General features: G+C 39.0%; 3 protein-coding genes across 5 annotated transcripts in view; 1 reads left to right on the top strand and 2 right to left on the bottom strand.

The window, feature by feature from the left end:
- The window catches only part of LOC121519642 (arylsulfatase I-like), a 20,119-nt gene extending 9,973 nt beyond the window's left edge, over window positions 1-10,146 (top strand). Inside the window, exons 8-11 of the mRNA XM_041802436.1 lie at window positions 1,870-2,016; window positions 2,999-3,143; window positions 5,785-6,428; window positions 8,448-10,146. Of these exons, the coding sequence (XP_041658370.1) occupies window positions 1,870-2,016; window positions 2,999-3,143; window positions 5,785-6,428; window positions 8,448-8,867 (1,356 nt within the window). The 3' untranslated portion in view covers window positions 8,868-10,146. The remainder of the gene's footprint in view (window positions 1-1,869; window positions 2,017-2,998; window positions 3,144-5,784; window positions 6,429-8,447) is intronic.
- An 18,077-nt stretch (window positions 10,147-28,223) lies between these two features.
- LOC121519966 (enhancer of polycomb homolog 1-like) lies at window positions 28,224-77,447 on the bottom strand. 2 transcript variants are annotated; one of them, XM_041803099.1, is made up of 15 exons: window positions 77,135-77,447; window positions 70,457-70,554; window positions 54,186-54,345; window positions 45,886-46,031; window positions 45,557-45,763; window positions 44,428-44,576; window positions 44,003-44,150; window positions 43,576-43,737; window positions 42,763-42,852; window positions 42,246-42,394; window positions 40,447-40,871; window positions 34,960-35,081; window positions 34,732-34,870; window positions 32,709-33,087; window positions 28,224-29,915 (listed from the first exon to the last, which is right to left on the bottom strand). In XM_041803099.1, the coding sequence occupies exons 3-15, from the start codon at window positions 54,283-54,285 to the stop codon at window positions 29,843-29,845; spliced, it is 2,289 nt and encodes a 762-aa protein (XP_041659033.1). In that variant the 5' UTR covers window positions 54,286-54,345; window positions 70,457-70,554; window positions 77,135-77,447; the 3' UTR covers window positions 28,224-29,842. The 2 variants fall into 2 exon arrangements, with proteins under 2 accessions (XP_041659033.1, XP_041659032.1); XM_041803098.1 differs by lacking the exons at window positions 70,457-70,554; window positions 77,135-77,447 and adding an exon at window positions 67,489-67,911.
- A 1,943-nt stretch (window positions 77,448-79,390) lies between these two features.
- On the bottom strand, window positions 79,391-119,438 carry LOC121519751 (integrin beta-1-like). 2 transcript variants are annotated; one of them, XM_041802621.1, is made up of 17 exons: window positions 119,097-119,438; window positions 103,194-103,260; window positions 100,442-100,527; window positions 95,592-95,808; window positions 94,631-94,801; window positions 94,311-94,549; window positions 94,056-94,211; window positions 91,540-91,635; window positions 91,226-91,315; window positions 90,910-91,050; window positions 89,592-89,788; window positions 89,006-89,244; window positions 88,695-88,917; window positions 88,057-88,283; window positions 86,091-86,257; window positions 84,681-84,764; window positions 79,391-82,706 (listed from the first exon to the last, which is right to left on the bottom strand). In XM_041802621.1, the coding sequence occupies exons 2-16, from the start codon at window positions 103,258-103,260 to the stop codon at window positions 84,687-84,689; spliced, it is 2,394 nt and encodes a 797-aa protein (XP_041658555.1). In that variant the 5' UTR covers window positions 119,097-119,438; the 3' UTR covers window positions 79,391-82,706; window positions 84,681-84,686. The 2 variants fall into 2 exon arrangements, with proteins under 2 accessions (XP_041658555.1, XP_041658556.1); XM_041802622.1 differs by lacking the exon at window positions 84,681-84,764 and having other exon boundaries at window positions 79,395-82,706; window positions 119,097-119,437.
- Window positions 119,439-121,896: the final 2,458 nt, after the last annotated feature.

Consider the following 121,896-nt stretch of genomic DNA (forward strand, 5'->3'; position numbering starts at 1 on the left):
TACTGTAACTGTAATTATTAAAGGACAATCATATCACCTCTGTTTTTATTCAGCTAAGAAGAAATTTTAGTCTTTCTTCTTCAAGGATTTATTTCTTTTTTGGCCTTTTCTTGAAGAGGACAGAACAGCAGTTTTATTCACTCAGTCAAATCTGTTAAACAGGAAATACCTAATTAAGATTAAGAATCTCATTTACAGAAATGTCCTAGCACAGAGAGGAAACAGCACATTCAAAAGAGTAACAGACATAAAACAGAAAAATTATTACAAACACAGATCAACCAAAGAAATAATCCGTCGAAACATCAACAGAGCTTATAAAACGTAATCACCTTTGTAGGTAAAATATGTAATGTAAATATGTAAGTATTTAACCCCCTTAAAGTCAGTATTTAGTAAATGCACCTTGAGTCTGTGTGGATAGGTTGAATGGGGAGTGAACAGCACTTTACAAGTCTAACTAAATGTTCTCTATTGGATTGAGGTATGAGCTTTGACTCAGCCACTCCAGAACATTTACCATGTTGTCTTTAAACCATTTCTGTGTAGCTTTTTCTGTAGGCTTCAAGTCATTGTCTTGCTGGAAAATAATTTTCTACAAAGCTGTAGTTCTCTTGCACACTAAATATGATTGTCCTCCAGGATTTTCCTATATTTTACCAAATTCATTTTACCCTCTACCTTTACAAGCCTTCCAATCCCAGCCTCTGAGAAGGATCCCCACAGCATGATGCTGCCACCACTGCACTTGGTGTGTTTGTGGTGATGTTCAGCATTCGGCGTCTTGTCAGAGGGCCATAAAGCACCATTTTTGTCTCACAAGACCAAAGACTTTCTTCCATTTGACCATGGAGTCTCCAACATGCCTTCTGGAGAACTCTTGTCCAGATTTAATCTGAGTTTTCTTCAAAAGTGTCTTTCTCTTTACCAGCTTTGACTGGTGAAGGACTGTTGTATGGGTTTTTTTCTCTTATCAAAATAGCCAAATTACATTCCCCCTGATTGATTTTTAAATGGGTTACACATCCAATACTTATTACAGGCACTGTACAACTTGAAGCTTCTTCCTCCAGTGACTTTAGTCTACCTTTAAAAAGATTTAAACAGACCAGCTCACAAAGACACAAAGTCTCCAGTAGCAGATTCCAGGCTGCAGGTGCATTAAACCTAGAGTGGAGATAGAGTCGTAGATCAGGGGGAGAAAGTGGGAAATGACATTACACCAAAAGGAGCCACAAATTGAATTTGAACTCTGGCTGCTTGTTTGGGAGACTAGCTTCCATATATGGGGTGCAACCAAACTACAAGGCCATCAGTACACCAGAATTTGTATCAACTTTCTTACCCCAAAAAGATAGTTGTCCTTTTAAATGATTGAATTCCAACCACAGCCTGTTACTTAAATGTTCCCTAGATTACAGGAGAGCTCAAAAGTTTCTGTGGGTTGACCCTCAGATGCTCTTTTATTACTTGTGCCACAATTTATTGAAAGAAAGAGGGGGTTGAGCTTTTGGTCACCTCGAGCTGGCTACTTTTTCCTGCAGGCTGACTACTCCATATTTCTGTGGAAAACCCTGTTTGTGCTCCATTGGAAGAATATTACTTGAAACCTTCTTGGGTTATCGTGTTTACAAGAGTGGTCCAGACAGGAGGACAACCCAAAACCATAAAGCTTCCAGCCCTGGCTACAGCAGGCACTGAAGATTAGCAGAAACACATTGTATGATGCTGGCAGTCCTCTAAGGATATTCATGATGACAATGACTCATACGTTCCTTAATGGTAGAAATTAATCACTGTCAAATCATCTTGGATATTCTGAGAGTAATCTGTGATAAATCCTATATTTCCCATTGGCTGTGTCTCCAGGGAACATACTGGGAGGGTGGAGTTCGTGGAGTGGCTTTCGTTCACAGCCCTCTGTTGAAACGAAGGAGGCGGGTCTCTAAAGATCTGCTGCACATCACTGACTGGTTCCCCACACTGATGGGGCTGGCTGGGGGAAACATCAGCAAGGTCAGTAGATCACAGTACTGCTTCACAACAACAGAAGTTCATTTATGATCATTTCTACCCCTTTAATAGTTTATAGTGCGTGTTTACTCCTTCCTTTTTGCCTTTAACTTGTGGGCCTCTACTGTTAGTCTCACAGTAAACACATGACTGTGAACTTTAAATATCATAGCAAAGACACTCTCTCTCTGAGTGCATTTCTGGACATTTTATCGCTCTTTAAAACAGACCAGATGTAGAGATGTGTGTCTCGACAAGGCCACCCAGTCTTCTGATACGAGCAAGCACTTAACTGTACTCTGGATATAGGTTCTGTATGTTTTTCTTGTTTTCTTGCCAAAAATGTGACTCAGCTGGAGTTTGCTTTGTGGTAATTTGATTCCCACTGATTTCATATCAAAACACGAGTTTGTTTTCTGTCACGGGGAAAGTTGAACGTGGAGCTTTGTCGACATTTATCATGATTTTAGCCTCAGACTTTGTTAAAGTTCAAGCATCATTGCTACTGTAAAACTGCACTTATTTACTATCATGTAGATAAATTTTCGATTATGTTAAGTACTTGATTCCTTAGCAGTGGCAGCAAACGTAATTTGTGTTTCAGTTCAGACATAAATTCATTTTATTGGCATGTCAGTCTGCGCTCAGCTCCCAAAGAGCTTTGTTGGCTCAGGATGCAGGACGCTGTCATTGCCAAAAGCAGATATATCAGGCTATCTTGGCTACATCAAGACAATATCTGTCTAATGCAGGGGCTCAATAGCCTTTATTACCAAAAGGAAATGTACTATTATTTATTCCTGTGAGGTAAAAGTATTTTACTGGGAATGTTAATGCTGAAAACATCATGTTGCCTGTTAATCAGGTTTTATGGTACAGGTTTTATTGTACTCATACACGTAAGAGGGACCTCAGAGGGACCTTTCATTACTTTACATGACTTCTTCTCGTTACTTTAACTGCTATTTGTGTATTTCTGCTTCAGAGCCAGGGTCTGGATGGTTTTGATGTTTGGCCCACTATCAGTGAAGGGAAGGAATCGCCTCGGAAGGAGATCCTCCACAACATCGACCCTCTACACAAACCTACTAAAAACACAAAGTGGGACACCAGCGTAGAGGACACCTCAGGTAACTACTCAAACGTCACAGGGAGGTTACAGCCAACCAGGCTTGGTCAAAGATAAAGATTATGGGGTATCCATCATATATTAGCACTTTTACACACATACAAAACTCCTAATTTTGGGAGTGAGCTGCAAGTATGAACCCAAACAGACCATTTTTTCACTCCAACCTGTAGCCTGTACAATTTTTATGCATGCAATGATACTGTGTCATTATGTTTTCTGTTCCCCAGTATGCTCTTCCCCACTCTGTGGTTGATCCTGTGACTATGTTGAGTTATACATTTCATCAAAGTAAAGGCAAAAACTGTCATTGTGGGGTGCAGGGGGCCTAGTGCAGCATTTCCCAACCTTTTTTCTATCAAGATCCCCTCTAAACTTGTGAAAATGTGAAGAAATGAAAATTTTACGCATTTATGACTACCAAGGAATTTGTCATACAACCACAATTACAAAAAAAGTTGGGGCTCTGTGTAAAATGTAACCAATAACAGAATGCAATGATTTTCAAAGCTATAAACCTGTATTTCACACACAATAGAATATAAACTACATACCAGATGTTGAAGCTGAAACATTTTACAATTTCATGAGAAATATTACCGCGTTTTTGATTTAATGGCTGGAGCACATCTCAAAATAGTAGGGACAGGGCAACAAAAGGCTGGAAAAGTAAGGGATGCCAATGAATACAGCTGGAGGAGCATTTTGCAACTAATTTAAGTTAATTGGTAACATGACTCAGAGTAAAAGGAGCATTTTAGAGAGCCTCTCACCAATAAAGATAGGCAGAGGTTCACCAATCTGTGAAAAACTGTGTCAGAAAACTGTGGAACAACTATGTGAAATTGCAAAGACTTTGAATGTCTCACCGTCTACAGTCCATAATATCATCAAAAGATTCAGAGAATCTGGAGAAATCTCTTTGTGCAAGAGTCAAGGCTGAAGGTCAGTATTGGATGCTCGATATCTTTGGACTCTCAGGCAGTACTGCTTAAAAAACAGGCATGATTCTGGACTGGAAAACTCAGCATGGGTTCAGGAACATTTCCACAAATCAGTGTCTGTCAACAGAGGTCACCGTACCATCCACAAATGAAAGTCAAAGCTGTATCTACAAAGAAGAAGCCATATGTGAACACGATCCAGAATCACTTGAGTCTTCTCTGGACCAGAGTTCATTTAAAGTGGTCACATCAATCAAAATGTGAAATTCTTTTTGGGACCACGGACGCCGTGTCCTGTAGACTAAAGAGGAGAGGGACCGCCCAATATTTTTATCAACGCACAGCTCGAAAGCCTGCATTAGGTTGCATTAGTGCCTATGGCCTATTCAGTTAGCGGCCCAGGGGCCACATGCAGCCCAGAACCAACCCCGTAGTGGCCCAGCCTGTGGTCATGCCAGAGATGCAGAGGGCAACCTGTTACGCAAGTTTCAAAAATTCCTACAGTATTTCAGCCATGAATGCAACATTCCGCGTAGCCTAGCAACAGTCAACCTACAATGCACTGCGTTGTATTAAAGCGTGGCTAGCGATGCTGGCAGAAGTAGCCTCAAAATACCGAGTATAAAACATGTCCTTTCCAACTGTAGTTACAACTGTGCAGCTTTAGTTTTTATGCACTTAAAGATATGCCTGGGTAAGATGTGACAAAAACTATTATTTACAGAATTTCATTTTATTTTTTCATTCTATTAATTTTATTTGTATTCAAGTGAAAAAACATTTCTTCTACCTCAGGTTATGTTCAAATACAGCTCTGTTGTTGTATTTTTATGCACTTTTTGATGTGCTTCTGTCATGCTGTAAAATTTGAAAGTGAGACTATGAATAAAAAGTGCATATTTTTCATCCAAATTTGACATTACCAGCTGCTTACTGGGCACTGAACATGTCTGACCCAGGTACATTTCTTTATTTTAAAATTTGGCCCAGTTGAATTTGTAATTTAATAGCCCAGGCCTCTGGCATAGGCAGCTTACACATCACATCACAACATTTTCTAGACATTTTCAGGATTACATGTATGAAAATGGCTAAGGATGAGTTTTGAAATCCATCCTAAATGTAGCTGTTGCCCAGTGTTACAAATAGACTTGTTTTTCAGCCTATCTAGACAATATGGCCTCAGCTGTGTTTATGTTTATCACTCATGAGCAACAGTTTGCATGCTCATGAAATAAACCAGTGTGATGTATAACATAATACCATATCTAAGATTACATCATTATGTTATACTTATATTGGAATGTAAATGGTAGCATGTAGGTCCAACATCAGGGTAAGAACAACCGTAAAGACAAGACAGTCTACAAACTCTTTTGTTTTGCATGCAGGCAGTAAAGACACATATTTATTTTTAGGACTCCATAAAGATGTAAACAGACAAAGAGGAGCCCATCAGGATTATAAAAGTCAAAGAAAATAAGAGAAAAGAGACATTAAAAGAAGGGAAGAAGAGACAGAAATAAGACGAGGACAAGCTTGAAGGAGGGCTGCACTGAAGGGAAAGTAGAGTAGTAGTAATACAAGAGTATAGTATTACAAGACCTGTCTCGGTTTTACACATCTGTAAAGCTTAGTACCAAGTTAAAACAACTGTTTACTACTTTTCTCAAACTTGTGTTTTCTTTGACTTGTCAGTGCCCAAATCTAAAGGTCCTGGTCCATATTTGAAAAAACCAAAGAAGAAGAAGATCCTGAGGCAGAAGCCAAAGCAGAAGTCAGCTTTCAAAGTGAAGAACGTCAAGAAACTAAGGACGTCTCCCGATCATGCTGCTAAGACTACATCTAAGCCTCCCCACAAACTGAAGCAGAAGACCCTCCCAAACCTAAAACACAGTCCTAAACCCACAACCAAGACCAGGATCAAAGTCTACCCCCAGACTCAGAAACTGTCCTATTATAAACCACATCTGAAGTCTCAGTCCAGTGTTTCTTCATCAGCGTCTGGAGCATCTCTGCCTCAGTCCCAGTCCCTCATTAAAACACGAGTTAAATCAAAATCCAGGAGGACCAGATCCCACAATCTATCATCATCAAGACCACCTCCACAGAAATCCAAGTCTAAGCTCAAATTACATTTAAAGTCAAAGTCAAGGAGGATGTTATCCGAGTACCAGAACGTGTCGCGACAGGATACTCTACCAAAGTCAAAACCAACGCCCAAGTTAAAGATCCAGCCGTCCCAGCCAGTTTGGGACACATCAGTCCAGGCTGCTATTAGAGTCGGAGACTGGAAGCTGCTCACAGGAGACCCAGGTCATGGGGACTGGGTTCCCCCACAGGTAATGAAACACCTTTAGTCCCATTTAAGAGGTAAAAATATAAGGGTGTGATCCTTCAAGAATTTGTACATTTTCAATCACAAAACTCGGCCTTGGAGAGTTAATCCCAGGGCTGTCCGTCACTCAAGCTGCAAATCCAATCTTCATGTTGCTAATAAAACAGTATGACTAATATACAATGAAACAAAGACAATTTTATTAGTTTGAAACAAAATAACGTGATTACTTTATTGTTTAAACCTACAGATAGGGGATGTAAATCAAACCCTTCTGAGATTATGCTCGTATAGTCCACTGCTTTGTCAATAAATTTGGATCATTAAGTGACATTAATACAAATTGGTCCTTTACGCACAAATAAAAAAGTTTAAAGCTAAAAAGAAGAGCTACATAGAGGATGAGTACATAGATAAACTTCAGATAATGATGCAGAAAAGCCATAAATCTGTATTGTCCCTACCAAAAAGTTTCTTTTTTATGCAGTAGTGAAAGTTAACAACACTTAATACAGTTAATGTGAATGAGACTGGCTGTTTCTATTAACTACAGTTCTGGTGTAGAGGATCATCCGCTGACTGAAGGCGTATTCTCACTAGGTAGTCCTTACTGTGCGCAGGCACACTTGAGCCCCAGATTTCTGCCTGTTTGTCTAGTGTGTGCTCCATATCATACTCAGGAACATTACACTTCCTTGGCCCTTACAGAGATGAAAGTAGTGGACTTAAGCATTTCACCACAGTACGCCTGCAGATGCACGCTTACAAGCACCAGTGCAGTATGGATCTTAGTTACGTATATTGACAATCATTTTAACTATTAGGTAGAGTGTGTGAAATCTTTGCACTCAGGGTGTAAGTGACTAAAAATGTCTGCATACATAAGTGAAACTAAAAACAACACATATTGATATTTATCCAACTTTTTTTTACATTCTTTTTTAAAGCAAGCTCTAACCTGATTATGATTACCAGTTATCAATTCATTCTTTGGAATTTAACCCGTTAAATGCCAGTTTATGTGAAAAACTCTGATGTTTGTAAAGTAAAAGACACAAATAATGGATTGGTTTTCATATAAGTCATGCAAATTGAACTTCCTTGAAGAGAATTATCACAGCTTTATATATGTTAATAATGAGGTATGACTTTGATTTTCATGCACAATTTTAAAAAAAGATTTAAATACATTTTTACAGTAGTAATCTGAGATGAAATCATGCAATTTCCCCTCATGTCAAATATGGAAAATAGCTGAAAATTTGAAGCACTGACTCCTGAATGAAAACCAAATATCCTATAAAATGCATGTTTTATTGTTGCGATGGATTAAAAAATTATGGTTTTAATGGGTTTCAATGAAACATTTTTGGTCATCAACAGCCTGAATGTATACATAAAGTGTAGAGCTTATAATTGGCCCATTACAGGTTGTGGTTTAAAAAATTCTAAATTCTATTGAAATAAACATACACTCCAAAATTTAAACTGTTTGTATTAACACAATCAAAATAATCTGAAAAAATGACCAAAAAAGCTGCAAAATAAGTGTTAGAGGACAATATCTGACCAAAAAGACTTAAAATAAGCCACAAAGTGAACCATGTTTTCTCCGTATTTCTTTTGCCATCTCTGTGGGACAGTGCATTTTGCAAACTGCATGTCTCATATTATAACATGATGGCTCAGGTTGGCTTGAAGCATTGTGCAGGGGCAGAAGCGCTACCAAAAAGGTCATGTTTTGAGCTGTTTACAGCTATGCTAAGTGTCCAAAATGCAAAAATAAAAACATAGAGTAGTAGTGAAATATTCTGGCAATAAAAAAATGTTTTAAAAAAAAATAACTCATGGGCACAGATTTAAAAGCCCCCGTCTGTCTGTCGGTGTGGATGAGTGGTGTCACACAATGCTTGTGAATAGTCCATGTTTCCATGTTTTCCTGCTTTTAGTCCTTTGCCTCTGACACGCCTGGTTAATAATCCTGACCTCAATTTCATAAATATATTCAAATTCTGCCCTTCAGGTTCTCGCCACCCTCCCCGGTCCCTGGTGGAACCTAGAACGAGCTCAAACAACGTTCTACAAAACCTCAACCCACAAAAACGTCTGGTTATTCAACATCACCGCCGACCCGTGTGAACGTCAGGACATGGCAGACCAGAGACCGGACGTCGTCCAGCAGCTGCTGGCCAGACTCGTCTACTATAACCAAACAGCCGTTCCAGTTTACTTTCCGCCTGACGACCCCCGAGCAAATCCGGACCTGCACGAGGGAGCCTGGGCACCCTGGGTGGATGAGGAGGAGGACGAGGAGGGGAAATATGATGGAGTATACAAGAAAGGAAGATATGGTAAAAAGAAGAAGAAGAAGAAGTGTAAGCTATGCAAGCTGCAGTCATTCTTTCTGAAACTGAACACCAGGATGATCTCCAGTCGGATTTAAACTCCGTCAAAGACTCTGAAATGTTGTTTTTACAAATTCTTCTAATGACTGCTTTAACCCGCAGAAACATGTCCCATAACTGTCCGCAACTTTAACGTCTTCCCTTAAAAGTTTGTCAGAGTAGCTGGTTTTCTTTTGGAGTCAGAGGGATTCTTTAGTACTTCCAAGAGGAGCCAGAGGACGCTGTTCTTTTAATTTATCAAAGCATCTCTGAACTGCAAAACAACAGTTATTGGAGCGTGGTTTTCATGGACTTCTTAAGCTAAGTACTCTTCACAGACAGAAAAAACAGGAGAGACAAAGTCGTACAATAGAAGGAGGAATATCTGACCTAGTGCAATACTATCCTTGAGAAAATGTGTTTAACCTCATAACACTTACCTTGTATTATTTAAAAAGAAAAACTCAAATATGTAAATTTGCACAGCTTACATCCAACTCACAGCCACAGCAAAGGCATTGTCCTCCATGTTTTTGTTCTTTTTGTTTTTGATATTGCAACGGTGGAAATTCTCTACAAACCATTGTCAAGTTTACATGCCTTGAGTGTTTTCTGTTTTGACTGTTTGGTCTGATAAAGACTAAACTCTGATTACAAATTCTACCTAGAAATGTAGAATCAGCCGCAGGGGTGTGGATTCTCCACATGGAAAGTGTCCTTCTTTTCTAGTCTTATACGTCATCCACAGCCCATGTGGAAAGAAAAAGCAAGAAAGAAGGTTATCCAGCTCACATCGACCTTGATCCCACAGCGAGTAATTGATCTTTAAATTAAGGTACACTATATGGAAAAAAGTATTCAGCCACATGACCATTACACTAATATGACTGCCAAAGAGGGAAATGTAAATGATCATTCAACAGAAGACGTTTCCACTGCTCCACAGTCCAGCGTCAGTGTGCTTTACACCTCTCCACCTGACACTTGGCATTGGACTTGGTGATATAAGGCTTGCATGCTGTCAAATAAAGGAATGAAAAAGCCCAAAAATAAATCTTAAAAAAAAAAAAAAAAAAAAAAAAGAACTCCTCGGCTATGGCGTCAGCAGAATGTTGGCGACTTTTACACACCATGCGCCTTCGAGGTCACATATTTTACCCCTTTTAAACAAGTTTATATTCATCTCAGAGGTCCCCAAAACAAGCCTGTGAAGTTTTGGGAACCAGTATTGGATTTTTGCAAGTCTTAAAAACTCTTCTGTTTCAGCCCTGCTCAAGACGAGCTGTTTTTGTGTCTGTGGCTTTAAATGTTAATGAGTTGTCTGACTCCACCTCTCTCAGGAAATGGATGTGGCTATGAATCCTTCTCTCAGCTGGCAGCTGAGAGGAGGTTTCAGAGGGTGGAACATTCTTCCAAGTGGGGAGGGCCAACTGGACCTGGAGGCGGGGCTAACTCCCCACATGACATCATGAGGGGAAAATCTAAAAACAGCTTGTTTCAGCACACATTTTCTGAAAGGTAGACAAAGGGGGGGGGGGGTGTCTGATTCTTGGGGGATTGTGCTACTCTGTAACCTGACACAGCGGGAAAAAGGGCAGAGGCTTTGAAAAAAAACTTGGAGAATGATTGGATGAACATTCTGTCTGTCACATCTTTACGGACCAATCAGAGCAACAAAACATTTGAGGTAGCCGCTATCGAGGAATAAATCCATAGAGAGCTGTATAACGTGAACCATGGCGACTTTAGACATGTTAGTACACGACTTTTGTTGTTTTTGAAAAGAAAACAACTCACTGCTGTTCTTTGTTCTTCTTTTAACAAAGAAATTTTGTTAACTTCTGATAAAACTGACGCTTCAGCAGCCACGCTAATCTCTTCCACCATAATTGCACCGGTGTCTTGGTACTGCTTGCATACGTCACAACTCTGCCGCGGCCGAAAGTACTGCCTCTCATCGCTGATTGGTCCTGCCACTTTCTAACCGGGACCAAACAGTTCAGACAGCAGCGTTGCAAGATGGATTCACCAGTGAGAAACATGGAAACTGGCGAATCCATCTGCTTTGCAAAGTCACTGTTCTGTGAGTGTACATGGTCTTCTTCTTCATGGCTGAGTTGCTGTTGCTCCTGAACACTTCCACTTTCTAGTAATAACACTTACAGTTGACTGTGGAATATCCAGCAGGGATGAAATCTGACAAATCGTCTTATTGCAAAGGTGGCATCCAACACAGAGTTCACTGAGCTCTTAAAAATGGCCCCTTTAGTATCATAAATGATTGGAAATGGATTGATTTTATACACCTGTGACAACAGGTCTGATTGAACCACCTGAATTCAATAACTAAGAGGTGTGGCCAAGTGCTTTTGTCCATTGGGAGGGCCTCCTGCCTCTAGGGCGGGTATAGTGTGTCTCATCCTGCCCTTGCTAAATATAATTTGTTTGTGGATATTTAGATAGGTGCAGGATCAACAAGTTTACTCATCCGTGAAAAATGACAATAATGCAGTTACAGAAGTTTGCAAAAAAAGTGCCATATTTTTGGTGAACTGTCCCTTTAAATTCCTGAGGCTATAACTGAACTCTTTACTGTTGTGACACCTGCGATGTTAATCAGCACCACTGTATGACTTATGATGTGATTTTAGGATGTTTTGCATCCTTATTGCTGACTCCTGTTCTTTTTTAACTCACTAAAAGACAGAGTTCTTGATTCAAGGGCTGACACTGTGTGGCAGTTAAATATATATTGACTATAATTTATTTTCATCATGTGCAGTATTGATCAGAAATAACCTTTTTCCCAGGTGATATGTTTGTTTACAACAATTTAGAACTGTAACGTCCTAGGTCTGGGTCTTGATGCAGATAGTCTGCAGTGAAAATACATGTGAACAAACGTGATTTCTATGACACCATTTAATTGTTTGTTTAGGTCCTTATTTAATATTTTCACTCTTTAAGTCACACCTCATAGCAGTCACAGTTATATTTGTGATGTTTTGTATAAAAATCAGTGGTTCTCTTTATGAATGAATGTGTGAAACGAGCCTAAGGCTGTTTGAATGTATCACTGATGGTTAAGCACATTGTGAATTTGAACGTAATGTTTTCAGTTCTCTGTTTGTTACTGTGACTAGCAAACGCTGTTTTAACGTTATATCAAACATTTTAACCATATATTAGGCACAAGAATAATATTTAAGAGTTGTCAGGAAAGTTAAGGGTGCTTATGTGACAATATCATAGAAATGTTGCATATTATTTTGTTTCCTAGGTGTTTTTTTCTAATTTTAATCACAATTATGGAGGTCCAGTTATTTTAAAGACAGCCTCTAAGAGCTGATGGCGTCATATTTACACCTGCAGTAAGTCCTAAACATTTAATTTTGTTCAGTTGAATGCAGGATCTATTAGATATTTTAAGGTTATGTCATTAGTAGAAGCTCTTAGTTAAAGAAAAGACAGAAAAGGAGGAAGTGTAAATGTTCTAGCAGCATTACAAACCTCTTTGAAGTCAGCTGCAGGTGAGAGAAACACCTCACCTCTAAATATTTCACTTTGTTTGCTCAGCGTTGTACAATGCGCGACTGTGGCGTCTGCGTGCGACAGCGTGAGCAGAGAAACATTCTCAGTGGACGTCTGATTTCTCCACCATGAGCAAATAAACACGAATTTAAAAGAAATTGATGCCTCCATTCTTCAATATAAAGTCTGCCAGGGTTCGGGGTTCATTCTGCTTTTCTGAGGTCAAATTCAAGCACTTTCAACATTCATTTTCAAGCTTTTTTAACGCCTTGCAGCTAGATTCAGGTTTCAGATACATACAGTGCAAAACTGAGCAACTGGAGGAGAAGGGCTTTAGAGAGTGGTGACCAGGAACCTGATGGTCACTCTGACGGAGCTCCAGAGATCCTGTGAGGAGATGGGACAAAGTTCCAGAAGAACTGCAGCTTTCTGTTCATCTGGGCTTTCTGTCGTGGTGAGAGTGGTGAGACTGAAGCCTCTCCTCACTGCAAAACACAAAAATCCTCTTGAGCTCAGAAACTCAAGCAAGTCTGGTTCCAGGCTCAGGTCCGGCGTCTGACTGCAGAGGAAGTCTGTTTTACTGAAAAGATCATGTATTTCCATTCAAAATATTTTAAACATCTTATTTAAATATTCAAAATGTTCAATAGAACATGTAGGTCAGATGTAGAAGAACTCACTGTTAGCGCAGTGGTTCTCAACCTTGGGGTCGCGAGACACTAAGAGGACGTCACCAGATGCCTTAAAAAAAACTAAGAATATTTTTTGAATTACACTCTTGCCACTTTACACAAATTTTAGCAAATTTCCATCACTTTTTAACACCAATTTTGCCAATTTTAGCACATTTTTGCCACTTAAAACATATTTGTGTAAATTTTGTACCCTTTCCATCACTTTTTTCTGCCTGTTTTTGTCACTTCTAAACCACGTTCTGTGTATTGTTGCCTCATTATTGCCCTATTAACCACTATTGGACACTTTTTTTACCCATGTTGACCACAGTTATCCCAATTTGCCAGTTAATATCAATTTTTCATCCCAGTCCACCCAACTTTTTGCCAATTTAGTCCATATTTGGTTATTTTTTGCCACTTTTAACCCATGTATGTTTTTAAAAGTCTAATTTTAACACCTTTCTGACTTTTTTCTGCCATTATTACAATACAATACAATAACTTTATTTATCCCGCAGGGAAATGTATTTATTTTATTACTTTATTAACTAATCTAAGCAATTTTTCACCTGTTATTTTCATTTGTAAGAAGGCTATTTACCACACAAACAAATAGAAAGAGATACTCTTGTCAAATATAAAATGTGATTTTCACAGCTTAGCTTCACAGTGGACCATGGTTTTGCTGATCTCCATGGGCCCCCGGTTTGGCTGGGTCCCAGAAACCTACCCTCTTATCCCTCCTTAGGGGTGGCCTCCGGGGTCCTGGGTCTCTGGCACCTATATTCTAGGTGTCGCAGGCAGAAAAGGTTGAGAACCAGTCTTAAAGGAAGAACGTGGTGCACTGAGGAGGTTTGACCACTAGGTGGTGCCAGATAACAGCAATCACTGCAGAAAAGGAGAACACTGAGTTTGACTGCAGTTGAAAAGTCTTTCTCTCTCTCTCTCTCTCTCTCTCTCACACACACACGCACACCCCCGCACACACACACACACACTTGTTCTGAAAAAAAAAAAGGATTTTCCATGCTGTGTGTCTTACGCTGTTCGTCCACAGAGAAATAATTGAATCTGGAGGTTCTTTCATTCCTAAACAAAAGTGGGATTGTGTAATCCTCCAGGATTTACATTTTACAACCCAGAAGACAGTTTGGCTGCTGATGCTGCAGAGAATCTGCTGGTTTGATGCCCAGGAACAAAAAGTGAAAGCTCAGCCAAAATGCTGCTCACTTCACAGATATATAATTAAGAGCAGAGAGGAAAAATCTGCTGCCAAGAACAGACGAGATCAAATCTGATACAAGATGTACAAGCCGTGACATAAAACAGCATGAACCTAATTCGAGGGGAGAATTCATGCTTTTAATGCATTTTACACCAGAATATGCAATCATGTTAGGATTTTTTCAAACCACACTTCCCCTCTTGTGTTTGTCGCATAACATACGTATGTGATTAGCATCAGTATAAAGTCATTTAGCTTTGCTGCCACTGCAACAACATCCCAGATTAGTGGAGGAGGAAATAAAGGGGAATGTCATCCCACACCCCAGGCTCTTTACTTTTTATTTATCTACACTTTATTTCACCAGGAAAGCCTCTCTGATATTAAAAATATCTTTCTTAGGAGCATCCCTACTCAGAGTAACTAAGGTTTTTTTTTTAATAGTTTTTACAAAAATGAAGCTCTTTGGCTCAGATGAATCATCTATCTCAGGCTTTTAATAAATATGTTTATCTCTAAGTAGAATTAAACTGTGAAATAAGTTAATTTAGGATAAATAAGATTATCTCAAATATATAGTACACTTTATTTAAATGGTGCTTGTCGTCTCACAATTAGTGGAATGGGGATCGCCTGAGTGCAAAGAATGTGCCTCATGTGATTATAGTATAAAGGCGCCTGTGTCTGGAAGGTCTAATCATGGGTTAATCAGTATTCCTGGCTACCATTACACCATGAACAAAAGAACACTCCAAAGGTTATTGAGAAGTATAAGTCATTGGGTGGATACAAAAAAATCCAAGGCACTGAACATCCCCAAAGTTAAGTTAAACCCAACAGCAAGAAATGGAAGGAATATGTCACATGTGTGAATCTGCCTAGATCAGACCGTCCTCTCAAACTGAGTGACCCCACAAAAAGAAGACTAGTGAGAGAGGCCACCAAGACACCTATGACTACTCTGGAGGAGTTACAAGCTTCAGCAGCTGAGATGGGAGAGACTGCAGACAACAACTGCTGGCCGGGTTCTTCACCAGTCAAAGCTTTCTGGGAGAGTGACAAAGAGAAAGACACTGTTGAAGAAAACTCAGATTCACTCTGGACTAGAGTTCACCAAAAGCATGCAGGAGACTCCATGGTCAAGTTTAAGAAAGTTCTTTGGTCTGATGAGACCAAAATGGAGCTTTTAGGTCATCAGATAAGACGCCAAACACTGCACATCACCACAAACACACCATCCCCACTGTGAAACATGGTGGTGGCAGCATCATACTGTGGGGATGCTTCTTAGCAGCCAGGCCTGGAAGGCTTGTAAAGGAAGAGGGTAAAATGAATGTGGCGAATTAAAGGAAAATCCTGGAGGAAAATTGTATTCAGCCTGCAAGAGAACTGCAGCTTGGTGGAAGTTTTATTTTCCTGCAAGAACAATGACCTGAACAGTAAAGCGAAAGCCACACAGAAATGCCAGACCTCAATCCAAATGAGAATTTCTGGCTGGACTTGAAACGGTTTGTTCATGCCTCAACCCTGTGCATCCTGACAGAGCTTGAGCAGTTTAGCAACGAAGAATGGAGTAAAATTACAGAGTCCAGGTATGCAAGCCTGATCTGAGACCTATCCACAAAGACTCAGTGCTGTGATTGCAGCCAAAGGTGACTCTATTAAATACTGACTTGAAGGAGGTGAATATTTATGCCATCACTTAGTTCATCTGACTGGATTTGTGTTTCTTTTTTCATCATCATTCCTTAATCTTTGAGGTATGTTTTAAGCACTGAAATGTGTTAATTCATATATCTTTAACCTCTAAATTGAATGTTTTAAGGACTGAAGTTTAAGTTCTGAACTACATTTAAATATCAGTATCGCACAAAATTAATTTGTAAATATTTGCATGAATATCAGCAAAAATCCAATACTGTGCCTCCCTAGTTCAAAAATACTAAAATATGACTAAAAGTAAGAACATTTTGATCAAAAGACTGTTCTTTTTTTTTCAAAAGTTTTTTCTTGCCCCTATCCCAGATTTTCTGGATCATGTTGCAGGTATGAAGTTCAAGAATAAGTACACATTTCAAACAAACCAGCAGGCATTAAATATTTTGTCATGCTGTACTCGGTTGAATAAAGGAAATCAGTCTTCTGATTTTATGTCAATTTTAAATGGTGTCCCAACTTTTTTTTTGAAACTGTGGGTTTGTAGAATATATGGCAGCTTTGATTTTTGTATAATACTGTGTGGGGGAAAAAGTGCTTGCTGTGATTCATAAACATTTTTAGATGCATGCCCAGATCTTTCTCTACAACCCCAATTCCCAAAAAAAATGGGACGCTTTGTAAAGTAAACTAAAAATCAGAATGCAATGATTTCCAAATCTCATTAACTCATATTTTATTCACGATATAAGTTTAAAAAAACATATCAGATGGCGAAACTGAGACATTTTACCATTCCATGAAAAAGATTAGCTCTTTTGAATTTCATGGCAGCAATGCATATCAAAAAAGTAGGGACAGGGCCAAAAAAAGGCTGGAAAAGTAAGGCTTTGGGATGTATGTATGGAATAGTTGTTTTTATTCTTGGACCTCCTAAACTGCTAAAATTTCCTTCCAATAAAGAAGGGATCATTTTAAGTAAAAGGACTTCATCAAACAGCGTTTAAAAGATAGAAGTGATGTACGTAGAGGAGCTCAGGGGAGTGAAAGTCCAGATTAAATGAGGACAGGTTGACCTGCGATGACCTGCAGTAATCCCTCTGTAATTTAAAGTTATCAGCCTAAAAACGCTCTCTAACTCACAGGCTCACAGCTTGAATAAGCAAGCTCATGAATAAATAATAGATTAATTTCCCTCACACAGAGCCACGCTTCCTCTCCTCTCACTACTTAAATTAACAGACTGACATTAAAAAACCCTCCTTCTCTTCCTCTTCGTCTCTCACTCACTCACACAAACACTGAGAGGGACATAATGCAGTCGTGTAACCAATAATCCCTCGTTCATCCTGCCTCCCTCCGGGGAACACGGGGAATATTAGATGTACAGCCATGGAGCACGTGGGCGGCTGTGAAATCAGGATTCCCTTCACCACCCAGCTGCTTTTTTGTTTCTGCTGACACAATCACAAAGTCGTAATTGACTTCTGAGCCGCCTGTTTCTCTTTGGCTTGATTAAAGAAAGGACAGAAGGCGTAATGTTCCCTGTCTGTGGTTACATGCAGAGTGAAGATGCTCCTCTTTCAGTCTGACATGTTCCAGGTGTTCAGTGTCATCCCAGTCAGACCAGTCTGACATCAGACTATTTCTGCTCTGCAAATATATCTCTCATGTCTCTCCGCCCACCCCAGAGGAGAGGCCTCATTTCTTCTTACCTGTCACCTTTTATTCATAAAGCCTGCTTTCATCTCTGCCGTCTCCACTCCTCATTTCATCTCTTTCCTCAGAGTTACAGATGTTTTCATCACTCAGCGAGGAGCCCAGAAATTAACGTCTGCCACTTTTACATTTTTACAGAGTGTCTGGATGCTGCTCCCAACAATTCAGGCTTTAAAATAACCTAGACTGATGTTTAAAGATGCTCAGAGTGATTGGAACAGATCATTAGTAATAGATCTGGGTAAATGCTTCAAGTTGTTCATCACCTGTGGTTAATACTCTGGGGTTTAGTCGTGTGTCTTGGTGTAACATAGATCCAATTTAAAGCTGGAAGTTAGGACCAACTTAACATTTCACCCTCTGCACCAACTGGTCAGCCAACAGCCGTGGAAAGATCCCACAACTGTGTTATGAGTCCTGTTAGTTAAAAATATGAATCAGATGTTGAAATCTGCATTAAAACTGATGTCATGCCAAGGTAAGTGGCCGGTAACCTGACATGCTGGTGAGACGGTTTCACATATTCATGTTGTGTGATTAAAAAATAAATAAATAAATAAATAAGTGGGGATAAAGGGGAGAGCAAATAACAGTTGTTCATTTGTGCCTTCTTAGAAATCTAAAGCCCTTTTCTTAAAAGCAGAATCAAAATGATTTAAAGAATGGCTAAAAACGGGGGGGGGGGGGTCAAAATGGTCAAATGTGGGCAAAAATGGGCATAAAAAGTAGTAAAAAGTGGTTAACAGTGGCAACAATGTGAAGGTAAAGGTAAACAAGCAGACAAGTAGCAAAAATGGGTGGAAGAAAAAGTGGTGGAAGGATTAAAAAGAGGCAAAAAAGTCCTAAAAGTGGCAAAAAATGATGGAAAATGTGATGTGATGGGGGTTTGAAAGGAGCAAGTATGGGGTTAAAGTGGCAAAAATGTCTTAAAAGTGGCAGAAAATGATGGAAAAGGTGATGTAATGGGGGTTTGAAAGGAGCAGGAATGGAGTAAAAGTGGCAAAAAAATATGTTTTACGTAGCAAATTGGGTAACCAGAGGCATAAAAAATGGAAAGCAGCAAAAATGGGGTCATAGTGGTAAAAACAGACAGAAAAAGTCTCTGAAAATATTTCAAAAAGTTGCAAAAATGGTGGCAATGTGTTTTAAGTAGCAAACTGGGTTACCAGGAGGCAAAACAAGCAGGAGGAAAGTAGCAAAACTGGTTAAAAGTGGAGAAATTAATTTCAAATTTCAGTTCATCTGACCACAGAACAGTTTTCCATTTTGCCTCAGTCCATCCTAAATAAGCTTTGTCTCAGAGACGATTGTGGTGTTTCTAGATTTTGTTCACATATGTGTTCGCCTTTGCAGAAACAGTCCTGTGTCTTCAGGGTGGATTTTCCATCAATGATGCTCCAAATGGTTTCTGCTGGTGAGATGTCTGAACTGCAGGTAGGCCAGTTCAGCATCTGGACACCTCCACTGTGAAGCCATGCTGTTGTGAGAAGCGATTTGTGAAATAGGACGTTGTCTGCATGGGAGCATATGTTTCTCTTAAGCTTGATATGCTTTTCAGACACTAATGCAACCCCATACCATCAGAGATGCAGGTTTGTGATCTGTGCGCTGATAACAAGCTGGATGCTTGTCCATTTCATATTACTTTTGTCCCAGAGAAGGCGACTGCATCCCTGGATTGTGTTCACATATGGTTTCTTCTTTGCAGATACAGATACATTTAACTTACCCTTAACTTAAATTTGTGGATGGTCCAGTGAACTCTGTTGACAGACAATGATTTCTGGACGTGTTCCTGAGAACATGCAGTGATTTCCAGTACAGAATCATGCCTGTTTTATGCAGTGCCACCTGAGGGCTGGAAGATACAAGTGTCCAATACTGACCTTTGGATCTGTCCCTTGTGAGATTTCTCCAGATTCTCTGAATCTTTTGGTGATATTATGGAGTGTAGTTGGAGGGATATTCAAAGTTTTTGCAACTTTAAGTTTAAGAACATTTTTCTGAGATTGTTCCACGCTTTTTAGATGAGTATTTTGCAGATTAGTGAACCATCCATCTTTACTTCTGAGACTCTGCCTCTCTAAAATGCTCCTTTCATACCCAGTCATGTTACAGACCTGTTGCCTATTTGCCTGATTATATTTGCAAAACGCTCCTCTGCTAGCACTGCTAGCTTTAGCTGCCCTCTGCAAACCCATTTTCCATATTTTAGCTGCTGAAATTGTGTTGAATAATCAGTGCAAAAAGTGTTTTCTCAACTTACCTGAGTACACTCAACTATTATTTGTATTTGACTGGGTTTGAAATCAGACGCTTTGGAACATCCCTAGGTAAAGTGTACAAATCAAACCTCACTTTTCTTCTTTACAGCTATTTTCAGAGAGCAAACAAACTTTCTAGGATTCACTTCTGTCTACAAACTGTTTGAAGACCCAATGGCTCCAACAGATGGAGATTAACAAGGCGTAGTTATTGATGGTGGAGTTACGACATCTTCTAATAGTGTCTTTGGTGTCTGATTCGATCATAAAACCTGAAAGAACTTCAGAAAAGCAGGTAGAAAGACACAAATTTAATTCACCACCCAAAGCATAGCAGCTGTGTCTGAACATTCTCGACGTTATTGGACTCAGACGGCAGAGACGGATCCTCAGAGAACAAAGCACAGCGATATTTGGTCATTTAGATCAGACCTTAGTAGGAAACCTTCCTCATCCTCACATCCCCTCTGACTCATCAGCTTTAATGATCCTGTTGCTCCACGCCGCTCTTCATTAGGACTGGCTCTAATTGAAAGCTGTGGCTGTGGATGAAGATATGAAGGTGGCCGGCAGAGATAAAGTCAGTCTACATGAAGCCAGCAGCTCAGATAATGAGGCGGTCTCTTTGTGACTCCGCTCTCTTCAGCTCTTCAGAAAACGGCCTCACTCAAAGCTCCTGCATGGTCATCAAACGCTCATTTACAACAACATCCACGGGTGACAACTGTGAATACCAAATACAGGGTTATTAGACCAAAATATGAGGTTATTTTCGAGAAATGCCTTCTCAAGATTGTTTTGAGAAATTTTAATGATGAAAACTAGTCGATGAACCCCACGGAAAGACCCAAACTTAATCAAAGGCCCATCACAAAGAGTTTGACGGGGGTATCTCAACGTCTGGTTCACAAAAGACTTCAGTTAAGGCCTGATGAGCTTTGCAGTCGTTACACCAATTCACAGATCTGTTTAAAGCCGCCACATTTACACCCCTGCGATGTTCACTCTAACTCAGAAGCATGAAAGGGGGGTGAAGTGATCCCCCTCTGTGCCATCTTGGAGGAAGCAACAAAGGCGTAAAAGAGGTGAAAAAAGGATCAGTGGAGCCAGCAGGGGAGTGCAGGGCTGTGCTGCTTAATTTTCTGCAAAGCCGAAACGTACTGTGAACCGACTGACTGGGACACATAATGTCACACTGTTTTAATGTCAGCATGAGCGTCCGAGTGTTATTGAAGGTGAAGCTTCAATGACAGCACTTTCACAGAAATTCACTGTGAGAACACCTAAAGCAGTTTGCCATCAGGCAAAGGTAGCAGCCTGGGCCTGACGCTACAAGAGGTCTGACGGTAAAGTCAGAAGAGTTATGCATCAGATATAAGGTCTACCTCACTTTTATTGATAAATACATGTATTTTTAATGTGAATAAGGGGCCAAGAGTGTATTAAATATTTTCAAAGTACATTTTAGTATTCCCATGTAGTCCCTGGGGACAGCCCCTTGCCAGTACAGTGAGGTCCAACACCCTGAAAGTATGACTATGATTGTTTTCAAAAAGGCAAGACAAAGACTGGCTAATAATAGATCTTTGATGATAAAAACTCTGAGAAAAAGTTTAGTTTTCATCAAGGTGACTAAAAAGTTACAGCTGGACTGTTGGATGTTCAAAATCCACAATATTTCTCCTCTGTGTTTGGTCTGTCAAAACACAAGCAGAGATGAGGCGAGACAGCATTCAAGATGAAATGAAATGCGTGAAACGGTATCTGCCCCCTTTCTCACTCCTGTTTTTTTGGAAAACCTATCTGACCCTTTGAGAAAAAGTAATTTTCCCCTTGTTAAATCACGAGTTAACTGTGATCAACCACAGTTTTTGGAAAGCTGAATTCAACTTCACTGGCCACACCCAGGCCTGATTACCGCCAGATTTGTTGAATGAAGAAATCCCTTAAATAGAAGCTGTCAGACAAAGTGAGGTAGGCTACAAGATCTCAGAAAAACGCATCATGCCACAATTTAAAGAAATTCAAGAACAAATGAGAAACAAAGTGATTGAAATCTATCAGTCTGGAAAAGGTTACAAAGCCATTTCCAAGGCTTCAGGACTCCAGTAAACCACGGTCAGCCATTATCCACAAATGGAGAAAACTGAGAACAGTGGTGAACCTTCCCAGGAGTGACTGGCCAACCAAAATGACTCCAAGAGTGCAACGACGACTCATCCAGGAGGTCACAAAAGAACCCAGAACCACATTCAAAGACCTGCAGACCTCACTGGCCTCAGTTAAGGTCAGAGTTCATGACTCAACCATAAGAAAGACACTGGGCAAAAACGGCACCCATGAGAGAGTTCCAAGGCCAAAACCACTGCTGACAAATAAGAATACAAAGGCTCGTCTCAAATTTGTCAAAAACAGCTTGATGACCCCCAAGACTTTTGTAGAAATATTCTGTGGACTGACGAGACAAAAGCTGAACTTTCTGGAAGGTGTGCGGCCCGTTACATCTGGAGTAAAAATAACAGCATTTGATAAAAAGAACATCATGCCAACATTCAAACATGGTGGTGTCAGTGTGATGGTCTGGGGCTGCTTTGCTGCTTCAGGAGCTGGACCACTTGCTGTGATTGATAGAACCATGAATTCTGCTGTCTAGCAGAAAATCCTGAAGGTCAACATCCGGCAATCAGTTCATGCCCTCAAGCTCAAACCCTCTTGGGTTATGCAGCAGGACAACGACCCGAAACATACCAGCAAGTCCACCTCTGAATGGTTTAAGAAAAACAAAATGAAGGTTTTGGAGTGGCCAAGTCAAAGTCTGGACTTAAATCCACTTGAGATGCTGTGGTGTGACCTTAAACGGGCAGTTCATGCTGGAAAACCCTCCAATATGGCTGAGTTAAAACAATTCTGTGAAGAAGAGTGGGCCAACATTCCTCCACAGCGATGAGAAAGACTCATCAGCAGTTATCACAAATGCTTGATTTCAGTTACTGCTGCCAGGGTGGCACAACCAGTTATTATGTTCAGGGGGCAAATACTTTTATACACAGGGCCAGATAGATCTGGATTTCTTCCCCTTAATAAATAAAATAATCATTTACAAACTGCATTTTGTATTTACTTTGGTTGTCTTTTATGAGATATGAAATTGGTTTGACGATCCGAAACATTTAAGTGTGATAAATATGCAAAAAACTCAGGAATCAGAAAAGGGGCAAAAACTTTCCACGGCACTGTATATCAGTATTTTTGCCAGAGCTTGGCAAAGTGCCGTCACACCCCAGTCTGCTGCAGGGGCTTGTGGGGTGAGCCTCCATGATGTACGGTGACTGCTGTAGCCGCTGCCAAGAAGCATCCCCACAGCATGATGCTGCCACCATCCTGCTTCACAGTGAGGATGGTATCATTTTTGTCTCATCAGACAAAAGAACTTTCTTCCACTAAACTAAGGAGTCTCTCACATGCCTTTAGATGAACTCTTAATTAATGAGTTTTCTTCGACAGTGGCTTTCTCTTTGCCACTCTCGCATAAAGCTTTGTCTGGTGAAGAACCTGGACAACAGTTGTTGTCTGCAGAGTCCCTCCCATCTCAGCTGCTGAAGCTTGGAACTCCTCCAGCATACTCATGGGTGTTTTGGTGGTCTCTCTCACTAGTCTTCTTCTTGCACGCTCACTCAGTTTGTGAGGACGGCCTGATCTAGGCAGATTTACACATGTGCAATATTGCTTCCCTTTCTTGCTGTTGGATTTAACTTAACTCTGGGGATGTTCAGTGCCTTGGAGATTTTTCTATATCCATCCCCTGACATTTACTCTTCAATAACCTTTTCTCTGAGCAGCTTGGAGTGTTCTTTTGTCTCCATAGTGTGATTGTAGCCATGAAAACTGATTAAGTAGTGACTGGACCTTCCAGACACAGGTGTCTTTAAACTACAATCACATTCACTGAACTCAGATGATCCCCATTTCACTAATTGTGACCTCAGTGCCGACCATACCTGCACGACTTAGGGAATATCAGATAAATAAGTCCTTTATGCATAATTTCATCCTCCTTGTTTACTGACTAATAAATGTGCATATTATCATCATGAACAGATGAGAGTATAATATCCTGAGCTGGCTCTCCTCAGTTGCTGAGTTGCTCTGAAACCACTCGAGGTCAGGAAGTCAAATGCATCACAAGCTGTTTAATTCATCTTTATACTCAGACTCGGAGCATCTGGAGACATTAGAACGTGGGTGGTGAATAATAAATCCACTCCCACAGCTCATAATCCACCTAGGGTGACGGTGCCTTTCAACACGGTAAGTCAGGCTGCTTATAGGTGAGCAGGAAAGTTAATGTGTGAGAAGTTTAATGGATGCCTGGTGAAGTTGTTGTTATAAAAAAAATGAGAGAGTCTCAGATTAAAGCTGTAGTAAAAAGCAAACATGCTCTTTCTAAGGCTAAATTTCTCTCTGCAGATGTACGCTGACTTCTTGCCGTGCTGCAGAATTCAAACTCAGCCAGATTTATTACTTTCCAACATTTTAACACTAGTCTTGTGCTATCTTATTGCCCTTAGAAGCACATTTTCCAAGGAATACAAATCAGCTTTTCTCACATCTCTTAAAAACTGTTTGCATGTACAGTTTTGCTCTTTTTTCTATCTTTTTTAGAAACAAGCAATTACAGAGAGAGATGTGAATGTGATGGAGTCAGACGCAGGGTAAACACAGCCTCTCTCTGGGAGTCGGCCTCCTCTCTGCTCATTTATTTTCCAGCTCTTATCGACTTTCCTCTTCTCCTCCACTTAGAGGTAGAATTTACATTTAAATGTCATCCCTTATCCGACCCAATTTGTGTTCAGTTCACTGAATAAAGAAGCGAAGGTAAACAGCTGCAGTGTGTCTGAGCGGACTTTTTTAAAAGCTGAGAAAATCCAGAGAACGTTTATGTTTTTAAAACTTTGATTTAATTAGCAGAAATGTTAGACCGCAATGCAGCAGTGTGCAGCGAGGAGATTCTGTGTCTACTTCAGTGCTTTTGTTTACTTCTGGACAAACTCCATGTTGGAAAAACACACACAGATAAAAGAAAAGCAGTGAAAAACACAGAGAAAGACTGAGCTCATGACCTGCATTCACTACACCTACACAAGCTGAGCATGTGAAGTACGTCTGCACGGCTTTAAACACAAAGAAAATGTTCCTTACCACTTTACACGAACATTCAAGTGGATCTTATTCATAGTCGATGAATAAAAGGGTAGATGTGGGCTCACCACTCAAAGATAGGACCATGAATTCATGACTCATAACAGAAACGTTGTTCAGCAATAACGGGGATTTTCTTTGCAAGTATTTTTAAATGATACGCTTTGGAAATGTGTCTTTTTGATTGGCTCCAGCACTCTGCAACCCCTGACAGGACGAGCAGTGTAGAAAATAGATGGATGGATATCCTGTTGTGTAAAATAACAATAAATTTACAATCCAGTTAACTGATCTTATGTTCACAGATCAGGCTCAGAGAGAGGTCATGAACAAAATATTATTGGGTTCTGTTAGAATTATTCATTAGTGCCACTTTTTAACCCCTTTTCACCACATTTTCTGCCTACTTTTACTACCCCTTTGTAGTATTGTAGTACTTGAGCACAGTCTCAAGACCTCATTTTGAATGTCTTGGTCTTGTCTCGGACTGGCCGGACTCTGGATTTCCATCAAGACCAGTCGAGACCAGCACTGATCTGCTATTCTTTGACTTCTTTAGTGTGATAGTAAGGAGATGCACTTGCTAAAACAAATATCTACACCTGCAGAAACTCAGACATCAGTCCATCTTATTTCTAGTCTGAAATACCTCTGAACACTTACTTTAGGCCTCATTCACCTGACAGATCTAGATAAACATCTCATTTTCAGATGTTTAAAATAATTCCGGACTTATCAGTGGCTTTTAAATACATACATGGATTTATTTTTTAGAAGTTAGTTAAACAAATTTGCTAAGATGAACATGAGTACAACACTACTCTTTTGCCACTCTTGCACCATATTGTCAGATTTAACCTATTTTTGCTGTTTTACTATGTTTTATACCACTTATATTTGGCACTTTGATCCTACTCCTGCTGTATTTAGCACATGTTGACACATTATGCACATATTGACCACTTTTTGGAAAATGCATCCCATTTTGCCGTTTTAAACCCATTTTTACAAGTTGTTGCCCATATTTAACACTGTTTGGCCACCTAATGCTCATTGTTGCCTATATTTTGGTACATGACGTTTATATTTGCTACCATTTTGCCATTGAATTCCCATATTTGCCACAGTTCTGCCAGTTAATTACCATATTCGCTACAATTTTGCCAGTTAATTCCTATTTTTAACACTTAATGGCCATATTTGCTACAGTTTTGCCAGTTCATGCCCATATTTGCTACGGTTTTGCCAATTAATTCCCATATTTGCTATTATTTTGCCAGTTAAGGCACATATTTGCTACAGTATTGCCAGTTAATGCCCCTTTACTACAGTTTTGCCAATTAATTCAAATATTTGCAACCTTTTTGCCAGTTAATTACTATTTTTTACACTTAATTCCCATGTTCACTACAATTTTGCCAGTTAATGTTCATATTTGCTAGTGTTGCCAGTTAAGTCCTGTTTTTAACACTTCATTTCCATATTTGCTACCATTTTGCCAATTAATGCCCATATTTGCTACAGTTTTGAAAATTATTGCCCATTTTTAAGTCTTAATTCCCATATTTGCTACAGTTTTGCCAGTTAATTCCCATTTTTTACACTGAATTCCCATGTTTGCTATAGTTTTGCCAGTTAAGGCACATATTTGCTACCATTTTGCCAGTTAAGTCCCATATTTGCTACAGTTTTTGCCAGTTAATTCCCATATTTGCTACAGTTTTTGCCAGTTAATTCCCATATTTGCTACAGTTTTGCCAGTTAATTCCCATATTTGCTACAGTTTTGCCAGTTAATTCCCATATTTGCTACAGTTTTGCCAGTTAATTCCCATATTTGCTACAGTTTTGAAAGTTAACTCTTTTGGAAACATTGCACTATAATCTGTTCCTCAGTAAATCTGCACATTTGTACAGTTTCTGCCTTTTTGCACCTTTGTACAAACGCTTTGTGATGTGTATATTTTACTTGTTACTGTTACTTGTTCTGCAGTAAACACCAAGTCAAATTCCTTGTATGTGAAAATGTATGTTTGTGAAAATATACTTGTCAATAAAACAAGATTCTGATTCTTAACGCATATATTTACAACTGTTTTTCCATTTAATGCCCATTTTTGGAGCAGTTTTGCTATTTAACTACTATAATTGTGGCTGTTTGCCAGTTAATATCTGTATTTGCCTATTTTGACCCATGTTTTGCCATTAAATTCCCACATCTGGGGCTGCATGGCGGTGCAGGGGGTTAGCACTGTTGCCTCACAGCAAGAAGGTTGCTGGTTCACTTCCTGGTCAGGGCCTTTCTGTGTGAAGTTTGCATGTTCTCTTCGGGTGCTCTGGCTTCCTCCCACCACCATGCTTTGCTCTTTTTAACCACTGTTTTGCCACTTTACACCAATATTTTTTGCCATTTGGCCAGTTAATTCTCACATTTGTGACTGTTTCACCACTTATGCCCATTTTTGCCACAACATCCATATCTGCGCATGTTTTGCCAAAAAACATATTTGCTACCGTTTGCCACCTAATTCCCATATTTGCCCATGTTTTACTACTTAATGTCCTTTTTTTTTACCACTGTTCTGCCATTTGTAACCCATTTTGCCGCTTTTCACCATTTTCTTTGCCACTTTAACTCTTTTTTGCCCATGTATTGCCACCTACCATCCACTTTTGGCCCCATCATCTAACTTTTGCCATTTCTAACCCTTTTTTTTTTTTAACCACTTTTAGTCATTTTGCTACGTTTCATCCATTTATGCCACGTCTTTTTTGTACTGTTTACAATTATTAAAGTTTCTCACTGAAGTTGTCTCAGTTTTTCTGCTCTATTGTCTGGAATTCCTACATCTGTGCACATCATGGCTATGAAGTCTGACTTTCCCGTTTACTTCAGTGTGTCTACCTGCATGAATGTTTGCCAGCAGGTTTAATGGGGTGAACTTACAATATACTCAGGTGTGTGCATGTATGATGATGATGACAGCTGCTCTTACTGTAATGGAAGCATGTTAGAATAAAGGAAGCAGCCATAAGACTTTACCGTGAATGCTCATGTTTCTTTGACGGCAGAATAAATCCACATTTCCATCAAAACCATGAAAGACAAAGACGACAAAGAACGAGACATGCTGGTCGAAACACATAATGCCCTGGATTTTTATTTCATTTTGTGACAATTCAAGAGGATTGGTAGAATTTTCCCGTGTTTGTGTATGCGTGTCTGTGTATGTGTGGTGGAAGGGTCTACAAAAACAAAACAAAAACTCATGAATCAACTGGGCCATTGGAATGGGCATTGGGATTGTGGTACAGACAAAGAAAAACTACAAGTAGCCTTGTTCAGTACCAAACTCTTCACAGAAGAGAGCGAATGATTTTTTTTAAGGTTTTTGTCTTTTTTCCCAAATGAAGGCACCCGATAACTTGTGGTTCATGGCCTTACAGCCTTCAGGAGAGTTTTAAAAGTAGAGAAAACTGTCTGTTTTTTGTCTTTTTTTAAATACATACATGTTTTTTTTATTATGTAGAAGCTGGAATGATAATAAATGTCAGTTACTGCATTATTTTTTTTACTCCCTTAGTTTTTTTTTCTTTAGATCAACAAGTAACAAAAGAATGAACTCTTTCGTGAGGAAATTTAAAATAAAAAAGTGGGAAATACAAAAATATTCCTTTTAAAAAAATGACAATGTGAGGAGGGGGATTATCTTTCAGAGAAAACAAAAGGAAATAAAGCCGTCTGGTGCAGACCAGGGACCGAAATCATACAAAAGCAGCATCAATCAATAAAAAAAGAAGAAATTATATAGTGCTTAGATAAATCAGAAGCAGCAAAGTCTTCTGGGAAAGAGTCTTCATCCCATTGTTTTGTTACTTGTCTCAGGAATAATATACGTATGGAAGAGCTTTGTGGAAACTGATTAACCCACTGACAAACTGATGCCTACAACAAACAAATCCACACCCGTCGTCTTCCTCTACTTCCTGCGCCTGATTCTGATGAATGCACGTCTCCATGGATTCAAAATGACACATGGGAACATTGAGGGGGAACGCCCGACGAAGACGGGCGAGCTCCCAGCCATGTTCACAACATCCAAAAAAATACATTTCTGTTTTTAACTCTAGCTAAACACTGACTACAGCACGGGGAGCCGGTGAGGGGTACAGTGTATTAAAAATAAAAAAATAAAAATGAACGGACAAAAAAAAAGAAAGAAAAAGTCCTTTGTAAACACGGCACAATAAATAGATCGAACAGCAGGTTCTGCACCATGCATGTGATGACATACACTGTTCTGTGGTACAACTCTCACACCTCATACTCGCACCAGTTGCAGTTTGTCGTTTTCTCTTTTTAATTTTGATTTTCTTTTTTAATATCTCGAGTGCAAAACATCACAAATGAACAATTCTGTATTCAAGTAATGTTATATACAAGAACAGGGAGGTCTGGGGGAGGGGGGTATTACAAATATGCAGTACTGTACATATAATTGCCATATTAAGAATTTACAGACGATCTCTTATTAACAGTAACAAATAGGGAAATGGGGGAGAGAAAAAAAAGTTTTTTGTACGAGACGAGCATTGCAGTTAAGTCCCAAACAGTTATCATGGAAACCCAGCCTTGCCGTGCTCATTCCGCCACCATTTTCTTTCACGACTAAACGATGCATAGCACCTAAAAAAAACAAAAAACAAAAACAAAAATAACGACAAAGGAGTTGTGTGTCCTCCGAGCTGCGAGCGAGCGGGAGGCTACGTAACCTCCATGGCCATTGTGTTCTCTGATAGACTGTTCAGTGCTGGCTTGTCTTGATCGTGATTCTCCCTGTGGACGAAAACAGAAGAAAAAAAAAAAAAACAACAATCAGAAGGAGAAGAAGGCAACAGTTACAAGAGAATCATGAATCAACAAATGAGCCTTTTTCCACAGCAGGAACTTAAACATGTAAGCTTGGAAGCCTCAGAGTGGAACTTTCACCATTTTTGCTACTTCATTTTTCCCACTGGGACAAATCCTCGGACACTTCAGGTACACTCTGTGGGAGAATATTGCATGTTTATACCTTTAAGACCTATTTCTATATAAGTGGGTTTTGGATGATTGTTAAGGCACATGCGGACAGGGAATGGGACAAAAAATTGTTTTTGTTTTGGTTCTTTTAACTCCACATGGAGAAGTTGGTGGATGAAGAAGGTTTTAAAGCTGAGAAGTGATGCAGGAAATGTCTAATGACCTGAGTGACATAACCTGGCAGCAGCGGGCTGCAGCAGATGCGGTGATCCCATCCTTAATTTGTTTTTAGTGTAATCTTGAAACAAACGGACTGGTCTGATTTTAGATCTTATCCTGAGGACACAGTTTGGGGGGAAATAGCCAACTAATGCTACATTTGTCTTAAGCAGTTAATGTTACAGTAAGATCTTTCTACAGGCTAATAAGACTGTTCAACAGCCATGTTTGTATTAGAGATTAACCAGCTAAATCTGGTTCAAGTCTGATCTCTTGGTAGTCAGCATTAGAAGAAGTCAGTCTGACTAATTCTTATTTATTTATTTATTTTTTGTATCAGCTATTGTCTAAAATCCTGGCCAAACGCTCGATCTAAACTGTGAAACTGCTGCCCATCACTGGTAGCTGCTGTAGCTGTTTTAATGACTATTGCCACACTGCCATAATGCTCTTTAATCAAACTGGACTGATAGCCTCTATAGCATTTACCAGGAACAGTGTGGTTTAGCACCTTTGATTCAGAAAATGGGATGAAGTCGTCCAGAGCAGTGTTAGCTTGACAGCTATTTTTAATTTCAGTCTCAGTCTTTAGATAAAGTGCCTTCTTAGTTTTAGTCACACTTAACATGTATAATTCTAGTCTAGTTTCAGCCGACAACAACAAAAAAATGCACAGTTTATTCTACTTTAAGTCCATAACAAGTCCCCCTTACTTTTAGCCCAAACATTTAGAATCTTTCCTAATCTGGCACAAATCAGATTGTCGTTCTCATGGAAAAAAAAAACTGTCAATGAACATTTTTAGTCAAAGTTTTAGTCGATGAAATCAACACTGGTCCAGAGGCTGTGCAAGTTGAAGACTGGCGATGCTAGCATTGCTAGTGTTAGCCACATTCTGCAGACCAACATCCCAACACTGCAAAGTGAAGCTGGTTTACATAATGTGCCTACTAAGCTTTAGGCTTGTTGGCTAAAAACAGCTTTAACTTGTGTTGCTCGAATGTGAAATTTTTCACACAGGAGCATCATAGTTTTTAAAAGTCATTTTAATTCATGCAATGATTTTTTTTCCTCCACACAGCAAAAGTGTTTTAAAATTGGCTTTATGAACTGTTCTTAATTTTAAGTAATCTATATATTTTATTTTTTTAGTCATTATTGTCTGCTCAACACAACAGCAGTCAAATGAGTTCTAACATGACCTGGACCATAACTATGAGCATCCTCAGAGGATGAAATGGAGCCTTTTTATCTGCTATTTTTATCCTAGTAAAGTGTAATTTTCTTTAAAAAAAAATCCTTCCATCTCTTAATGTTGAAATGTATAACTCCGTGTGGATATATAAGATACATTATCAGGAATTTCAGAACTTTTCAGCACACAACCCCAAAAATAACCACGCCAGACTGGGGAACCCCACTGTTGCTGGAGATAGTGAACAATTAAGACTAGCCATACGCCAACTTGTATTTTTTTATATAAATGCATATATGATATTGTATTTGGAAGGCATCTAAGTACCACAACCCCTTCTCAGTGCCTCACAACCACCTGTGAGGTCCTGACCCCCACTTTGGGATTCAGAAGTCGAACTTTAAAAACAAAACTTAGAAAAAACCCTCAAAGGCTTAGAGGCCAAACTTTTGATTAATTGCAAATCAGCCTAGGCCATGTTGTACGGTATTGACAGTTTAGTGCACATGCTTTCTCTCCCTTTTTGTGCAGCTTTTAAAGTGTATGCAACACCCCGACGTTTCTGCCTGCAATCCTGAATGGTTTCTTGCAGTCGCATTTCTCAGAGCCAAAATTTACTTCCAAGAAGTTGTCCCCACAGCTTACAGAACAATGGAAAACAACAGAACAAATGAGCCACATTAAATTTCCATTAGTTCCTGAAGTGGAAAAAGGCTTTAATTGTCACTTGCTGTGCGTTCTTTTATAATACAGCCATGGTACAAAACTTAAAATGGGCCCTGAAGAAATCAATGTTTAAATGGCTGCAGTTAAAGGAGGCATTTTTCTCTGCAACAAATGAAAACATCAATACACAATAAAACTGCCGGTTTTATAAGAAATTGCATTCTGATAAAAAACAATAAGTGAAAGATATCTTACATCAACAAGGACTGAAAAACTTCTATAAAAAGCCTTTAAAGTTTTCGTTTCTTTGGAGTTTACAAAAAAAAAAAAAACACTTTTCAGTGGAATGGTTAGGAAGAAAATGCTCCATTAAAGTTTCTCTAAGTTCTGCTGAAATCAGGAGAAAATTTCTCCTCCTTAAATCATCTTCTCCTGCATCACACTGATATTCTTTATTCTTTATCTTCCAGTGTTGCATATAAAAGGAGCATCTTCCCACTGATGATGCTGTGTGTCATTTCTCTTACCTGGGCACTATGTCCAGCGGTGAGGCTGTGGCCGTAGTGACCTTAGGTTTCTGACAGTTGGCGGTGGCGGCGGCTGCGTGGGCGAGCTTTAAGGCGGATGTCGGCATGGTGGCGCTCAGCGTCCGAGGGGCGTGGACGCGCTTTCCGGTAGGAACGCCCAAACGGAGGCTGTTGTTGTTTCCCAGCAGGACCTGAGTGGTGGCGGTAGTGGTAGTGGTGTTGGCGGGGTGAGCGGTGCCGTTGTTGTTACTGGTGGCGGAGGAGGAGCTGGTGGTGGTGCAGGGGTGGAGCAGGGCCGGTGTTGGGGTCGTGGTGGGAGGGGCCGGGGCGGCAGGGGAAGGGGACGCTGTGCTCGAGAGGTGCAAGCCCTTGTAGACACCTGGGGTGGGTGGGGGGTGGGGTGAATGACAAAGGTGGGAGTAAGGATTAAGAGAATAGATTATCAGATGTTTGTAAAAACAACTCTCTTCCTTCTGCACCCTCTAGGTTTATATTTACAGTTCTGTCCACTAATGCATGTCAGAGCAGATGTGTCAACAGGACTATCACTACAAATTCAGCAAATGCTTTGGTACCGTCTGTGTGCTTCTTTTTTAGTGCTAAACATAATGTTTAAAATACTAAAATACATTCAATGATTTTCAGGACAAAACCTGATCAATTAAGTCTCTAATCAAAGATCAGACCATCGACACTCATGAGACCATGACTGATTAAAAGCTGAACTTTCAAGTATGGCTCCCCTGATCTAGAAGTCGTAGGGTTCTGGACTCAACTAAAAAATAGATGTTTTTTTTTTCCCAGTGCAGTGTGTCTGAGTACATGCCAAAAAAAAAAAAAGTGATTTCTAAGAGGCACCATTAACTCAATACAGATACTGATAATGATACTTATAGATGTAGTTCAGAATTAAAACTTCAGTCATTAATACACTTGTTAAGTCTAAAGATGAACAAAGAAATAAACTTAAGTCTGTAGAAGTTGCTTAAAAGTTTAAGGAATGAGGATGAACAAAGAAAAAAACTGGAGCTGATGTAGATCTGCTGGTCCAGCCAAAAAGGCCACAAACTTATTCATGCAATCAGCTGATATTAACAGGCTGATATTCACAGCTGAAATATTGGTTGCAAACATCAGTAGAGATTTTCATCCCTCGCAAATACAGATAAATCTGGCATTGTGCATCCTTGATCATGTTCGATGTTTTAGTAGCTTTTGAAAATCTTTCTCCCACATGAATGTGGTTTCATGTTACATCTGTTTTTGTTAACAGTCATAACAGATGCCACTGTCCTGGTGCAAATGAATCTGAATCCTGCACCCCAATTTGAAAATCTTTAAATGCAAACAATCAGTAAGAATCAGGCACTGGGCGTGTGTGCAAAGTTTGAAAGAAACAACTGTTAAACCATGTAAAGAATTTAATATCCGCTGCATGGATGAGGTCATGTAGGATTCATTCCTTTCCTCCTGAATCACAAAGAAGCTGAGCATGAGCACAGAACTCTAACAATGATTATCACACTCTTAAGTTTTGAGTTTTATCAGTGCAGGACAGATCCTTTCGCTGCACCATTTTACATCTGCAGAATTATCTCCATGAGAATTTCCATTTTGTCACTTTTCTCAGTTATCTCTTAAATCCTTCAGCGTGAAACGGCATCAGCTGTTGGGGTTTTAGCTCTGCAGGGTTTTGTTCGCTCTGCTTTGTGCCGTTATCTCCTCTTTCACTCAACTCCATTATGGGTTTTTAGGACTGTAATTACTTTAGCCTCATTGTTTGCTTTGTCTGCTCTGTGTCACCAGATTGCAACACTTTAGGAAAGTGCACTTTTAAATTTAAAGTGCTTCAGTTTTTAGAACTTTGAGGTTGCATTTATATACATGACAGAGGTACACAAAGGGAATCACATTAAAAGAATCTGTCCAAATGTTAACATCTTATTAAATTAAATTATAAGGACAATTAGTCAAACGATCATTAATAACAGATCCAGAAGTTGTTTGTGGAGCGCCGTCATACCTGAGGGGGAGAGGACGCCATTGACTCCGCCTCCCAGGGCCAGCTCCTCCTTGGTTTTCAGAGCCAGCAGTTGATCGGCGGTGACGAGGGCCGTGGCGGCGAACTGAGCGCTGGCCTGGTCCAACGTATTCGCCATACCCTGTAGGGTGGAGGAGACGACAGTTAAAGTCACTGCTGACCTTAAAAGAAGAATTAAAGGTTATCAGGCTGGGCGCTTTGGATACTGACGTGTGTGCTGTTTGCAGTGGTGGTGCTGTTGGCTTGCTGTTGCTGCTGGATCTGCTCCAGCTGGTGTTTCTGCATCAGAGCCAGCTGCTCCTGATGCTGCTGGTACTGTTCGGCTGTGAAAGCTGACATGGAGAGAAGCTCTGGTTAATCACCAGGAAACAGATTTATACGGCTATTTACATGTGTATAACAGAGCTGTGGTAGATAAAGAGATGACTACTAACTTTATCATTTCCACAATAGTTAGACCCCTTTGAGTGATATTGAAGCAAAGTCAAAAACTCTAACTCTAGCCTCTGAACTCTGAATATACCATAAAATCCAGAATTTTAGACAGCAATTTTTAAAATCCTTTTTCATCTACAAAGTTGGCTGCATCTGCTTTACCGATGCGACCAACGTATCAGTAGAAAGTTCTGCGACATGCAGCATCATGACCGCAAGCTAAGCCCCTAACATCAAACTCTGCACAAGATCTAATGCCATTGAAAATTCACCTCCATTCATGAGATTAATGCAAGCGGCAGCTCCTTAGCTCACAACATGCTAGGATACAGAATAATGCAGACCAGTCTGGCAGTAGTTAGCCCAACTTTTTAACAGCTTTTCTCCCTTATTAAGTCATAACACTGCGTTTAAAGAAAGCCTGTGATACTTGTGTGGCTTTTAATCCAGATTTGAGGGTATTTGGGATGTTGACATACAAAAACACATCTATTTAAGAATGTAAATTTGGGGTGTGGAAAAAAAAAGGATTTGTATCATTTTAAATATCAATTAATTAAAAACCTGTGACAAAACTGGTAAAATAAGTTTTCTACTACTGCCCAAATCCAAGAAGTTGCCTGAAGGTTGACTTTGTTTGCATGGACTTTTTCAGCAAACTAACCCTTAACCCTCAAACATGCTGAAAAACAGGGATGGATGGCAAATGCCAATTTATTCATTCAGGACCAATCGTATAGGTTGATGACATGTACGTGTCTCAATAAGTAGTTAAAGGGTGAAGTATGTGGCTGCAGCTATTTTAAGCTCTTATTGTTACACAGCTCAGCCACACCTGCAGCTACCTTCAAATGTTTCCTGACGACATAATCAGCGCCATGAGAAACTATGAGATCAGTGGCTTTAAGTACAAATCTAAAATATACAAGCATACTTCATTTCTTTTCTTTCTCCTTATCCTATAACGTTTTCTAGTTTATTTTCCCCTGCCTGTTACCGTCAAAGCCAAATCAGCTTGGTGGCTTTGCTTATTTGAAATTCATGCAGTTCTGACCAGTAGAACCAGCAGTTAAGGAATCAAAACTAACTGCAAAATTTAGAGATCAAAAATAGTTTCCCCTCAGCAGATAAAAAAAAAGATTCAACAATCTCCTTTGTCCTCATCATGCTGGAGTGATAACAGTGGTATACACTACATCTGATACAACAGTGTAATCAAGTCTCAAGTCTGCAAATGAGCAAGAAATATGCCGATTTTCTGGCTCTGCAATCATCAGATTTGCTGCTTTTTTATTCCTTACTTTTCTTTAGGTTGCATAGCTGCTGTAGCCAATGCTGCAATCAATACAATTTTTCACAGCTGAAAGCCTTTTGTTGCTTGACTGAAGCTTAGGACTGAAATGGTCTCTGAATGAAACAAACCCTGAATAATATCACTTTAGAAGTTTTAAGTAACATATTGCATTTGTCAAACACCCTCATCTACCCTATGATAAGCATTCTAAAGGGCACCAATGATTTTCTATCATAATCTTAACAGTGAGCACCAAGGATGAAAATACACCACCAAACTCTTGAGTCTGGGGTTGCCACAATCTCTGATTTTTAAACTATGATATAAGTCTGTAAACATAAGATGCCTGTTTGACACCTTGGCAATAAAAACAGAAGCCCTAGCCACCCAAATGCCTGTACCTCCCTCTTTTTATGACTAAAAATAGCAGGTGAACTCCTGCACGTGGTCTCAATTGTGCATAAACATTGGCATGGTTTCTGCACAGTATACTATCCATCTTTACAATGATGGATAGTATCAAACATTTTGACGCCACTTGCAAAACCACCGTTTTTAGACCAATATTATGACTGATTAAATAGAAGCAATCTTATAAATCTAATCAGCATCTTGCAGGAAAGATAAGTAATATCCCCCAAAATTTCCAATCATTTTCTCCCTTAGTTAACAGACAAGTTCGGTACAACAAAGACAAAAAAATACCACTAATCCTGGACTGTGTGCAGATAACAGTCAGGTCTGAGTATAAAACAGCATTATTGTCAGACACCCGGTTTCTACTGAGCAAGTCTGAGTTTACCTGCATTCTAATTTTCATCTGTTATTTCTCCTGTGAATAATGTGGTCTCAAGTCTTTTTTATATTGGTTTTCTATTGATTATGAACTTCTATTCCCACATTCAAGTTATTATGTGGCTTTGTAGCTCAGTACAATATTGATCTCATTCCCTGAGAGCCTTTTAGTTTTCTACTTCACATGATCCAGAGCTCCTCGTCACTCTGCATTTAAGAGTCGCAGCTTGCTCTGCGTGTACTGCCTCTATCTGGGAACAGGCTTCATGAACGTTTCATGCAAACTGACGCCGACTATTTTAATCAACATCTGCACCTTAAAATTGCGTAATCCACAGCAGGGATAACCCCTGAGTTTGTTAAAATGTGTAGTTTTTTCATCTGTGCTCCTCATTTTCTTTGGTTCCTCATGGCCAGTTCAGGTTCTTTACAAAATAAATCATCAGGCAGTTATTTTTCATGTGCATCAGCACAAGCAAATGCCTGTAAACTGCTTGTAGCAACATCAAGACACAACCCGCCCCACTGCCCCGGCATTAATGCCAACAGGGACCTGTGGCTTTTAGTTTGTATTCAGCGCTCCACGACTCCGTCTCCACATACCCGAAACAAATCCTGTGCATCTCATGAATTTATTTATCGACCTCCGATTTAATTGACGCCTAGTGGACCGGGCGGGGTGGGAGGAGGAGGTGAAGCTACGTGAATGCAAAGTAACAAGTCTGGAAACCTGATGAAAACAATGAAACTTTCACATGGCTAATGGAGGAAGGGGCAGACGTGGGTCCTGTTATTAAAAGACCCACAGCAGTGAACGACATACTCAGCATTTCAAACAGCCAAAAAGAAAATATGGGAGTAAATGTCGAGGTAAACTAGAGGCGATCTAACAACAGTGTGTGCCCTATATGGTGGTCCATCTTAAGGCTGAACTGTCACATTTATAGTTAAAAATACTGATTGTGATTTAAAAATGTGAGAAATGTCTTGATGCTAGACCAGATGAGAACCACTGCTTTAACTGTTATGATCAAATCAAACATAAAAATATATATTTGTTGGATTCATGCTTGCATTTAGATATACCAGTAGTGTCTGCAAACACAGCCTGCCCGCAGAAGTTTCACTTTCATGTGAAAGCCAGACAGGTTTGAGTAGCTCACTACAAACATTAAAGTTAAGCACAACATCTTAGCAGTTATGCTGCCATACCAACAAGCAGATCATTAACAGAACTTTAGGTTTGTACTGCCAGGTCACGCAGCAACATTTCTGTGGAGGTCCACTGCACAGAAATGTATAAACCAGGCTTAAGCCAGAGGCTTCTAATGTCACAGGAAGTCTTTGGCTCTACTGATAGAGAAGGACAGCAGATAGTTGAGAACGGGTCTGAGAGAACTGGGGAGGGGCATGTGGGAAAGTAGCCACAGGCCGTACTTTAACCTGTGCAGCCCACACGGGTCACGACTTAACTGCTATGCCATCTGCACCTCACTTTCTTTGGTAAAGCACTCTCACTAGGGACGTACGATTTTGGATTTTTGCCATTATCTGATATGCCGATATTTACAGATTCATTTTAGCCGATACTGATATTTAATTATGCTTTTTAGACAAGAAATTTAAGTCCTTTTGGACACACTTTAAGGTTTGAGGATGACCAAGCAAAAAACATTTGTCCTTAAAAAACATTTTAAAGTTTAAAGAATAAGGATGAATAAAGACAAAGACCTCAACTGACATAGGTCTGTTGGTTTGGCCTCCACTAATTCTTTAGTATATATTGACAAAAATTACAGTTGATATATACTGAAATACACAGGCAAAATATCTGATGTAAATATCAGCAGAAATTTTGATATCTGCTGATACCAATGCCAGACCGATAAGAAGCATCCCTAACTCTCATAATACCAAAGTTTCCTCTCATGTTTGTCCCACAGGTCACATCTTCTGCCTTTTAAATCAGCTGTTAGGTGTGTTTAAGGCCAGTATTAACATGACACAATAACAGATGAACATCAGCTACTGACATTGGTTCATGCTAGGGATGCACAAGTGCATCGGTTAAACATTGGTGCCAGCCAATGTCAGACCTGTTTGCAAACATCAGTCATCGGCAAAATCATGTGGGCCAAACAGAAATCAGCGATCGATGTCTATCTGCTGTGCCCAATCAATTTTATGCAGGTGTCTGGTATATCTAGCTCCTGAATCAAATCAGACATTTAATACAAGGCAGAAAAAGTGGCCTGTTGGACAAATGGATCCGTTTTCATGGGCAACTATGAGAGAAAATGTTGATATATTAGGAGTCTAATAACAAAAACTATATCAGCTAATTTGTTATTTAACATCTGTACCAGGCCTAATTTTCACAATTCGTGCATCTTTAGCTCATGCCCATATTAACTACTGATTACACCCTTACTTTGCATATGTATCATCTCTATTGTTCAGTACTATGCCTATGTACATAATGCTTTATTTCTTTGGTACTCTGTTTTGTTAGAGTAATTTTATTTAATTTCTTACCTTATTTATATACCCGTTATATTACTTTCTATGGCTATCTGTAATCCTGACATAATTCTTGTTTTCAAAATGGAGGCACATGTGAGCAAAGAGCACCCGGAGGAGAGAAATAGCAAACAATCACATGCCATGTCTGCTTGAAAGCATTTTTTCAGCTGATTGATGCAGCTGTAACCCACCAGTCTCTATTTCTATATCTGGTGGTTCAGAAATAAACTGTTCTTTTCAAACAGCACAACCAGCAGTGGCTTGTTGTCATGTTTGCATGCATTCAGTTTTTTAAGGATGGACTTCAAAACTTATTCCCCTAGCCATAATATAATGCCAGTGCAGAAGAGCCACTCTAACAAACAGATTTCACTCATGAAGAAGTCTTTAGATTGTGGTTTATACTCAAGTTTAAGGATATTTATTTCAAAAACAGAATCAAAGCAGAGCAAAAGTAGATGGATATTACCAAAAATACTACTATGGCTTAATATTTATCAGTTGAGGAATATGAGATGTTAAAATGAGCAAGTTAGGCCTGTTTCCAACATGATTCACTTTGCACAAAAATAGCTTATGATTAAAGCAGAGATGGTGATTTTAACCCCCAGCGGACACAGGAGGAGTAAAGCTTCGTCTGTAAAGCTTACCAGCAGTGGGTGTGGGTGCAGGGACGACCCTCGCTGGGCGCTGGGCGCCGTACGGCTGTCCCCCAGCTGTGGAGGCCGAGAGAGAGCGCTTCAGTCCTCGACTCAACTTCCTGAATAGCGGGTGGGCATTGTCCAGCTCGTGTAGTGGTAGTGTCCGTGGTCTAAAGTGCCGCCATCGGCACGACTTTATATTCAACAGTATCTGACTGAGGTCCGTGGAAGAGGGGGAGGAAAGAGGGGAGGAGCTTTTGTCTGAGGTATTTGTTTCTGAGGTACTGGCAAACTTGTTGGTGGCCGGCGAGCGTAAAGTAGTTGTAGGGGGAGGAGGAGGAGGAGGAGAGGGCGGGAGAGGCAGGTCAAGCATTTCTTGATCCAGTCCGTGGAAAATGTTGTCATAGTCCGTGTACGCCCGGTCCAGCAACACCCTGAAAGAGGAAGAGGAGGTGAGGTGAGGTGCTTTGTTGGGCCAGGTCAATCATGATAACAGGATTAATCTGTCCGGCTTCTTTCTGAGGTTTAATTAATAAAACCCACTGGATTCTAATGCTGCCATTACACATTTATGATCAAATACTGTTTTAAGATGAAGAGAAGTCAAAATATCTAGTGGGTAAGGTTTACACATGGTAATAATAATAATAATAATATGTAATACTAATGGCAGAGGATAATAGCTGAAGAGTAACTTCTGTATTGGCAGACAATGGCTTAAAAAGTAAATTATTAGTATTGTCTGAAAAAAGCTGATATAAAAACTGAAATCTTCAGTCATTTTCTAAAACAGAAAAAAAGAACTCAATATCAGAAAAACATTGCCATTCCCTTGCTTCATGTTATAGGGGGAGCATTTCACTTCTGGAGTTTTAAGAGGAACGCTGTGAATTTGTAGGTAAAAATAAACTCTTAAAAATCTACAAACCTGTAGTAAAATGCCACATTTTTTTGTGATTTGAAACACACTGCTGATAAGTATTATTTCTTAAATTTTCCACCTTTAATATGACCTCTAACTAAAACAGCTGAATTGAAAAAAACTAATTGAAAAAAACAAAAACAAAAAAAAAACGAACAGAAAACTAAAAACCTGGTTGCATAAATGTGCACATCCTTCCAAGCAATTTTTATTTAATTTCAGCACCAAATCTTTCTGGGTAGGAGTCTATTAGTATTCCATCTCGATGAGGCAAAATTTGCCCACTCTTCCTTGCAAAAGTGCTCAAAACCTGTCTGATTATAGTGGAAATTTCCTGTGCACAGCGCTCTTACATCCCCCTCTAAGATTTCCAGCAGTATTCTGATCAGGTCTCTCTAATATTTTGGTGTGTAGCCTTTAAAAGCCACTGCTAACATCAGTATGTGCAAAAATGAGTTAGGGAATGTTGGCTTATCGGAGATCTGTTAAAATTGAGTATTGTGCTCCTTGACAAAGAAAATGTCTCTATACAGCTATTCTACAAAAACTTAAGTGCTGCAGAAGACTCATGCAATCTTATCACAATAAGCTTTTTAACTGGTAATACAAAATGTCCCCAAAAAGGTGGTCTTTCATCTTTTGTCACAGTCCGTTTGGCAAAGACTCAACCCTGGGTTTGAAGAAATTTTAGAAATTAGAGACTAATCAAATAGCTACCTTATCATTCCCAGCTAAGAGAGTCTAAAGTCATATAACATGTTTCCTAAAAAGAACAGCATTGCAAACTCCCTGCACAAGACTTGTATTTAACCAGGGAACAGGATCAAACCAGGTCATTTGGCACAGACAAAAACCAAGGTATTAAAAACCCTGAAACTTCGCTTACCTGCCGCCTCGTCCCACTCGTCGTCGGGCCATGCCAAGGCAGCGCCGTGGCACAGTGAGCGTAGTGAGACTGTAGCGAAAGCGAGCTTCTGCCAAACCGTCCTCCCAGGGTCCACACCACGGCCAGCTCCCCACACGATCCTGATGAGCCTGCACACAGATCATATTCTCAGTGTTATCCACTCTTAATTGTCAGGCTTTCATTTATGTATCAACTAAATCTACAACTGAGTTTTTGTGACGGAATAAAACCCTCTTTTTGAAATAAGCCAAGTCATCAACAATATCTCAGCATTAGTGCACAACATTAAAAAAAAAAACAAAAACAAACAAACAAAAAAAAAAACATGCAAAACAACCCTCTGCCTAATGCTTGATAACAGTGCAAACACTATGATCAGCTTCCCATTTCATCCATCCAGAAACATTTAAGGCAACTCAGTTGTTTGTTACCTTCTAAAGAGCTGTTTGAAACCTCTAAAATTATATCTTGGTAAAACAAAGCCCACAGTACTTACAGCGTAGTACTGGCAGCCTGCCTTCCTGCGAAAGGCATAAGCACCGTCTGGGTCGTTCTCCTCCTCTGCTTCTGATGAGCCTGAGTGCAGCTGTGGACACAGAGGTCAGAGGTCAGCTTAAGGGTCAGTAGAAAGGCAGAATTTTAACACTGTAGCTAGGAGTTCTGGCATAAATATGAGTCTGAACCACTCATCATGGTTCTGCAATTCTGAGTGGGTTTGTAAGGCCACAGGGCAGAGATAAGTGGCAGAGGTGGAGCTTCCAGCCTCATAGTTACAGAGTGGAGGAAGTTTAGTATGCTGCAGTGCACTGAGTTGGTAACAAAGACACTCAAAGTTTGTTTTTAAAATTCTTTTCTATGACTGGTGGCCTAAGCATGTCTTATTGTTTTGTAACAATCCAAATGTGATCTATTGTCAGTGTTTTCAACTACAAAAGAACATTTTGTTTTCCTCCAAATATCACGGTCAAATATCACTGTGATTATACTTTATAACCGAAATTATGTCGTATTTTATTGCAAAAGTTCAACCAAGGTTTGAGGTTTGTATGAGGCGGTTGGATTCAAATAAAAGTATTGAAGTTTCTAGTGATTGGTGACTGTGAACACAGAAACCTACCAAAGGATGCACGGATACATGGAGCTTAATTTCAGCATCATTTTTACTTGAGAAATGTCTTAGGCAAAGATTCAAAGAAGTGATTTATCATCTACACATGACAAATTTGACCAGATGGGCCCTCGTTCTTGCACTAAACAATACGCTTTTCTTAAAATCAATGAGCATTCTGTGTGAGAACTGTGTTTGTACCTGGGAGTAGGGCTCGTCATCCGAGCTGGGGAAGTCGTACTGGTTGAGGTCCTTGGCATTGAAGACCAAAGGACCCTGATGGTGGGGGCCTGACGACAGAGGCAAGACCTTCTGTTTCTTCTCGTATTTCCTCTTTGGACGAGGAACTTCTGCCTTCTCGGGCTAAAGGTGGAAGGAAAAGGTAAACGAATGAGACTTCAGAGCCCAACATCAAAGACAGATGACTTATCTTGCGCAAAGCCTTATTAGAAAAGTGTGCATTAGTTGATGAAAACAAACAAATTTGTCACTGCTGGGTAAATTAAACAACAAACTTCTATACAATTACATTACAGGTTTAAAAAGAAAAGCCTTTAAAGCCATAAACTCCTTGCCTTCTCATCCTCAAACTCACAGTCTGAATGCTGTTTATAATCATCATCCTCACCTTGGACTTGTAGTCCTTGAGGTCCATGTGGTCCTGGTGTCGGTACTGGTTGGTGAGAGGGACCAGAGGAATGATCTGCGGCCGCACCAGCGCCCGCTCAGCCAACACCTCGGCCATAACCTCACCACCAAAGTCTGACATAACGTTTCTGGAAGACAAAATTGTGAAAATTAGCTAAATCTGACAGCATCTCATCAAGCAAACTCTCTTTCACCTCCAAACAAAATCAAAGCAGATTCAAAATGTTGACAAATTAGAACCTTACCCATTAAAAAGATAGCTTCAGCTGATCTTTCATCTCAGTTCTAAACCCTGAGCAAACTCCTTCACCTTTCCTTTACAAAATCATCCTACTAGACTTCGGTCTGACTGCTCTCTGTGTATCCTGATTCAGCACGTGTGTGAAGAACCACAGACAGGCTCACCTCTTCTCAAACACCTCCAGTGTGAGGTGCAGCAGCTCTCTCTTGCTCTTCTCCCTCCTCTTGACCATTTCCAGGATTGTGACGGCTCGGCTTAGATCCCTGCGCAACTTCAGCATCTTCTCATAGGATGCTTCGTCATTCTTACGGTTCTGGGAAGTGAAGAAACAAAGAATTGTATACAAATGAGCACAACATCAATGGTTATCATCACTCAAAATGCTTCTTATCTACTGGATAACTTGTAAGGAATTTTGCATGTTTGAATGGGCAACTAAAATTAAATTTTGCATTTATAAGATCTTTATCAAAAATTAAAATTGTTTATTTAATGGCTGCAAACACCGTTATTGAGAGCAGGTTAACAAGTTCAAACTCAATTCTTGTGATGACCACTTGGTGGCTGTACATCCTTTATTAAAGGTTTGGAGGAAACGTCAAAGTACCATTTACTTGAAAAAGTGCATTTTCTCTCTCACTAAACTGTCCATAGAGGACTCTCTGATGGGAGTTTTTAGCTGAGTTATCCTTAGTTTTGTTTAAACCATGTTAACTCTGCTTTATCTTGAAGCTTCATTAGGTGCATAAGCACAGAAGAATCTAATCATCACCAGTCTCTGTCTAAATGAACCATAAGATCATGAATCATCTCACCTCCACTAACATCTTACAAAGAAGCTCTGCTTGCCAGCAGATGAATACACAACTATTTAAAAGCTCATTAAATCGTAACAATTTGCCCTTTTATTCCTTCTGCTAGAACAAGCAGCATGAAATAAAGCAGTGCTGGAAAACAAAACATGAGGTGAAGTAAAATGCTGCTTATAAAACATGGTTTCTGTGTTAAGGTCAGATGTTATAACTCCATTTCATCTGAGATCAAGCTTCACAAAAGATGCAGACACAATGAAATGTAACTGAAATTGACTGTGTGAAAAGAGCAGGGTGTGAGCAAGCTTTATTTTTTCTCTTTAGTTTTATATCTACTGATTAAGGCTACTCGCAGTGTTTCAGCTTAAAAAAAAAAAAGAATATGCACTAGAGAGACATTCATTAGTACATCACTCCTGTAAAGGTACTGCTTGAGGTGCAACATCTAGTTAAAAATAGGCTGTCTGATAATATGACTAACCTTCCTGGTTTGCATCTTCTCTGTCCGCCGTCGGAAGGCCACATACGGGTCACTGGTGCTAGAGCCGTCCCGTTTCTCCTGCTTCACATTAGGGATGAGAGCGTTGGCTTTGCTGTTTTTCCTCTTGCGGCTCCAGTAGTCAAAGACCTCCTTGATGAGCTCGTCGTCCTCTTTCAGCAGCAGTTTTGCCTCCGGAAGGCTTACGAGCTACAACACACAGACTATCTGAGTTACTATCTGAAGAGCGAGATGCATAACAAATGTTCTGCCTTTATATTAAACTAATCAATCATCTCTGTAAGGTATTTAACAGGTCTTCTATTACACACCTGCTGTCCACTGCCTTTCTCCAGACGGTCGATCATCTCCTCAAACTGCAGGAAGCTGATCTCCATCTTCTTTTTCAGCTTGATGACAAACGCTTCGTCGTCCGAGTCCAGGTCATAGTCTGGCTGCTCTGTGTCCAAGCTGAAAGCTGCAGGAAGATCCAGAAAAGAAACATTAAGCACTGATGGATGGGTCAATGCCGAGCAACATTATAGATTTGTGTTTAATAAGAAAAAGTTGAAGAAAACTTTGATCAGAATCAGATTGATAATCGTCATTTGTTTTTAGCAGTCTGTGGATTGATTTTAATCAAGTAAAACTGAATTGCCATCTTTTAAAGCCTTGTTTATATCAGTCTTGTATGTCTTCAGATAATTCTTCAGCCTAACAGCTCCTCCTGTTTCCCTCTGTGTTGATAATCATTAGAGTTTAAAATGATCAGTTCATCCACAGGGATCGAAACAGGGAAAAGTGCAAGTTTATGGAGGCTAATGTTAATTTTTGCTTTGTAATTAGAAGTTAAGACAAAATAAAACTACATTCACGTGTTGGTATCACGCAAACTTCAAAGTGACCAGGCTAGCATGACCTCTCTCCTCTAGCTCCACAGCAAACTGACCGCTCAAAGTCAAACTCAGCTAATTGGTCTGAAAATGAGTGAAGGCACCACATGCAGCATTATTTCACAGTAACAAGCTAGCCTCCAGCCAAGTTCACTTAACTTCAACACTCAACAACCTCTCTGAAAACCATCAGCAGACTTTCTACAAAGAAAAACTTTTGTTGTATTCTTGAGAGTGAATCAACAGTGACTCACTTTTATACTTTGAATTACTGACGACATCAAGGTATCATTTTCATCTACAGCTGCTAATGAATCAAGTTGAACTCTCCATAAACTTTACTGACAGGCTCTGTGTCACACCTATAAAGGGCAATAAAATAGTCATGGGCACTCCAGGAGTCTTGGTATAAAATGTTTTAAAAGAAGTGACACTTTTGTTCAGAGTTTTAAGCATCAGTTTAGGTTTACTGGTAGGATCATAACCATTGTACAAAGACATAAACAGTACATCTTCTACCAGAGCTACAGTGCCAAAACAGAGGCAAGGTCTTCTTCCACATAGCAAGCAGCATTTAGAATTCATTATTCAGTGATTAGTGTTTATAAAGAAAAAGCTGCAAGCACTTCAGGCTTGAATAACAAAAACAAAACTAAACAAAAGAAATGTCTCACACTAGAGATGCCCCAAAAGAGCGTCTGGTTCAATTAATCAGTTGAGAAGAAAACCAAACTTTTTTGTTTTGCCTTGTACGCAGAGCAACACAGGAGAGAAAACATTGCAGGCTGTATGCTTAACAATCCAAGTCCCAAAGTGACTCTTGAAGGGTCATCTTTTAAGATGGTTTAAGCTCATTTTTTGTACAAATGCATCAGGTACAGGTGGCTGCCAAGGGAGCCACACACTCAAGGAGGCCCAGTGTGAGCCTTGAACATGTCAAAGAAGTCCCAAACATAAAACTACCGGACTTGTGCTTCTTTTTCAGCTCTGGTTAGCCCAGCTTCTCTCTGTGTTGGAGACACTGCTTTTTTTTTTTCAACAATAAGGCCCAATCCCATTTCTCCCCTTAACCCTCAATCTTAACCCTCAGTCTCAAAATGTGCGATGGCTGTCCCAATACTCCTGAGAGTTGAGCTTAAGGGGTGAGACTGAGGGCGTTATCTTGCTCAATTTTGAGCTGTTCCTGGACCTCACTTGGTTTTAAGGGTTATCACTCAAAGAAAGATGGCGGCAAATGCAGGGAAGAAATCGAGCTATAAATGTAAATTTCTGTGTTAACAGATCTAAAAATTACAAAAACCACTCCAATATCTTAGTTTAATGATATTTTATGGATTATTTGCCTTTTTGTAGCGTAACATTTACTTTCATTTTTACAATCTTAAGCCGGTAACTGGTAACTGTGCTGTCGCGGACAAGCCTACGAGGGTGTCCGGAATTTCAATGCCCTGTCTGGGGCAAGCCGGGCGCTTATTTGTCGTCCTTTGGATAACATAACACAGAGTATTTTCCATTGCTCTCTTTCTCTGCATATCAGTCCAGTGTTTGTATGTTAAATATGATCCTGGTAATGTATATACAGTGTTGACCAAACATAAACTTTACCTGGCAGTCACACATTAGTAATATATTTTTCGAGATCGGTGCCATCCGTGATCAATACAGTGCATGCGTCTGCTCTCCCTCTCTCTCCCTCTACTAGCTGCACAGAAACTTTCATCACATCTGTCCAGTAAATTCACCTGTTATTCTGCAAACTCTCTTGTCAAACATCAACTTCTATCATTGTTTAATTTGTGAATTTATGATGAAAATCTGTGAAGTTCCTGCGCTGGTTCTGATCAGGAATTAACTGACGTGTCAAACTTCCTCGCACAGATCAGCTGTTTTAAAAATCAGATCGCAGGTGAAAATAAATAAAGACAATGTATATTTAAAGGTGCTTTAACAAAAGATGACAACACTGAAGCAGAAACATAAAGAGGAAAGTAAAGAAGCTGCAGGTGTGTGAGGGAAGGGGAGATGTGCAGGTGTGTGCGTGAGGGGATGTAAGGGGGGTAAGAGCAGCTGCTTTATATTTATTTTTTATTTTGAGGAGAAGACCTCAATAGAGAGCTAATAAAATGGGATTAATGTTATGATGTAAATAATTAACCCATAGTGACCACTTTTTTAGACGGATGGAAATTATAAATATCCTTATTATTGCAACAAGGAATATGACGATTAAAATCAATGATCATTTATCTAACCAAGAACTAATAACTCGGGCTAAATTGCAAAGACTTTCTATTTCTCATTATTGTAGTAATATATCCTTTAGTTATTTTAAGATACTTTTGAGTGTTGTTCAGTGAGTATGTTTGGGCGATAGCGAGGGGCCTCATATCAGAGTCTGCTTAGGGCCTTTGGCGGTCCTGGGTCAAATTGTCCTCAATGAGTCGAGTATCTCAGAATCACTGTATCATGATACCATCAGTATCATGGACAAAATTGTATAGTAGCGGGGAATACACTAGAGTCCTATTTGTTTTGATTATTCTTGCTTCACTAAGGGCTGCAAAGTGTCCTCCTTTTTGGTGCTGTGGAAATGGCCACCCTAGTTACAACTGGTGTTTGGCGTTAGCTAATGGCCGTGTTATACGGTGACTTTCAGCTGAACTTGTCTGTGGTTGTGGTGTTTAGATGTGTTATTTGGTTGAATATTAACATGTTCTCGTTCTTCTTTTTCCTTTGAATAGACAGACTACACTGTTTTGGCACATTACTGCCCTCTACAGTCTGTAATCATAACTGCTATTAAGGGGTGTCCAATTTCTAAGTCATGAGATGGCCCTTACACTTGGTCTCGTGGGGTGAGTTAAGACTGAGGGTTGAGCTTGAGGGTTAAGGGGAGAAATGGGATTGGGCCTAAAACTGCTGCTTGGTTACGGCAGGGAAATTATTGGATATCATTATGAATTAAAAAAAAACAGCTAAGAAAAAAAAAAGGCCATAAAATCACTGCAAACACTGAAACATTCAACACATGACAAAACCTGTAGAAAAAATTAGCCTCACATGGCATGTGGCACAGTGATTGTTTAACCATGAATATCCTGTTTCCATGACTGTGGGAAGCCAAAACTTTGATGACACTGACACATGTTGAATGAAGTATAGTTGTATATCAATATTGGCAAATCTAATATCAGCAATACTCCAATATATGAGGACTTCAATGCCATCACATACGCCTTGGTTTGCATGGCTCTTCACCTATGCAAAGGCTGATGTATGTAACTGTACGTCTACCTTAAATAAATCAACTATGGGTGCAAATAATAAAAATACAGATTATTCAAATCTATTTCCTGACATCTGAAAATTAAACTTTCTTATTTATATCTCTGACACCTGAAAAAGTACAAAGAATCCCCCTGCCATCTGCTGCAACTATTTTAACAGCCATACTTTTCATCTACTCTAATGATTCCTCTCTTTTCTTCTCTTCGCAATAAATTCAACTGCTGCACAGTATCTATAAGCTCAAGCTCCAACATTACAACATTATATCTGCAGTTTCTATCGCTGTGGCTCCCTGTACACAATGAATGTGCTGCATTCATCTTACAAGCTTAGAAATCACACTGCCTACCAGTGTTAAACTGGAGAATTGCATGGTTACACCGGCACCAACAACTAACTATGTAAAGCTCACTGTGGCATAGATTCTGATTCTGAATCTGAAGTAACCAGGCTTCAAGAAGTTCAATTCAGTAGGATATAGTGCTATTGTTATTTCAGGTAATTCCTGTGCAGCCTGCACAATAAACACTGGTTATTATTATTATTTTGAGAAAAAATAAAACAGACACTGGGTTCAACTGTGTGCAGATACAAAACTACAACCAACAAAAACAGCACCGAGGTAAATGGAAGCCATGATGCAGAGCACCATGATGAGAGATTTCACAACTGGAGAAGTTAAAATAAAAGCAAACAGTGGCAAACGATGTGCAAGAAGTCTCTCAATCCCAGAAAAAGGCTGAAATGAACCAAATTCATATTCTCTTACTTCACAAAACCCTTTTTCAGTTGTCGTCTGCAAAGGATCATTAAGCTACAAAAGCCCAAAAGAACCACAGTGAACAAGAATAAATGAATACATTGATGATACATCATGTGTTCGCCCCCTAGGTAAGAGACATTTGATGATTATCAAGCATAATTACAACACATTTAGCCTCCAAAACATCCGGAATAACAGACGGTACTGAGGGAAGAAACATACAGAGTAAAATAAATGTTTGTTTTTTGTTGCATTGCGGCTAAAATCAAACACAAAATTGAAATTTGTTTGAGAAATGCTAATGGAGCCTACAGCTAAATAATACACGAGCCATATTCCTGCCCGTCAACGATACATCATTAGAATTTTAGATGAAGCATAAAATGAGGCTTGTGCCCTTTCCTTGTAGTCTAATGTGGCCTTTATCTAAAAAAGGAGAAATATAACAGAACACATCCAGTTTGTTGTAGAGAAGGGTTTTCATAATAACTGAATTTTACACTTTCATTTGATACAAATAAAAACAAACAATATTGACGATGTCAGAATCAAAGTCAATGAATGTTGATTTCATGCCATCTTAGGTGGTTTCCTTTCTCTACTAAACATTTCATGTGAAAAACAGTCATCTTTTGGGGTGTATGGCCTTTTCTATCACTAATTAAAATAAAGGAGACTACATCATTTGAAAATGTGTGTTATCAGAAGTATTCACATGAAGACCTTAGTTTAGTCTTGCCTCAGTGTCTTCTGAAACAGTCAAAATATTTCAAATCAACACATTTCCTTTCTTGTTTTAGGCTCCAGGCTCACAGTTAATTGTGTTTTTGCTTTTAATTCATATTTAATTAAAGCAAAGCTGCTTTCATATTGAGCTGCCTTCAAGAAAACTGGGTAAGACAGATTAGATATGATTATTGAATGGACTAAAGCTGCAAATTCAACTTCTGCAAGCAATTATAAATGATTCTGACAAGCTCTCAGAATTTAAATCATTCTTTCTGTTATGTGTACTGTCAAATGAACATGCTGCATAGACAGCTTCACTGACATTTTAAAGATTTTTGATGCAAATGACTTTTCAGACCTTAAATAAACAACTCATATTCCTTCAAGCTTCAGACTGGTTAAACCTCTAATAAAACCTGAAATCAGACCTCCATACCCTGAAAGGACCAAACATTTATCATTCAATTTTAAAATCTGAGCAGTGTCCAGGTTTAGAGCTCAGTAGATTGCTTCCCATCGAGAAACAATCACGGCAACTGCTTGTGACAGACGTGGCCACCAAACCGAGCGATCTAGAGAACTCATTTTCCTTTTTATATCATTACTGAATGAGGCAATCTCACAAACTCATTTACTTTGACAAACATATGACAAGCCAGTAAAAGCTCATAGAATACATGCCTGATGCTATTAAATGGACAAATAGCTGTAAGAAACAACAGACCCTCTTCACTACCCATGGGTGAGTTATGAATCATAACTGGACCAAACATTTCATAAGCCAAGAACAGCTTACACCTTAAAATAAATACTTCCATTTATAAGCCTGAGTTGACTTTCATTTTATGAATCAAACTATTACTGGGTAGTGCTACTGTACAAACATAAATGCAGGAGAAAAAGCAGAGCAGGCTGTAAAATGTATCAAAACGGCCCTTCAGTGTTGACATTCATGCAGTTATACAAACACCCAAATTACCCTCAGAGGTGTCCTCCTCACCAAATCAAACACACCTGTCACTAACCAGCCAAACACTGAAAAGAGCATTACTGACATAAATCATCTCCCACATACTGTCTTTGTGCTGACACAGGCCACAAAAAGGAGCAGCAGGCTGGGAGAACAAGTTTACCACAGGTGATTAGCATGTTCATCCTTTCTACAGAAAAAAGATGCTGACACAGACAATATAACATTTAAAATCTGTAATGTCAAGAGCTGTGAACCAAGCAGCTAATAACCTAACAAACCAATCGTCTACTACACTTCTAGATAAAATATAAAGTTTTAAAATAAAGCTGAAGTTAGGGACGTTCCAAACAATTCAAGACAAAGTATACTGCAGTGCTTCTCAAGCTTGTTTCTCAGAAAAGATCAGCATTCCCAACACCCACAAGAAAAAAAGAAATACTTCTGTAAAATGTTAACAGTTGTGACTGTTTCCATTAATAAGGCACCTAACAGAAAAGGCGTACACAATCTTGCTCTTAAAAGAGCTGACTAGCTGGTGTGTTATCATGGTTTTGGCTAATGTGTGAAAATCTAAACTGGATTATCTCAGAGCAGAAAGAGCCTTGCGAGCCTCTAAGGGGTCCTAAACCCCAGGCAAATTTAATTCCAGACAATTTTACTAGTCAAAACTGAGCACAATCTATTTAAAATAAGAGTAAAGCTATTCTTGTGCAGTTGAGATGAGTCATGTCTCATTTTAAAGTGAAAAGCTCCTGCATGTAAATTAGTTTGGATAGTGTGGCTAATGTTAGTGTTGGCACATTCAACCTTGAGCCCTCCTTGCAGGTTAACTTTGACATGACTCTGCTCAATGTGGTTAGCACTTCTCCAGCTGGTAGGCCAGTTTGATCAGGCACAACCTGCAAACAACTTTGTCACCATTTTCTAGATCTAGAAAACACTTCTATAAAGATGCAATCCATCGACTAGGGATGAACAAACTGGGAAATTACTTTGATTTTGGTTGGCCAATATTGCGATTTGATATGCGATTATTCCTTAAGTTCCTCAATCTCCGTATTTTCCAACAAACACAAGCAATAAATCACTCTATATTACAACCGACACAATATTAGATTAAACAAGGGCTGACCAAATTTGAAAAAATATCAAACTGTGATGATTTTTACTTTTATTGCAAATTGGATATGAATTGTATTAAAGGGAGTGATCAAAGTAGGGTTTTTTGAAGACTATTTAAAAGTACATCACTTGCTGAAAAATTTCCACAAACAATGGAATAGCAGTTTGCTGAAAATGTTGAATGCTCTGATCCATCGCTAAGGGAAAACATGAGACTCATGCAGGCTGACATAGATAAACTAATAGGCAATATTTCATATCAAATTACTCAAGCCAACTGAACAGACAAAATTCTGAGTTACAGACAGATAGCCTGCAAAAATGTAATAATGCATCATCAGTAAAATATCACTTCAGTCACAACAGCTCAGTTTAAAACTTTTTAAAATCTTTTTAAAGATTTTGGCCTCTTCTATGTCTTTATTAGAGAGACAGAAAAGTGGATAGGGTTGGAACCTAAAGACAAAGAGAGAATGGGAAATGGCATACTAAAAACTAGAGGCCTGACTAGAGCCTGGGCGGCTCACCCTGAGGACATCATCCATTGAACATGTGACGCATTGGCATAACCACCAGGCTGCCAGCGCCTGTACCGCCTGCAATTTAATCTATTCAAATAATACAGGTCTAAAATTGATGTTTACAAACAGAAACACAAAGGCAAAAAGCAAAACAAAAGAAAATTCTGCTAATTCCCAGGTTTGATTCTCATCAGCAGCCCTGGAGTGCCATGTAATGCTTCAGAATAAATGAGGAAAAAGCTATTACAGCCTAATGGATCAACTGAGGTCCCTTATCTGCTTCATCTCACTCATTTTCTCAGCTTTCTGTATCACACAAATGCCATTAAGGAAGGCCACTTACGCTGTATGTGAATTAGCTGCTTTGGCATCTTGTAGTCCCCAGGGTAGAGGGAATCGTAGTAGGTGATGTTGCTCTCTGCCTCGGGGACTGGGATGACCATGTTGTCCCGCTTCTCGCCGTACACCTGCTGTGCCGAGATGGCCCGCTGGAGATGGTGTTCCTGCAGGGACACAGATGGAGCTTAGTCATGTAAACTATTGGGAACTAAAAACATAAACAAAACTGTGCTTTTAAATACCACTCCAACTAAATAAAGTACAAAGCCACAGCACTGAAACCAAGAAAAGTTGTTGTCATACAGCAAAATGGTGTTTTATGAAGATTTAAACAATATATTAGGAACAGAAGTGTGATTTTTACAGCTAGTCAGTAAACAACACCAAAACATCATTTCTTTTCCATACTATGCATTCAGGTTGTATACAGGAAATCTGACATCAAATTAAACACTTTAAGGACTTTTTCCAAGACCCTCTTCACATATTATAAGACCCCACTTCATCTTTAATTTCCAACCATTTACAGTAGTGAAGGTTCTGTTCAGATTGTAAGATATAAATGTGACAAAAAGTCAAGAAAATGCAGATATTTGTTTTCATAGTATGCAAATAAAGCTTTCTTTTGAGTGCCAGTATTAATAGACTTTGTGCTAATGTTAAACTAGTGTAACTGTAGGTGAAAGCTTCACTGCAAAACTGCTTTTTATTTGTAAAATCCTCTAAAATGTTAACAAGCATCAGCCTTACCCTTACTTCCAACACCTTCTCCAACCATTTCTTAAAAAATTTAATTTACCAATCACTACATACACACATCACTTCATAATATAGGCTTTCTAGTTAGAGACACAGCGGAGCTTTAAGGCTGCCCTGATAGATCAACAGGCCAGAATGTGAACCATCGTGCAGACTGACGTCAGATCTGAAGGAGTTCATCAGATTCTCATGGCGTTTAAAAATAAATATAACACAAAAGAAGAAAAAACAGCCTTCATTCTCTTACAAATACAAAAAACCCCTGAAAACTGCTATGAAATTAAAGACCTCATTTCTTCATTTGAGACTTTTTGAAATCCTTCATTGTTACTAAATTGATTTATTAACTGTTAATACTTAAGGACCCTGGTGTTTCAAAGGGACAGAATCTGAAACTTTGAGAAAGAATCTGTACAATTTAGATGTTGCACAGGAATTTACATGCAAGTCAACAATAATTTATCCTCTAATGGCAGTATATCAAAACACACTGATGTGGTTTTAACCTTACTAGATTTAGATCAAATTAAAGTTTGAAAAACAAAACATGATTAAAAAAAAAGCTAAAAAACAAAACAAAACAAAAAAAAAAGACAGATGCAATAGTCAGAAATGCATACAAGACACCAGCAATTTAGATACCCGACTGTCTAGCCTCATGTTTTACCAAAAGCTCTACCCCTGTGATTCTTAGTTCTTAGCATTTCTGAAAAACAACAAAATCAGACTCCAAAAAGTCAGAACTGGCCTTTTAAAAATTCCAGTAAGCACTTGGCGTCTAGCATGCATTGATTTGACTAGATGTAAATAACCCCCCAAAAATCTGAAAGCTCTGGTGATTTGAAAGCTGTTTGTAATCAGCAGCTTTTACGGAACTAACACCAAACTCTATGTATCCCTGTACTGAAGAAGTTTTAATGACTGGAAAATTTACAAAGTCCACTGAGAAGTTCCAACTTTTAGGCTGATTTCTCCAGCATCATTAACAACTTATTTCAATATCAACTTATGTCAAACAAACATGACTGTCAATCATCAGTCAAAATATCAACATGTTTTTCTTCAGTGAACCCCCCCCCCAAAAAAAAAACGGTTCCATCTCCACAATAGGCTCCCGCACACTGGAATCAATGCTGTGACTTCAAAGAGGAGTTGATCGTGACTAAACTAAATATCCCACACAAACAAGTAACAAATAATGGTGGTCTGAAAAATAATAACAAGCCTGGTAAACTTTGTACACTGAGGGAATAACAAACTGACTCATGTAGATACAAGCCAAATGTACACCTGCAAACTGAAGAGTAGGAAGAAACTCAGAATTACCCAATTATACATTGGGCAACATCTGGCATCCAGACAATACGGCAACTTATAAAAACATGCTGAACAGGAACAAACTGGATCAAAACACTTCATGTTAAGGCTGTACAGACAGACAGAGCTTTAAAAAACTGAAGTGTTTAGCCCCCATCAACCCATCACCATCATCTGTAGGGTATAAATACTGAGGAAAAAACATGACACTGTTTGCCTTCAATGCTCTGTCAGTTGGCCTTATCTAACCGCCACAATTGTGATGAGAGCGGGTCGCTGCCAATCCTGCTGAGGGCTAACGTGCCTGAAGGAGGGAAGGCAGACAGGCTGGATGGCTGACTAACTGGTTTGCTGGCGGGCTGCTTGTCTCAACAGTCCCAGTCAGCCGTTGTAGTAGAGCCTTTGGCCCCTGAGCCGGGCGCTGAGCCACTGGCAGGCGGTCTGTCAACAAGGCGGCGTGCTGCCGGCCTCGTACAGCAGCTCTCTGAGGAGAAGGTGTGTGTTTATTGTTTTCCCTGTGGCTGACAGAGACATAAGAGTAGAGCAGGGGCCAGTGAGGGAATATCTGTGCCAAAGGAAGGTAGAGTGACTGAATGACTCAAAAATAATGTGCGTGAGACTACAATGAAAAAGTGGAACGTCACATTAACAGAATTGGTATCTGGCAGATGATGTTTCTACAGTCACAACAAACACTTTAAAGAGCAGACATAGCATAATTATGGCACCGCATGAACAAACTTTTATGCAGGACTTTACATGCATTCAAGAGCTTCATTCAGCTTCAGTTTATGCAGGCTTCATCATCCTGGATAAAGTAGTCCAAGGCCACATTAACAATACTCAATTCAAATTCATATTTAGGCAGAAAGCAGCTGCAAGCAAAGCACTGTCTAAATTGTACAAACAGGCTGTCAACACTACAGAGCAGGAAATGAAGGACAGGACAAGAAATTAACAAACACTGGGTGTCCAGGAGTAGTATCTGTTACCATGCCATACTAAAAAATGTACTGCCATCATCTGATTTTAGCATTAGGTGCGTGGTTAGCCTACTAAACAGCTAAATTTGTTGGTGTTTGTCTACAGGGCTGATACCTAATTCAAAATGACGCAATTGCCTGAAAATGTAATTCACAAGAAAATTAAAGTACTGTGGTAAACAAAACACATCGTTCTCTCAATCAAAATCAGCATCACTCCATGTCTGTGTCAACATTCGGTGTGGCATTGCTCAAATGTTAGCTTGCTTTTTGCTCATGCAGTCAGTAGTAGCATTATATATATATATATTTATATCTCAACAAACAGGTGAGACTCCAGACAATGAATTTCCCTTTGGGGATAAATAAAGTTATTACTGTATTGTATTGTATTGTACTGAACTGCCCAACAGCAGCTAGCACAGGCAACAAGGCCTGCCGTGTTTTTTTCATTACTAACTCAGTTAACTGCTACAAGTCCAAGCTGCTGTTTGTCGTCTTATCCAAAAAAGGCTTTAGAAGTTATTAGACCCAAACAGCCAGTGCATGTTTGTGTCTTCATGTACGTGTTTCCATGTCCATCTGTACGATTTCATGCAAAGATTAAGTTTTAAAACGGACACCAGGTCAGAAATCTTTGCTAATCAACTTTCTAGGTCCTTCCAAATGCAAGACTACTACAATGAATGGCACAAATATCTGTACATGTGCTACTGAGGCAAAAATTAAGAAGCACTGATGTAGCTTCAATCACTGCCTTGCCATTTCACAGGCTCTACTGCAAGCCATCTGTGGCTTCATCTGCACCACATCTCTCTAATCCATCCAGCACACATGGAGATTCAGTCCTAATGTACAACTATCCAGCTTTTCATATTCCTAAAATGAGTGCTTTCTCTAATTCACAAATATCAAAGGATTCATTTGTGAACTCCAGGATACATCAAGCATTAGTTAGTAACAGTGACAACAAGGTTGACATGATAGCATCTTTCACAGTATGCACAGTTTTACTGAGACCTTGCTAGATATCATGACATAGTTCATTCTGTTGAATTGCTGAAAAACATGAAAGACTCACACAGGCAACAGAACATGGCAATGGGCAATTTAGAACATGCAAAAGATGCCTCCTATAGATGATAAAACAAATGCCTATAATAGTACCTGACCCTATTCATGTGCCGATAACTGTAAAGATATGCATTTTTTATGCTGAACAATCTCTTCCTACAGCTGTACGCATGCAGGTATTTAAAAGGGATATTTGAAGAGGGGTCACTTGCATATCAGCTGTACTTTACTGGCTATATGATGTGCTACTGGACATGCTCATGTATGAATGGCACAAGGTAGAATTTGCTTTTTCAGTCACATAATGTGAAACACAACATTGGGCCAACTATTGTTTTAACGAAACCAAAACAGTTAATTTTCTTGTTTCCTTGACAACCCCACAATAAGTGTGATATTGCCATCAGTATTCAGAGAACTGACCACTGTGCAAGCAGTGTGTCCCCTGCATAGAAAATCATACAGGCTACAGGCATCCTGCTGCCGTCACAAATACACCAGCATGACACTTGAGGCAGCCACTTAAGCACAGACATTAGGGGTGCACGTAATTGGATTTCTTGCTGGTATCTGCTTAAACATGTTAATATTTACAAATCAACTACAAAATGATCTATCATAAGGATGATATACAGCCAATATGAACTGATAATTTCAGCCAATATATAATAATATTGGTTGTTGTAACTATCTGCAGAAATATAAATACCTCTGGAGGCCAATATCATGCATCTCTGACAGACATAAAACTAATGCATTCCGGCAATCAGCAGCACCATGACTTGACGCCCATTAACGATGTGGCCATGTACATGGACCATTAATGATAGGGATATACTGCTATTGGAAGGCCAATCACAGGGCTTGACATTAAGATTAAATGTAACAAAGTGTCGTCAAGAAATGGTTGATGACACCAGTGAGAAATAACACAATTGCAAACCACAAAGTTTACTTTACAGAGAAAATGCTACTTTTTTATTTTTAGCCCCACTTTACAGTTTAAAAACACTTTTTTTGCACAGGAAAAAAAATATGTTAATAGTTTGGTCATGACACGTCCAACTCAACATCTTGCACATCAGTTAACAAAAATGCATGTAGTGACACTGTATCCTGAGGTGAGCCCTAACATGATTATCACGAACATTTGGTGGCCTAATAGTGCTTCTGATTCAACTCAGCAGCCTCATTAACATCTGTATCATCTATATAATCTGGTTTTATAGGTCATTTCAGCTTAGCGCTTAATGTCAGCTGGATTTTGTAATAATGTAGGCTTTCACTGGAACCACGTGATTGCCATAAGAAACATAAATTCCAAAGACAAATTGTTTCCTAGGGTTACATCAGGTAAGCGAACAGCTTTGAAGCTGCAATGATTGCTGCAGAAAACACATCAATTTGTGTCTCTTTCAACACCTCAGGAAGACAGGGCTTTACAATGCTACATGATTCTGAATTCTATACAGAGTCAGGGTAAATCAGTATTCATTCAGCACAGGCTATATGGCTCCACATAATCCATAGTCATGAATTATTACATACAATACGCTGCATGGAGACGAGGGAAAAAGTGGTCAAAAACCAGCATGGACAAACATTAATGACAAGCAGACCAAGAATTCTTTTAATTTTTAAGAGGTTGTTTTCGTTATATACGAACACAGTGAATCATTTACTGTAAGGAAAAGAGGAATAGCTAACACTTGCCAATGGAGGAAAAAAAAGATGCACCAACCATTAAAATTAGGGTTGATACTGATGTTTGAAATAAATAGGGCAGGACTTACAAATGTATTGCTTAGCCAATTTTGGTGAGTCACAGATAATCTAATTTTATTTTGAAGGAAATTTCTTCACCTCTGGTTCAGTTGTGTATCTTATTCTATCTCAAGTCCAAACTAGGGCTGGGTGATTATGGCAAAAATCAAAATCATGATTAATTGAACTTTTCACCTCGATTACGAGTAATGAATGATTATTCAACCCCAACCTCTGACTCGGTTTCTTCTGTAAATATTTGTAGAATCTTAACACAAACAACTGAAAGGAACGTGCACAGATTAACAATTAATGGTTATTTACTGAACTTTTCAAATCAAACACACATTAGCTGACATGAAATGTTTTTCGTAAAAAGTCAATTTTTTCCAAGAAAAGGGGAAAAAATTGAAATAATTGCCAAGGCAGGTTTATGTCGGTTGGAGGCTTTAAATGTCGGTTTAGATTATTTTTCGATTAATTGCCCAGCTCTAGTCCAAACTGTCCAATTTCTTTATTAAAAACATTTGGTTAAAACAGAAAAATTGGGTTGTAATTTGTAATTAAGGAGGTAGTCGGAGCAGATGCAAAACCAGCTGAGAACTGATGATTTAGTGGATACCGGTGCCAATGTCTTTATAGGGATGTGAGCAATTAGCTGGAAAAATGGTCAAATTTGGGTCATTTTGTCACCTGCACTGAATTCAGAGTTGGTCAATGTAATTTAAAGATTTTTTAATCAGTTAAGGCCTGCATCGCGTGGCTAGTTGCCACTGTAACAGTTCTCAATAACTGCTGCCTTGCTGCTACAATGCTTTATAATCTGATGAACAGCTAACTGCAAAAGCACCGAGTGTAGTTTGGCCTTTTTTTTTTAAAACTAGAGAATGAGGCTGAATGTTGTCCAGTTGTACTCACACAATCAAAGCGATAAGATGATATTCAGCTCATGATTGTGGGTGTTAATCTGAAAAAGGGTTGATAGACTAGCACTGCTAAGTTAGCCACATTCACCGCCACAATGTGAAATTTTACTGTTGCAGTGTGAAGCTGGTTTACAGGATGTGTTTGACTTTAAACAAGTCTGCTAAATGCAATTAAAATTTTAAGTGTAATTGGATGAGAAATAATACTTCTAGCAAGCTCAATTTCTTTAAAATACTTACTTTGGTGCAAGACTTTTTTTTTTTATTTCAATACTGTCTCTCACATTTTATCACAAAATCAGATTAGATTTTGTCCAACAGGTAAATTTTTCAGACCTGTATAAAAAGTTTACTTTGATTAAACAGCTAAATATACCAGATGAGGGCATAAAAATGATCAGACACAACAGATAAACAGCAATAATCGATATCCGTAAATGTCACATAATTTGGCTGACGTTTTTAAACAGGGCTGAGCTGATAGTTTAATGTCATCCAACATGCCAGTCTAGTAAAAAAAAAATTTGTTGTTGTTGCATCCTAGAGCACCATGCTCATTAACACCATTTGGACATTTGGGCTAACAATCTTTGACACAATCTGTTATGCCCAATGCAAATTATTTTATTCTACATTTACAGGGTAATTTTCTCTGGTAATCTGTTAAAAGGTTTAGCTGCCCCCTTAGTTAGAGAGGCTTTCGAGGATGTGGAACACTACACACATCTCATACAGATTTAACGTATTTGTAGCATTTACTGTGACCCCCTCTGTGCATGTACGCTTGCATAACCTTCATATTCTTATCTGTTTCCCACTGAGTCATCCCCCAAGCGGTCGAGAAACCCCTGCACAGACCTCCTCAGGTCTCTCCACAATGAGGGGAAAACTCATAAAATCAAAACGACCCTGAGCGAAAACACGTCTGCTGCCAAACCTAATCAAGCGATGTGTTTGTTTACTCTCCCGGCCGTGGCTGTTTGCCTGAGAATAAATAGACTCAGATTGGGGTGAACGGTCAGAAAACAGAGCATTAGCCGATGCCCTGACACACAATGTCTCTCTCTCTCGCTCCTGCTGTCTCACACATACACGCAGCAGTCCAGAAATAGCCTTTCTAAAATGACCACATCGATCACTGTCAAGTCTGCTGAAGCAGCCCGAACCTCCTCTACCTTCGCCAGTCTCGCCTTGGAACGGCTACTGTCCCAGACACTGTAAATGCCACTTAACATGATGGACGGCCACAGGGGATGGTCCTGGGCTGTCGAGGGATGCGTGCTGCTGTACGAAAGCATTTCATATGCATACTGTGGCAAAGGAGGGTTTTTAAACACTCACAAAAGTTGGGTGGGAAATTAACAACCACCACCAGACTGTACTGGCTGTGGTGGATTCAAAGCCTACCGGGCACTTTGAAAAGAAGCATACCAAGAAGTAAAACTTCCTCTTCCTATAATTAATAAAAGGTAGAAGCACTGCCAACTGGTTACAGTGAGTTTTCAGACTGAATATTGATAACTATAGCAAAAGAAAATCTGACAACTGAAATGGTTTGAAGGCCAAGATGGAAATTTTCCCCTTGTAAGTAAATGCAACTTCTGTGAAGAATATGCACAGTAGGATGTGCTTGAAATTAGATGTTACAGGGACTAAAATAGATAAAAATCCAAGTCTTGTGGTTTGATTTCATTAAGCAAGTTAACTTTATTCACTCATCTTTTATAGATATAGGGAAATGCCCAGTAAGGAGGTCAGCTCTCCTTAATAGAAAGCAATGTATTGTCTTGTGTAGAGTATACCAATACATCACATGTGTAATGGTTAGCTAGTATTTAATTGCGATCACAGATATAAGGGTCTGTAACTTCTAATATAACTCAGTACTCAGAGCTTTTTGTGCAGGACATAACAGAATTTCCTTGCAGCATGCTACTCAAGTATAAGAGACAAAATCAACATATTTGAATTACAGCCTTTTGTAGTGTCCTAAATCCCATGTGCAATGCAGCGACCTTTCTATTTCTATGTCTGTTTCTTGCATTGAAAAGGCAACACAAAACAACAAGGATGATGTAGAATTTGCTGGAAGGAAATGGAGGTAAAATGCCTTAATTTTCCCCTTTTGTCACAGAACATGTGAAACTGTCCTACTACAATTTCCAAACTGCAGATGGCGCAACATTTCTTTAACCTGAAATGTGTCAAAACGCCAATTTTACTGAAAAATTACCCCACAGATGTTATGCTCTACACATAATGCAACATTCTGCGATTTTTTTCTAGAGTGGTTTGCAGAAACTCCCTATTTTTGTATATATTTCTCTTATTAGGAATGAGAATGACAAAAAAAACAACATTGCAACACTTCTTATCATATTTGCAATGGGTAAAATTAATTGCAATAAGATTTTTTTCCCCAAAATAATTCAGCACTATCTACAACTGTGTTTTAAGTGTTACTCTATTGAACTGCATTATCACAAGGGATGCATCGGCTATTTATCAGTAACAGCTGATATCAGCCCTGCTGATGAACAATGGCCATCTGCAAAATAATGTGGCATGAACAAATATCAAAAGCCACAGTTCATTTAATGCTGGCATGCAGCTGAAAAAGGTATTTTTTAACTTGGCAGATAGACTCAACAATCAAACAAACTGATTTGTTTTCATGGGGAAAATGTTGGCATACTAGAGCAGCGTTCCCCATAGAGGGACACTGTATTTGGCCATCCTACCCTGCCTTACTATGCAGATTCATTGTTTTGCTCTCTGCTGTTCTGACAGCATTTATCAGCAGTATGTTGTATAAATACACTCTAATAACATAACTTTCCAAGTAAAATGTTTCACTGAAAAGTCCATAATTACTGCAGTTAAGCTAAGTGTATTAAGACACACCATTAGTAGAGTTATTCTTGAAGAGGAAGCATATCACAACCTTTGAATTTCGAGTATGGAATAATAACTGTTAAGGATGCACAGATGCATTTGTTTAACAAATGGGTCGGTACATATCTAATACAGGCAGCCAGGAGCGGCAGAAAATTGTTGAAATGACAGCTTCATTTGAAATACTGCACTTCAATCACAGCATTTACAGGAGGGACATGTTAGTGGATGTCTCTCAGCTGCACATGGGGATAATGAGTTTTTGAGAGGAAACAATGCTCTGCAAATATGCCTCAGAGGTTGTAAGTATACCTGGGTGGCCCACCCAAAAATTCTTTGTATGGGAAACAAAGTCTAATACCAACAGAAGGATACAAAAACAATTAAAACAACTGGTTTTGTCACTCATCAACTGTTTTTCCAAATGTTGGCATGAGCCCCAATTTTCACAATCTGTACATCACTAACACTAAGGCAAAACTACAAGGCTCATCACTTTTAAAAGCTGGTTGGTATAAAGCATCAAACATCCATTTCTCCACATCAGAAAAGGGCAAGATGCCATACACTTAGAGGGTGAAAACTGAAATCAAAATGGCAGAGAATTCCAAATTTGACTGGAGACATTTTGGACAGTGAATGTGGAATGCTGCACAATTCTAAGCCATGCTTGCATGTTGCCGGGACATGCTGTAAGGCATAAAATATTGTTTAAGTTCATACAGAAGAGGTCTTATTGCACTCCCTTTTCAAAGTATGTCCTATTTCCAATTGGCTCAGCACAAAAATGAGATGAAGTCAAATGAAGGCTTCTCAGTACCCCTGCACTGCCACCTCTATGCAAATACATAGAAATGCCAGTTTTGCCTCTGTTGGTCTCAATCACTAACACGTTTGCTCTAATAATAAAATGAAATTCTTCAGGAATGGTGATGTGCACAGGACTTCATTCATGCCTGAAAAAGTCCCAAATCCACCGGTCATTCACTCTCAGGTGTTGTTCCAACCACAGCTTTCTGAGCCGGCCAAAATGCTGTGGCACTGGATCAAGAACCTGCCTGGAGGCTGGTGTTAATTTCCCACGCTGCCCACATAGATGTCAACACAGGACTGTCAACAATGGAAAAAAGCTGGGGGGGAACTAGCTGACAAAAGCAACTTTCAACTTCACAGCATGTAAGCCGCACAGACTTTGGACAGGTGAAATGTTCCACATTCCCACCAAGCAAGGTCACACAGCGAGAAACTGGGGGCCTGCCAGAACGTCTGCGTTTGTGTGTTTTTGTGTGAGAAAAAGAGTACAAGAAGTGTGTCTGGCAAAGAGGCAAGCACAACAGATGCATGTGGGTTCCCACCAGGGCCGCAGACGCTGACCTCACTTTCACCCAAACGTAAACACAAGACGAACTGTCTGGCCCAAAACAAACAAACTGCACGTGCTCAGGAGTTTTCAGCGACGACTGCACTTTTGGTGAATGAAACCCTGCCGCGATACACACATAAACACACACCGACCTGTAAATTACAATACCATATGCTGGGCTGGAAATGCTTTATGAAAGGAGACGACAACAACAAACAAGGAGTGCGAAGGCAACACACAGAGAGGCCTCAGCCTACAAGTAGCTTTGTGGTGTTAAGTGCAACAGCTCGATGTTAAAAGCCCTTGATTGGAGGGCTGGGACACCACACAAACCACTGAACATCGAGTAGGTCGATGCGGCTGAAGCAGCAGCGAGCTTAGTGGGTCAAGTGTATCTCCAGAAATGCAAAAACTTCATGAAGAATACGGTGATGGCTGCAATTCCCAGTCTAGATGCAGAAAATACACTCACAGTACAGTTAGACAATAGAACTACACCTACATGGAATGGTCTATAAAGAGCGTGGGTTACAATACCTGAACCCACCAACAATGACTCAAAGTGTATTTTTCACCCAGCACGCAAGGTAGAGATTCAAAAACAGATGCTCCAAATCCTGAGTGGTTGGCATGCAGCAGACCTTGGCCTACCTCTTATGATAATATGATTCTTACATAACCCAAGCACTCCAGCTGAGCAGAGCACAGACTTTGAAGTGACAGCAACCCCCTCCATCCACCTCCTCCTTCTCCTCCGCTTCCTCCTGCTGCCCTGATCTCCTCCTGAGCGCCACGTGCCGCTGGTCTGCCAGCCCGCTGTGCCATCTGACACACTGAACCCCTGACACCAAGCGTTCATGGGAGCCGGGAGGCAGACTGGCTGCAACATTACTTACAGTTCATAATAAAATCAAGACGGTAGATACTTTCCTCAATATATAAACATCAGATAAGAGTGCTGGGTCAGCTGCAAAACAATAAGCACATCTTGTTATGAGGGCCAAGAACATCATCTGTTTCTAATGAATGACGTGAAAAGAGTGCAGACAAATAGGTGGAACTCCCATGGGGGTGATTTGGTTTATAAACAACCCCCATATCCTGCTGATAACTACAGAAACATCCTAGGTGGGAGGCAGCAAAAGCCTGACTTTGTTTATCCACATCCATGCGGTATCCTTGCACCCCCCTCAAACAATAATAATTACATTAGGCATTTAAATACATAAAAGGTCTCATTTACTTCACAAAAAAGGCTGATAGGGCTTTTATAGTTCACAAATAGCACTGAATTCTAGTGTCTTAGCAGTTCCTTATCTGTGAAATCAAAATGACAACCCTGAGAAACCAGTCAGAAATTAATTAAAGTGGCAACAATGTCCTGAAAAAGCACCATGTCCTCATTGTGAGGTCAGTACATGAGGAGAAATCGCTATAGGTTAGGCTGGAGGATGTTATAATATAGCTTTCATATTAGCTACACAATAGCCTTCAGCATTAATGACAAAACTATAGAAGTTCGGCACATAGCTTGCTGACAACAGCTGCATTTGCATAACAAACAGTCATAAATAATGACTTCCAATCTCTATGCAACGAGAATTAAAAGGTTACATTATATTTAGACAATTTCATGGCATGACAGCGTGCTAACATGCTAACTGATGCTAAACTGAGGCAAAACACGCCGAAATAATGAAACAGCTACAATTAAATAAACCAAAAACAGGCAATAACAAACACTCTATAGGTTTAACAATGACATAGGCTGTGTTTTTCTCTAAATGCATGGCAGCAGTGTTGACATTTCTGTCTGCTACTAGCACTGATGCCACATATAATCTGATATCACTAGCTCCCCCTTGCCCTGGTCCTTTGCAATTACGCCAACACAAGGCCTCATCCTGACAGACAAGACAAAATGTCGGAATTGCTGAAGTCACATGATTCCTTTGTACTCTGAAAACCACCTCACGTAAAAATAAGCCGGCAAAACCCGGTATTTTTATCACATATGGACACAACGTAACCCCGCGATACCCAAACACCCCGGCAGGTCCAACAAAGCGGCCGTTAACAAGAGAAATCCGTCGTGTTTCTCCTGAGAAAATTGGCGGCCATTTTGTGAAAGCTTGCGCAGAAAAAAAGAGGGACGGCTGTGATGATTCAAAAATAAAAAATAAACTCAAGCACATAATTTCACATTTTAACACGATAAAAGCATACCGATTCCTCTTCTTTCTCCATCCCCGTAGGCATCTGCGGCACAGCCCGGTTAATGGATGCATATTCGTGTAGATCGGGTAAATCCTCACAACGGAAGACGGGTAGTGGCTTGGAAGCGTCCAGCGCCCGTGCCCGAAACGACAATTTACTCATTTTTCACAAGTCGAGATGCAATATAAATCTATCGGATCTCCTAATATTCACAACGGTACCGAGTGGAGCTTTCATGGATGTTTCTGTGCGGTTATCTCTATTCTAACGTTCGAATGGTTGTAGCTTGTATTTAGGGCGTCGCCAGCGGAGCCGGGGGAAGGCCCGGATCTTGGTCGCTCTCTCTCGGACTGTTTTTTTCCGACGCTCCGCTCCCTACCGTTGGTTCAGTGCGCCATGGACAACATGGCGGACATTTAAAACTCTTTTGCTCTGTTTCGCTCGGAGCGGTCCAACCCCCAGTTCGCGGACCGACCATTCCCACACGATCCCGAGCGCTTGCGCGTTGCGGGGGTGGGGGGAAGGGGGCATTTCTTGCAAACTAACTCCTCTCCACACACATAAATTATTGAAATAAACATTAGACATGGACGAAATATATGTTGCCAATAAAGAGCTAACTAATTGATTTTATTATGACAAAATATGGAAGAATAGCACTAAAGAAAAACATATAAACAGAAAAAATAACTTTTTAGAATATTTTAAAATAAAAAATCCATGTTAGCAAAAAATAAAATAAATAAAACCGTATTTTATTTTTTATCCATTCTTTTCAAGTTTATATTAACAAAGCAAAACAGTGCAATATTTGCTTAAAGACTTGAAGAAAGAAACTTTGAATTGATTGTGTCTAGAATTATATATGCATCAGGGTAATAGCTAAACTAAAATTAACTAAAATTTAAAAAATCATTAAGTTAGATTGAATTAAAACAAAAGAGAGACTTTAATTATGTGTTCACAAAACAGACTAAAAATAATCAATATTAGAGACAAAATGTCCTTAGTTTTAGTCTTTGACAGCAAAATACTGACTTGCATGTACATCCAAGCCTGAGGAGAGTGAAATAATCTGATTTGATTGAAGAAGATTTCACACAATGGTTAATTTAGATCTTATAATTATTTACACATCAAAGTAATAAAAAATAAGGTATGAAGAGATGTCTATTATAATGTATTTTCTAAACAAACATTTTCTTTTCTGGCTCTTTTGGGTCTCTTACCCCTGATAAGTATATATTTTACTGAAAAACTAAAACTAATAAAACTATACCTAAACTAATAATAAAAGACTAAACCAAAACAAAGTTTTTACAGAAATAAAAGCTAAACAAACAAAACAACAATAAAAAGTAATAAATACTAAACTAAAATTAAAAATAAGAAGCAAAAATGAAGTAAAACTAATAAAATTATATTTCGATCATTTAAGTGAAACTAAAACAAAAATGCGGTGTTGATAGGAAACAAAATCTTAAACTGTATTGTGTGATCTAAAACCTGACTAAAATATAACTTATGACAATTTTAGTCTTTGACAGCAAAATACTGACTTACATTTGTGTTCAAGCCTGAGGAGAGTGAAATGGTGTGATTTGACTGAAGACTTCACACAACGGTTATTTAAGGTGTTAAATTACATTAATCATCAAATTTGAATAAATGCAATGAGATATGAATCTGAACATATTTTTTAAATTATATATTGTTTTCTTTCCTGGCCTTTTGGGTTTCTTACCCCATATCATTGAAAAAGTTCAAATCAGACCAACACTAAAACCAGAACTAAAATGAAGCCTTTTACAAAATCAAAGCTACAATTTCTACACCACAGAAGATGCAATATCCCACTTAAATGAGTGTCAAAATACCAGTGTATCTTTTATTTATTTATTTTTTTTTCAGATTTTTTGCTCTGTACATGTTGCATGGTGTAATTTTTGGTAGAATAGTTTGTAAAAAAAACCCTCATACCTCTTATTTTTGTATATCTCATTAGTATGACTAAGATATATAATCATCTTCACCTTCAATACAACAGTTCAACTGCTTTTGCAATGAGTCACAGTAATCGCAAGAGTTTATTTTTTCAGAATCATTCAGCCCTAGTTTAATCTACGAAATATTGTGCATGTTACAATACAGAATGATTTAGTGATTGTTTGTTGAAAAATACATAAGATGAGGAACTTAAAAAATAATTGCACAACTAATTGCAATTGCAGTATCAGGGAGAAAACAAAATTATATATATATATCTTTTAAGTTCTTAATTTACTTAATCATTCAACCCTACTATAAACTATGTTCAATTTTATTTTTCCTAACAAGACTGTCAAATGGCTGTTTTTGGTATCAAGAAGCAGATAACCCTCAAGCACAATAGTAAAACTACAAAAGCTCAATATTTAAACCCAAAAATGCAGAAAAATAATCATAACCATTTATACCAAAGCTATTCCAAGCTGTTGACCCAGGTAAAGGTTCTTCTAAAAAAAATTAAGCACCACACTGCATAAACAGACAAGTCACTTTAACTGCAAACCAATGCCTCAAATACCACAGAGGTAGCCGCTCCTGCTAGCTGATCCTCATCTATCACTGCTGAGCCTTTGACAGCACACCTAAAAACTGCTGTTTATTCCAGGTGAAGCACGTCATGGCAACACATTCACCACCTGAACAATGGCTCCCTCTTCTGGTGCCACAGGTGAAAGATCTCACTTTCAGGACACAGATGTGAATGTTTTTAGTACAAAGGCTGTGTTTGCTTCATGTGTGTACCAAAAACACAGCCAAGCATACTGAGACTGATTTAGTTTCAGTAATGTAGTGTTTTCAGAGGGTTTTAGCTTTTGCCATGACCTCTTGGATTTTAAAAGCAATGAGTCCATGCTTGGTATGCTGATCAACAGAGTGCAAATTAAAGTCAAGGTCAGAGTAATCTTTAACAATCATTGAAACACCTTACCTGTTGCTGACATTTAGTTTACCCAGGATCCACCCAGGGGAACCAAACTTTTCTTTCCATTATCAAATCCACTGTGGGCATCATGATGACCTGAGAGCCTGCAGAAGAGAGCCAAGGTGGACATTTAGTTAACACCCAAGATAAGAGAAGTAAGAAGCTTTAGCCACCAGCCAAAATGAAACTAAAATGGTTTGCAAGTCAGGCTTTTCAACTGTTAAATCCATGGTTTGCTGGGTGGGGCAAAGACACTTGTCTAGCACCTGAGCGTCTGATTGGGGTAAATGGGGTTACCATTCAAGTAAAGTTCTTGTAAGGTTTGTTCGGTTTTATTGAAACTACGTCTATGTCAATATTGGCCACAGATTTTCTCTTTTACCTCTGTAATTCATCTAAGAACCATAAGACTGAGCAAAAAGTCCCTGGCAGGGTTGTCATGAAACCAGATTAGCAGTGCAAGGTACCCAAAAAAGGGTGATTTCTTGTTTTGAATTACAAAAAATTGCAAGCAAAATCCTGCAAAATTTCTAAATGTGCAAAAATTCATAGGCAATTTTGAAGATCCACAGTATGTTAACAGGTAAACTGGTATTGAAACACATTCAATTTTGATAACCTCAGCCCATTACCAGTTTGAATCCGGACATTGTGGTTATTTATTTCCCATTTTAATCTGCACCAGTGTTTTACCCTATTTGGATATATTTTGACAAAAAAAGTCAGACATGTGATCAGTTTATTATTGTTAAACTTTCAGGATGTTGGTATTAGCTTCTATGACCCTATTTTTCACCTAGAATCCCAAACAGGTAAACTACAGGGGGTTGATGGTGAAAACTAATGGCATTTCCATTAAGTTTCTTTGGTGAAGACTGGAAATGCGGCTAATACGTAATCCTATTTCATTCTCACACTGAACTTAATGATTAATCATTGTTACCATTACACTAGCTATAGTTTAGCCTGTTAGCCTTGATGCTTGGACCCTGACATTAACATGGGTGACCACAAGGACAAAAATTGGAGTCCACACTACAACATAGTTTTCGGCCTGATATCCACGTTTAGATTGAAGTCTGCAAAGGCCTGATTATTTGATGGTTCTAGAGATTTTCTTGCTAAATCGTCCTGTGGCGTGAGGCGTGTTAAGAGTGATCTTCTCTTTTCTGATCTGCCCAGAAGATGCCAATCAGGAAGCAAACTGAGTGGAGGAAGCACAACAAACTCAGCCATGGAGATAAAAGTAAACAGGAAGCATTACGTCAGATGGACGGTATATGATAGACCAACTTGATTTGAGGCAAGCATACCCGGATCAAGGTGATAAGAAAGTGGACCGCAATCACGTTTAGCTAAACTCTTTTATACCGATAAAAAAATTTAAAATCCAAACATCTGTATTGATAAAGTTGCATGCCAAAACCATTATTTTCTTTTCTTAAAGTAACATTTGAAGACAACCACGATTCTGTAATTTTGTCTGATGGTCAGTTTCTCTGCTGGGAAAATGAGTATTGCTCGCTCTGGGTGGGGAGTGAGTCTTTGCCCCAAGTGAAGGAGTTCAAGTTTCCCAAAGTCTTGTTCACAAATGAGGGTAGAGTGGACCATGAGATTGACAGGCAGGTTGGTGCGGCATCAGCAGTGTAGCAGACATTGTACAGGACTGTTGTGGTGAAGACCGAGCTGAACTGGAAGGCAGGGCTTTTGATTTACCGGTCGATCTATGTTCCACCCCTAACCTATGGCCATGAGCTTTTGGTAATGACCAAAAGAATGAGATGGCAGATGAAAGCGGTCGAAATGAGATTCCTCAGGAGGGTTTCCGGGTTTAGCCTTAGAGATAGGGTGAAGGGCTTGGTCATCTGCAGGGATCTTGAAGTAGAGCCACTGCTTCTTCACAACAGAAGGAGTCACTTGAGGTGGTTTGGGCATCTGATCAGGATGCCTCCTGGTTGCCTACCTGTGCAAGTCTTTCAGGCATATCCTGTTATGTAATGTTATTTTAAACCTCCAACCTTATGTCTGTAATTGTTTTATGTAAGTGTGACCTTTATTGTCATTTCATCATCACCAGTCTGATGATTTTAATGCCCTCTTGTCAGTCTCACCTTTGTTTCTATTGTTTTGTATTCTCTGAATTTCTTCTGTAATTGACTCGACATCATTGTAAATGAGGGAGCTCCTCAATGATTTCTTGAGTACAAATAAAAGTTGACTGATTGACATCCAACTGGGAGGGGACCCCAGGGCAGACCCAGAACTCACTGGAATGGTTATATACCCCAAAACTGGGCTGGGATTGCCTCAGAATACCTCAGGAGGGACTGGAAAACATTGCTGGGGAGAGAAATGTCAGGTTGACTTACTTTGTCTGCTGCATTTTGGTTAAAATAAGGGATGTTCTTATCTAAAGTCAAGTAAATACATTCTGTATACCAACTTCACATCGCACTGGTAAATAAGCTTTACACTGTTACAATGAAAGTTGGTTTACAGAGGGTGGCTAATATTAGCAGTGCTAGCACTGCCGGCTTGTATCCTCTTTGCAGGTTAACGTTGAAATTCCTGTGCTGAATATCATCACTGTGCTTTGGTTATATTAGAGTAAAACCTGACCCAGCCTTTTGGACAACTTTATCCCTGCTTTCTACATCAAAAAAGTGCTAAACTGCACTGGTCCCAGTGGATGGTATTGGTGCTATCAGTTAGTGGTTGTTACTGAGTAAAGAGTGTTGTGGCAGTAGTCACTTAGCATGACTTCAGTGTCTACTTGTGGTGGGCAGCTGTGTTACAGTTTAGATAGAGGGTGTGGCTGGGATTGTGGGCTTGAAATGATTTAAATCTCATAACAAGTTTAACCAGACTCAGAATTCTACTGCCGTCTACAAAAGGACCCAACTTTGGCCGCTTAGCAGGCTGATCAAGAGCATCGTTTGTGTCAACTGATTAACAATGCTGAGACGCTCCATCCTTATTGGCTGGCAATTCAATTAGCTTCTGTAATGACTCTACACTGTGCACAAAGTGCCTAATCCAGGCCTAGTCCAGATATACATGGGTATTTTGAAAACAGAGGTTTTCCTCCTTTGTTTTTAAAAAGAATCCAGTCTACATACTCTATGTTCTCAAAAATATGTTTGTCCACAAGAAAACACAAAAACACACTGCTATATGTGGTTAAAGATCTCGCCATGTCAACGGCAGCCTGTCCTTTCTTGTGCGGGCAGAACAAACCTATATCAGCTAAAGTCTTTTTCTTTGTTTATCCTCATTCATTAAAATTTGCAAAAGTGCATTTTAAGGACTGAAGTTTTAGGTCTAAAAAACATTTATACATCAGTATCGGCAAAAATAAATTTGTAAATATTGGCATATTGGATTGGATGCAAGCAAAAGTTCCATACTGTGCATCTCTAATGTCTGTGATTGAGCGTCTGCCTCAAGTGTCATGCTGGTGTATCTGTGATGGCAGCAGTGGTGCCTGAAGTCAGCATGTTTTGACATGTAGGAGACATAGACTGCATGCACAGTGGTCAGTTCTCGGAATACTGATCACAATACCAGACTTTTGTTGTAGAGTAGTCATGGAAACAAGAAAATTGGTGGATTTGGGAAAATAATCTGTGATTTGGATCTCCAATTTAGAATTATGATTAAATATGTGATTACCTTTTAAGTTCCTTATTTTTAACAAACACAAGCAATAAATCTTTCTACATTATGAACAACACAGATTTTATTGACGCTTGTATTTTTTTCGTTCTCATTTGAACTTATAAAAAACACAAAAACAAGGAAAGTTGGATTTTTTTGTAAACTATTATAAAAACACATTTGAACGTGAGCATGATGTGCTCAGAATAACATCTCTGAAACAAAAAAGGTATTAAACCCAAATTTTGACTCACATTTATGGTTGAAGAAATATTGAATGTTCTGTAATTTAAATATTGCAGTGCACCATATTGCAATTAATCTAGAATTTAGATGAATTGCAGGTCCTGTAATGTGTTAGTCACCTTTGTAGCAATAATAAATGAGTGATATAATTTGCATGGTGTTGATATACTGGCAGATCTGAAAATTTCTGCAGATATTTACAGCCCATATATCGGCTGTAAATATTGGCCTATACCAACCGCAAATATAGCCTTATATCAACTGCACATGGGCATATCAGCTGTAAATATTGGCCTGTATTGGTTGTAAATATTGGCTTGTATCAATTACGAATATTGGCATGTATTGGCTGTAAAATACCTGATATAACGGCTGTAAATACCGGCCTATATTGGCTGTAACCACTGGCCTGTATTGGCTGTAATACCTGCCTATAAAGACTGCATGTATCAGCTTATATTGGCTGTAAATATTGGCCTGTATTGGCTGTAAATATCAGCCTGTATTAGATGTAAATATGGGCCTGTATTGGCTGTAAATACTGGCCTATATCAGGTGTAAAGATAGGCCTATATCAGCTGTAAATATAGTCCTATGTTGGCTTGAATATTGGCCTGTATTGGCTGTAAACATTGGCATTTAGTGGCTGTAAATATAAGTCTGAATTGGCTGTAAATATTGGCTTTTATTGGTTACAAATATTGACCTGTATCTGCCTATACTGCTTGTAAATATCGGCCTGTATGGGCTGTAAACATTAACCTATACTGTCTGTAAACATTAGCATGTATCAACGGGAAATATCGGCTTATATCTGCTGTAAACACTGGCTCTTTGTCAAGAGCAATTATAGGCCTATATAAGCTGTAAATATTGCCCTGTATTGGTTTGAATACTGGTCTGTGTTGGCTGTAAACATCAGCCTATACTGGCTGTAAATATAAGCCCGTATTAGCAGTAATTACTGGCTTGTATTGGTTGCAAATATTGGCCTGTATCAGCTGTAAACATTGACCTGTATTAGCTGTGTCTGCCTATACTGGCTGTAAATATAAGCCTGTATTGGCTCTAAATATGGGTCTGTGCTGGCAGTGAATATTGGCCTGTGTTGGCCCTAAATACCATACTGTATCACCTGTAAATATTGGCCTATAATGGCTGTAAATATTTTCCTCTGTAGTCTGCAAATATGGCTGATATTGGCTGTAAATATTAGCTTGTATTGACTGTAAATATTGGCCTATATCAGCCTCTAAATATTGGTCTGTATTGGCTTACATCAGCTGTAAATATCAGCCAATATTGACTGTTAATAACGACCTATATCAGCTGTAAATACAGGCATAAATCAGCTGTAAATATCAGCCTGTATTGGTTGCAAATATTTGCAGTATGCACAAATAAATTTGTGGAATTTTAGGCAAGAACCACAAATGTACATCATTTGAAATATTTTCTTTGTTCATCTTAAATCCTTTAAATTCCAAGTGTTTTGATAACTGAAGTTTGTTTCTTTTTCCATCCATAAGTATTCAATTGTGTTTTATGTACTAAAGTTTTAGGTCTGAAATCTATATTCAAACATCAGTATTAATATTTTCTAAAATTAATTTGTAAATATCTGAGATCAAATATCTGATTATATGAGATGTCTACCAAAATCCAATCTCCTTAGTAGTAATATCTTCTCTTTAAAAATATTCTCCCATTTACATTCCAGCAATGTTTTGCTGTATTATATAAAAAATGCAGGCATTTAAGTCTGCAGCCAGGGCCTCAGTGTCTTTTGATTATGCAAAACTGAAGAAGTAGGGCTTTAATACTCTAAGTTAATGATTTCCAGCTTGGCATATGCACTTCAAAATTCTTAGTAATGCAGTAGTATACTAATAGGCCTTCTCAACCTAACAAACAGCACTCTCATACCTCACATAGTTTGTCCTGGCCTACAAAAGTCCCATGAGGGTGGGGTTTGTCCCAAAATGCCCACAGAGTTTACACAATCTCAGGAAAGCACTGGAGACCCAATTTAAAGCGCTTCATGGTCTGCATTTTACCTGGTGAACCAGGTGTAGTAAAACCTGCTCTTCTGCTATTCTGAACAGGCTTTTATGAGGAATTATTAACTCATGATAGTACTTCAACCACTGCAAGTCAGCATGAGGCAGCTCTGCCTCTGGCTGTGGAATAATCTTCAAAGATTCCTCAGGATAAATCTGTCATTGAAGCCATTTTTGTCTCCATGTAGGAAGAGGCTGAGTGGCAGATAATGCAGGGAATATGATGAAGGATCCAGATCCATGCAGGCCAGGGCCAAGCAGTTCCCTTACAGACCACAGAAACAGCTTGGCACTGTTTAGCCACACACCCTAAGCCTTATGATCCAACAATGTTACATTTCCAACCAGGATGATGCAAAACTCAAATGTGAGATCATTGCAAAATGAAGCCCTTTAAGACTCAGCTGATGTTTCCTCTCCTTGTGGTCAGGATCTGGTTTCCGACGTTGTGATTCTACCTTTCCTACAACTACCTCTGAACTAGATTTTTGTTATCAAATTGATCCCTTTTGGCTTAATCGATCGATATCATAGCCTCTTTGCGTTCAGAGCTGACAAAGTGATAAGAAACTTGTGTCTTTTAGTGCTGAATTGCATCCAGCTGACCAGCCAGGAATTTGATTGCGTGTATGAAATCATCTGATGCCAGAAAACACTGTTCACGGTGGGCCTTTTTGGCCACCGTCGATTCAAGTTGATAACACTACAGAAAAATACTCACCTTGTCGATTATTCAGGAAACGTCCGGGGGGTGAACACAGATGGGGAACATTTCTGCAAGTCAGAAGTTATAAAAAACGCCAGGGAAGACGACGCAGCTAGCCAGAGAGACATCCAACTAACATAAACGTTAGCCTCAGCTAGTTCTTCTAACTGCTTTTTATGGTCAAACCAACACGATGAGCCGTTACACAGGCAGGAAAGGCAGCTGTCCGATTAATATCCACCTCGTCAAAGAGCGTTTTTCGGTCGATGAAAAAGTCAGTGTTTTCCTGTCGATGTAAAGCAGGCTGAAACTAGAGAGGTGGACACCAAAGTGCTACTGTTGGGGGTTAACAACTTTGCTGTAAAACACGGCCTCTGATTGGACGGGCGCAGCCACCAATCACCTGTGGAGAGACTTGGGCTCGCGGCGTCACGCTCCACAGGGATGGAATGAAACGTGATTGGCTGATCATGTCACGACGACGTCTTTAGCCTTTTAGCCGATTTTTATGTGTCATTAAAGTCGTACTAGTACTCCACGTTTGTGTTTATTCAAGACCAGACTTCTATTTAAACCCATTTCTCATCATTTGTATCATATTCGCCTTTCATTCATTGTCCATTTATTCAAAAAGTGGCCGTTTAAAGGACGTACACGCAGAAGATCCGGGGTTTTATTTACTTCTCTCCATACCATGCCTTTGCATTTTACTTTATTTAACCAGGACATCCTTTAACTAGAGTTTTTCTTGGCCAAGACAGCGGCAGTTAACAGAGTTTCAGTCAAACAAAAAGCAGTCATGCATAACAAACATACATGGGACTGTTTTCAAAATACGGAAGCCTATTACTGCCAGAAGGAAAAAAAAGATGAATGTGAAGCTGTGCAATGACAACGAAAAAAAAAAAAAACAAAAAAAAAAAAACAAACGAACAAAGCCTTATCCTCTTTAGACTCTGCATGTGAGGACTTACATTTTGGTTTTCTTACAAGATACCAATAAATTATGTTAATAGAATTTTTGAGACAGTTGTCCAGGGTGTCCATAGAGTTAAAGAAATTTGCTTGAAATCTTGTGTGGATTTACTTTAAAATTTTAAGAAATGTTCATGAAATATTTGGGGATACATTTATTTTCCAGTGTTTACGCTGAAGCTTCAGAGGGAGTTGCTCTAAAATTTTAGGTGGTTTGATGGGAATTTGGGGGAGTTATTTGTAAATATTTGGGAATTGTTTTTGTATTTTTTGGGGGGAACAGCCGTGGTGGGGGTGTTGGGGTGGGGGGGGGGGGGCAGGCATTTTGAATATTTGCTTTAAAATTTGGGCAAATTGATTAAAAATAATTTTTCCAATTAATTATAATAAAACAACTGTAATAAATAAATCAATGAATCACATGTCGATTATTTGAGATAAATTGCAGTACTGGTAGATTTTTTTTAAGATTTATTTTTGGTCTTTTCTTGCCTTTAATGGAGAGATAGGCAGTGTACAAGGCCAGAACAATGGATGAGGGAGTGGGGAATGGCATGTGGTGAAAGAGCCACAGCCTGGACTTAAACCAGGGCCATCCGTGTAGCAAAGGCCATCTACCCCCCTTACTGGTAGATTTAAAGATAATAGTGACAAAACAATCAGAAGGAAATGCTTCTGAATGACATCAAAACTTTCCATTAGCTTTTAAAATTAGAGAGGTTGAGACTTAGGACAGATGTTTTGAAAATCTCTCATGATTTTAAGATAAATTTTGAAAGACCTTCAGAACTTTTAGGGGAAATTTAGTTCATACTTGGCCTTAAATTCTTTGGTCCATCATTAGAATAATAACACCGGACGTCTCTTCATGCCTGGCACCATTTCTTACTGACTGAATGGCCCCTACCAACTGGCAAACACAAAGGCAAAACATGGGTGGTCAAAAACCCATTCATCGATGTGTTGTATCTGCAGAAACAGAGCCTTCTGGAGAGGTGCTGTGCTTTTGTTCATCTCAGTCAAAATTAAATCAAATTAGCCTGCCTTTGTCTGGGACAGGTTTAATGTATCCACATTTTAAGATAAAAGTCCGTTATGAGAGGAAAAAAGATGAATTTGTGAGATAATAACAACTAAAGTTTTCGAGTAAATGTTTAGAAAAAACATGTTCATTTACTACAGCCAATGAAATGCCCCTCTCTGTTAGCACGTTTCCACCAGTAGACAGTGTAATCAAGAGGAAATGTATAAAAGCTACCCAGAGAGGATATGAGCAAAAAAGTCATGGGTTAAAAATAGAAATCACAAGATAGAAACACATTTAGGCAGGCTTATTGTTTCCAATGGCTTCATTTGTCCATATAAAGAAGTCATGAATCATAAAAAAACCCTGATTTATGATTTTTTCACATCCTTATTTAAAACCCATACACGTCATTCCCTGTAAAAAGCTGGTAAGCCACGGAGACAAAGAAGTGAGTACAGTAAAACATCCAAAAACAGTTACTGCACAACACTTTTCTAGCATTACTGGGGTAAATCAATTCAAGGTTTATTCAATAAATAATTTCAGAAATACAGAATTGCTAATGTGAATGTATTGAAATAAAAAGGCACTTAAAACAATGGTGACAAATGTAACCTTTTTCTTTACAAAACCCCCAAATTCAAGAGATCTAGGAATTGTCCCCTCACCAATGATGTTTAAATTGCATTAAGACCATTCCTACTTCTTTTCTCATTAAAAACATTTGATCGAAGCACCACAAGAGATATGGGTGGAATTACTGACATGTCATAAAGTTGGACCCTTCCCCAGTTCATATCCAACAAATAAAACAAGGCATTTCAATAAAAGCTAATTCAGTTAGCAGGTAAGGCAGGTTTGCGTATTTTTGGCATTGCAGTGAAGAATTAAGGACCTGAGTTGGCTTTAAATTAAGCGAGTAAACCCTGGAGCCAGACAGTAATACTACTGTACACTGATGTCCTTTACGTTAGAAAGGTAGCCCAAGAAAATATCTTTTCTAGACAAAAAGACACATCTCAAGTGATTGTTCAGATGGATTAGAAGTCACTCAGACAAAAACAAAACATAAGTACGCTTTAAATCCTGCTCTGTGAATACAAATATGGCTTAACACAGAAACTAAAACATACTGTACATGTCATTGCTACCACACAACTGGCACTACATTTCAAGAGTTTCAATCCAAAGAAGCACGTGCATAGAGTGAAAACTGCTCAACTAAAATGAATGGAGAAATATTCAGTATGTTTACATTCACAGTTATGTTTAGGGAACTCTAATAGACTACTGTCCTTGTCCTTGTATTCAAGCAGCAGGGGAGAATCCATTTGTTGATGGAGGCATGCTCATCGCCACTATGATAGGTGGTGTTTGATCCCTTTCAGCTAGTAACTATCGTACCTTCTTCTGGTTGGCCATGCCAACAAGGTAGTAAGCAGCTTTCAAGTCGAGCTTTGCATGGACAAACTTCACAGCTTTGTACATGTCTTACATCATCATCACTAACCGGATGTAAACATCAAACATTGCATTTTTGTCTTCCACTTTGGATCCATTAGATATTTCATTCTCTGCCCTGTGAATTTTGTTTCTCAGGAGAAACACAAGTGTGGTGCTTTGTATTAACGAGGCTTTGATGGTTATGAGCTGCATAGTTCTGCGTCCGTGCTGACATGTCAAAGCTGAACATCTAGAACATGTATATGGTTGTTATCAGTGCACAACTAACTCTAACTTTGCCAAAAAAGCTTTGCCTTGTCAGAATATAATCAAGGAAATCTTCCTGTATGACACTCCTGGTACCTTGTCATCGCCTTCTTTCTTTGTTCCTTGCCCATGTTGGCACAAGTGACAAAGACAAATAAGAAAAAGTTTAAACTGTGTGTTGCTTGTGGGTGGTCAGGATATGACAAAAGCCATCTCATGTTGGGATCATGTTCATATACTAATTCTGAAAGTTTAATCCATCATGTTTTTACGAGGCTAGCTTTGTTGCGTTTATTGCATTTGTCAAAATCAACCACATGGGTGATTGATACGTCAGAGGAGAAGCTGTAGCTCCTTTCTCCCTCGCACTGAAACTTCTTTTTAGATATTTTGGTTTACTCACGTCCTGCAAAGTTTGGCCTTTATTTATCATGCTCCATGGTTAATTTTCACTTGGGCATAACCCGTGGCGGGTTGTAGTTGTGATGCAGGACATTTTTAGGCCCCCTATGAAAACTGGGTTATACTAAACTCACAGCCATATAACAAAGAGACTACAGTTACAGTCCCCTTCAACTTGGCACAGCATTGTGATGCACAAGCTTGCACTTACATTATCACCTATATATTAAAGGAATCTGCAAGAATGGAATCTCCCTGTATCTTTTAGGCTGACTACCTTGTGAAGGATAGTGTTCCTGTGTTATAAACAAAGACAATTTGTGTATTTAGTTAATTTAAAAATTGGTCTTTACTAGTTGCATATTGTCATTTAACTTCTGCTACTAAGGATCATTATGAAATTTTCAGCCAAAGAAGAGAAGATTTTGCTTTCACCACTGCCACCAAAGCTTTAGGCTAAGATAACTACATGATAATACATTTTGAGCTATTAATTCCACAGTCCTTTGCACTGTTTTAGGGGAAATGCACAAAATACACTAGTGCACCTCGATTGCTTTTGCCATCCTAAGAGAGGGTGTAATCCATACACAGATAAATAATGGGGTGCACCTTTGCTCACTCATGTCACATGCAGTTAGGACTCACCGTTGTGTCCTACTTTCTGTACAATGCATGCCATCCCTCTAGCTACACAGCAGATACCAATGCGACTTCAGTTTAGCATTTTTGTAGTTTAAGCTTGGACAAATTGCTAGTCATGACTGAAGCATATACATGCAAGAGCAGATCCATCTCCAACCACATTATCTAGTTGTGTTAGTTTGACTTCAAGAAATTCAGCTTAGTATGATTTGAGTTAGACTAAATATTTCTACCTGAATGTAAACATACCAAATGAGACCTTGGCTCATGCAGGAAACAATCTTAAAAACAGACTGATCACTGATGATTCACTCAACATTGCATTCATGATTATTTGGAAAGGAACTCTTCATGTGTTGCCCATAATCGACATCCACTTCTCCCTCACCAAAACACTGATGGCTTGATGTTTTTTAAAGGCACAGCTAGGCTTTTTGCCAGTCCTGTGGCAGAAAAACTACAAATCAGTTCAACACATTCTCTCAAGCTCCACAGAGGCAAAAAACAGAAATACAATACAATAAAACCCCACATTTTTACAGACTGTACACAATTCAGATGATGCATAGAAAATAAAAACAAGTAAGTTAAAAAAAAAAAAAAAAACGGAAATAGTGGCAAAATGCTTTGCTATCATTTTGGTGACTACAACAACACACAAACAAACAGTGAGAGCATTAAAAAACCCGCCCCTCCCTCCTCTGATAACCCCGGCCCGTATTTTTCTCCATACAGTGTTGTCACAAAGAAGGCACAGCTCCATCATTTGCCCTCGTACTTTGGATTGACGACGGTGGTCACGGCACTCTTGTAGATTGGATTCTCACCCTGGGGAAGAGAGAACAGAGAGGGTGAGTTGGGGAGGAACAGAGATCACAACACTCGTCAAGTTTTAACTTTGTTCAACAGTTTGATGCTGAGATCAGCAGTTTAAGTTATGCTGTGTCAAAGTTAGTAGATAAAGCCAGCAACAAGCCTGTGGCATTGCTGTTTTTACTGTTAGCTTTAAGGTAAATGTGTTTTATAGACTTCAGTAAGCCAGTAAATTGGAAGGCAGGAGACACAGATGCTGTTTCTCCTTGTGTTGATGTACAAAGCTGCACCACAGCTGTTCTTATAAATTATTTTGTTGAAAAAGCACACAGAATACAATAAATATTGGGTATTTAAACTCCCCATTGTATTGGTGAAATAGCATTGATTTGTGGTTAAAGTAGCAGCACTGACTGGACTAAATATGATTAATTTTAAACTTAAGTTTTGATCTGAGAGAATTTCACTGAAGTAGAGAGATGATAACTCTGTTTATACGCAAGTTTCCAGTCAGAAGTCTTTTCAGTAAGTAGAGGTTATCAAATTACTAATCTCAGAGGCAGGTAATACCCCATAGTTTGCTGTTTATGGTGATTAAGACAGTATGGCCCAGTCTTTTCAGCTGCGACAGTTCCCATAATCACATAAGAAGAACCAGGCCTGGTGTTTTAACTTTCAGGACACCGTTACAAAAACATGTCTACATTCTGAAAGGTTTTCCTCACAGAAGCGTGAATAAATTAACACCACCTTAATACTTCCACCAGCACCAAAGCCAAAGTCTTGATGCATCACAGAGGTTAAGAAACTGTTTACTAATCTGATTTTATTTGAAAATTTGATCTTAACTCTTTTGAATATGTAAAATAAAAGCCATATTAGATTTTTTGACTTGGAGGTTACTAAGAAAAGGATAGCCCCAGTTCTTTATGATTCTTCTATTTAATCTAAAAACACTGCAACTGATGGCGACCAGTCCAGGGTGTGCCCCGCCCAATGCAAGCTGGGATAGGCTCCAGCCCCCTGTGACTCCTAGAAAACGGACAGATAGATCTGAAAACTTCAGAAAATACTAAACAGGTAACATCAAAATTAAACTATATTGTTCACACTTGATATAAGCTTAATTCATAGTGCTTTAAGCAATGATATTCCTGCCACTGTGATGGCAGCTACAGAGGTGAAACCTGGATCAGTAGAGCAAAAAGAGACAGTAGAGAATTGTGTATGTGCTACTTTATGTGCAGCTCTTGCACTCTTGCAATGAAAATTATCAGATGGGGACACATCATGGTTCCACTGTGTTATCAAAGATGCACTAATTGTGAAACTTAGGACTGGTACTGTTTCTTAATCTAACAGTTTAGCGGGGGTTTTTAATCGCTTCTTTTGGTCTAAAACACGTGGTATGCAAAAACTTCCTCACATGTTTGACCATGAAAACAGATCAGAGTTTTTCTAACTGGTCAAATCTTCTGCCCTGTAAAAAATCTCTCTTTGATTCAGCAGTTAGGTAAACTAAAGTTAGCGTTAGGTAAACGCTAATCGCACCTACCCTTTTCACATTCATTGTTAAATTAATGCATCCGTGCATCATCATGAAAGACTCAAAGTCTTTGCACACTGAATCCTTTATTTTCAGAGTTGTTTTTTTTTATCCATAACCCATTGGAAATAAATGTTTCACACTAAAACCCTGCACACGATTGCACAAGATTTTAACCCTTAAAAATGGAAAACACTTGGTCCATCCATCCTTGCAGAGGCCTTCATTTATTTATCCATTTGATTTTCTTGTTGTTGCAAAAGCTTCTTCATCATGCTGCTGTGGCAAGTAGCAGAGATTGATCGCAAGTTTTCAATTAGCATGTGAAACATGCAATTGTGAAACATGCAGTCATTTAACCTTTCATTTCACTAAAGCCTTACATGAAATCACTCAGCAGAGAAATCACATGCAGGTTCACACAACCAACAAACGATACCAACTTTGACCTAAAGAGCGGCTCCTTTAGTCCCATATCTGGGATTCTGGAACTGGTTTACTGGACTCTTGTACATGGGGTTGTCTTGCTAATAAAGAAATGGAAAAAGGAGGAAGATAAAAAAGGAAAACACAGACGGAAGAGTGTGAAGAGAACCAGGACACCAAATGTTCTAATTGTAATTGTTAAAATAAATAGTACCTTTCTATAGACAATAAGTACATAGGTTTAAACTTGTCAAGTGTCCTGAATCATAAAAACTTGTCCGACTTGAATCTTTTCAAATTTCAGAGAGGTATGAACATTTTAATCATGGATAAACCTCTTGTCTTGTAGACTTATGCGGTGGCTATTCCTCTGCAAAATGGCATCCATGAAACGCATCACATAACTGCAGCATCTACGTGTACAGATCTATAGAAACTACTATCACAGCTAGTTTTAAACAACAGGAAATGAAACAAGCTGCAACTATTGCTACTGCCCGTTCAAAATAATAAAAGAAACCTACAAATACACATACAGGACTCCCTGTACTGGCCAGGAACTCAACCGTGACCTCTGTGAACTATAACACCTCTAATATACGGGTATCTATTCATTTATTACAAGGGACAATGCACATGAATGAACATGGACATGTAAATATGCCAGACTGTAGCCACAGGGTATCCACAATGTGATTTTTTTTTTAACAATTATGTTTTATAGTTGCCTTCTTTTTTCAGTTTTGTGGACATAAACAGGAAAAGAATGTCCATGTTAACTTGATTTAAATAAGACTGGTGTGAACAAAAGTCAAATTCAGTATATCTGCTTTCTCCTACAGTAATAAGCTAACACCCTCTCTACAGTTCATTCCCCACAAATGCTGCCTGTGATGAATGTTTGTTTCCTGCCATAAACACTGCTGCTGTGAGGCAGTGGAGCTTTCCAGCAGCACCTCCTCTGTCTCTGCTTCGTTGCCTTTTATGGTCGTGCAGTTGTTTTATGTGGACAGTGAGAGGCAGCACTGTGAGCTGAGGGGAAGGACACCTCTTCAGAGAATGAAGACTAAACAAACCTGAGCTTCAGTTAAACAAGGACAGAGTGAGGGGGCCAAAAAAGCTAGGACTTTGATCCTGAAATGGCTGATTAAATCAAACACATCTTCAAAAGCTGACAACAACAGACAAAAACAGACTTGTATTAACATCCATCTGGAGAAACTTTCACTATACTTTACAACGTTTTGTAAATTGAAAAAGAACTTGAAAGTTTAACTCTAATCTTCCTGCATATTTCCATATCTCAATTATGTAGCATTTACAGTAGCACTAGCTGAAAGGTAGCCATTATTTGAACTATAGAACAGAGTGAAGGCTGAGCCCTGAAAGAAGTTGCTCCTGGTGTTTTTGTGGTGTAATTGACTCACCGTGTCCCACTTGGCGTTCATCTTCTCCTTCTCAAACTTGGCGAACTCTCGGCGGTCGTGGATGATCATGAGAAGTTTCCAGATGAGCAGCAGAGCAAGACCAATCAGCACTATACCTGCAACTACACCTGCCACGATGGGGACGATGTCAGGTCCATCTGCGCACTCTGGAAGAGAAATGCAAAGAAACCTGAATAAAGGACGTTTGTAAACCAAAGATTGAAGATAAGAAGGAATAAAGGTACAATTTATGCATTACATTGCCTATAAAAAGTATTCACCCCCTATGATGTTTTACCCTTTCATTGATTTTATAAATCAATAATGGTATAATAGTCAATATAATGTGGCTATTCTAACAGTAAAAAACCCTCTTAAATGTCAAAGTAAAAATCAATTTCTACAAAGTAATTACAATCAACTAAATTTCATAAATACCCCTTCAAGTCAGTATTTAGTTGCATCATCTTTGGCTGCAATCACAGTACTGAGTCAGTGTGGATAGGTCAATAGGGCTTGTACCTCTGGATACTTAAATCTTTCCTCATTCTATTTTGCAAAACTACTTAAGCTCAGTCCGGTAGCCAGCCAAAAATTCTCTGTTGAACTGAGGTCTGGGCTTTGACTCAGCCACTCCAGAACATTCACCTTGTTGTCTTCAAACCATTTCTGGAACCCTTTGCTGTATGCTTCGGGTCACTGTCTTGATGGAAGAGAAATATTCTCCCAAGTCATAGATCTCATGCAAACTGAATAAGATTGTCCTCCTGAACTTCCCTATATTTAGCCACATTCATTTTACCCTCTACCTTTTGAGAACCATCCCCACATCATGATGCTGCCATCACTGTGCTTCATAGTGGTATGATGTGTTTTTGAGGATGTGCGATGTTTGGTGTCCTCCAAACATAGCATCTTGTATGATGCACCATTTTGGTCTCATCAGAACAAAGAACTTTCTTCCACTCAACTCAGGAGTCTCTCACATGCCTTTTGTCAAACTCTAGTCCAGATTTAATCTGAGTTTTCTTCTACAGTGGCTTTCTCTTTTTCACTCTCTCATAAAGCTTTGACTGGGGAAGAACCTAGCCAACAGTTGTTGTATACAGAGTTAGAGGTGGGAGAAAAAATCGATTCTTAGATGCAACGTGATTTGGAGGTGGAAGATTCTGAATCGATTCATAAATGTCCCATAATCAATTATTTAAATATCTAATACTTTCGAATAACCGGAACAAAAAGGGCCATATTTCTTCCATTTCTTGATGATGGATTTAACTTAACTCTGGGGGTGTTCAGTGCCTTGGAAAGTTTTCTGTATCCATCCCTTGATTTATACTTTTCAATAACCTTTTCTCTGAGCAGCTTGGAGTGTTCTTTTGTCTACATGTTGTAATGGTAGCCAGGAATACTGATTAACTAATAACTGAACCTTCCAGACAGAGGTGTCTTTATACTACAATCACTTGAGACGCATTCACTACACTCAGGTGATTCCCGTTTCCCTAATTGTGAGGCTGCTAGAACCAGTCATCTGGACCTCTGTTGAATTCAAGTCACTATGAAGGGTTGAATATTTATACAGTCACTTATTTAAATTAATTTGTAGAAAAGAATTTTCACATTGACATGACGTTTTTTTTTTTTTTTTCATAAAAGCCAAATCATACTGACCATGATTGATTTATAATATCAAAATAGGGTAAAACATCCTACTTTATAGCACTGTATACAGTCTAAGATGTCATCTGCAATCTGACACAAATACATTTGTAATAAAAAGGAACAAACCAATTAATATGTCACACATTTAACTACAGGCCTTTAATAATAAGACTCAGCCAAAGGTTAAAAAAAGAACACCTCAGGAGGCCTTTAGGTTCAGACCTTTCAGAGACCACAGCCTGAACTGCATTGTAGATTAACTGTAAAATCAGAGAGAAATGAACAGAGCATCCAGTCCTACCCAGGGTCTCCACCACGTAGACTTCCTTGGTGCCGTTTCTGATGGCGAAGGTGAAGTAGAACCAGCAGTCGCTGGCGTCTCTCTCTTTGCAGTGTGTCAGAGGGAAGCTCTGGTCTGTTGGCTGAGGCAGCTTGTCACGATCCTTCACCCTAATTATCTTTAACTTGCAGTCCTTACACTTGTCCTCCTTCTCGTCAGATTCAAAGGCCAGACAGTGGACACATTCTCTGCAAAAGAAAAGACACATCCTTTATTTGTCTGTATTTTTCATGATATATAAAACAGTATTATACTAATTAAAGTATTGATAGTGCATTAATATAACTTTTTTTACATCATGGCCATTCAAATCAGTTCATGGAGAATACATGTGACTACAAGGAAAGACTAAAATAGAAGGACTTTTTACTGACTAACACAGGACTAAAATGTTGTTCGGATTTCATCAGTTAAAACTAGACTAAAACTGAGGAACATTTTAGTCTCAAGACTAAAACTAAAATGAAAATAACTGGCAAAATTGACATAGCTTTAGATTTATAAGTTGTTTTTTGATAATCTGTAACCCGCTGTAACTCTGCACTAAAAGGTTTTTAAATTTTAAACATTTTCTCCATGCTTGGGGCCTTCAGACTCACTTGTACTCTGTGCAGACTCCAGGGCAGGTGGGACAGATCTCACAGGTTGGACCCTGGAATTGGGGGTTGGTGCATTTGCAGATTCCACATTCACAATCACCTCGTCCGTTACAGAGCTGTCCGTTCTTGGCGAGGCAGGTGGAAGTCTCCAGAGAGCAGTCGCAGGCGCTGCCTGTGTAGTTGGCGTCACAGATGCACTTCCTGCATTCACAGCGTCCATGTCCTGGTGAAGCCGAGACCACGGCATGAGTTAGTATAGAGATAACGACACAACAGTGTCAATCCTGCAAATGAGTTTTCATTCTGCTCACCTCCACACAGCTTGTTGTTGGAGCGGTCACAGTTGAAGTTGTCACACTCACAGTACTTGCCGCTGTAGATCTCCTCAGGGTTATCTCGCTTCTTGCATTCACATGTACCACAGACACAGTCGCCGTTGTTGCTGCAGATATCTGTACCATTGTCTTTTCTGCAGTTGGCATCTAGATCTTCTGTCCTTACTTCATCTTTGCTGCACTCACATTCACGCCCAATACGTCCCTCTGTGCACCTAACAGAAAATACAAGGTGAATCTTTCTTATAAAAAAAATGCAACATTACAGTCACAGAGTGGCTGATGAATTCCAACAAGTTATCCCCTAGTGTTGAGTAATTAAGATCAATTTAGTTTATGACTCAAGCTTCCTACAATCATGCAAACAGGACAACAGATTAAATGATTACTGTGCTGAATTCTATATTAATAGTATTTCAGTTTAATAAATGCATGTGATGTAGATGTTGTAAAACAAAGAATTAGTTTTGAATTGTTATTCCAGAAACTAAAACCTTTAAGTCTCCTTGTCTCGGGGTTCAGAAGCAACGATCCAGTCAATATTTGTTTTCTCAGTACTCACTTGCAGGCTCCACACTCAAAGGTCCCGTTGTAGCACCTATCACTGCCAGGCACCCCATGTGCAGCACAATCACAGTCACAGATGAAGTTCAGAACGACTTCTACCTCTTCTGTGAAGCCCAGAGGTTTAATCTTTATGGTCTCAGACTTGCCCTGTGCCGGACACTTCTGGGACTCGATGGATATCTTGAAAGACACCTGGGAAATGAAGGAGAGTTTACAGGGTCAAAACAGCAACAAAAGAGGACCTGTCAAAACTCTTTTTTTCATTTTTAAGAGCTGAAACTAATTCTAACAGGGTTGAAACACACTATTAACCATCAAATTTAAGACTTAAAACCTTTTCGACACTTGGAATGGGAAAAATTAAGGTCACTTTTTGTGTGAAAGATTTCTTTGTACACTGGAACAGGATTGCGTTTTCCTATTTAATGCACTGTCTATGAAATGTCAAATGGTAAAGCACAAATACTTTTTTGGTCATAAATGCCAACTTCGATGCTTTCTGGCACATTTAAAGCCTCTATTCAATCAATAAACTGTAAACTGATATCAATCATGACAGGTTTTTAGCAGGCGTACTAAGCTGATTCTTGTATTATAAAGGAGAACATTTTTGTCAGGTAACACCTGTTATAATTGAGTCCATAGTTCACATTTTTAAGCAGGCAACATGCTAACCTGAGGTTTAGAGACTTGGACTGGTGTTTCAGACAGTACAAGGTTTATTTAATCATAGTGATAAATATATACAACAAAGGGGGTCTGGGAGTCCTCCAGGAAATTCTGAGAATCCAAGACTTAATTTCCTGGATCACAGTGAAAATTTATGAAACAATTTGCGATAGAAATTCAGTTAGAAACCCAAGGTCATTGATTAATAAGATTTCCTTTATAAAGCTCACTTGCTTGAATTAGTTGTTTTCCACACAGTCATTTCAAAATGAATACTTCGTATAAAACACAAAAATCAAAGAGAATTCTGTTTACTGCTTTAACTTCTACGGCAATCTGCCTTCTAAAGACTGTTTAAGGATCTGCTACAACCCTGAATAAACTTTCGATGTGCCTCTGTTTTATAAGATGATTGAAAGGACTCATACACACTGGCAAATTCAAAGAAAGAAACTGGAGCACACAGTTCATTTTTGCTGTTTATTAACATGCAAAACACTAACTGTGTTTGCATCAGAGTCAAACAGTAAAGATGCTTAAAAAATGTAATTTCCTCCTCCTTACAGAGCGTCAACTCTGTTTGGTCACTTGGAATGGGATGTAAGCACGCAATAAACCTCAGAACATAAAGGTCTGTGACCTACCTCATCCCCAATAGAGATGTTGGAGCACTTTCTGCCGTTCTCCCCTGTTCCCTCCACGCCGTTTTTGCAGAGGGACTTGTAGGAGATGGAAACTCCCTCTGGCAGCCTGCCGTTTTCCAGAATGACTTCAGATGACAAAGACTGTACCAAACAAGTAAAATAAGACAATAAGGATCGGCTCAAGCTTGTCAGTGAAAAAGAAAATGAATCAAGCTTGCATTCAAAAATATTTAACCTTCTACTTAAAGCATCAAATAAACATATAAAATACAAATCAACACAGTGTAAAAGAGCTTTTCAGAATCACTTGACTCACATTGTAAGCATCAATAATGAGCTTGATGACGTTGCTGGAGTTGGAGGACAGCGTGCCCACAGCTGATTTAGGAATAAGATTTTTCAACTCCTGAAAGAGACACAAGAGTCAAATGTCAGAGCAGAGAGGATAAAAGCTGAGTAACTTAAAAAACCTGCAAGAATCAGAGGTTTCTGGAATTAAAAAAGTACATCGCACAGTGTATGCACGGCTTCAAACACCTGATTTTCCTAGTCTCTTTGTCTGGTAAACATTCAAATGAAAGCATCAAAGTTAAATTTGAAACCCTAAAAAACACAGAAAATACAGTTTACCATGTACACAGGCTGGAATGCCTCAGTGACTGCAAAGATGGTCTGGATGTTGTTGTCACTCAGTTTCTGAACCAGATGGGCGATGGAAGGGTAGTCCTGTCAAATAGAGGGAGAAACAAGACCAAAAGGTCATTAACAAAAGAAAATGTCAAATCAGTTAAATCTAAGACGAATCATCGATAAAAGAACAACTAGATATTTTAATTTGAGAGCTAGGATTCAAACTTTCCTTGGATTCATAACATCTCATGAAGGCCTCAGTCATACTCTTCAGGTTTTCTTTAATGTGTTGTAAAAAGAATTCCAAAGAGAAATCTACGTCAGGTTTATAACATGTTCTTAAACTGCTGAATTGTTCTCACCTGTGCTATATATATTCAGCAGCAGCTGTGGATGTAAAATATACACTACAAACACGTAACTGATGATATCACTCATTCAGAAAGTTATAACATGAGAAATAACATACATTGTGCTATTAGGAGAATGCAGAGAATGATAGTAAAACTTATTTAAATCTTTCAAATATTACTTAATACAATGATAATTTCAGCTTTGCATGTGGTTTTGTAATTGCACAGCCTAGCATTTACATTGCAATTAGATTAATAATTATGCAGCACTACAAAGAAAAAATGTTATAACAAGGGGGGAAGAAGGACACAGTCATGTGTCTGTTTTATTAAAATGAACATGATTTTATGGAAACAAAGATTTGTTCTAAGAGTTGATGCTCAAAATGACAGAACATCATTTAAACATTAAAACACCTGGGTAAGTCTTTGAAGGAAATTTGTTTTTATTGTTTCAGAAAATGTTGAGTAAAAAACTACTAAATCCCCCAGTTTGCATTCATAATTTTACATTTTGCAGTTAGGATCAAACATTACATGACTCTGATACAGTCGATATTTAAATCTTGTACATATGAATGTTATTTATAGGGCATTCAAACAATAACATTTTTTTAACTGTGGTTTTACAGTCAATTCAAGTCCAATATTTGCATGTTATATAGGTTTTGTTTGTATTTTGGGATGGAGTTAAACTCAGGGAGACTTCCTGTTTGGATACAGGCCTGCCTTTATTTGTTCTGAGGGAAAACAAGGAACTTCAGATGGCTCAAAGACACTAATATAGCAATAAAAAATAACTTTCTATGGATTAGAAGCAAGTAGGGAAGGAAAAAGGATAAGTGCTTGATGACACAAGGTTAAGGCCTTGTCCACACAGAGATGAAAATGTTATATTTCCATTTTGTTTTGAAAAAGTTTTCCGTAAATACAGGATCGTTTCAGGAAATGTCCGCATAAGCAAGGAACCACTGAACACTACTGAAAACGCTGTAGTATACATGCCAAGCCTGTAAGTGGTGCTGTAATGTTGCCGCTGAAATGCACCAGAAGAGAAAAGAAGATCACAGAAAACTGCCACAAACTTTCTCCTGGTTGCCCTTCTGGTTGTTCTCCGTGGTGGATTTAAGAAACATCTGATGTATGCTGTTCACTGCGGTTCTGAAGGAGCAACAGATTTTGCTGTAAAAGCCATAACAAGCTCAGTAGCCTCTGCAGCACAAACATACCCCTGTAATCCACCATTGTTGTTTTGGTTCGACATGTGGTGTAAGTGGGCTACGTTTTATGTGACGTAATAATTTTTAAAAAGATGTCTGCACGGAGATGAAACGGTAAGCGTTTACAGATTTGTTCACTCTGGGACCCGGTTTCAAAAAGTAGGGTTTATGGCCTCCGGAAAACATAATTTCCATGTGGATGAAACGCCAACACGCCAAAAAAATTTTTTGCGTATACTCCTGAATTTGTCTCTGTGTGGGTGGAGCCTCAGATGACTTCTGACTTGTCCACTGAGCTGTCTGTGAGTTTTTTAAACTGAAATGAGACAAGAAGGGGCAGAGGTAGACTGATCTTACATCACTATGGCTAAAGAGGTGCTTTAGTGGTTTATGAAGATTGCGCTGAAAGGAACTGGGATTAAAAAAAAAAGATACTGCACTATTACCTCAATCATATCAGGATAAATACATTAATGTAGATGACACTAGTTGTTCATTATGCAGTCATTCAATCATAAAATGCAGTACAATACATTCAAATTTTTATGTTCTTTCAACCTAGCATGTTTAAGCGTTCATGAGTGCAAATCAAATCATTTTATTCTGTCATTTCAGCACTTAGATGTGACAATGAGTGCTCTCCAGTGTCCTTTTCTGTTCCTAGCTAAGAGAAAATCACCGATATGAAAACTTTGGGAAATGCCAGAATCTTCTAAAACGCTGCACATGTGGGTTTTAAAAACTAATTTCTCCAAGAATGTAAGTGAAGGAGGCTCTTAGTTTTTGCTCCTTCACCCAAGTTTGAACTACAGGATCCCTTTAAAGTGGATATAGGAACATTTACAGCTGTTTTTTATGTGTCTAACAGCTGAACACTGTAATTATTCCTTGTAAAATACAAGTTAAACAATACTAATCAAAGAAGAAATAATCAAGTGCTTACATAGTAGTGGCTCATGGTGTAGACATTGTTCTCCAGGTGACACTTCCCATCATTGGGCAGAACAATGCCACCCAGTTTGCCGTCACCAGCAAAGTGGAAACCAGCGTCGGTGGAAAACACCAGCAGACGAGTCACGTTCCTCCAGCCGATTTGCTCCTGAATGGCAAGTAAAAGAAATACAGAGCAGAAAATTAAGAAACTTTCCAAATGATGGCAGAGCAAGCAAGAATATAACACGTAAGCCACGTTTCTTACCTCACAGACCGCCACCTGCATGATGGCGTCAAAGCCTCCTTCTGGAGAGTCCAGGTTTCCAGAGATCTGCTGCTGACTGACCAAACGGTTGAACTCGTCTCCTTTGTCTGTCAGCTTCAGTACATTCTTGTAGCTGAAGGGGCTCGTGCAGTTCTCGTTGCCGGTGCAGGGGTTGATGAGCCTGGCTGGCGTGGTGCTGATGTAAGGCATGACCGTCTTTTCCACAAATGAGCCGAAACCTACAAGACGAAAGAGTGTCTTACTTTGGATTGTAAGGAAAATAACAACAGGAGTTTCAATCAGGCGTTAAAGTTTCTTACCAATCCTGAAGTCTGAGGTGATTTCCTGCATTTCCTTCATGAGGTCAGTGCCGAGGTTCTTCACGTTTTCCAAATCATCTCTCATGGAGAAGGAGAGGTCCATAAGGTAGTACAGGTCGATGGGGTAGTCCTCAGCACGCTTGAATTTCAAATCAAAAGTCTGGGGCTCACCTTGAGGAAATAAGGTAAGAATTTTTTATGCAGTACAACAGCACAAAATTTTACCTTATCACTAACGTTTATTGCTTCAGTGGGCTGATTCTGACAACAGAGGAGGGCTAGGTGATATGGCTTACAGTTTTAAAATGGTATTCTGACACACTTTTAAGGTTTAAACAACATTGCACATTCTGCAATTTGCACACTTCAGCAGGCCATACTGCAACTGAGTTTAAATTTAGATCATTTCCCAGCCCTGTTCATGACTGAATATCCAAAAAAAAAGGTCCATACAATTTTGCAAAATCACTTCTATAACAAAATAACTGCTCTGACAACAACATCTTATAATTGAAGAAAACATCACACTTTTATTTTGACATGCATTCCAGAAGTGAACTGTGCCTCACATTCTTACCAGGGACGCACTGACAGGCAAGATGCATGTAGTGAACCTGCTTTGGTATACAGCTCATTTTAGTGGCTTCAGATTGAGTTACACCCACACTGTCACATATTACAAGTACTGTTTAATCCACTGTTCAACATTTAGTGTGTTCAGACACACTGTACTTTTAAAGGGGGGTACCTTTGTTTACCAAACTTTGCACAATAAGCACTTCAGGCATGTAGCACAGTAAATATTTAGCCTTCATTATCTTGTTTTTAGCATCATGAGAAGCTAACATCGCAATTGAAACTTAGTTAAGCACTACAACCTTCACATTAAGGCAAAGATTCTATCTAACAAAACAGAGGTGGATATCGCTTGCTTTCCAGAAACTGACAGAAAATTATTTACCAGATCTGAGTGTCAGGGTGAGTTTCTGAGGCTGGATCTGAGTGATCTGCTCAGGCTTCAGTTTCTCTGTCCCGTCCTTCTTGCGATTTGTGACAGGTTTGTCCCTGTCAATGGTGTAACTTCCACGTGGGTTCTCAATTTTAGCACAGTTTCTCTTCTTCAGGGACTCTAGATCGTCACAGCGGGCCGACTTGGACTCGCCAGTAGTGAGGAAATCCTGGAAAACAATAGAATGGGTTTTGTGAGACTTAAATTAAAAATAATCTGTAAAATCATCCCTGCTATTTCACAACTATTTGTGTAATGCTTACACTTTGAGCATTGAGTTTTAATGTCAAACGAACGTTTTCACTCATGTGCTTTCAATGACTGAAGCAGATTTCCCAAACACAAAGCCAACAAAAACAAAATAATAATTCATAGGGGATGTGTGGGATGTGGAGAACATCTGGAAATGTCCTGAAGTGTACAGTCATTTGCCCGAGTGTGAAGAAAAGTATCCTGGCAACTTACAAAGTTATTCATATTAGTTATTAAGCTGTGACAAGCATGGCTCGGACAGTCAGCAGGGACTCAGACCATCCTCTCCACACTCACTTTTCTCTACTGCCCTCTGGCCGGAGGTACAGGACTCTGTGGTGGAAACGAGCTTGCTTCAGTAAAAGCTTTGTCCCTTCTGTGATCACTGCTCTCAACCATCTGTAATCTGTACCCACCCATCTTTCTCCAGCATGTATGTTGTCCTATTGTCCTGTGTCCAATTGTCTATGATGTGTGTATTTTATGTATTTTGACAGTGCCTGTGAAAACGAATATCCCCTTGGGGACAATAAAGGTCTATCTATCATCAAACATCACACTGGAAACTAAATAATGCTTTAAAATCTCAATAATTTAAGGGATTGAATGCGGAGACTTATTTAAGGTTCTTAAATAGCATTTAAGAGCAATTAGGCATCTGGAATCAATCCACTGTACTTTAAATGTCTGTTTTTAACTTAAGACCACTGTTATAATGCTGCAAGAGAAGACAGCAAAAAACTGGGAAGCCTGGCAAAGGATATAGATTGGATCCACATGATATCCCACAAGGCAGGAGAGCTTGAGACAATGAGCTCAGTCAATACTAAAATAGTGCTTTGACCTAATTTTCCAGAACCACATGACCCTCAGAGGGCTTGTTTCCTCCGTCGTATCTATCTGAATGCATCGGCTAAGACTTGTTCAAAAGTTTAAAAACCCAAATAAAAGACACCTTCTAAAGACAGGGTCTGAGGTGAGAACACAGGAAACAGTACGGTTATTCACAATGTCATGTGAAGGTGTGACATTTATGCCTCAGCAATGCCTTTGTGGTGTAATGGCGTAATGGAGGGACACAGAGATCCACTGTCATGTGGCATTTTCAGAGGCAGTAATGGAGGCATCACAGAGTGAGAACAGATCTGCTAAGACAGGATTGGACAAGACAGGATCAGCGGAGCCAGTGGGGGAGAGCAACTGAGTGTGTGTATATACATCAGGAATGGAACAATTCTGGAAAACAATATCAAAATGTCCAGTATGGGACCCATGATTCAGTATGAATTTTTTCTTTCAGTTTTTGTTAACTATCCTCTATGTATTTTACATTTCTCTGAACTGGCTCTGTTTGTGTGTGCCTGTGAGTCCAGAACACATATTACTCTGTTTCCCAATCAGGACAAGTGCCTTTAAGCATAAAGATGGCAGAGCTTCGTTGCCATGCTATGCACTGCAAAAAGAGCTCAGAAGATTTCTTTCATTCTGGTCCTCTTTTTCTCATGCTTCACCTTGTTTTCCCTTTCTTTCCTTCACTCTCAAATATATTTTATTTAAATACAGAAAATAACTTCAAACTTCCCCGTTAGGATTTTGACCAGTAGTCTCCTGTGCCATTAGAAAGGTTGATATAGTGACTTGCAACTAACGTGATTTTTGGGAAGGTTGTTAGGCAGCTTTTAAACATGACAGGATTTGCTCTGACAGGACAAGCTCTATTCCATCACATCATAATAAGCTCTAAATACTGGCAGGACTGCAACTAAAAAATTAATAATGTTGAAGTGGAAGTCTTCAAAACCACCATGTTTCAGTGGGAGATGCTAAGATGGAACAGATTTGTTTAAGAAGATCAAACTCTCAACGCCATTCCCTAAAGGTTTGGAAACCCTTTCTGATTTTTGCTAGATGATAATTATGGTGTTTTCTGCTCTGTGCAATCCTCCTTAACCGATATATTGATATATCGATTGGTGAAGTGGTGGCAGAACCTCATCCAAACATTTTGTGCTTTTTTTTTTCCGATTCTCCTTCCCTGGCTCATTCAAAGATCTGCATGGAAGAGGGGCTGCTTTCTTTAGGTTTCTGCTGACAACTGTCAGTTTGGAACTGCATGAGACATCTCAATATCTGCCCCCATGGGTTGTTTTCTTTTCAAATCTTTCTTTGTACTGTACTAGCACTACTGGGTCCTTATGTCTATTGTGGTGTTTGTTTGGCTGCAATGAAAATATAAATAAATGACAATAAAAAATGTTGTAGGGTACTTGTAAATGAATCATATTTGGGCTATTAGTTCATTTATTTTCTGTCATCATATAGTTTGTTCACTCCACAAATGTGTGTTTGTCTTGTTTTAATGTTTTAAAATTACTGCATTTAATAATAATGATGGTGCTGCAACATACAAGACAGTTTTTTGAACTGAACATGTGAGAGTATTCTTGATTCTCAAGTCTTTTTTACATATATTTATTTATTTTCAATCACCCCTGACTCTCTTTGCATCTCTGATTTTGTCAGGAGACCCCCAGCCTGGTCTGAATGAAGGATCTGATTGGTTGAATAGCATCTCGTGTGATGAGTGCTAATGTAAAGATGAGAACAGCTGTGCCAGAGACAAACATAAAAATCAACCCTGTTAAAAGAAAACTGATTATTATTTTAGAAATCACGGGCCAGCCACTGGGGAAGATCTACAAGCAACTTCAGTATCGATTCTGGACTGTCTGCATAGAAGCAGAATCATCCACATCATCATGCATTTTGTAAAAAGATTATTTTCAACATATCTAACATAAAAATTATTTTTGTTTTCGAACAACAGTCCCTTATTTTTCTCTTGTTCCGTGGTCTGGCCACAGTTTTACAGTAAAAGTTGCCTTGAGAACAAAAAACATCTCATTAAAAGTTGTTTTTGTGCCAAAGTTTCCACTGAGACAAAAAGCAGGAGCACTCATGTTTACAATCAATATGAGCTGTTTTGGTTTCCCTGACTTCAGTTGAAAAGAGGTTCTAGAGCTCACCATTTCCCACTAAATCTTTGGGACTGCCAAATGTTTTTATGCCCCTACAAGTAGACCTGGGCAATATGGCCTAAAAATCATATCAGGGTATTTTTCTTGCCTTTGACGATAACAGTATTATATCACGGTATTACAAAATTAAAAAGAGTTAATGCTTTTTAATCCAAATTCAAGTCTAATTAACCCCCTTCTCCCCTTAAAACTAACCTTTGATGGCATACTCCATTTATCTCTAAGTACAGGAACACAGAAAACATGTTTTTTTTTTTTAAGTCCCTCTAGGTTTACTTCTATCTCACTGTACTCCAAGTTTTGCATTTCATCTCTAACCTGATGAGGTGTGTTAAGCTGCTAATGACTTGAACACGTTTTCTAGTGAAGGCATTCACAATAAAAGTGTTTTGGAGAAATAACAGCCGCAGACTTTTATTTTGAAGAGCTTGATGGAAGTATTGTGTTTAGCATTGAGTTAGCTTAGCTTTGGCTGCTGTACCAGGGAATATGGCTCGTTTACAGCAGCTTTTCTGACCTCATTTAATGTCGCAGCCTGGATCTTTGACTCACTGTGGACTGTAGAAAAGAAGGTCATAAGTTAAAACAGACTTTTAAACAGTTGTTTACACCTGTGCAAGAGGAAGAGCTACAGTGCTGGGCTCTGAGACCAGCCAAAGCAGCACTTAGTTTGTGTTAAAGCTGTCAGACTTTGAGGGGAAAAAACACTGCTAACTCACACTGAGGCAGATACGATGACATCATTAACAAGCGTTATTGCGATTGGTCGGTAGAGTCCAAATCTCTACTGTAGGCCAAATTTATATCATTTATACCATCTACCACATATACCGTGCACCCCTACCTACAGGGAAACTCTATAAGCCTGTGTATCTTTAGATTTTTTAAATTTGTATATTAGAGTCTAATTTGACTCTAGGAATCAAGGAACAACTGTTCTAGTTTGGCTATGAAGGGATATATAGTGTATTTAACATGACTAATAACAAACTACCTTATAATTGTACTTAGTTACTCACTTACATGGTCCTTGTGTTGCCTTGTAACAACTAAATTTCTCATCAGGAAATCAATAAAGGATTATTCTCCCTTACCTCATATTTACATGTGCTCCTATGAATGTTACTGAACAAATCTAGAGATTTTATGTGATCTGAGATTATTGCCATCATGTCAAATATTCACTCTACATTTGACACCTTTTTGTACTTTTAATTCATAGTGTGAAGCCTGCGTGTGTTTATTTTCCACAGACATCTCTGTGACTCTGGTTTAGAGTATAGCTTACATGCCTTTAGGTAAAAATTTCTTCTGTGATTTATTAGAGGTTTCATTGTGTAATGCCTAAGATGACAACTCCCAGCTGTGTTAGTGCAATTCAGTCATTGAGCAATGCTGCCACACAAACCACCCAGGACACTGTGAGTGTGACACACCCACAGTTCAACATCTTCTAGATCTTCTTTTTCATTCATCTGATAAAATAAAGAAAGGTTTTCTGATTCAACTCACTTCATCGGTACACCATCCACACGACTCTGCCACCTGGATGCATTCTCCACATGACTGTGCGTTTGCCTTGATGCATACGCTCCCCTCTGAAAGAGACAAAACAAGTTCTTTTCAGTCAAGATGGTACAACAAAATTTCCATGAGTTCACTAACTCAAAACAGCTTTGGTTTTTAGCTGGAAAATAACACCCCTTCCCATTTCAGACCACTGAGTCATGCTGAGAATGGCTCGAGGCAGCTCACCAAGCAGTGATCTCAGCTTATAAATGAAGGCTCCAACCACGAGCCAAGAAGAGCCACACAATCATTAAACTATGAATTAAGAAACACACCCTCCTTAAACTATTATTGTAGAGGGAAAAAAAAACAAAAGTGATCACATTTCTGATGAGATCCAACAGTCGAATCAAGTGGTTGAATATTTCATAGTCTAGTCTGTATTCTACAGTTGGTATCAATATGATCCCTTTTACCACACCATAGGCCTTCTTCTGCTTTTCTTCTTGGAAGTTTTGTTGACTGTGCTAGCAGGTTAGTTAACGACTAGATAGTTGTATGTTGAATGTGAAAACAAGGATAATTTTACAGCTGTACAAATTTTGAACATTTATGCTTTCATTCTGGTACATATGCAAATCTTGCAATCCCTTTAGTTTATGGTTATACCTGGGGCTGCACAACATTATCTGCATGATATGGATATCTGCAAATATTAGCTTACAAAGTGATTTATCAATATGGGAAGGAAAATTTCTCCCAAACAGATATTTGGCAAAAAGTCAACCTAAATCGTCTGTAAATACTGGCCATATGAACAAATAAGTTGGTGGAGTTTTATCCTTGAGCAACAGATTGATGCCAGCTGAAGTGTCTTTATTTATCATCATTCCTTACACTTTAAAGTCAGTTTTGAGGACTGGAATTTGTTCATTTGTTCATCCTCAAACTTTAAATTGTGTGTTTTAAGGACTGGAGTTTTAGATTCTAACAACATTTTAGTATCAACAGTGATATCAGTATCAGCAAATTTTTTTCATAAATGTCTGCATATCTAATATCAGCAAAAATCCCAAGTGCATCCCTAGTAATAACCAATGTGATGCTTAAAATTCATACCCTTCCATTTCCAGGTCAACACCTGGTACAGAGGCTGTCCAGTATGAGCAGTACACCTCCTCCATTTTGGTTCCAACTGAGTTGTAAACTTGTCAGGAAAATAAATCCATAATCGTATTATTTAGGTGTGTCAGATTGACCTCCAGAAGTTCAACATAGAAGGATTTCAGTCAGAATTTCAGATATAAATGCATTTTAAAAGTTCAGTTTTAGTCAGACTACCAAAAAAATTAGACTTTTTCTAACCAAATGTAAAGGTGCTGAGTATCAGTGGTCTGCCTGTGGCTGGCTTGAGACCAATTTACATGTCTGTGTTGACTCTATGCTGTTGTATGTAGTACACCCCAGCCCTGAACCCTAAACAGAGGCCAACACATGTGGCCAATGTGCATCTCCTAAAAATGTAACTATACATCAATATGACACTGGAAGCCATGTGACTGGTCTGCTGGATGCACTGAATGACTTTTGGTTTCTGAGTAATGCCTATGGGAGACTAGACTGAGATAAATAGCTGCAAATAGTGATATTATTAGTCAAACCTGCTTGCAGGCATCTGGAAATATCAGATGTGCATTTTCTCATCCAGATCTCTCAATGGCTGAATAAGTGCAAAAAAAATCCCCTGGCTCCTGTCTCAGCTGATTTAGCGATACTGCAGGCATGACAAGGAACTGGCATAAAAATCCCACTGCCAGGTAGTGTTTGGGCAGCTTGCTGCAGAGCAACATGGACAATCAGTCTATCACAAAGCCAACAGATTATTATTTAAGTGATACTGGATTTTTGCCGATATCCAATATTTTTTAACTCCTTTTAGCTGATGAGCTACACCTGTACATATGCAGACATCGTTACATTGTAAAGAGCACCATGTGTCACTTGTGCAAAGAGACGCCGAGTAAAGCAAAGCAGAGAGAGGAGTTATTTTAAGGGCCCACAGTGGGCCTCCTTAAGTATGAGCCACTCTAGGAAACCAACTATACCCTATGGTACAGATGTGCATTTTGCCAACATCTAAGGTTGATGTATGATGTATATTCATACTGCTGATATGTACACCTGAGATGTCAGCTTTAAATATCAGCAGCAATTTTAACATTAGCCAGTATAATGCTATTGATATTGTGCATTCTTATCTTATTTTGAAATGAGAAATTCAGTATCAAAAATGACCCGTTTCTCAATAACTGATTTGAAATAGGAAAGCAAGACACTTGAAAGACATGTCCTTGGCTCCATCAGGCAGTTCAATAATAAAATAGAAAAACAAAGAAAAATAAATGAAAAAACAAAACATTTTTTTCTGTCTTTTGCTTTTCATTTTCCATTTCTTGTTAACATTACCGATTAAGAATATGCTTAATTGTTTTCTTTGTATTTATTTGGGTTTCATTTACTCAAACTCTCTCCCCTGACCAGCAACCACTTTGAGTGGTGAACTTCCTGCAGGAAAACACTGGATAATCTACACCAAAATGAAGAGCAACTATGAGCACTTACATGACCATACTGCACCAGACAGTCTGTTAACAGGTCTGAAAATGTGTCACACTGTGCGTTATCTCAGCTGTCAAATATTAGCTAAGAAAAGCTGGATAACTTGGCCATGTTTATGAGATGTCCTTGCTCTTACCTTGCTGTGCCCAGCTGCCGCCAAGGACCGCTGATAACGTCGCTATTACAAGTAACCGAAAATCCATCTGCAACAAGAAAAACAAAAAAACTTAGTGAGGCAAGCTGAAGCAGGAGGATTTTTGATATAAAGTTCATTATTCCTTTTTTTAAAGAATATAAGCAGATACAAACATGGACAGTAGTATTTTTTATGAATGCATCTCTTATGAATTGCCTCTGAACACTACTTTCAAGCCTCAACATTTCTAACTTCTATTCCAACACTTGGATGTGTGTCTCATTTACTGGTAGCCCTTATAAAATATGGAGCAATGATTTCTCCACACCAAGGTGGCGCCAGTTCATCAGTACTTTCACAAAACACCACACCACATGCTTGTTTCTGACTGTGGTTTAAAACATTCATGCTGATACAGGCCAAAGTATTTTGTTATCTTAACAAGAAATTTCAGATAAGGCACAAGAAGGGACATACAGAGGGAAACTAAGAAGAATCATCAGTTTAAATGTTGCATAAAAAGAGGAAATAGTCACATTTACACTTGAAGTGTTTAGTCTGAGCCAAAGAGTCTCATAATGGGTCTAACAGCAGAATTGTAATGACTTTAACAGAGCAGCAGGAGCTTTAAAATGATGGACAGTTCAAGCTGCCTCAGAAGGCAGGCTGGAGAAGAATAACTGTGGTAGAGAAGCATCAGAGGACTGCTCTATGAACCACAATGAGCTGAGCTTGTAGGCATTAACCAGCAAACCACAGCACCAAAAATACAATTAAACAGAGGATGAAGTCTCTGGAGTGACTGTGTGATGAATAGTTTTGGTGGTGGGTCAACATTTTGTAGACAAATTAAAAGCTTGAGCCAAGGCCAGAGCAGAGAGAAGGGGGTTAAGTGTGTTGGCTAACATGAGTCAGTGTTATTTAGTGTGTGTGTTCCCATATTTGGTCAGGGTATTTCATTCCTTATCCTGAATCTCAGCCATTCCCACAACTCTACTGACACACTTCCTTAACTGCCCAGTACTCAAAGTAAGAAACTCTGTCCAACTCTGTGTATTTGACCCCAGTAAGATATGCAAGCAGTGTTGACAGAGGCTAAATCAACAGCTGAGTCCTGAAATAGCCTCTTACTGTTGAATAGCATTAAGCTAATTTGCAAAGGTGCAAATGGATGAAAGTGCACCTATACTTGTAGGTTAGTAGTTTTATAGTTTACTATGACAGAGAAAGTTAGGGTTTGAATTTTCTCCAGCAGATGCTCAGTGAGAGAGTAGAATACCATAAAATCAGGACTACAGGGCTGTAAGCAGCGGATTTCTCTCACTTCTTCTTGATTCATTCTCCTTTGTCTGCCACTGACGTGTGATTCAGTGTGAATGTCAGCAGTAATTCAGACAGGTGAGGGAAGATCAGCTGTGCTCTGTTTCACACTCATAATGTTTGTGTTTGAAGATGGGAATATTTTGAAGACTTACTCCAAGAATTTTTTTTTCCACTTTTTGGCTCCAAAGAGATGGAAGAACAAGTATGTGCAAAAAGTTTTAGTCATTATTGTTAACTGTGTGTAACAACAAGGAAAATCTTATTATGTAATGCCTAAAATACACCTAAAAGATAGGTATTTCCACCACCGAGGAACTTACACTCCCATTGATTACTATGGTGTTCAAAATTCGAAGTCCGAGAAAAACCGAACGGGTGCGCGGATCATCACCAAATCTAATCAATTCTTCCGTGCCACTATCCCAATATTCCCTGAAAGTTTGGTGAAGATCCGACTTTCCCTTCTTGAGTTATCTTCTATACATACAAACAAAGAAACAAACAAAGATACGGAAGCCTTTACATAACCCCCTGCCGATTTCATCAGCATGGGTAAAAACCTAAGCAAAGGGCCCTTTAAGCCATCAATAAATGTTATTATATCAATATCTGTCAGTCTTTTACACTGGATTTTACTAGGGGTGGACCGATTTCGGCCGATACAGATTTTTTTTATAACTGACAGCATACACCTTCAATGTTCCAATCTTATTTTATTGAATAACACTGAACAATATCCGTGAAACAATACAAACTTGTTGTTTTAACTGCACATGAGGTAGTTCTCTCAAATATAAATGAAAAGTTGAAAGCATTGCTGTCCAAACTACTAAATTATATCAGTTCTTTTAGTCTTTCATTTTTCACATTTTAGTAGGTAGAGGCATATGAAACCGATCTTATCCACCAATCTTATTTACAAGAATCGGCCGATCGCCGGTCTCCTAAAATTAAGGAAATCGGCGCCGATACCGATTTTGGCCGATCTAGGGGTGCACCCCTAGATTTTACTGTATATTTTTGCTGCAGTGCTGTGGGTCAGAGGGTACAGGCATCTGCAAAACAACCACATCCTGTCAAAAGGGGCCCTAATGGCCCAGGGAAATGAGAGTTTCCCATAACAGCTTTAGTGATACGTATCATGCTGCTATAGGAAACTGTGGAACAAACAGACCAGGTGTTAAAAACCTTACAGTGAGACATCTAAAATTTAATTGAACTGCCCATTTTTCATGCACTGTAAATTTTTCTTCACTGACAAACTGAACTGTGACATGAGAAAGACAGCCAAACCTTCAACATACCCAGCAAAATGCTCCATAAAATTCAGGTCAACACCAATGACAGGGGCTTTCTACACCATCAGGGCTCCTCCCCAACATTCCTGAAGACCAGCTTTGTTTACTGCTGTGGGGCTCGTCCTTCTCAGAGCTGCAAATTGCAGAGAGCTGACAGACTGGGGGGCATTAAGGGTCTCCTAGTCCTTCTGTGCCACATAATGGCATGAGAGAGAGGTAGTAGCATTTCCATTCATGATCTTTGCATGTGATAACAGGTCAAATGGAGTTTCTATTAACACATACATGTCTCTGCTGTGACTCCACAACTCTACAATTAATCAACAGTCAGTTTTACACCACTGATAGCCCCTTAATGACGTCTTCTAGCAAGAGTTGCTCTGGGTTTGCCATCTAACCAACTCCTGCTTCCTTAAAGACAGAACAATTTTATGAAAGCCTGTCTTTTAGGAAAGCTGGAAATTACCAGTGTTACTTTGGAAAAGAAGAGAACAGCAACACCTACTATATAAGCCACACTAATACGCTTTAAAAATCCCCTTTATCAGCAGAGAAATCGGTTGGCTACCCGTGTGACACCTTCTTTCTTTCTTACTCAGCCAGGCTAAAAACTAAAAACATAAAAGAAACAATCAAAAGTTCAATTTGCTAAGTTGACGTAAGTTTCAAAAATGGTCACTGGGGTTTACTGCGTTTACAAAGTCGTTACTCATCCTTCCCTCCCCCACCAACCCCTCTTCCTTGCATCTTTCATCAAGCAGAAACTTTGGTCTATGAGTAGTCTTAACAACAGACCTGGGAGCCTAATATTTAGAGTAACAGGAGCATGCCGTGTCTAATCATGACTTTGTATGGTCAGACTGGAGAAGCCAGAGACAGCACATCCTTTGTGTTTGTGATGCTTAATGTCAGCATCACAATTTTACATTTCCAGTGCTCTGTATGATATTACAGTCAAAGCTGCTGAGCTCTCTACGGCACAAGAATGGGAGCTCAGACATGGTTTTAACCAAGGCTTCTCAAACATGGATGTGTGGGTCTGTAATAACACAGAGCTGGGTTTTCCCGGCTCAGAGATTATTTACATATTACTGCAGTATAACATCATCATCTTGCTTCACAGAGAGAATATGGTAACAGAAACATTTCCCTACAGATTCAAATAAAGCATGGACTGAAAGCTTTAACAAGTGTATTCAGGACTTGATGGATGAATGTTTTCCAAAGGTTTTGGTGATATAAATGTAGCAGAAAGACTAAATCAGTCTCTTCTACTAAATCTCTTCTGAAGGGGTCATTCACAGACCCAGACAAATGCTTTATCAAAAATTTTTTCCAATAGCTGCTGGAGACAGCCGACTGAAACCGAATCCTTCATGGATCTCCTTGTTATGGTCTGCTTGCTGTGAGTAGACGGGTTAGAGGCATTCTGATTCAATCTACAGTCTGAAAGTATGCTCCAGGGACCGCAGAGCCATGCCATCTCTGATATAAATTCACTCAGAGGATCCCTCTGCTAACACATGTAGCTGTGTCGAAAATAATCGACTCTCTATGTGACTTCTCTGTCTATTTACAATGGCATTCCTCTGTTCACGTCTCTGTGGTGAAGGAGAGGCGGCTCTGAGTGGACGGCAGTAGGATTTTAACAATCTACTGAGGAAAAATTAGCTGGACCATCATTTTGATGGACATTTTAAGAAAGGAGATTGTTTGGAAAAGTTAAATAGTATTGTGTTTTTCTTTACTGTTATTTTTGTTTTTATAACTTGTGCATCCAATCTATATTTCCAAAGTAAAAAGGGACCTTTTCAAGTGTTTAAACCATGTATTGTTTGTTTGTCCCTATGTTTTGTCATGCATGGTAAATAGAGCACACTCTTCCTTGCTTTGCAGAATAGCATGTGCTTTCTACGTCTCCCACCAAAACAGCTCTCTCTTTGATTTAAGTGAGGAACAGAGGGAGCCATGGAATGTACGCAGGTAAGTTGGAATTGCAAGAGAGCTAAAGGAGACAACAGGAAGGCAGAAGTTTGTTTAAAAAAAAATGGTAGAATGACCTCAGTCATTCTGAGCCTCTCTTGTTTTTGGGACACAGGCCTGGAACAACTAATTTAAACTCAAAGAATTTGTTACACAGTCGTGGCTGCCCCTTTAAGGTAGCACCACAAATTTATTTCATTCAAAATTCATTCACAAGTGCATACCTGCAGCAGGTCTGTAAAATGGGGATGCACAAAATTGGATTTTTTTTCAATAAAATATCAATAACTATTTAAATGGTACATATTTGCAAATTAGTTTTGGCTGATATCCATATTGAAATGGATATAAATGTTGTTCAGACCTAAAACTTAAGTCCTTAAAACACACTTTAAAATTCAAGGAAAGAGGATGAACAAAGGAAGACTTTAGACGTAGGTCTGTTAGTCTTGCATAAAACTCCACAAACTTATGGCTGGCTGATATTAACAGCCAACATACACTGATACTACAGTCAATAGATCGATTTTAAATATTGGCAAAAAATGTTGTACCTGCCAGTTCTGAAAATGAACTTTCTAAGCCAATATCTGCTGATATGGGTAACCTGACATGCCAGATAGATTAGTTTCACACATTCAGTTGGGAAAGGGCAGAGCCTTTGAAATAAACACTCGGAGAGTGATTGGATGAACGTTCTGTCCGTCACATCTTTACGGGCCAATCAGAGCAACAAAACACATGATGTCGTCGCGGCTACCAAGTGCGCAGCTATCGAGGAATAAACTCCATATAGAACTGTATAACATGAACCATGGCAACTGTAGACATGACAGTACACGATTTTTGTCATTTTCGAAAAGACAACAACTCACTGCTGTTCTTTGTTCTTCTTTCAATAAAGAAATGTTGTTAGGTTCTGATAATACTGGCGCTTTAGCAGCATCCACGCTAATGTGTTCCACCATAGTGGCACCAACCTCTTGTTGCTGCTTGATTATGTCACGACGCCGCTGCACCTGAAAGCACTGCCCTTAATCGCTGTTTGGTCCTGTCACTTTCTAACCAGGCCCAAACATTAAGATGGGAGCTTTGCAAGATGGATTCACCAGTGAGAAACAAGAAAACGGTTTGTCCATCTGCTTTGCAAGGTTAAGTATAATACCTATACATCCTAACCTTGCAAAGCAGATGGATATGCCCATTTCCTTGTTTCTCACTGGCAAATGCATCTTGTTAAGCTCCCATCTCAACCATTTGAGCCCGGTTAGAAAGTGACAGGACCAATCAGCAACGAGGGGCACGGCAGAGTCGTGACGTAAACAAGCAGCAGCAAGAGGCTGGTGCGATTATGGCAGAAGAGCTTAGTGTGGATGCTGCTAAAGTGTAAGTTTTATCAGAACTTGACAACATTTCTTCGTTAAAAGAAGAACAAAGAACAGCAGTGAGTTGTTGTCTTTTCAACAAGTACAAAAGTAGAGTACTTACATGTCTATAGTTGCCATGTTTTGCGTTATTGCCCATAGCTGGGCACACACATCTCAATACCTGCTACATCACATGTTTTGTTGCTCTGATTGGCCCGTAGAGATGTGACAGACAGAACGTTCATCCAATTACACTCCAAGTTTTTTCAAAGCCTCTGCCTTTTCCCAAATGCTTCCTACTGAAGCTTTCCCAGATGGATGTGTGAAACACATCCATCTGACGTGTCAGGTTACATACATCCCTAATATATGATAATCAGCATCTCAGTTTTCAGTTAAAAATAATCGGATTAACAATTTTTTGCAAAAACTGACATGCTCAAGGCTGCAGGGGATGCAGGTTTAAAGTTAACCTGTGGCCCTTTCCTGCATGTCATTTCCTATTCTCTCTCTCTGTCTGATCTCCAGCACTGTCCACTGTCCTGTCTCCTTTACATAAAGGCATAAATGGCACAAAAAAAATGAGACTTAAAAACAGCTTGGATTTCCCTCAACAGGGTCGTACTTGGACCACCCAAGCACAAATCAACTCTGCATCTTTGTTGACTATTTACTCCTATTAGTGATGAGGACACAGCAGCTTATTGACTTTATCAATCAAGGAAACTCATTATGCAAAGTCTGTGGCTGGAGACTTCCTGTTGATAAGGTCACACTAGCTATTAGATAACATTTTTATTGACTGTCTATTTATGGCTATGATGCAGCTAGTATGCGGGTCCTTTAAAGAAGTTGTATTATCAGTCTTTCTGACCCCCATGTTGAGCCCAAAAGGTTTTAAACAGGCAAGCCTGGAGTTGTCTAAAGGTGGCAGAGAGTCACATCTGTGAGCATTTAGTAATCCTTCACAAAGTCCATGTTTAGACTGGGGGTGACCACGGTTCAGTAAAGAGGCCTCTTCATGTTCCTCCATATGATCTAGTTTATGGTATCAATATACTCTTGTAAAGAAACAATCACAAGTACTATGAACACAAGGTATTTTATTAACTTAAGATGGCACCTGTTTTGGTTGCATTATATTTCTGCACCCCTCCATATGTCCTTTAATGATAAATCTTCCCATGAAAATAGTAGTTATAGGAAGTGCTTCCTACTGAAATATTCAGCTGATACAAAAGTTTCTCTGCTGACAGCAGTGTCAAAACAAATTCTGTTATTTCAAGTAGCCTGATGCCTCATTTTCAGTTCAAGTAGAGGTTAAAATTCATCACTAAAAGAAGAAGAAGGTTGACAGTTCCTCTTTCTGCATGCACAGAGCAAATTAAACTACTTAAAGTAGTACTTGTACTACTTGAAAAATCCACCACAACTCAGGGAGATTTCATAGTGGTTCCTTGTTTCTTGCGATCAGAGGTTACCACAAGGAGTATTAATGACCCTGTTGGTGCCATTTTCTCATGAAAAGAGAAGCGCGTATTGATCCAACACCCACATAACAATAGAAACATGAACAGTGTTGTACAGGATCGTTTAAACACAAACCAAAAAAACCCCTAAACTCAACCACAAACTAAGCTCACAGCTGACTTCGTTTTTCCACCACTGATGACTCTTTATGCTTTGTTTATCTCTGTTATTGACAACGCTTTTCCTGTACTTTCTATTTATTTAATTCTGGGTGGTAACATCAAGAAAGCATTTCCCTGCACATCTTTCTTAAGTGCAACACTCAAAAAAAAATGACTTACTACAAAAGAAAATCATCATTAAACTTACTGCTGCAAGTGAACTATGCACAGAATCAAAGTAGACCAGACCAAATAATTATCCCCATTTAAATTCATCTGCTAGTTGTGCACTTCATTTCCTCTAGATAATGCCTTTAAATTGCCTATTTCGGGCTGTAAGGTAAGACAACAAAAAGTAGAAATCCTTACAACTATTACAGTCATTTTATATTACAGAGGCATGAATAAGTAAATTCAAATACATAAAGATACCCGATTGAAGCAATGTGGATTATATCAAGCAATACAATTCATTGACAAATGAAATGCCGGTCTCAGTCATGTTGGTGCAACTCTCACATGCCACATCAAACAGTAAAATTCAATCACTACAACCTAAAGTTGTGTCATAACAGACCACAAAGCAAGAAAGCATCTGTAACATGATCAACTGTTTTCTACTACAAGTGTCTGAAATGGGAGATCAGTGTAGATTTGCTGCTTCCCTTGCATGCTTTCCATCTCCTTTTCTGTCACTAGGGTTGACAAGGACAGAGACCAAGAAATAACAGAACCTGACAAAGTGCTGGGAATGTCTGACAGGAAGATTTTCTGGGTTTTCTTTAACCATTTTCACTGAACAGAGCTTGTTTAACAAAGTGGATTTAGTGGTGCACTGATATCATTAGCCATCTTTGAAACATTACACTACCACTTGTTTTTACACTGAGGTAGAAATGTTGTCTTACCACTGTCAAAGGTTCACCAAAACAAAGCACCACATTTCTGTTTTCCCACCTTCAAAATAAAAGCCCTAGATGCTACTGTGGGTATGGGAAGTATTCAGACCCCATTAAATTTTTCACTCTTTGTTAATTTGCAGCAATTTGCTAAAATCATTTGAGTTGATTTTTTCCTCATCAATGTACACTACGGCTGGGCAATTAATTGCAAATTAGGTTAAATCACAGTATGGCCTGCTGCAATATTCAAATCACAGACGGTGCAATATTTCTTTAACCTGGAATGTGTTAAAATACCAGATACAATATTTTTTGCAATAGATGGTTTATGCTCTACACCAGAGGTTCTCAAACTTTTCGGGGCTAGGGACCCCTTACAGGGCAGAACATTTTCCAAGGACCCCCAAATAACCCTCAGTCTGATTAAACATATGTTAAGTGCCATCCTCAAAGATACGGTATTTTAAACTCTTCAACCTCAATACAAGCTCTGGTGTAGCAGAGTGAGGCTTCTTACTTTTTGCGAACCTTTGAGCAGCCAAATAAGAATCACTCTGTGCTTTCTTAATGTGTGATGAGTGATTGATTTACATGATATCTCACAATCATATCTGAGTTTTTATAGGCCTAAAGCTGAATTAAAGCTGGGAGTGGTTGGTTTAGTATGGTTGTTGTATGGCTCTGTGGTCCCTATATGTATCTATTTGATTTTTAATTACATGGCATTACTTTAATAATTTATTCTGAATTATTTCCCGGACCCCCCAGGCTGTGGCTCGTGGACCCCCAGGGGTCCTCGGAGTTTGAGAACTACTACTCTACACCATATACAAACATTCACGTTTCTTTTGTGGTTTTTTGTTTGTTTGTTTGTTTGTTTGTTTTACAAAAATACTATTTTTCTTCTTCATGTATGCATTTTTCTTATTCAAAACAAGAATAACAAAGAAATTCTCATCCTCTTCAATATAGCAATTGATATCAAATGTGCCATATGATCCAAAATTGCAATTAATTTTTTTTTTTTTTATTATTTAGCCAAAGTTTAATTTATCTAATATAGTGATAGTTATAATAATAAAGAATGATTTATTGCTTGTATTTGTTTAATAACACATTAGATGGGGAACCTAAAAATGACTGTGCATTAAATTGCAATTAGATTATTTTTGCTAATTGTTCAGCCCTAATGTACACACAGCAGCCCATTTTTACAGAAAAACACAGAATTGTAGACATTTTTGCAAGTTCATTAATAAAGAAAAACTGAAATATCACATGGCCATACACATAACTGATCTATGAGCCATCTAATCATCTGGATAACCAGCAATCTGATAATCTCAGACTGTAACTAATATGTGATTCTTGCATGAATCTTAATTCACCATTTCAACATCTCAATAGAGGCTTTAGTGTTCAATTTAGCTGCACACTGGGCTGAAAAAAGTGAATTAACATTTCTCATACTTGGGCTTACTTTTCCCTTGAGAATTCAGATCAAACTATGCAGCAAAAAAAGAACATATTTTTATTGATATATTTTTGTATGAGCAAACCATTTCAATTGCCCCCAGGCAGCAAAGAATTTCATCCCCAAGTAGTCAAATGAAAAGTGCTTCCCTTGAGTGCCAACACTCCTGGGAGCCACAGCGAAGCATTGTTCACACAAGGTGGGTCATCTGGTAGTCCACAAAATGAGCTGGATGCCCATCCCCCTCAAGCTCTGTTTGCCACCCGGTCAGCCAGACGGCCCCCACCTGCTGCTGAAAGTCACAGTCCACTTTCAGTCCATTAAGTCCCCAAACAACTCAGCATGACTCCGCTTCTATTTCCTTAATGAAACCACACCCAGGCACCACTTTCCTCCTAACAAACCGTTGAAGGATCAGGAAGAGCTTGTAGCTTTTCAATGCAAAGTCAGCATGTCTGACGGAAACCAAACCTACACGCAGGAATACCTCCTTTATCGAGACATCAGCAGCAATGGAGCACTGAAACAGAGCTTAAAGAGCTGTCACACTAGATGTGTATCAACAGGTGAATCTGTCTTCAGACAAAGCCACAGAAAAGGAATGTGTTCACATTTTGACCAGATGACATCCAGCTGACTGTAAAATGGTTGGAAAGGATTATGAGAGAGGTTTATTGTCCTTTTCTCCACCGTAATTCATCTGTTAAGTTGGCGTTGATCAGTAAGATACCAATGTTTAACCAGTTGAATAGTTACTAATTATCTATAGTTACTAATAATTTACTGACACAGTAAATTATTTAGCAGTGGCAGTAGTAAAACACCTTTAGTACTCCTCCTATAATCTTAATAAAAAAGTTAAGACGATTAATCACTTAATATTCATCAACATCTTACAGTCCAACATTTTCTCTTCCCTGTTGGAGGACTGAAGTTTACAGACATTTCTGACATAGTTTACGTGTTGGCACATGTACAAGCTAGACACACTTACACAAATCTAATTTCTCATAGATGTTAAGAATCCAGACTGAGGCAACTGATTCTTACCAGGCTTTAAGACCGATTGCCGTTTATTTTCTAAGAATGATCTGTAAGACCTGTTTGGGCTTTTTCTGTCACATGGTGGAGATCCCCATCTTTCAGCCCTCCCAGGAGAGATGAGATAACGCATTCCTCCTTAACTCGCTCCATACTGTGTCGTGGAAAACCTACGTAACTAAAATATACGGCCCTTTTCCACCTCCTTCAAACCTGAACTCAGAGTTCAATGTGTCAGCTTGACGTAGACAGAGAATTATATATTTCTGGATTTCAGAACTGGTTGAAACCCTAGCAGTCACTAGCCTTTCTTTTACAGCCAGAAAACTTTTCTTGAATAACATGTACATTTTTAACTTGGTAAGATCAGATTTCTAACATCTCTGAAGTGTAGTTGGTTAGAATATTGGTATTAATTAATTGGTATTAAGTAGGCGTTAACTTTAAACCACATTTTCATTATCAGCAGCAGCAAATGAAAGATGTAGGCCAATATTTAAAACCAACATATCAGCTGTAAACATTGGCAGCATGTAAAAATAAAGTTGTTGCATTTTGGGTTGGACAAACACAACTTTTAGTTAAACTCTTCATGTTACACTTTAGAGGTGCACTTCTTGTAAAGAATTAGAGCCAACGCCAATTATTAAAATAACAATTTAACTGATGCTGATGTCAATACCTATGCTTTTTTATTACTTTAGGTGTAAGACTCTGAGCAGACTTCGTCTGTCCTGTAAAAAAAAAAAACCTTCTTTGATTTAGAAGCAAGACATGCCAGAATAAAACTGACTGGACACTAGGGCTGAACAATTTGCAAAAATTATCTAAATGCGTTTTTTTCCCCAAATATTGCAATTTCATATGCAATTATTCTTGGGTTAATCTTATTCATTTTTCAATATATTCATGTAATAAACAATTTCATACATAAGACCATGTGTATTGAAAACAATGAAATTGTTTCAAAAGCAATTAATGCATAATAGCGTGAATCTGAATAGGAGGGTGCAACAAGCTTTAAGCTATGAAGGAGGCGGCTAGGGTGGGGGAGGTGAGGCCGACGACCAGCTGATGGCAGCTGGGGTATGACTTTCATGAAGTAACACTAGGCTTCATCAGTTTTAGATAGAATGAGCAAACTATTTTTGCTCATATTGCAAATGTGATGTAATTTTCATTGTTTAACGGCATTATCATTTTTAGGTCACTCATTTTAATAAAGAAAAATATACATAAAACACAAAAAGGAGGATTTTTGTAAACCATTATATAAAAAATTGACACTTGAATGTTTGCATAATCTGCATAAAACCTCTGCTGCAAAAAAAAGGTTTACTAAACTGGTATTTTGACACATTTTAAGTTAAAGAAAATTGCAACTTCTGTGATTTGAAAATTGCAGCAGGCCATATCGCGATTTAATCTAATTTGTGATTAATTGCCCAGCCCTATTGGACACAACAAATAAACATTGGTAATTGATATCTGTTCATTCAACATTATTTTGCTAATGGTTGATTTTTTTATAAATAGGGCCGACAACAGACAATGCCAATGTTAAACAGATGGTGCATCACTACATTTAAATATATTTCAAGGACTAACGTCTTAGGTCTAAGCTTCATTTCAGTTTTTTTTTTTTTTTTTAGATTTTTTTTGGCCTTTTCATGCCCTTATTAGATAGAGGAGGATAGTGGATAGACTTGGAAACAGAGAAGAAAGTGGGGAGAGGCATGTAGCGAAGGGCCACAGGCCGGACTCAAACTCAGGCCACCCGTGTACATGGTGTGCGCTTTAAACCACTTGACCATCTGCGCGCCCCTCAGTGTTGATATTTATACTGGCCTATTAAATATGTAGATACTGGCATACTGGATACAGACAAAAATCACAGATCATGCATCCCAACCTAAAAAACTTAACACAGCTGTGAAGCTAATGTGGACGTTGCTGGTTAAAAAAGAAAAAAAAAAAAAAGGATACCATTGCAGGTAACGGCAGAGATACTGAGAGATACTTTAAAGAGACTGTATCTCATAACTGGTGCAATATATAATATGGATTTTGCTATAATTGTGCTGACAATTGTTTTTAAGTTCATAAAATGTTTGCAGAGTTTGTATTTGTGCGGGTTACTAGTTGTCCCCTTCTTTCATCAACGGTTGTAGAGCTGCTCATGATATAGAGGGGTTTATACAAATTACTATAAGGAGATAATTCTTATTATTCAAAGTTAAAAGAGTAACTGTAATTTAATTCTTACACCCTGCTGATGTGTCATTTGTGGGGTCTTGACCAAGCAAACTAATTTCTTCACATCTGCAGAGCAGGTTTTATAGGCCAGGGCAATCTGCAAAAACACACTGCTGTTTTATCACACAGCTCACGTGTAGGAAAAAAAAGTCTACTTTTGACCAGAATAGGTAGACTTACTTGAGTTAAGTAACAGTAACATTCTGGCATATGAATTCTTATCTGTTTATCTTGTATGTTCCTTTCTGGATCTCCTTCAGCGGTTTTTACACTTTTTATGTCCCTGCTGTTAAAACTTCCAACACTCTACCGCACATCTAGACCTCAATGGAACAGCTGTAACCATAAAGGGATAATGTTTGAACCGTGATCATATTTCCTCAAACATTTCCTTCATGCTTCATCAGACTATCACCGGAAGCCGAGCATCATCCATGACTCATATCTGACAAGTCGGGGTAAGGGCCTGTTGTTGAGTAATGCAGAATGACCCTTCTGACCGCCTCGGACACTCCTAGCAGCTATCTGAGCCGTGTTCGCCGTGTTTAAACATCACAACAATGTAACTAAGGGAAGTGACTCAGTGAGCTACAGGGAGTCGACAGTCTACAGACACGTCTCTCCTCATGTCTACAATTACCAGGCCTGGTCTGTATTATCTGGATGCATGAGGCCTGTGCAAACTGTGCCAGATCAAAGACAGATGTGTTTTCACACCATGATACCATGCTGTTGCTATGTCATTATGATGCTAACAGTAAGACATGACTAGTAATTTACTTATGGCATTTTATTCCCATCTTGCTAAATTAGACCCTGGAGCAGACCTAGGTTTGCACAAAACTCCAACTTAACACAGGAGAAAAAAAAAAAGCATGTCCTCAGGCTGCAATTCCTTTACAGGAAGTGAGCGAGGCAGACAAGACCAATCTTGTCCAGCTGACATTCTGCACAGTCAACAGGACTGAGTCAGAGGAGAGGGCAAAGCCTGACAAGAGACTCTGGTTAACCAATGAGGCAGTCTTTATCACGTCTTGGTCTCAGTGTCCTCAACCACAGTTTATACAGTCCACAATGGTCTGTCCAGACTGGAGTCCAGCTGTGGTTGTGCTCCTTACAAGTCAGACTTAACTCTAATGTTTACAAGTTTGGCTCTCCAAGGGAGGGAGTTTGGTTTTTCTTTTTCATGTACGTTTTGCTTAAGACTATCAAAACTGTGAAGAAGCTCAAGAACTCAACTAAGGGTTGGGCATGGTGATATTTCTAGGCAAATAATTTCAAATCATTAAAGTGACACTGATCAACTAGTCTTGCGTTGAGAGAACACTATAAACAGTCAAAATGGAGTGTGTTCTGCTGGTAACTGATGAGAAGTTGTAATTAAGGTTAGCACTGCAGACCTTCATACTGTTTTGCAGCTTAACATGAGCATAGCTGTGCTGAATGTTGTCACTCAGTGCTTTGGCTATATGCAAGTTTAAGACTCGGACTTCTAAGACTTCTAATTATATTGCCAAGGTATCAAACAGCTATAGTCATCACTTGATTTTATTAGTCATATCAAAGTTTACGACACAAGATTTGTGACAACCATTTATCATTTTTTTACAGAAAAATACCAAGTAAGAGATTTCCTATCACCATTCAGCCAAAATACATAAGGCTATGTCTTTTGGTCCATATCTGCAGTCTTATTAAACCCTCCTCTCTAAGAGCAAATTGAGAACTGCCTGGTTGGACAAATGGACCTGAAGAAGACCAGATGGCTTTGAAATACTACCTTCACTTTCTAAGAATGGAGAGGAAATGTCCTGATTGGGGGTTTTGATGGGATAAGTCATTATTTCAGGCAAACTGAAGACCTCATAGAGTCTCTTTTCTCAAATGTCATGTCTCGCTTTTTGCTAAAGGCCATGTTTTTCCACAAACTAAACCTAGTCAGTTCACTTTCTAGAAACAGGAACAGTGGAATCGGAAGTTTTAGAGTCAGTGCCCTAAAGATAACTATTTATTTATAGACTACATGTTGGATGTTTGTATGGATGAAAATTAATTATTCATTTCTTAAATAAAGTCTTTATTAAGTCCACATGTGGCTAAAGTAGTAGAAGAAGATTCTTAAGAGCGTGTTTAGAGTCACAGAAAGTTGAGAAAGACTACACCTATTTGATTGAAAGTCAAATTAATGTATAAAGGAGAGGAACAAGCTTTGTGGTTGACTCGTATTATTTGAAACATGTTAACAGGGGTAAAGCACACCGTCTTCTCGTGTTTTAACCATCCATACTGCCCTGTTTGGTCCCACAATGCGACTCACTGGCCTACTTTCTTTACAAAACCCATCTTAAGACTGATAGTGTGTGTTTGAAGTAAAACTTGACAAATATCTCCCATGACATGTTTGTTCAAAGACACATTACCGCGTGTGAAGACAAAAGGACTACAATAAAACTATCTACCGACTGTTATCTTGCTGGTTATCGTTAATCCACACCCAAAGTTTTACCCCTGGAGACAAGCATTCCTTGCTTCTGCGTCCTTTTGTCTTTTAACAGTGTTTTCAGTCGCCTTAAACGCGGGTTATTGGTCAAATTTCACAAATTCAAGTTACATTTATCAATGTCTTACCTTGATATGATGTTACGCTGTCGTTTCTGTTGTGTTATTGTAACATTGGTCCCAAAAATGTCCTCTTGTTACCAAAAGAAACGGTTCCTGCAGCGGAGACTAGCTAAAACTGTTATGAGGGTCCGCTTTGTTTTAGCTAATAAACCGCACGGCTCCGACTGGACGACGGCGCAACGTTTACTGTAAAGTGACGTTAGCCGTTAGCTCTTTAAAAACCAACGTAAGATAAATAAAAAAAACTTTATATGTGGCGAGGAGTCCCTGGCTCGCCTGAACACGTTACAACAGCCTCTCTTGTGCTCCTGCGGACCAGTTTTTTATGCCCCACTTCAACAAACCTCTTCTTATTATTAAACCCCGCCCACACAGGAAGGAGCGGCACGTTGGGGGCAGAGGAACAAACACACCGACCGGAGAACAGTGAACCCGTCATGACCTCGGATGTAGTGAAGAATAGAGACAATTCACAATAACACGCACACCTTGCGCACTTTTATCGGCAAATATGGATCGATATCGACCTATATTTATGTCCTAATATTTGTAATGTTGAAAAATGATAGAATTGGAATAAAACTTGACAGAAGAATTGTCTTACGTAAGTGTGGGGTAGTCCTTCCAGTAATCGCATATGGGCAGCACATCTTCACCTTAGTCTGCTGTACTGAAGTGAAGCCAAAATAGATAGTTGCATTTGTGGAATAACGTGACAAAAATAACTTGACATTAACTTTGAGAAAATGCCAGTAGGGGAAGTTTTAGTAGCCTAGAGGTCCTCTATGACCAGTAACTTGCTTGATATAAAGACATCTGGGTTTGTTAAAGGGCTCTCCCAGGGACTGTTTTTTTTTTTTTTTTTAAATATAATTAAACTCTATTTTTCTGCTATTTTATCTACTCTTTGCTTTGCATGTTTCAAAGCAGCTTACCATAGCTTTAGCCCCAGGGTCCATCCACAGGAGGGTTCTCAGTAAGGCCTGGAGGACAGCAAGAATCACACTTGTATTTCACACTGTGTCCATGTGTATGTGTGTGAATGTGCGATATGGGCTCTGGGGGGCAGGAGGAAAAAATCAATAGCCTGAATAAACAAAACTGTCTTTGTGATTTCTTAACAGGTAGTAGGCTTACCTATTGTCCAATGAATGAGTCAACAGCAAGTGCAACTTTTGGATGGTGGCAGGAATTTGTGAAAGTACAAAATTGTGCGGGGAAATATGCAAATGCAGAGCAAAGAGAAAATGCCAAAGCCATAAATAACAGCAAGAATCTAAACTTTTAAGAAAAATCCCCAAGCTAACTGGATATATCAAAGTGCCAATCCCCAATGAAGACCATGAAAACCCTCTAGCAGCAATAACTGAGGAGCTGCCGAGTGCCAACAAGCCACTGTGGGGGCAACAACAAAAAGTGTAAGCCCCAGGGCCCTGCTCTTGGCCCACATTAACATTCAAAATACTAGTCTTAATCTTACTTCTATAATTGGAGAGCTGTCTGTCTCAACTTGCAAACCTCCCTGCTGCTCCAGTTGTCATCCATACCTCTCAGAGGACTTCTTGGGTATACTGGTTCGAGACTGGAACCATGACAACTTCATAAATATGTGTAGATTTTGTATAATACTCCATAATTGCAGTTTTTACGCTTCACTTTGTAGTCTATGGTTTTCACTTGCCAACCGCCATTACACATCTGGAACGGAAAAAAGAAGCTGTGTCTTCCTAAGCGTGGACCGAGCTGCAGCTACTTTTTAAAATCTTTCTACTTCTCATTGCTACTGTTTCATAGCTACTGTGCATTTAGGCGTACAGTTAACAACACGCCCCCTTGCGGTTTTGCTACTTTTCTCTTAGCTGCCCTATCCTCTTCAACTACGTTAGCCTAGCTTATCCTCGGCTTCTGTGTCTGCCTCTCCTGCTCTGTGTGATATACAGGTCATCCTTCATCACTAATGCTACATGTAATTAATGTGGTTTCTTTGCAGCACTCGAGGACAGGGTAGCACTTTTGGAAACGTGGCTCCACACCACTGCATCCAACTAATACAAAGACACAAGTAGTACAAACCTTTACAGATGAACACAAATGAGCTTGTATACAATTTTTTGAAACAATACATTTTGCTCTGTATAAGATGAAAACCTGTGCTAAACCTTACAGCTACATAGCACCGTTTACAGGAAAGGACATGATTTGAATATGGGCCCAACCAACTGTGTTTACTTTGTTGCTGGTTTTTAGTGTATACAGGTCTGTGAGTAGTGGTAGCATGGTTGTAAGATGTGTAAAGGGTGCAAGAATGCTGACTAAACATGATCAGAGGTATACAATATGTAGGGGTATAGCCAGCTTTATATGACATAAGATCACTTTACACAGGTGATTTGTGCACAATGTGCATATGAGGTGAGGGAGCCCTCTCACAGTATCTGAGTTACAATGAAAATATTCATTACCTCAACATCTGAGATTCAATTCCTAATTAGTATGGTAACAGGTTAATTGCTGAAAATGCACATATGTGATGCAGCATTTTACCACCATAATTTACATTACAGTTAGGATGATGTATTAGTGAAACTGTACATGTGAGGTGAGGCATTTCACCACAGTAATTTCAGTTATAGTTAGTACATTACTTGGTGCAAATGTGCATGTGAGATGACTGAGATGTATTTCTGAGACTAGAGAAGTCAGCGGCGTAGTGTCCTGGGCCCAGAGCGGGCTTTCACTCAGAATCAGCTTTGTTGGCCAAGTATGCTTACACAACAACAGTGCTGACTCTGGCTAGCTTTCCTCT

This window comes from Cheilinus undulatus, linkage group 13, assembly GCF_018320785.1.
Source record: "Cheilinus undulatus linkage group 13, ASM1832078v1, whole genome shotgun sequence".
NCBI lineage: Eukaryota > Metazoa > Chordata > Actinopteri > Labriformes > Labridae > Cheilinus > Cheilinus undulatus.

Excerpts from the sequence above, each read along its gene's own strand:
- LOC121519966 (XM_041803098.1), bottom strand. The coding sequence starts at position 67,641 with ATGAGTAAATTGTCGTTTCGGGCACGGGCGCTGGACGCTTCCAAGCCA. Across the intron at positions 42,853-43,575 it reads ATGACGAGCCCTACTCCCAG|CTGCACTCAGGCTCATCAGA; the intron begins GTACAAACACAG and ends CTGTGTCCACAG. Across the intron at positions 34,871-34,959 it reads CCACTGCAAACAGCACACAC|GGTATGGCGAATACGTTGGA; the intron begins GTCAGTATCCAA and ends TCCACCCTACAG.
- LOC121519751 (XM_041802621.1), bottom strand. The coding sequence starts at position 103,260 with ATGGATTTTCGGTTACTTGTAATAGCGACGTTATCAGCGGTCCTTGGC. Across the intron at positions 89,789-90,909 it reads ACATCTCTATTGGGGATGAG|GTGTCTTTCAAGATATCCAT; the intron begins GTAGGTCACAGA and ends TTCATTTCCCAG. Across the intron at positions 89,245-89,591 it reads TTTGAGTGTGGAGCCTGCAA|GTGCACAGAGGGACGTATTG; the intron begins GTGAGTACTGAG and ends ATTTTCTGTTAG.